The following is a 144,179-nucleotide window of genomic DNA, read 5'->3' as shown; positions in this document are numbered from 1 at the left end:
ACCTTCAGCTGGTAGCCAAACAAACACCAAATCTTCTTGATTCTTTCTCCACAATATGTCTCACATCCATCTCCTGAAGCAGATGGTCATATAGGGAGATTCTCAGGTTTTTTTTTTCCTAGGGAACATTGAGCAATGAAACAGAAAAGTCAGAAATCCTCCAAATGATTCATGGGTCCTTCATGTCACATGAAAGGCTCTAATGTATGGACTTGGAGTCAGGAAGACCTGAGTTTGAATCCTGCCTCAGATGTTAGTTTGTAATCCTTAGTAAGTCATTTAACCTCTTTGAGATTCAATTTTTTTCATCTGTAAAATGAATGTGTGTGTGTGTGTGTGTGTGTATGTGTACATTCATTCATGTGTGCACTTCTGGGTAACATGGATGGCCAATGAAAAGATATGGAGCTGAGAGCTGGAATAGTATGTTCAAGTCGCAGCAAGAAGGCCAGGGTCACCGGATATCAGTCCACTCCCACCCCAGCACTCCCATTTTATAATCTACATAAAATGACACAGTTGCTAAAGTCAGGAACTCCGAGATCTTATATCTTTATGTCCTTAGCTTCTAGCAAGGATGTTTTGGATGCAGTAAGCAAATGAATCAATTAATCAAATGATCAAAGGGCATTTATGAAGCACTTACTTGGTGTCAAACACTTTGCTAATTGCTGTATACAAATATAGAATCTAGATAGTCCCTGGCCTCAAGGAGCTCTCATTCTAATTACAAAGCATAGAGGGAAGTGGTGCCCAAGAGTGATCTCTGCATTCATAGGAATAGTGAATAGGGGTACAGGGCAATTAACAAACCCTTTTCAAAAGCAATACAATTGTTGATTTGATTACAATTCTCAAGGCAAGAGGCAGAAGTAGGCATAGATATGGTAGGGGGTGATGTAGAGTGGAAAATGAATACCCTCTGAAGCTGAGTGGCTTTGCTCATCAATCAAATTGAGTTGAATTCCATTGACCTTATGTAGAACATTCTTTTGTAATGCTGACAAAAAGCCATGGGACACAGAGTCCTCAGCTCAACGCTGTGTATCTGATCGTTGGCCAGACTGCTGATCCAAGCTATCTTCACGATTACATTTATTATGGATTCTTCTATGATTTTAAAGGTATGTACGAGAGCCACCTTGTCTGAGGAAAGCCTCCGAGGCTGTATTTTGCTCTAGCAAGTCAAAAGCTTTCTTGAAATCAATAAACAATTAACAGATCAGAATCTTCTGTACCTTTTAGTCAATTCTATAACTATAAAGATGTAGTCTGCAGAAAATTGCCTGCAAGAGCCTGCTCATTACCTTTTTATGTTTCCATTGTGGATGACTCATTCTGGCTTCTTCCTTCTCTCTCACGAGCCAGACCCAATTAGATGCCAAGTCGTGTTGATTCTATCATCATAACACTTCTTTTATCGATCTACTTGTCTTCAGTCACACAGTCACCAAGGTAGTTCACATCCCCATCACTATCCATATGGCCTATCATAATAGCCTACTAATTATTCCCCCTGCTTCCAGTCTCTTCTCTTTTAATCAACAAGCATTTATTAAGCTTCTACCATGTGCCAGGCACTGTGCTAGATTCTCGAGATACAAAGACAAGAATGAAACAGTCCTTGAACTCATGGAATCCTCTACTTAGCCACCAATTTTCCTAGGGACCCATGTCATTCCCATTCTGAAAAACTTTTAGAAGCTCCCTATTGTCTCTAAGATAAAGTATTCCTCAGATTTCGATGCCCTATAAAATCTGGGTCTAATCTACCTTTCAAAGCTTAGTTCCAATAATTCTCCTTCTTGTGCTGTCTCTGAAATTAACAGACACTCCACCTCCTACCCCCAAACACATGAACAAGCTGTCTCCCTTGTCTAGAACAAAGTTGTTCATCTTTTCCCCTCAAAATACCTATTTTCCTTCAAGAGTTAATCTAGGTGCCACCTTCTCCATGGAGCCTTTCCTGTTTTTCATTCCCTCCTTGAAGTAACTTGTATTATACATACCTGTGGCACACTGTAAACCTCTCCCCAGTAAAAAACAAGCTCCTTGAGGGCAGAAATTGCTTAGGTTTTCATCTTTGCATCCCTAATAGCTGCCTAATGCCTTGAATATTGTTTATTGAAATAGAATTTGAGGGTTCCTGAAATCATACATAGAACATTTCCACAAAGAACTTATAGAAATGAGAAAACAAAGCTATGAGTCCTCACAATTGCTAATGCCTCCTTGTTCCTCTTTTCTCTTTTGTTGTGTTTTGGTAGAAATATAATTTGAGAGGAGTTTTTCTTTCTTTGGCATCTTGAAATTCATTTTTTGAGCTGTATTATATCCCACACTAATTTCTTCACTAGGTACTTCTTTAGGTGTTGTGGTTCTTCCCTTTTTACATACCATAGGTGATGAGTCTGAAAATGAAAATGATAGTACCTACTATTATTACTAATTAGAAAAAAAATAAATCACTGTAAAAGCCACAACAACATTAGCTGCTCCATTCCATTTTATATATTTGCTGTCTTACTACTCATTTAATCTGCAAAAGTTCTTATAATAATCTCATTTAACCTGATCTCACACCAAATTCTCTGTAAGCTTCATTCCATCTCAATTGCTTTTCATTGTTTTAAAAGGCACTGCTCTTTATAATCTTCTGCCTTAGTGTTTTTAAACTCAGCTTGTTATTCAAAAAGGTGGTACCCTTGCTGCCATATTTTTATATTTGACAAGGAATTTTATTCATTTATTTATTTATTTACTTGTTTGTTTATTTACTTGCTTGTTTATTCATTCTTTTATTGTTTTTTGTTTTGTTTTTGTTGTTTACAGAAATTTCTAGATGAATTTCTTTCCATCTCCTTGTCCTGTAGGGGGTTTGTATTGGTTAAACTTCTCTTGGACAGCTAGGTGGCACAGTGGAATGAGCACCAGGCTTGGAGTCAGGAAAACTCATCTTTCTGAGTTCGAATCTAGCCTCCAACAATTCCTAGCTATGTGACCCTGGGCAAGTCACTTAACTGTGTTTACTTCAGTTTCCTCCTATGTAAAATGAGCTGGAGAAGGAAATGGCAAACCCCTCCAGTATCTTTGCCAAGAAAATGGGGTCACAAAGAGTTAGACAAGACTGAAACAATTGAACAACAAAACTTCTATAGGAAATTGTCATTATTCAGTGTCAATATCTTCACTTCAAAGTATTTCCCAATTTCTGGAATCAACAACTTAGATAAGTTAGGTAAGATTTATAATTGCACTCCATGCCTTCTTTTTTAAATCCTTTATTCTAATCCAATATTTGCTTTGCCTTGTGTTCTAACCGGACTATAGCCTGACTGAGTGTAAATGTTTCTGAAACACCTAGTCCACCTGTAACCTCTCACTTGCTGTAGGAAGATGAAGACAGATTCATTTTTATGATGTTATTCGGAGCTTGCCACATCCAGTATCTTCTTGAAAAAAAATGTCCATGACTCACAATGAAAAATGCTGTCTGCCTCCAGAGAAAGAATTGATGTTGTCTGAATATAAACTGAAGCATACTATTTTTCACCTTCTTTTTTTGTTCAAGTCTTCTTGCACAAAATGACTATACAGAAATGTTTTACATGATTGCACTTGTATAAGGTATACGAGATAGCTTACCGTCTCAGGGAGGGAGGAGAGAAGTGAGAGAAGGATAGAATTTGGAACGCAAAACTTAAAAAAAAACAAATGTTAATAATTAGTTTTAACTTGAGGCAAAAAATCAAATATTCAGCAAAAAAGAGAAAAAGTGCCCAGGATTTTCAAGTGCAAGGGTTCTGAGCATTCTACAAGCCTTTGGGCTACTTTCTTTATTCCTTGATTCTGAACTAGATTTTCCAACATAGTTTCCTCTGTTCCCCTATACTCACTTTCAAGATGAAATCACTAAAGTACCAAGGTATAAACTGACTTATTGAATTTCTCTAGTTCTCCATCTCCTTAATGGTTGTTGTTGTATAAATGGCAATTATCTCCATGGTGATTTATTTGTTTGTACTCATACTGATCACTATGAGGTGAGAGGATTAAGGATCCCATGAAAGGAGGCTTCTTTTTGGATGAAGCCAACTCTATCAACAACTTTATTGTAACTTCCTCGAGGAGAGTACACGAGCATCCTTCTATTTGATTCCAACTTCTTTACTTCTTTAGCCATTTGACTCTGAACTCCCTGGGACCATGGGTCCTGATCTTCACCCAGCCAATTTCTCCTTACCCATGTTCAACACTCTCTCCCATGCATAAGCCCTTTTTACTTCTTATTCTGAGAACTGAGATGAAATAAACAATACCATTGCCTCTGGAAAGGGTATACCAATGAATTGCCCTATTTTTGCATTTGCTATCTAAATGACTTCCTACATAAACTTCATTCTCCGCCACCACTCAGCCTATATGTGTTATCTCCTCCATTAGAATGTAATTTTTTGAGAGCAGAGACTATCTCACTTTTATACTTACATTCCCAGCAGTTAGCACAGTGCTTGGCAAGCACTTAGTAAAGGTTCTTATTTACTTATTCATTCATCTAATACCATGTCAGTCTCTTGGTTATTGGAAAGAGATTCCACATTGAAAGGGCTAAAAATTAAATTCATATTATAGGTCTAAAAATTCATATTTTAGGTTTAGCGTCCTTTGTCTTCCTTCTCCCCACTCTGTCATTATCACTGTGGAAGCAGAAGGGGGCCACAGATGACTGAAGGCCCTTTTTTATATTTGTCTATTTCATGGGTTGTCAAAAACATAAATTCAGTGTCTAGTGGTCAGTCTGATTTACTTAGGTGGGCCGGTCATTAGGTAATGATGTACGGTCGGCCTTTCTGGTTTAATACAACCTGTCAGAGCTTATTCTCCATTTGGTAAACCTATGAGAACCATGAATCACCTCTATGTCTGATGAAGCATTGGAATAAGACTTCAGTGGATTACATCATACTGAGTACATCAAATTCTTCTTATCAACAAAACCTAGAGTAAGACCAGAGTTCAGCCTTTATATGGACCAGATTATGAAATGTAGCTGGTCAAGAAACCCCTTAATAGGAAGGAAACAAGTTTTAATCAAGTGCCTCCTTCATATTCAGCATTTTACATGCTCATTTGATCCTTACAACAATCCTAGAAGGAAAGTGCTATTATGACCCCCACTTTACAGTTGAAGAAACTGAGGCAAAAAAGAGAATAAATGACTTTCCCAGGATCACACACTAGTAAGTTTCTGTGCTTAGATTTTAATTCAGGCCTCCCTGACTCCAGGCTCGGTGCTCTATCCACTGTACTACCTAGCTCCCATCAATATGGGCATCGACGGATGGATACTAAGGTGAGCCCGGAAGTGACTAGTACACATTTCTATGGTGCTTTAAGACTAAAAAAATTCTTTCCTTATAACAAAGTGGTGCAGTGGATAGAATGCTGGGCCTGGAATCCGGAAGACTCATCTTCCTGAGTTCAAATCTGGCCTCAGATACTTACTAGCTGTGTGACTCTGGGCAAGTTACTTAACCCTGTTTGCCTCAGTTTCCTGATCTGTAAAATGAGTTGGAGAAGGAAATGGCAAACCACTTTAGTATCTTTGTCAAGAAAACCCCGAATGGGGTCACAAAGAGTTGAGGACAACTGAAAATCAACTGAACAACAAAACAACTTCCTTATAATAATTACATGATTTAATAGTGTAAATGTAATTGTGTCTACTTTACACATGAGAAAACTGTAGCTCCAGAGACTGAGTGACTTACTTGCCCTGAGTCACACAGCTAGGTCTGTCTGATTATGAGACCAGTGATCTTTTCATTACACCATAGCTGGAAGTGACCAAGCTAGACAGTATTTCTGGAGCTACAGTCATCTCAGTGGTTATTTTTTTCATACCAACTTTCTGCTGATGTTATGTTTCCAAATCACAAGACACTGTTGTGAAGCATGAAATTATCATCATCCCAAAGTTTAAACAATCAATTAACAAGCATTTATTAAATGCTCACTACGTACCAAGCACAAAGACAAAAGTAGAATATTCCTCGACATGAAGAAGTTTATATTCTGAGCCGGTCTGCGGTAAGGAGCCATGACGACCTCCCAGAAACACCGGGACTTTGTGGCCGAGTCCATGGGGGAGAAGCCCGTGGGGAGCCTGGCTGGCACTGGGGAAGTGCTGGGCAAGAAGCTCGAGGACAAGGGCTTCGACAAGGCCTATGTGGTTCTGGGCCAGTTCCTGGTGCTGAAAAAAGACAAAGACCTGTTCCGAGAGTGGCTCAAAGACACGTGCGGGGCCAACGCCAAGCAGTCCTGGGATTGCTTCGGCTGCCTGCAGGAGTGGTGCAATGCCTTCTTGTGAGCCAGTCGCCCTGCCGTGGGCCTTCACACCCAGCACCCCCAGTGGGAATCCTGCCCCTCCCTCCCCTCCCACCTCCCACAAAAGGAAAGATTTTTGCTGCCGACCCCACCCCAGACCCCTTCCCTTCTCCACCATCATTTCGACTCGAGCCTCCTTTCCACACCTCACCATGCCTCCCCTCCGTAAATTTCAGTGGCGATAGTTACTAGCTTTCCTGGGTGGGTCTTGGAGTGGCTTCCGCACCCTGTAAGCCCCCACTTTTGATCTCTTTTATGTCATTTGGATAACTTTGGCAGAAGGACATTCACTGCCATTGTAAAGAGCTTTTTAAAACGAATAAAATCAACCAAAAACCAATAAAGGCAAATAGAAGCACTCCTAAAAAAAGCTGAGATAGTCTTTACTTTTATTACTGCCTAGCACACTGCATGATAAAGAAGTAATGTTTGCTGACTGAATAAATGAAATATTTATAGTAGCCCATGTTTATACATAATATCTCTGTCTTCAAAAGGCCCTTTCCATGCCTTCTCACATTTGATTGAGAAGCAGCATGGTGCATGGGGGCAAGATTGCTTTAGAGTCAGAGAACTCAGGTTTGAATTCCTGCTCTGCTACTGCCTATATACCTGTGTGACTTTAGACCATTCACTTTTTCTTGGAACTTAAATTTCCTCAGCTGTAAAGGGGGATGGACCAGATTGCCTCAAAGAGATCTCTAAATCCATGGTAAAAATAAGCCTGTGAGTTCATTCATTTGGTTATTAATATTTCCATTTTATTTATGAGGAAAATGAAACAGAGGTATGACTTTCTCTTTGTCACATAGCTGGGACCGCAATCGAGGTCTGCAGCCTCCTTTCTACGATGCCATGCAAAGATATTTCTATGTCAAGGGAGTATGTGAACGCTCAGATATGTAGGCTGCAAGAGGGTTCAGTCAGGTGACATCCGTCAGCAGGGAGGTTTCCTAGCCGAGGTGAAATTAGAATTGGTAGGATATGGAGGAGGACTGTTGCAGATGGAGGAGCCTACTCAGCTGATTCTGCCCACAATCAAATCAATTGTTGAAATTATATAGGGAAGAAATCTGAATGACTAAGTGCTTTGGTTTACCTGTGCAGCAGTAATGACTGCTATGCTGAGACAATGAGCAGGCAGGCAGGTGTCAATCACTATTATGTGCAGCTGAGTGGTAGAGTGGATAGAGCCTTGAGTCAGAAAGACTTGAGTTCAAATTTGGCTCTAGATACTTGCACAATGTGTGACCATGGCTTCTTTCTTGTGGTTTCTCCCATTGGTTCTAGTTCTAGAACAACATGACATGTGAAAATATGTTAGATATGAATGTATATGTAGAGCCTGTATCAGGTTGCACACTGTCTTGGGGTGGGTGGAGGGGAGGAATGGGGAGAAAATTTGGAACTCAAAATCTTATGGAAGTGAATGGTGAAAACTAAAAATAAATAAATTAATTTTTAAAAATAAAAAACAAATAAAAAAAGATGTGTTACCCTGGACAAGTCACTCTGCCTCAGTTTCTTCAAATGTAAAATAGGTATAATAATAGCACTGACTCTCAGGGTTGGTGTGAGGATCAAATGAGATAATGTTTGTAAAGTTCCTGGCACTGAACAAGTCCTTAATACTTTCTTACTTCTTTCCTACTCACCCTTAACTTTTTTTGGTCCAAGAAGCTCTTCCCCTTCGATGTCAATTTTTCTGTAGACACTCCCATTGCTATTCCCCTCTGACAAGTGCCATTCCTTTCAAACCAGGCCTGGGAAAATAGCAGATCTATGCCTCAGTGCCAGCCCAGCTGGGCATTGCTGAGACCCATTAAAAATCTTCTCCCTGCCCTGGGAAGTTACAAAAAGGAATCAATAATTCTTTCTTTGATTCTGAACCCTAGACAGAAGTCACTCGGACAAAATATTACAATTTAAAATCTGTCTTTCTCTCCTCCCAGGTAATGCCCAATCACCCTCTTCATGCTGCAAGTAAAACATAATTTATACAGTTAAGTAGTTCAAGAGGTTAATGGTTTTTTGTCATACTTTCCCAACTTAAGAGAAAAAATAAAGTCATAAGGGACAAAAAGACTTTTAAGATACAGGGTAGTCTCCAGAGTCAGGGGGAAGACATCAGGATCATATTTTTTCTCATAAGAGAAGTAAGGAAAGAGAAGAAAGGAAATGAAGGATCGCCATCTTGAATCTCTAGCCTGGATGGGTTTCAGCAGCACAACATCATTAACATACCCCATGCCTGGTTCACTCACACCCCCTTTAATCTAAAGTTTGATGAACCTCAAGGCTGAAGGTTCTTTTACTATTTCCATGGTGACTGTATCCCTGTGGCTCCCACTTCTTGCAGTGCTCTTGCTTCCTCCTCCAGCAAATCTAAAGAATTGGAGAGGCTAGCTTTTTTTTTTAATTTTTTTTTGAGGCTAGCTTTTGAGTCTGTGTCAGTTGCTCTGCTAGTACCAAGGTCAGAGCAAAACTCCCTAGGGGAATTGAGGAAGTGTATACTAGGAGATTACTGCCTGAAATCACCAAGCATCCATCTCTAGTACCTGGCTCTGTTTGGCAATGCCTGGAGAAGGTGTAGCTAAGACAGCACTACATTTATCTCAATCGCCTTCACGTCTTGGCATCAAGTAGCTATAGGGTCATGAATGCTGACATAAACTCAGAAGTAAATCTAAACACAAAATGTGGTCCAATGGAAGGAAACTTGGATTTGAAATCAGAGGACAAGAGTCTGGCTCAGATACTTTCTAGCTGTGTGATTTTAGGCTCTCTCAGTCTGAATTTCCTCATCTGTAAACCAGAAATAATTCTTGCCTTGCCCTCCTTACAGGATTATTGTATGGTTCATCTTCATAAATACGAGATGGAAGACAGTTAGCCAGCAATTCTGAAAAAAAACCAGTAGTTTTAATGGACTGTGAGTTTAATGTGAGTTAGCAGTGCAATGTAGCAGGCAAGAAAACCAATGCAATCTTTGACTTTTTAAGGAGGGGAATAACTTCCAGGAGAATGGAGGTGATAATTCCCTTCTTTTCTGACCTTATCATCTGGAAGATCATATTTAAATCTTTGCACACAAGGTGAAGAAAGATTTTGCCTTCCTCTGCACCCTCTCCATTTTATCCATCAAGACGGTGAAAGTCATGAGTTCATGTCATATGAAGATCATTTGGAGAAATTGGGCACATTTTTATCCTGGAGAAAAGGAGGGTTAAGAAAGACCATTTGAAGGGCTTTCACGGAAGAAAGATAAGACTTGCTTTGTTTGGCCCCAGTTGGAAGAATCTGGAGCAATGGATCAAAGTTTCAAAGAAACCACTTTAGGCTTGATGTTAGGAAATATGTCCTAACAATTAGGGTTGTTACCAAAGTGGAATGGATTTCCACAAGAGTTTGTTGGATTCCCACTCTGAGCAGACTTTAGGAAACCATTTGTAAGAATGTTTGTCAGAGCAGGTATTCCTTTCATATATGGCTTAGATTAGATAGTCACTAATGTCATGTTCAGCTTTAAAATTCTGTGATTCCATTAAAATGTAAAATGTTATATTAATTTGAATTATTATTATTGTGGATGTGTGTGTACATATATACACATATACATAGAGGGGGCAGCTGGGTGGTACCAAACCCAAAGTCAGGAATATTTATCTTTCTGAGTTCAAATTTGGCTTCAGACGCTTTACTAGCTATGTGACCTGAGCAAATCACTTAATTCTGTTTGCCTTCATTTCCTCATCTGTAAAATGAGCTGGAGAAAGAATAACAAACCACTCCAGTATCTTTGCCAAGACAACCCCAAATGAGTCATAAAGAGTTGCACACAACTGAAAAATGAATGAACAACATGTACATAGAAAGAAATTACATATAGATATAGGTATCAATAAATACACGATCACCACAGATATATAGCACATCCATAGAAACAAACGATATCTGCTTTGAAAGCTACATGGAATGATAAATAAAGCTCTGGAACTAGTCAGGAAAACCTGAGTTCAAATACTACCATGGACACTGACTAGATGTGGCCCATGATTGACCTCTATCTGCCTCAGTTTCCTTACATATAAAGTGGTGATAATAATAGCACCTGTTTTCCAAGGGTGTTGTCAGGACAAAATGTGATATTTATAAAGCATTTTTCAAACCTTAAAATGCTATGTAAATGCTAGCTCCTCTGGTTATTATTGTTATAAGGAAATAAGTATTCATACCAAAACACATACTTCTACAATCAGGATGGCCAAATGATCTAAGGAGTTGTATTCTGGTCTCTGTGGCCATTAGAGGTAAAGAATCACAGAACCTTGAAGCCATCTAGTCTAACCTGAATAAGAATTCCCTCTACACCTGCCCGGAGAGAGGACCTCCTATCTCTCAAGGCAGTTCAGGTCAGTTTGGGGTAGCTCAGCTTCTCAGGAATTTTTCCTTAAATTAAATCTAAATTTTCCTCTTTGCAACATTTACCCATTGCTTCTGGTTCTGTCCTTTGGGACCAAGCAGAACAGTTCTCATCATTCACCCATAAGAAATGCCTCCAGATTCTTAAATACAGCTATCATGTCCTCCAGGCTAACATCTCCAGTTCCTTCAATTAATTCTCATATATCATTAATTCGAGGCTATTCACTACACTGGTTGCCTTCTTCCAGCTTTTCAGTGTCCTTTATAAAATATGATATCTATAATGACAATAATGATGGTTGATGATGATGATAGCAAGTATTTAGGTAGCCCTTTGAGGTTTGCAAGGTACTTTACATATAACAATTCTTTTGATTCTCACAAAACTCTGGGAAACAGGTGTTCCTATTTTCCCCATTTTTTTTTTACAAATGAGGAAATTGAAGCATGAAAAGGTTAAGTGACTTGTGCAGGGTCACACAGCTAAGAAGTCTCTGAGGCAGAATTTGAATTCAGGTCTTCCTGACTCCAAGCCCTGGGCTCTATCGATTGAGCCACTTGGCTTTCCAATGCAATTTTCCAAATATGGTCTGACAAGGGCAAAGCATAGCAGTACTATCATTTCTCAAGTCCTGACCATCTCTCTTAATAAAGCCTAACAATGCGGCTTGGCATTCAAAGCCTTTCATGACCCAGTCTCCCTCCTCCCTCTACCTTTTTAGTCTTTGTACATCTTATATTTCACACCTTCCCCTAAGTATTCTGCAAGCCACTGACACTGGCTGCTTTGCTATGGTATGTGTAAGACATTCCATTTCCCAACTCAGCCCATTTTCACTGGCTATCCTTCCCCTTCCCCCATACTTGGAGTGCTCTCTCTCCTCATCTCTCCTTGATTTCCTGGGCTTTCTCTAAGACTCAGCTCAAACCTCACCTTCTATAGGAAGTTCTTCCCAATCTCCCTTATTTCTAGTGCCCCCCTCTGTTTATTACTTCCACTTCATCCTTTGTACAGATTGTGCATAATTTGTTGCATGTCATGTCTCACATTAGATAGTGAGCTCCTAGAGGGCAGGCATTTGTTTTTGCCTTTCTTTGTATCTTCATGGCTTAGCACAGTGCATGGTATACAGCAAGCACTTAATAAATGTTTATTGACTGACTGACATTAATCTTCCTTATTCCATATTACATCATTAATACATATTAACTTTCAGGTCATTCCTTCCCCCAAAAAATACTTTTTTATTTTTCTTTTTTTCGTGGCCATACCTAATTTTTAATTTTTTAATGGCATTTTGTATTTCCAATTATATGTAAAGAAAATTTTATACATTCCTTTTAACAAAATTTTGAGTTCCACATTTTTCCCTTCCTCCTTCCCCTCCTCTCTTCTTAAAATGGTAAGCAATTTTGTGTAGGTTATATATGTACAATCAAAAACATACTTTTTTTGTAGGAACTATTATCTAGCCAAGCTTCTCCCATCCTCATGGAGCGGATTTATTTTTATTAAAAATCAAAATTTAAAGCTTTACATTTTTCATTGTTAAATTTAATTTTCTTAGCTTCAGCCCAGCATTCTATTCTACCAAGATCTTTGGAGATCTTAATTCTGTTGCCTGACATACAACAAATATCTTAGTTTTGTTACCTGCCTGTTTGATAAATACTATACCTGTGCCTTTGTGGGGCTCATCGATAAAAATGTAGGATTGTGCAGAGACTGTACAGATCCCTGAGGCATTCAATTAGAGACTTCCTGTTCAGCTGACCTCAAACCATCACTGATAACTCTGAGTCCAGGCATTCAAGCAGTTGACCGCACTATTGGTTAGCTCATATCCTTCCATCTATTTCACAAGAATAGCACAAGAGACTTTCTCAAATACTTCAGTAGAATCTAGGTAACAGCATCATTAGCATTCCCCTGTCCTACATGCCTTATAAGGCTGTAAAAAAAAAGGAAATAAGTTTTGTCCATTGTGACCTGGTTTTTTTACCCTTTCCTTTTACTGACCATTGTCTTATCAGACATTCTAACATTTAGCCAGAAATAAAATCCAACCTCACTAGTCTACAATTTTGAGACTTTGTTTTCTTCCTTTAAAAAAAGAAATCAAAAGAATATTTATCCTTTCCTAGTCCTGTGTGCATACAAATAGGCAAAATATGGGTAATAAAAAAGGTGAACTAGGAATCCTAAGCAAGGAGGCAAATTTGATCTAATTACTTCAAAAATTTTACATTAGATGGCAGCTGGAAAGCAGGGACTTGCTTAAGCTCTCCCCAAATCCCTCCAAACACCAAAAAAAAAATGGCTCTGAACAAATTCTAGAGCTGTGGAACCCACAAAATAGCAGAGGGAAACAGGTCTCCAGCCCAGGAGAGCCTGGATGGTAGCTGGGAAGGGTCTATCACACAGTGCTGAGAGCGGAGCGCAGCCCAGCATGGGCCATGCCAGGATAGACCAGACCAGGAGTCAGCTGGCCAGAACAGGCCTTAGGGCCATGAATCATTGAGTTGTGGCAGTTACCAGACTTCTCAACCCACAAACATCAAAGAGCAGGTTAATGGGAAACTGTGGGATCAAGGTGAGAGGGGTCTGGCTCCATCCCTGGAGGTGGCAGAGGTGGTGGCTGGCAGTGGTAGCAGCAGGAAGCTCCTGAGGTCCGGTGTCAGCTGCTTCCCAAGTCCCTGGCTCACACAGTGGGAGGAATCTAGCAGCAGATCAGAGCAAGAGTGCAAGGAGTACTTTGTGGGCACAGAAGCAGTTTCTCTTGCTGTGCCCTGCTTGGATCTGGATTGCAGTCCTGGTTGGCAGTTCTTGGGGGAGGAGGAGCACTGCTGTGACAGAGCCTGGGGTGACAGTGGAGTAGAAGTAGATCTGAAAACAACAGCGCTTGGACCCTAAAGCTTGAGACAAAATACTCTCTACTCTACGAGCAGTCATATCCTGACAAAAAGCTCAAGTGTCAAGTAGTTGGCTGGGAACATGAACAGGCAGCAAAAATGGTCTCAGACTCAGACTCAGATGTTAATGACCAAGAATTTTCAAGTAGATTTTACTTCCATAGTCTTTAGAAAAGCAAGTGGGAGCAAAGCACTGAACCATGATGCACAAATCTCCACTAGAAATAAGTGCTCATACAATGTTAAAGACTCATTTGGGAAAATATTCACTTAACTGCTAAGAGTGACCATTAGTTGTAAGATGGTGGAGAAGGTTCTCTATAAATAGAACCATTATGGAAATGTGGATAGTATGTCATGATTTAAATGTATTAGAATATATGTGATGATAACTAGATTGACAAAAGTTTTTCTTACTGTCAGCTTTTCTATTTCTGCATATGGTACCACCTTCCTGTCAAAGAGCTAAGTTCCTAACCACAGAGGCATCTTGAACCTTTCCTTCTCTCTCACCATGCCCGCAGTCCAATCAGCTACCAAATCTTATCTCACAATCTATCTCTTCCTTTCTATTGGCTCACCAATGTCTTAGACCAAGATTGCTTTAACTTTTACCTAGACTCTCATGGCCTCCTAATTGGTCTCTTTGCCTCCAGTCTCTTCCCCTTCCCAATCTTTTCTTTTACATAGTTTTTTTTTCCTAACTGAAAGATATGAAAATGTCTCTCCCCCTTACTCAAAAGCCTTGGTTAGCTCCCTAATACCTATAGAATAAAATAAAAATTCTATAGCCCAATACCAATGGGTTTCTATAAGTCTGATGGTAGCCTACATTAAAAAAGCCTACCTTTATTTCAGACCACTCCTCTTCATAGACATCACTATGCAGCTGAACAGGACTACTGGCTGTTCTCTGATTGCATCCCACCTTCTCCCACCTCTGTGTCTAAGGTGCAATCCCTTCTCAGCTCTATCTGTCGAAATACTCTTCCTTCAAGGTTCAAGCTCATTTGCCTTCTCTTACAATAAACTTTCCCTCATCCTAGCTTAAAGTCATCTCTCTCTCTCTCTCTCTCTCTCTCTCTCTCTCTCTCTCTCTCTCTCTCTCTCTCTCTTTCTCTCTCTCTCCCTCTCTCTTTTCTTAGACCATTTTAATTGAATCTCCAGTTTTTCCATTGTCACATTATACCTCACATTCTACCTCTTTAAAGACATATTTCACTTCCCCTCATGGATTATAAGAGCAAGGATGGTGTTGTTTTTCCTCTTTGTAGCTAAAGAACCTAGCACACTGGCTTGCTCCTAGCAGATATTTATTTTTGTCTTTTCAAATAAAGTTTTTATTGATTTTTTCACAACAAAAAAGTTTACTTTATTTTAAAAAATGAATAGATAAATAGTATGGGAGCAGAGTAGCAATGTCTATAAAGATCTATCCATAGAAGAAAAAACCAGGAGCCAGAGTGGAAATTATTTTGGTGAGGTTAAGTGGAAGCAGAAACGGTTCGCCATCTTTTCAAAAGTATTTGCAATGGTTCCTCAGGTACATTGGCCTAATCTTTCAGGACTTGAGACTGAAGAGGACACAATTCATTTTAGAATAGAGAGCTGAACTCATCAAAGGTTGTTAATCATTCTCTCATGATCCCCAAAGAATCCTAGGAATCAATTCTCTATTAGCCATTTTTGTTTTGTTTTTCTCAAAACTAATAAAATTTTCCATGGCAGAGAACATAAAATGAAAGTAAAAGTTGAGGAGCTCTGCCATTTCTCTGTCATCTGTCATCATCCGAACCACCCTAGTCATCAGTCATTTTCCTTCTTGGACTCTAATCTTTTCCCTAATATAACCATGACAACAACAAAATGTCCTTAGCTTTGCTCACTAACTTCAGCTCATTCTGGACTTTAATGGTCTTGACACTATTCATCCAGACTTATGTCACCCTTCCATATTTATCCTTCATTACCCACCATTGCTTTCATTTTCTGTACATGTCTTCTTAAAGTCAGTGAGTTGATTAAGTTTTCTGTGCATCCACAATGATCTTAGATAATTCCCTTTTTTCCTCTTCATCTGAATTGTTTCTCTTTTTTATTAAGAATTTAATTATTCCAAGTCATTCCCTAATTGACAAATGGTCAAAGGATATGGACAGTCAGTTTCCAGGAGAAATCAAAGCTATCTATAGTCATGAAAAAAAAAATGTTTGCAATCTACTGATTAGAGAAATGTACATTAAAACAACTCTGAGGTACCACCTTACACCTATCAGACTGGCTAATATGACAGATAAGGGTAAATAACAAATGTTGGAAGAGATGTGGAAAAATTGGGACACTGATGCACCACTGGTGGACTTGTAAACTGATCCAACCATTCTAGAGAGCAATTTGGAACTATGCCCAACGGGCTATAAGACTGTGCATATCCTTTGACCCAGCAATGCCACTACTAGGTCTATATCCCAAAGAAATAAAAAAATGAAAAGGACCTATATGCATGAAAATATTTCTAGCAGTGCTTTGTGTGGTAGCAAAGAATTGGAAATTGAAGCAATGCCCATCTTTTGGGGAATGACTGAACAAGTTGTGGTATGTTATTGTGATAAAAACACTGTTGTGCTATAAGAAATGACAAGCAGGAGAGTTTCAGAAAAACTTGGAAAGATGTATATAAACTGATGCAAAGTGAAGTGAGCAGAACCAGGAAAACTTTGTACATAGTAACACTAATAACATATAATGATCAACTATGAGTGACTTAGCTATTCTCAGCAATACAATGATCCAAGATGATTCCAAAGGACTCATGAAGAAAATTGCTATCCATCTCCAGAAAAAATACTAATGGAGTCTGAAAGCAAATCAAAGCACACTTTTTTTACTTTATTTTTGTTGGGTTTTTTTGTTTGTTGTTGGTCTGTATTTTCTTTTGCCATGTGGCTAATATGGAAATCTATTTTGCATGACTGCACACATATAATCTTTATCAAATTGCTTACCTTCTCAGGGAGGGAGTAAGGGAAAGAGGAAAGGACAGATTTTGGAACTAAAAATTTTAAAGAATGGATGTTAAAAATTATTTTATGTGTAATTAAAAAATAAATATTAACTGTTTTAAAAAGAATTTAATTCTTGAGAGTGCATCATCCTTTCTTATTTGGCTTTCACCTATAGAATTTTAATTCATGTTTAAGAATTCTTATCAACTTAGTCACCAATAATGGATTTAGAAGACTCATGATAAGCTTGCTTCCCATTTCTTGGCAGAGAGGTGATAGACCTGAGGTGTAGAATAAGACATGTTTTCAAAGAAGGCCAGTGTGCAAGCTTGTTTTGTTTAACTGTAGTTGGGGAGGTGGTTTTTTTGGATGAGGGAGAGCTGGGGTAGAAATGGGGGTAGTAATAGTAAAACAAAAAAAAAATCATCAACAAAACTTTTTTTAAAAAATGAAGAGAACAGAAGGAAGTTCAGAAGAGGACATAGACAACCAAGGCAATAGAGAAGCTACTGTGTTCGATTTAAAATATATTTAACTAAAAATAGAAAAGCTATACATAATATTCATGATGTCGTATAAAATCCCTTTTTTCAGTTCTTTGCATTGAAAAGTTTATGTTTGTTGTCTATCAAATTTAGAATAATAAAAAGAATATTTTAAAAATTAGTACATGAAATTCTCTATTTCCTTTGAACTTTCAGAAATCTATTCTCCCAGAATTTAGGGTGTGTGTCAAATTGCACCTAGCTTTCTTCTCCTATATCACGAATTCTAAAATGGAAGAGTCCTTCGCCTCCCCAGCAAGGTTCCAGTTATTTCCACTGCAGAAAAGAGTTTTTCCTTGTTGTTGAAAATTAGATCCAAAATGTAAGTTGCTCTTTTGTCAGTCCTTTAATTTTTGGTAGAATGAAGTTGTCATTAAGGAAAATCAAGAAATTATTACCTACTCTGTTTTGAGTAGAGTGATAGCTCCAGCAAATAAGGAGAGAAGTGAAGCCCTCTAACCCTAGTATATCATCTTTAGTGCCAGACTAACATCTATTTCCTGAACCCCTCTTTCTATCCAAGAGATCTGTACTAGGTCCCAATGATAATATCCTTTCTGTTTCTGCTTCCATTGAGCTTCACCAAATGCATTCTGCCTTGCTTCCCCACTCTGGGTCCTGGTTTTCTTTATAGGAATATATCTTTTTTTACAGACAACACTATCCTCAACCTTTTACCTAGTCATTTCCTTTTGAATAAAGTATACCTCTAGAGACAGGAGGCCAAATTTGCCTCCTTGTCTTAGGATTCCTAGTTCACCTTCCTCATTACCCATGTTTGTCCATTTGTTTACAGAGAGATGAGGCCATGGGTTTTATTGCTGGCTCCTTTTGAAGATTTTGTTTCTCAGAAATTTCAGAACATTTCTATTGATACATTCTAGCTCTCTGCTATCTATCTTGATAACTAGATATAGGCAGTTTTCTCTCTTTCCCTTCCCCACCTTTTTTTTTCCATTTAAAGCTTTTTTCATTAGATTTACAAGACTCCAGCAAATACATTCTTAGATGACCTTGTTAAATATATTCTCTCCCTGGTCAGGATCCTGCCATTCTTATATTTTAAGTCAAGGGCTGGGGCCAGGAAATCAAATCTCGATCTCAGGCACCATTTAAAAATACATATTGTTACTTCTTTTTATATTGCTTTCACTTCTGAATGATATTGCCACCCAAAAAACCTTTTCTTGTAACAATGCAGTAAAGCCAAATAAAGCAAACCCACACATTAGCCATGTCTGATGGTTTGGAATCGTGGCTCATTCCATACCTGTTTTCCAAAAAGGGAGGGAGTCATGTTTAATCATAATCATCCCTCTAGAGTGCAAGATCCATCTAATACCACCTTGTCAATCAGCTATTCTCTTCCCCAATATTTTTTATCCTGAAGTCCATACCTCCAATTGGTAACAATAATAAAAACAGCACCTGTGCACCTTCACTTTCTTCCCCATGACTCTGTAGTCTTTAGTAATGTTTTCTTGATTTCTTCTGGAAGTATCATTTGTGACTAAATGAAGTACCAGAGGTGGAGAGTAGTCATATGGTTTGATAGGTCATGGGAGGTCCTCCAATACATCTTGTATCATCCCCCTGCAAAACATCAGACCACTGTATTGTTGTTTTCAGTTCTACATCTTTGGTACACCTTATCTGGGGAGTCACTAAACACCACTACTTGTCTCTTCTTAATCTGAGCCTTATAAGATGGTATCTCATCTGACAGCACCTGGGTATCAATATCAGCATGGCTTGGAGGATAGCAGCTGCTTCCTACTCAGACTGCCCAGCTTTCTCATTAGGGAGAGCCTCATATATGAGCCTTAGTCATACTTTCAGCAGTTTTTTTAAGGTGGCACAAGGAAGAGCAACTATGCCTTTGAACAAAACATCTTATCTCTACTAGCAGTGAGAGAACACTGGACTGGATGATCTTATAAAATGGGTTTGGGTTTCTTTTTGTGTTCAGTGATAGCAAGTATTTTACAAAGGGCAAATAGGTGTCAATAAAATACTAGACCTCATCTGAAGTTCTACTTCTGGGACTAGCTGTGTGACATTGGAAACTTCATTTATTTTCCCTCAGCTTCAACTTCTTCACCTTTGAAATGTGGATAATAAAGGCATTTATCTTGCTGGGTTGTTCAGAGGATCAAATAAGATAACATATGTAAAGCATTTTGCAACTCTTAAACTGCTATATAAATGCTAGCTATTATTATAATACCATTAGATACACATACAAATTTAAAATTAGGTGTCTTGCCTAAGTCAGAGGTGGTTTACAATGATTAGACAAATTAACGAGTGGAGAGCCCTGTCTTGGGTAGAGAAAATGAATATAAATTAAGAGAGGAAGTATAAACCCCAGAACCAGGCTAGGGTGATAACCAGTATAGTCATGGAATATCTAAGTCAAAATCTATTAAAGATGTAAAATCCTTGACAGTAGGAATTGTTTCATTCTTTGTAATTGTATCCCCAGTGCCTGGTGTAATATACATCCATAGATACATACATAAACAATATGTACATATATATATGTGTGTGTGTGTGTGTGTGTGTGTGTATGTGTGTGTGTGTGTGTGTATGTATATGAGCCACTTAACAAACAAATGTTGCTTAATTGATTGGTGGCTGAGACATTTGAGGAAACTTTTCTGAATATGGATTTATAAGTGAATTCTATCAAACATTAAAAGAACAATTAATTCTAATACATAAATTGTTTGCAACAAAAAGAAAAGAAGTGCCCTTCCAATCTCTTGATACCTAAACTAGGGAGAGATGAAGCAAAAAAGAAAACTACAGACCAATATCTATAATAAACATTGATACAAAACTTTTAAATAAGATATTAGCAAGTAGACCATAGCAAAAAAAATTTATTATGTACTATGACTAGACTGGGTTTACACTAAAAATGCAAAGTTAGTTCAACATAAGAAAGATTATAAATATAATGAACCATGTGAATAATATAAATAATAAAAACTATATGATTTATCAAGTACTGAAAAGGTTTTTGCCAAAACCCAACACTCATTCCTACTTTTTTAAATCCTTTAGAAATCATGGAAATAAATGGACCTTTCCTCAATATAATAAACAGCAATTGTCTAAATCCAAGAGTGAACATTATATGTCATGGGGAAAAGTTAGGGACCTTTTTAGTACTATCAGAAGTAAAGCAAGAATGCCCATTATTATCATCAACATTTGACATAGTGCTAAAAATGCTAGTGATAGCAAAATAAACAAAGAAAAAAGAACGGAAGGAAGGGGGGAAGGAGGAAAGAAAGAAAGAAAGAAAGAAAGAAAGAAAGAAAGAAAGAAAGAAAGGAAGGAAGGAAGGAAGGAAGAAAAGAGAGGGAGAGGGAGGGAAGAAGGGAGAAAGGGAGGGAGGGAAGGAGGAAGGAAATAAAAAGAAATCAAGAGAATAAGTTTAGACAAAAAGAAAACAAAATTGTGGATTTTTAAATGCTATAATGGTATACTTACACAATTCTAGAAAATCAGCTAAAAATTAATTGAGATAACAACTACCACAAAGTTGTATAATACAGTATACTCACATAAATCATCAACATTCCTATGTAACTAAATTCCTACATAACAGTATTCCTATTCCAACAAAACCAATCAGAAAGAGCAAGAAAAAAATTCATTCAAAATAACTACAGAAGTTATGAAATACTGGATACTGTATCTACCAAGATTCACTCAAGAACTATGTGAATCTATGAAATGCTCTTTGCAAAAAAAAAAAAAAACTAAAAATACTTAAAAATGGGAGGAACATTAATTTCACTTTGGTAAGTTGGGCAAATATAATAAAAATGGCAATATCACCTAAATGAATTTACTTATTTAGTACTGTGCCAATCATTTTCTCAAAAGAAAATTGTATAGATCTAGAAAAAAAAATAATAGTAACAATCATATATGGAGAAACAAAAAGTCAAGAATCACCATGATAACAATTTTTAAAAATGGGAAGTAAAGTGGTCAATCAGTACCAGATCTCAAATTATACTGTGAAGCAGTAATCATTAAAACAATTTGGCACTAGTTTAAAAAAGAGAGAAAGAAGTTGATCGGTGATACAGATCAGGTGTACAACATACAAAAGCAAAGAAAAACAGCAACATGTTTGATAAATCCGAAGACCACAGTTTCTAGGAGAACTCATTATTTCATAAAAACTGCTAGGAAGGCAGGGCAAGAGTTTGGCAGGAATTAGGTTTAGACCAATACCTCGCACCATACACCAAGATAAACTCCAAATGGGCACATGATCTAGGTGTTAAAGAACACATCATAAGCAAATTAGAGGAGCAATGAGGAAATTGAACTACAGATAGGGGAAATGTTCATAAATAAGCAAAAGATAAAGAGGAACACAGAAGACGAAATGGACAATTTTGATTATAAAAAGTTTTTTCTAGGGGCAGAGCCAAGATGGCGGTGGGTAAGCAGGGACTAGAGTGAGCTCTGTACAGAGTCCCTCCAAAAACCTATAAAAAATGGCTCTGAACCAATTCTAGAATGGCAGAACCCACAGAACAGCAGAGGGAAGCAGGGCTCCAGCCCAGGACAGCCTGGATGGTCTCTGGGTGAGGTCTATTCCACACGGAGCTGGGAGCTGGGAACGGAGTGGAGCAGAGCCCAGCCTGAGCGGCGTGGAACAACCAAACTTGGAGTCGGGCAGATGGGGCCCCTAGCGCCCTGAATATGTGAGCTGCGGCAGTTACCAGACCCCTCGACCCACAAACACCAAAGACTGCGGAGAAGGTTAGTGGGAAAAGCTGGTGGAAGGAGTTCGTGGTTCGGCTTCCAGCCCCGGGGGCAGCAGAGGTGGGGCAGCTACAGCTGTTGTTACTTCCGGCTCCAGGCCCACCTGGTGGGAGGAATTAAGTGGCAGATCAGAGCAGGAGTGCACGGCCTGCTGAAGATCTATGCCCTGCCCGGGCTGGGGGTACTTGGGGAAGAAGTAGTGCAGGTGAGACAGAGTTGGCACCTCCCCCCCAAACGTGGAACATAGAACTCGTTAGTCTACAAGCAGTCATACCCCACTGAAAAACTCAAGGGTCAAGTTAGTTGGTTGGGAATATGGCCAGGCAGCAAAAGCACACCCAGATTCAGTCTCAGACTTTGGATCCTTTCTTTGGTGACAAAGAAGACCAAAACATACAGCCTAAAGAAGACAACAAAGTCATAGAGCCTACAACAAAAGCCTCCAAGAAAGACATGAACTGGCCCCAGGCCATAGAAGAACTCAAAAAGGAGTTGGAAAAGCAAGTTAGAGAAGTAGAGGAAAAATTGGGAAGAGAAATGAGAAGGATGCGAGAAAACCATGAAAAACAAGTCAATGACTTGCTAAAGGAGACCCAAAAAATACTGAAAAATACACTGAAGAAAACAACACCTTAAAAAATAGACTAACTCGAATGGCAAAAGAGCTCCAAAAAGCCAATGAGGAGAAGAATGCCTTGAAAGGCAGAATTAGCCAAATGGAAAAGGAGGTCCAAAAGACCACTGAAGAAAATACTACTTTAAAAATTAGATTGGAGCAAGTGGAAGCTAGTGACTTTATGAGAAATCAGGATATTATAAAACAGAACCAAAGGAATGAAAAAATGGAAGACAATGTGAAATATCTCCTTGGAAAAACCACTGACCTGGAAAATAGATCCAGGAGAGATAATTTAAAAATTATTGGACTACCTGAAAGCCATGATCAAAAAAAGAGCCTAGATACCATCTTTCAAGAAATTATCAAGGAGAACTGCCCTGATATTCTAGAGCCACAGGGCAAAATAGAAATTGAAAGAATCCATCGATCACCTCCTCAAATAGATCCCAAAAAGAAATCTCCTAGGAATATTGTTGCCAAATTCCAGAGCTCCCAGATCAAGGAGAAAATACTGCAAGCAGCCAGAAAGAAACAATTTGAGTATTGTGGAAACCCAATCAGAATAACTCAAGATCTGGCAGCCTCTACATTAAGAGATCGAAGGGCTTGGAATGCGATATTCCGGAGGTCAATGGAGCTAGGATTAAAACCTAGAATCACCTACCCAGCAAAACTGAGTATCATGTTCCAAGGCAAAATATGGACTTTAAATAAAATAGAGGTCTTTCAAGCTTTCTCAGTGAAAAGACCAGAACTGAATAGAAAATTTGACTTTCAAACACAAGAATCAAAGAAGCATGAAAAGGTAATCAAGAAACAGAAATTGCAAGGGACTTACTAAAGTTGAACTGTTTTGTTTACATTCCTACATGGAAAGATGATGTGTATGATTCATGAGACCTCAGTATTAGGGTAGTTGAAGGGAATATGCATATATATATGTTTATGTATATATATAAGTGAATGTGTATGTATGTATATATCTATGTGTATATGTATGTATGTGTATGTGTGTATATATATATATGTGTGTGTTTTTATATATGTATATATATATATGTAAAAGAGAGACAGCAGACACAGGGTGAGTTGAAGATGAAGGGAAGATATCTAAAAGAAATAAAATGAAATTAAGGGATGAGAGAGCAACATACTGAGAGAGGGAGAGAGGGAGAGATAGAATGGGGTGGATTATCTGGCATAAAGGTGGCAAGAGGAAGCAGTTATGTGGGAGGAGGGGAGAGGGCAGGTGAGGGGGGAATGAGTGAACCTTGCTCTCATCAGATTTGGCCTGAGGAGGGAATACCATACATATTCAGTTGGGTATCTTACCCCACAGGAAAGAAGAGGGAGGAAGATAAAAAAAAAATAAATAAAAGGGGGGGGATGAGGGAGGGGAGGGCAGATGGGGGTGGAGGTAATCAAAACAAACGCTTTGGAAAGGGGACAGGGTCAAGGGAGAAAATTCAATAAAGCGGGATGGGTCGGGAAGGAGCAAAATGTAGTTAGCCTTTCACAACATGAGTATTGTGGAAGGGTTATACATAATGATACATGTGTGGCCTAGGTTGAATTGCTTGACTTCTTAGGGACGGTGGGTGGGAAGGGAAGAGGGGAGAGAATTTGGAACTCAAAGTTTTAAAAACAGATGTTCAAAAACAAAAAAAAATTTTTTACATGCAACTAAAAAATAAGATACACAGGCAATGGGGCGCAGAAATTTATCTTGCCCTACAAGAAAGGAAGGGAAAAGGGGATGAGAGGGGAGGGGGGTGATGGAGGGGAGGGCTGACTGGGGAACATGGCAACCAGAATATATGCCATCTTGGAGTGGGGGGGAGGGTAGAAATGGGGAGAAAATTTGTAATTCAAAATGTTGTGAAAATCAATGCTGAAAACCAAATATGTTAAATAAATAAATTTAAATAAAAAAAAAGTTTTTTCTATGAACAAACCTAGCAGTAAAAATTAGAAAGGAAACAGGAATCTAGCAGGGGGAAATCTTTGGAATGGTTTCTTTGATAAAAGTCTCACTTCCAACATACATAAAGTACTAATTCAAATTTATATGACTAAGAACTACTTCCCAACAGATAGTCCAAGGATATGTAAGGCAGTTTTCAAAGAAAGAAACCCAAGCTATCAAAAATCATACAAAAATTCTCTTTAAAAACCTAATATTTAGAAAAATGCAAATTAAAGCAACTTTGAGGCTCTACTTCATATCTATCAGATTGGCAAAGATGACAAATGAAGAAAATGACAAACGTTGGAGAAAAGGTACAATAGTGTGCTCTTGGTGGAGCAGTGAATTGGCACAGCCATTCTGGAAAACTGTTTGGAACTATTCCCAGAAAGTTGCCAAATTATTCATTCCCTTTGACCTTTGTTACCAAGTCTATACTCCAAAGAAATTTTAAAAAGAGGAAAAGACCTTCTCTCTCTCTCTCTCTCTCTCTCTCTCTCTCTCTCTCTCTCTCTCTTTTATATATATATATATATATATATATATATATATATATATATATATACACACATATATATATACACACACACATATATACATGTATGTATACGCACACACATATATATGATTATATATATATATACATATGTATGTATCAGCTCTCTTTGTGGTAGCAAAAAATTAGCAATTACAGGGATGTCCTAGTGGGATATGGCTAAACAAATTGTGGTATGTGAATGTAATGAAACATTATTGTGCATTAGAAATTATGAAATGGATAATTTCAGAGGAAATTGAGAAGACTTCCTTAAACTGATGCAGAGTGAAATGAGCAGAAATAGAATAATTTAAACAAGAATAATATTATAGAAAAAAATGAAAAACTTTAGAACTCTTATCAGCACATTGATAAACTATGAATCCAGAAAGAATGAAGGTGTGTTTATACCACTCACTTCTTGACAGAGAGATGACTAACTTAAAATTTAGAAAAAGGCATATATTTTCAGACATGCCTAACATGGGTAATTGTTTTCCCAGACTATGTATCTATGTAACAAGAGGTGAATTTTTTGGTGTTTCTTTTTTTTAATTTGCTCAATGGTGGGGAAGGGTTGAGGGAAGGACAGATCAATTAAATGTAACCCTTCACTCAAAGGGCCATTTGCATGGATCTATCGTCATTGGTGGAGATCGATTGCTCTGTGCTCCATGCCAGTGTGAGCGGTATGGTTGGTGAGAGCTTAAGAGAAGAGAGATTTTGGTCTTCTGGCTTCTAGCTTCAAGAGAGAACACTTGCAGTTCCAACCTCTCTTCAGGTCTCTGAAAGAGAGAAATGACTTTGAGAAAAAGCCACGTGGAAAAAGAGCCAGCAATCCCTTTCATATTCCTATCCCCAGCTTGCAATGCCAGAGCCCTCAGGAGATTTGACTTTCAGTGATATCTGAGTATCTGTCTCTGGGTGAACTTAATTATCTCACTTTCAGTGAGGCCTCAGTCAGGCTGATGCCTGTGAAAGACCTTAACTTAAAAGACCAAGGTCTCCCACTGCATCTGGGGCCATCTCTAGTCATCCTGATCTATATCTGGGCACTGGACCCAGATGGCTGCAGAGGCTGGTGACTTTGCACAGTCTTCCCTCACTTAAATCCAATTCACTTGCAAGTTATGGCATCATCTTCCTGATGTCATGGTCCTCTTGGAGAATGAAGGACAAATAACAACATGCCAGAGCTCTCAGGGAATTTACCTTTGAGTGAGATCTGAGCCTCTATCTGTTGGTTGAACTTAATTATCTCGCTCTCAGTGGAGGAACTGGCTCACTCACATTCCTTTTCTGATTTATGTTCTTATATGATTACTTTTTCTTATTTCTGTTTTCTATTGATTTGAATAAATGGTTTATTTGCCATTTGCTATGTATGTTCATTATGGAACCGGCATCTGGTGGAAATCGAGTCAAGCCTTGAATAGCTAGCTTGGGGCACTCCTCTGTTAAGAGATAGAGATCAGGAGTGCATCTTGGACCTAAATTTTTTTTTCTAGACTAACAATACTTAAGGGAGCAGATATAATTTTAGCCCAGTATCCACTCTCTGAAGAAAGCACAGTGACTTGCCTCTGGCCCTAATCTCCTGCTTTCCCCCTGGCAAGAATTAAAGTCTGTCTTGGAGAAGGGGGAGGGGAGAATACCATATATATGTATGTGCGTATATGTATACATATATATATATATACATATATATATACACACACATATATGTGTGTGTATTTTTGCCTCCGTTCAAGTGTCATCTCTATAGACCTTTGTGGACACACATAGACTACAGGAGCTTATATCAACACAGCCTGATTATACACCCTAGCATAACCATTCTTCTTAATTGATCAAACAAAAATAATAAATTTTTAAAAAGAGAAATCTGGTTACTGGGGTGGTCTTTGTTGTTGTTTAGCTATTTTTTCAGTTGTCTCCAACTTTTTGTGACCCCATTTGGGGTTTTCTTGGCAAAGATTTTGGAGTGGTTTACCATTTCCTTTTCCAGCTCATTTTACAGCTGAGAAAGGTAAGGCAGATAGACATTAAGTGACTTGCCCAGGACTACACAGAGCTACTAAGTGTATAAGGCTATATTTGAGCTCATTTCTTATTGACTCCAGACCTAATACTCCATCTACTGTGCCATCTAGCTGACTCTACTTATGACAGTTACCCAATCAAATGCAGTAATTTACATTTCTTCCAATCTAATATATACTGATTTCATATATGTGCAAAATATGTAAGATCTGTTTTGAAAGTTTTTTTTACAGAGGCTATAGAATTGGTTACTGTCTCTTTAAAAATTAAGGGTGTTTGAAGAGTAATAGACTTTCCATCCCTGTGGAGCCCCAAGTTTGACTTTGATCCATGATGATCCATTGAAGAATTTTTTAAGAAGACAGAGAAGAAGGATGAAGAAAAACTTCTTTCTTGTAAGAACTGTTTTAACTGTCATTTTATGAAGAAACCTTATAGAGAGAATTTTATGAGAAGTGATTCCAGAGACTGTTAAGGTCGATCTTGTAAGAAGCTGTCTGACAAGGTCATTTTCCTGGCATGGGTAGAAATAAGTCGGAAAAGACAAAGAATTGGGAGAGATCTTTATGAAACCATCGTAACCTTTATCTTAGGAATAGGAAAAGGAGGATTCTTGCAAAGTGATTTTATCTGGTGTCATGAGTGAACTTAATGGTATAGAGCTGTGTTTCCAGAAGTGAAGAGAAGAGATTATCTATAGTTATATTGTTGTTTTGAGGTTACTCTGTGATCTTTCTCACAACTAAAACAACTAATTACATATTTTTATTATAGATGCCATTGTTTCTAAATTGTTTATTGAGTAACTTTAATATTTTATCCATGAAACCAGAGGTTTTAATATAGAGAGAAACGAGTTACTACTCATGGGAAAGTAGGCTCCTCCAGTTTATTAAATAAACAATATTTGATGAATGGGTTAGGGGCTACAGCCTTTTGCGTTTGAGTGAGATGTTGAAATTATATTAATTAGCAAAGAATGCCAAACATAATCCTGGATTACAAAAGGACTTGGAATGCTGAGATTAAATATGAGAACTAGTCAGGTGGCAGACTGAGGGGTGACCTACAAGTAAGAATAATAATAATAGCATCTGCCTCCCAGAGTTGTTTTTGGAATCAAATAAAGTCATTATCTATAAAGGGTTTTGCAAACTTTAAGGAGGTATATAAATGTTAGCCAATACTCAAATGGATGTGTGATTTCATTGGTTCAGGAGTTTCCTCCAGCAATGAAGCTCTCAACCTGTCATTCCTGTGCAAGACCAGTACTATAGGTATTATCATCTCCATTCTACAGGTGAGGAACCTGAAGCTCATAGAGTTTAAGTGATTTGCTCATGGGTTACACAGCTGGTAAACAGGAAGCAGCCTGGTATAGTAGAAAGAGGGCTGGTCCTAGAGTTGGCAGGCTTGTGATCCCACCTTGTACAGGGTTACGTTAGATGGCCCCTGATGTCACTTTCCAGCCTGAGATCTATGATCCTTTGTCAAAGATCACAGCCCACTAAAAAGGAAGGATGTTCATTCATTTCAGCTTTACTTCCCCTCATCCCACGTTCTCCCTTTTATCCTCTCCTCTTCTGTCCTTGTAGGATAAAATAGCCGTAAGCCAGGCAATGGGAGTAACAGGGAGGGGAAGGCAGGAGAACTGCTCTAGGTGCAGAGTGAAAAGCCAGACTGGGAATTAGCTAGGTCTGATTCTCCTGTGCTGTAATCAGCCAGAGGCTTTCCCAGGTCCCCTGCTCCCCTTTGTGGATGAAGGAAGAACTGAGGAAGCTGTTCTCCCACAGATCCTACAAGCAAAAGCAAAATGAAATTTTTTTCTATTCTCCCTTCCAGGAAAATGAATTCCCCAACCCCTTTCATTCTCCTGTATAGACATTTAGTTGGCTGTGCAACAGACCCTCCATACGCTTCTGCTATTTGAAAAACTACCTAACGTGTGGAAGGGTGCTGATAAATGTTCAACCAATTCTCACCTCCAAAAAATGTGCACAGGACACTTTTTAAAAATTCAATCTGCATTATTAAATTTTCTTCATCACTTTCTTACATCTTGACAATTGGCAAAACAATAAATCAAGCTCTGATTAATAGTGGTTTCTGTATAAATGCTCACAGGGCAAACTCAACAATCAGATCTCAGGAGCCTGCTCAAAGCCTACAGGGCACATTCCTGCCCTGTCCATCCCAGTTGTCTTGATCTATATCTCACCACTGGACCCAGATGGCTCTGGAAGAGAAAGTGAGGCTGGTGACTTTGCATAGCCCTTTCTTGCTTAAATCCAATTCACTTGCATGTCATGGCATCATCTTCCTGATGTTATGGTACTCTTTGAGAATGAAGGACAAACAACAGCCATGCTCACCTCCAAATAAGGTGTCAAGCAAAAGGTTATTGATAAGAAAATAAGAAATAAAAGTCACAGAATGGATTTGAAGCCAGAAATTACTTCAGAAGCTCTTTAGTCTAAATTCCTCATTTTACAGATGAGAACACAGAGGCACAGAGAGGGAAAGTTAATTTCCCAAGGTCACTCTGGCAGTAAACAACACAGTGAGATCTTCTAGATTCATTTATCCTTCCTCTGCACCATGCCTTTCTCCCCAGAGCAACCCACTTAATTTTCTGTCAGCTGTCTAAATGAATGAAATCACCCTTCCATTTGACTCCACTTCCCTCTGAAATGGGTTCCAGGCGACCCAGATAGAGTAATGGTTTCCCTCTACTCTGACCTTTTGATAATGTCCCACGGTAACAGGGGCGCAACTGAAGGAGTCAATGAGGCATTGTCAATCATTTAATTTTAAATGAGTTGGCTTCTAATTTTCCTTTGGCAGACAAAAACTCCTTGGCATGCTCCAGTGGAGAAGAATTTTCCTAAAACACAGGTTTGATCATGTTACTCCCCAAAATCCCACCATTCAACAAACAAACACCAGTGTGTCCAGGATCAAATATAAACCCTCAGTTTAGCATTTTGACACTTTTCACGACCTGACCCCTTCCTACCTTTCTAGTCTTACACTTTAATAGCTTCCACATACTCTCCAATCCGTTGTTCTGATTTCAAAGAGGACCACTGACAACTTGGAGTGCTATCTTGACTTTTGTGTGAATTGGATTCAAGTAAGGCTGGGTTGCCCAAAGTTATCAGCCTCTTCCAGAGTCATCAAAGTCTGGTGGCACGACAAAAGTCAGGGTGACTGGCGATGGCCTGGGATACAGCAGATGAGGATGACCTTGGCATCTTCGATGTCTGACCAAGCTCTAAGCTCTCTATAGAACCTACTTCAGCCACCTTTATGCATGTTGGAACAAATTGTTGTCATCTACCCATTCTGCCAGGAGAAGTCTTCACGTGCTTGAGGGAGACACCCTCCTAACTCACCGATGTATCTGAGACCCTCAACCTGGTTTCAGCACCTCTGCCGAGATGATTCTACCATGGTGTGGCTACTGTGCATTCTACAGTGTCTACTCTCCAATCTCGCTACTACTTCACTGACCTACTTGTGTTACCTCCTACATGACACTCCATCCCCCAGTACTTATCTCCAGTACTTTTAGCATAGTCCCTGATGAACAGGGCCTTCCATCTGTTGATTGCTGCTGCTGCTTTTCGGTCATTTTTTCCCCAGTCCTACTCAACTCTTCATGACCCAATTTGGGGTTTTCTTGGCAAAGATACTACAATGGTTTGCCATTTCCTTCTCCAACTCATTTTACAGATAAGGAAACTGAGGCAAGCAGGATTAAGTGACTTTTTCAGGGTCATACAAGTAAGAGTCCAGGGCCAGATTTGAACTCACGAAGATGAGTCTTCCTGATTCCAAGCCCAATGCTCTATTCACTGGGCAATCTAGCTGTCCCCGGTAATTCCTCTGTTAATTACTTTCTATTTATCTAGTATATAGCTAGTTTGTAATATTTATTTATCCAGTAAACAACAAGCATTAGATTCTAAGCTCCTTAAAGGCAGGGACTATCTTTTCCTCCTTTTGAATCCCCACCACTTTGGTGTGTGGCACATAATAGGCACTTAACAAATGTTTATTGACAGACTGACCCTAATTAAATGACTTAATTTTCCTACAATAAGTATCCTTATTGGCAGAATAGAGAGCCAGGAGAGGACAAAGGGGTTAGGTTTAGGCTGCAAGGAGAGTAAAGCTGAAACGAATCAACATCCTTGGTAGTAGGTCTGACTCTGATCTTTAACAAAGGATCATAGATCTCAGACTGAAAGGGACCTCAGAGTCTCCCTGATGTAACTCCTCATTTTTCAAAGGAGGAAATTGAGCGCTACAGATGTTAAATGAATTACCCTAGGTCACATAGGCATATCGCAAGCATTAGAGACAAGATGGCAGCCCTGCTCCAGATTCCCATCCTTCTATCACAGGACCAGACCTTTTCTACTATGCTAGGCTGTGTGCTATTTACTAGCTCTGTAACCATGAGCATAACCATATAACCGCTTATAATCTCTGAGCCTTCAGCTTGCTTATGTGTAAAATGGTGATAATAATAATACCTATAGTACTGATACCAGTTCACAGACCCTGGTCTGTGGGCATCAAGTTAAGAACCTAAGAAGTGGTGTTGGGAATGTAGAAGAGAGCACTGAGCTGAGCTTGAAAGACAAATACACTTTTAAACTTATGCCATGGTTGTACTTCCTACTACCTTCCTATATGTCCTCCCCAGTTCTTAAACCATTTGCTTGTGAACTATGACTGTGAGACCCACAGAGTATTTTTTCTGAAGGTCTCACATGTTGTACTCAATTTGGGACAATGCCTGAAGTTCTACCATTATTGATCTACTTTCAGTCCTAAAGGCTTCCTAATCTTCCAGAGGTTTACATCTTAAATTAGTGCCAGCTAGGACCTTATTGGGGATGAGTTTATTAGTCTTTACTGAGGGATTAGATACAAATAGACACCCAAGAGGGGGTGATAGGATAATAAAAGCTTAGATTTATATCACTCTTTAGGACGCAAATTGCATATCACCCTTTATAATTTACATTATTAAAGGTTTGATTGATTTATATTGTTAAAGGCAATTTACATCACCTTTTATAATACAAATCACTTTCTTCACCATAATAATGTGAGAGAGGGGAAAAGGAAGAGGGAAGTCACCACAAAGAATCCACTTGACAAGTTTATTAAGATCTGCCCAAGTACGGGATAAGTAACTTTCAAGGTAGCAAAGAGAATAGGAAGTCAGTCTAAGGAACATGGAAAAGACTGCCTTTGGCCCTCAACATCTCCTGGAACAAGAGTAAGGAGGGCATGATTGATAATGTAGGCATCATATGCTGTAGAAAGTAGGTATCTGTCATTTGCTCTTTGTAACACTTTTTATAAGGCAGTGTGCCATGGTGGATAGGGAGCTGGTTTCAAAGCTAGGAAGACCTCCATTCAAGCTAACACATTTTGACCCTTAGGACCCTGGGCAAATCACTAATCTTTCAGAGCTCTAGGCAAGTCTCTAACAATATAAATTGTAAAGAAGGTGCTGATCTGCATTAGCAGAGGTAATTTCCTCATTTAGGAATTTCCTGTTAACAATAAAATCATAATGCTGGTTTCTATAACTCAAAATCCTATAGTTTTGTTGGTATCTATGTTTTAATCCAGAATGCTAACAATCTTTTCCCCCAACTTCCAATCTGCATAATTATACACACCCTCTGCAGTTTCAACCGGATACACTGGCATTCTTCATCTTTTCCCCAAACTGTAATGCTTGATACTTGAGGTTGTTAGCCAGCTGTTAGATTTGATCCCAAAGTGATTATATTTCAGAGAGGGGAGAAATGATCCCCAACATGTTAACATGTATTTTATAAAGCACTTTGGGAACTTTCCAAGGCAGAATGAACTTTATGCATTTTGAGAGCATTAACAACATCGTTACCACTACTAAATCATTACTAATGCCTTCTTCATATGGTACCAGAGGTTCCATTAACATCAGGTATTGACTTAGACCCTTATAGAGACTTAGAAGTGCTAATGAGAAGGCAACATCATCATAGGATCATGGGATCCTATGTTTGATGCTGGCAGTAGACTGAGCTCCTTGGGAGCAGAGATTTATTTGTTTATTCATTTTATTTATATTTATTCATTTACTTGATTTTTATTTGTTTTTGCTTTTCTTTGTACCCCTAGAGCTTGGGACAGCACCTATTGCTTAATAAATGTTAAGTGACTGACTAGCTGACCTTTGACCTCAAAGAGACCTTTGAGACTGTTAAATCCAACCTCCTTATTTTACAACTGAGGAAATTGAGGCTTGGAGATGTTAAGTGATTTGCCCAGCTTCAAAATGAAGGTAGTATCAAAAAAACTAATAAAAAGATTTTTAAAATAATATAAACTAGGCAACTAGCTTGAGTCATTGGGCTTACTTGCATTCTCTATCAGCTCCGGCTTCAAGCTCAGCTGGGTGTTACTGTGTTTTTTTAGTTTGGGTGTTACAGTGCTGTCTTCAACAGGAGTATATTGTTTTATTTTTTTTTTCAGAAAGATCTTTAGCCTAAGACTGTAGAAAACTCTCCAGTTCTGCTCCATTAGGGTCTCATCTTTGAGACTTGCCACCTCACAGAAAAGGGGTAGGAGAGGTGCAGTTTTTCCTATTCAACAGGTTTTTTTTCTAGTTCAGAGCTGGATTTCCTCAATGAGTTTGGGAGGTGACTCTGGGAGAGGTGTGTTCTTTCCTACTCAGTAGTTCCTTTTAGTTCAGAGATGGATGATTCCCCATATTTCCTATGTTGTTGTGGGTCTTATGCAACTGAGTGGCCTGGGGGGAGAAGGTTGTTTGTGCCCTTGGGCAAATTCGTAGTCTCTTCTGGTCTCTTCATAAGCAACTGAGTTACTCAAAATGTCAGAACCTCTTCTAAGGTATAAAAATGCATCATTTACACCGGAAGGAACAGGAATACACCTATTAGCACAAACTCTTGAATTTTATCCCTCTGCTTTTGCTCCATATGACTTCCAACACAGGTTTTCCCATCCAACTGCTTGTCATAATCTAGGTAGTATACATTTTATCTACTTTCTTTTGATTGATTCTGAATTTCTTTGAGGAGATAATATAATGTTCCGGGGCTCGGTGAAATCAGCATAATGCCATCTGCAAACAGAAACATCTGGAGAACCTTACCATCAATACAGAATCCCTTTTACATTTGGACTTGGTGCAAGACATCATCTATGACGGTAGTGAACATCTTTGGTGAGCATATGTCTCCCTATTTCATGCTTCGTTTGATATTGATAATCAGAGGATTATTGAACAAAATTATCTCTGTGCTTGCATTTATCAAGACATCTTGGATGATCTTAACATTTACAAGCAAGACATTTTGTTGGAAGAGATATTTTGAGGCTGCATTTTGCTCTATGGAATAAAATGCTTTTTTACAATCAACAAATCATGTGATCTTCACATCTTTTAAATGTATTGTTTTGACACAACAGGCATTTCCCAATAAATGCCCTCAGCAACTCCTCCTTTCCAAAATAATATATTCACCCCAAATAGTTTAATAGGAATAAAAGTGTGATAATAGTTCAACAGCTAACAAGAAAGAAGGCACTGGTCTAAACCTAGTTAAGACCTACTGATTTCACCGACTTTATTTTCTTAACTGTCATTTCTCCTTCTCACATACAGCATTATTCATGGGATCACAGGAGCACAGACTTACTGTTAAAAAGGAACCTTGGAGGTTGTTGAATCCAACCTCTTCATCTTACAGATGAAGAAACTCAGTCACTGAATACTACAGTGTTTAAGTTGAAACACAGTCACTGTGTTTCATCAGAGAAGAGATCATTAGGAAACACTGGCCACCATGTCTTTTCCTCCTCCCAGTTTCATTGGTAAATGTTTTCAGGATGACCTAGCTTAGTTGGGTCCTGTGCCTAAGCTTCCCACAAATGTATTCTCTTCCTCCACTGCTTTTTACCCTTTTTGTGAGATGATACTATTCACAATCTCCAGTTATTCTCCTCTATAATATTTTCAAATGAATTTGTACTTCAAGCAAGTACTAATCTTGACTGCCCTGGCTAAGGCAGTTGCTGGGCTCTTTTGGCTTTCTCATTATGATGAGTCTTTAATATCAATTAAATTTCTGTAAGAAATGGTGATAATCTGTGACAATTAAAAAGGTCTGAGAGACCAAGTTTCTGGGTAAATTAAAATCAGTTTTATTGGATATGGCTAGATAGCAGTCAACAAAAGAGGTTCATTGTCTCCTTGGTAGAAAAAAAAAGAGTAAGTTCCTTGAACCTTCAGTATTTGTAAAGTCTTTTGAAAAAAGGTTTCACCAAAGGGTGAAAAATCAGCTCTGATTGGTCAACAAGAGAGTGAGCATTATAATGGAGGTGAACTATATATTAAAATGAGGGCCTTGGGGTACAGGACCTGTGTCACCCAAATCTTGCTTAATAGGGACATCCATTTCCATATCACTTGTTAAGACAGAAAGAGTGAATCAACAAACACAATGAGCAGGAATACACCCATAAACCTAAACTTAGAATTTCTTTTACTGTCTGATTAGATCTCTGAGAGATTTCCCACACTGCTTGATTTCTGGATGAGGAAGTAGAAAAGGGGAAGAACTTTGGTCTTAATACAATAATTAGTTATTAAATATCAAAGAGAAATATTTATTTCTCAAGAATCAGAGTCAGTGCCTTCACCTTTCTCCATGATAATGGAACTGCTGTGAATTAATACTATGTAATCTCATTTTCTCTTTTCTTCTAATTTCCTATTGATTTAAACCTTTGTTCTCACCAGTTGACAATTTGATTGATTCTAAAAGGATTCTCACATATAGATAGACAGATAACAGTTTATTTACATGTTTTTTATATGTATTCGGCATTTTATGGTACTTTTTCTGGAAGAAATTATTCATTATGTGCAGATCATATCCAAGTTTGAGGATTATGTCAAAAGTGTTGGGATCCTTTCATTTCTCAAAAATTTCAGCCATCTTTTCTAGTAAATTTTTCTCAGCCCTCCATTATTACTATCTTCATTGTAATGTCACCCATTAAGGCATTTCTTGACTTGGTTTGGAGGATCATGTCTGATTCTTTGTAAAATTTCTCCACAACATTAGTAACAATTGTGTTTATTATTTTTTTTTGCTATAAATACTCCCCATGAGCGCTGTTGGGCAAGATAACCAAACATCCCACGAAATGATGCTTATTGTTGCCTTCGGGCATATGATTATTGCAAATCTATCAACTCCTTCATTTGCTTTTCCAACAAGAAGCTGGGCTATCTTTCCATTTAGTTGCAACTTATTTATGTCCTCTGGTTTTATTTACAGAAAGACATTCAATACGGACATAGGTCCAGTCCCTTTAGACTTTGTCAGCCAGATGTTGGATGATCTGAAACCTGCCTTGTTCTTAGAATTGTCTGCTTCCTTTCCCACTATTTCATTGTCTTGGGATGGGGGGCACAGGGTAGCTCAGAGGAAAGACCAATGCTCTGCCATTTTCCATCTGTGCGACCTTGGACAAATCACTTATCCTCTCTAGGGTTCATTTTCCTCACCTATGAAATGAAGGGGCTGTAAAACCAAATGCAGGTCTGTTCTAGGTTCTTTCTAGCATTGTAAATGATTCTAAGGTTATCATTACCATCACTTATTGGTGGAAGAGAGATACATACTACTTGGGGCCATTTTGTAGTTTTATCAACTCCATGGCCAAGGAATTAATCATTTAATTGGCCTCTGGGCTCCCATGGAAATCAAAGATTTTTATGATTCTTGCTTTACTATCCTGACCAAATCTGCCAAATCCATCCATTGAAATAGCTCCAGAGAGAAGTGATGAGGGCTTTCTTTGGTGCATGAGGGACTTGTGGAGTAAAGGGATACAAGAAATGTGAGGGTAGAATCGACAAGCTTAGTAACTAATTATAAATGTAAGAGGGGAAAGAGTAAGGAGTTGAGGATGACACCGATGTTTCAAACTCACCACAGCTACTATTGCCACAAATGGGAGAAAAATTATTAGGAGAAGGAACATGAAAAGAAAAAAAAAAAAGAAACAAGGTGGCTATATGCACATTAGAAGCTGAAAATGACTCATCATTAGAAAGAGAGTCATTTAACGGCCAGACTATGAATACCATTAACGACCTAGTCAGAAAATCATCATTCTCCATCACCATTTAAAATTAAAAAGTATCTCCAAAGGAATTGTTTACTGCTTTGTCTGCAAAAAGTACACCAAACAGTAAAGCAGAGAGACAAAACAGCCTTTTGTGGGTTGTTAGAGCACTTAGAAGGTGTAAATGGTAATTAGCCATATGCTAGGCTTGCATAGTCCAATAAGAAAGAAGCCTGCAGCAGCATGAGAGCAGTGGTCCAATTTCTCAGGTCAGAAGCAGAATTATGGTACAAGCAGGAATAACTTGCTGAGAGAAACCCTGTGCCATATACACCATCATCAGGTTTCAAAGAGAACAGAAAAGTGATCTTTCTTATGCTTGAGTTAATAACAGGCAATCATGTCCCCATGTAATTATATACCTGATTAGGACACCGTGGCATCTTGAGGGACACAGGATACCATATGTGACCAAATGGGGGAAAATAAGCAAACCCTATACCCCCAATCACTGTAGATCAGAGGACATGTATGATCTGGTAGGATAGGGAGAAATTAAATGTAATTAAGTAGTTGAAATATTATTGGCAGGCAGCATGGGTTCTTAGGGACTCAACTTGGGATCCATGATCTTGGGTTTTCAAAATATATCAGCACAGAGATATAGGTTGATAGACAGATAATTATATTTCAATATAATCACCTTCCTTTGTAATCCCATGTATTTCCTGTTATGCATTTCAAAACCATTCTGAGTCATAGTCTTAACAGACTGCTAACAGGGTACATGACACAAAAAAAGCTATGACTCTCTGGTGCTAAGTGTTGTACATTGCAAATATTTTCAGACCTCAATGTATTGATCATCATGTGACTTTTTTCTTCTTTTTTATCTTAAAAATAGTATTTGTTATATAGGATAGCTCTCTGGAAGGGTAAAAAACAAGGAAGAATACTGGGGGAACTGTGGTGATTTTAAAAAGATATCAATAAAGTTATTTTTTAAAATAAAAAGTTTACCAAAGTTAAAAACAACCACCACCTTATGTCATGGAATGAATAATGGATTTGAAGTAAAAGATCCTGGGTCCTAATCCTAACTCTATTATTTCTGTGACTACCAATGCAAGTCACTAAACCTCCCTAAGACTCAGTTTTTTGTGGTTCAGTCATTTTTAGCTGTGTCTGACTCCTCATGACTCCATTTGGGGTTTTCCTGGCAAAGATGCTGGAGTGGTTTGTCATTTCCTCCTCCAGGACATTTTACAGATGAGGAAACTGAGGCAAACAGTTAAATGATTTGCCTGGAGCCACACAGGTAATAAGTGTCTGAGGCCTCATTTTAACTCAGGAAGATGAATCCAGGCCCCCCACTGTATCCACTGTACCACCTGGCTAAGCCCCAGTGTACTCCTCTGTAAAACGAGATGGCTTCTAAGGTCCCTTCAGGCTCTAAATTTATGAATCTATTATTTCTATCCTGAGAAGGGGGGAAAGTGTTTCCCAGATGAATACCCAGAGTTGGTTCTTCTGAGACTGAGGGTGATGGTGACCCCTTCCAGGAGATTTAGAGTCCTGACTGGTAGCATTAGGAATGAGAGGTAAAACTGTAAGAGAAATTGAAGCTTTTCAAGAAACTGATTTCAGAAAGAGGCAGAGAACATAGGCAAGCCCCACCATAGGGAGGTAAGGGACAGGAATTATCATCCCACTAAGAAGGTGGTAAAAGAACAGAGACAAGAGAGAAAGAACAAAACGAGAAGCCGAGGGAGATCCCAGGACTATAGACTTCATGGACGTTGGCAGTCCAGCCCAGGTGATGTGAATTAGCTATTGGGCAACCACATTAGAGCATCTCTACAGACTATGAAGTTCCATAGGCAAAACCAATCAAGCACCCAAGAATTTACTAAGAACCTCCCCTGGACTGGGCATTATGTGAGGCACTGAGGGTACAAAGACAAAAGGGGAAGAGTCCCTGTTTTCAGAGAGCTCTTCATTCATGGGAGAGATGACACGTGCACATAAGAATAGATACAATACGAGCACAAAGAATTTTGATGGGGAGGAAGTTACTACAGGCAGCTAGGTGATGTACATTTGGAGTCAGGAAGATCTGAATTCAAATCTAGCCTCAGACACTTCAGAGCTGTGTGAACCTGAGCAAGTCACTTCACTTGCTTCTGTTTACCTCAGTTTACTCAGCTGTAAAATGGGAATAATCATAGTAATAACACCTAATTCACAGGGTTGTTGCGAATGATTCCTTCAGTCTGCCTTGCCGAATCATCATTCATGTCTTCCCCTCTCCATTAGATGTATACTAGGAATGTTCCTGAGCCTTCTTTTCTTCTCTACTCTCTTGCTGATCTCATCAGGTTCCATAGGTTTACCTATGATCTCTCTCTGCATAGTATTCCCATGCTCTTCTGTCACTTGAGGGCCAACTGGACATTACCAATTGTCAGCTGGACATCTGTAGCTGGGTGCCCATAGGCAATTCAATTTCATTACATCTATAATGTAAATCGTTATCTTCACTCCAAAACCCACCCCTCTTCCTAGCATTCCTATTTCTGATGAGGCTCCCCCGCTATCCACCAGATTCACAATCTCAAAATCTTCCCTCTCTGTCATCCCATCAGTTTCCAAATCTTGTCAATTCTACCTACACAAATATTTCTCGTATCTGTCCCCTTTTTTCCATTCCCATAGAAACCACTTTACTTCAAGTCCTCATTGCCTCTTGCCTGGATTATTGACAGCATCCTAATTAATTAGCACCCTTGCCTCTCATTTCCCTCCTCCACTCTACTCCTTTGATTGGTGAATTAGACCTCAAACCTCCATTTGAGGAATCATCTATGACTACCATGCTTGCTGAAAACCAGCCCATTACTCCCTGGACCCCTTCCAATTCCCTTCTATTTGCTGTCTTCTCCCGTTAGAATGTGAGCTCTTTGAGAGCAGGGAGTGTCTTGCTTGTTGTTTGCATCGTGTTCTCAGCTCTTTGCACAGTTCCAGGCACATGGTCAATACTTAAGAAATGCTCTATCTGTCTGTCTCAAGGAGGGACTAGTCAACATTGTCACATGCTGCAGAGAGGACAAATAGAATGAGGATTGAAAAAAGGTCATTGGATTTGGCAATAAGTGAGTGATTAGTAACTTTGGAAGAAAGGGTTTCAATCAGTGGTGAGCAGAGAAGCCAGACAACAGAGACCTGAGCAGGGTATGGATGGAAGGATGTGGAGAAAGCAAGAATTCACAACTTTTTCTAACAACTGGAATGAAGAGGAGAAGGTTAGGATGGTAGCTTGAAGGGAGAGCAAATCGCAGAAAAAAATTCTATTGTTTTAAATCTGAACATGTTTGTAGGCAGAGGGTAAACAGCCAGTTAGGTGAAAGAAATGCATTCCTTTGCAGAGGGGATAATTGAAGAAGCAAGATCAAAAAGGAGATGAAAGGGCACAGGATCAAGGGCATAACTTGGCAAAGAGCTCGTTCCTCTTCAGAAACAGAAGAGATGGAGGGTATAGTGTGGGAAGACAAAGCCTTTGAGGTGTGCAGCCAGAGATCTGAAGGAGCTCTTGTCCAGTCACCTGTGTCTTGTCAGTAACACCAGAGGCAAACGTTGCTGTGGTTACTGAAGTAGGGGTGAGGTGTCAATAAGCTATCAGCTAAAGCATCGCTGTGTCACAGAGAGGTTCCAGTTGAGGTTACAGAACATGAATCCGTCATGGGCTCAGTCGGTAATTTTTTATTTCCTTCAATGCTGCTCTAACATTCACTAGCTATGACTCGGACTACTAGAACATGACCACAACATGGATCAAGTTTGGTTGGAAGCATGGAGCAAGCATGAAGGAATTAGTGTCTACCACTGGCCTCCATCTATCTCACCTGAGCAATTACCTCATAGTCACAATTGCACTAATCCGAGGGCAAGAACTATAGATATGGGTAAATGAAGCCGAAAAGTCCAATTATCATGCTTGTCATTGTGGTACAGCTGGGTGGCACAATGGGTACAGTGCCAGGCCCGGCATCAGAAAGACTCTTTCTGAGTTAAAATCTGGCCTCAGATACTTCCTAGCTATGTGACCTTGAGCAAGTCACTTAACCCTGTCTCTCTCAGTTCTTCATCTGTAAAATGAGCTGGAGAAGGAAATGGCAAACCATTCTAGTATCTTTGCCAAGAAAACCCCACAAAGAGTAGGACATAACTAAAAAGTAACTGAATAGCTGTCACTGTAGACAACAGTAAGTTAGAGATTAATCTAGATCTGAAAAAAGATCATTTAATAAACGTGGTATTATGGCAGGTAGGTAGCAGATGCAGTGGAACAAGTGTTGGGCTAGGACTAAGAAAGACCTGAGTTTGAATTCTACCTCGAATACTAGCTGCATAACACTGGAGGAGTCATTTGATCTCTGATTGCCTTAATTTTCTCAACGGATTGTAATAGCACCCACTTTACAGGATTGTTATGAGGATTAAATGAGATAAGTTTTAAAGTGCTTATCACAGTGCCTGGCACATAGTAGGCCCTATATAATTGTTTATTCCCTTTCCCTATGCTAATTTCATCATATATAACTTGGGATGGAAGAGAGAAAACAGTACATTTCACATAAAACTCAAGACATTATAAAAAAAGGTCATGGGATTGGATTTTTTATTTGGGGTTGACCCCCATGATCAAGGAATCAAGTCTATAGTTCTCCAGTTATATGATTAGAGAGCACAGTGAGGCTATTCACTGTCACTCTTTTCTCATCCCATTATCATCTCACATCCCCCTACCCAGTAAGGCTAAGTAGAAGTACAAAGGCAGTACAAGCTGCCCCCCCTTAATTGCCAGCATCTTAGTAACAATTATATCTCTGTTCATAAGTGATTTGTTCCAGACACAGTCCAGGCAGAGACTAGGAGACAATGGCAGAGCAGAAGGCTTTGGTGATGGAGGGGGTGGAGAGGGTGGCAGCTAATAGAGCTTCCTCAGGTTGGGGGCAGCAGCTGGGTGATTCTGTGATCCAGGCAGACACAGGTGTTCTTCGAAAGGCACATATGGAAAGTGCCTGGAATGAGGCCCTTCTCTCTCCTACACAAAAAGGTATACACAAAAAGAGGAAAAACAAGCTAAGCGAATGTTGACTGATGATAAAATACAGCCCTATTATTAGACCAAGCTGGCCAAATCATGTCTGCATTTCCATCTTAAACTCAACTTGTCCAAAACAACCCTTTATCATTTCCCCTAAACTCAACTTGTCCAAAACAACCCTTTATCATTTCCCCTAAACCCTCCCCACCTGCTACCTTCCCTGCTATTGTAGAGGGCAATGTCATCCTCCCCATCCTCCTAGCTCAAAATCTAGGTGTCATCCTCAACTCCTTACTATCTCTTCCCTGCCTCTATCCAATCTCTTACCGAGGACTGTTAAATTTCCCCTTTGCAACATCTCTCAAATTCACCCCCTTCGATCCTTTAAGACTGCCACCACCCACGTGCAGGTCCTCATCACCTCACCAGAATTACTGAAATGGTCTGCTCATTGGTCTGCCTGCCACAAGTCTTTCCTCACTCCCTGCACTCCATTCAGCAGCCAAAGTGATTTTCCTAAAGCAAAAATCTGACCATATCACCTCCCCCACTCAGTAAACGCCAATGGCTCCCTATTTCCTCCAGGGTCAAATACGAATCCTCTGTTTGACATGCAAAGCCCTTTACAACTGTCCGTGCCCCATTTTTCCAGTCTTCTTACACCTCATACCCGCTACCATGTATCTTGTGATCCAACAACATTACCTTTTTTCTGTTTCTCGAATAAGACACTCCATCTCCCTATTCCCTGCATTTTCCCAGTCTGTCCCCCCTGCCTGGAATGCTCTCCCTCCTCGTATTCCCCTTCTGACTTGGCAAGTATCTTTCAAGTCCCAACTGACATCCCATCTTCTAAAGGGAGCCTTTCCCAATCCCCCTTAATTCTAGTGCCTTTCCTATGGTGATTATTTCCAACATTTCATATAGTTAACTTGTTTATACCCAGTTGTTTGCATGTTGTCTCTCCCATTAGATTGTAAACTCCTTGAAGACAGAGATTGTTTTTTGTTTTTATTTGTATCCCAGCACTTAGCACAGTGCCTGGCACATAGTATAATATAATATGTTACATATATAATATAATATATAATTAAATATTTATATATGTGTATATAATATGATATATAATAATATATTATTATAATATAACATAATGTAACAAAACATAGCGTAAGTTAACAAACATTTAGCAAATTTAATGTAGTCTTCGACAGAGCCAGAAATTTGAATGCAGAACTTTTTCCAAGTGGACCTCACAATTCTTGAATGTGTACAGCAACACTTACGCTTCTTGAGCTGGTATGGAATTAATGTCCTGTCTCCTCTGTGGCTGATATATAGAGCGGCAGAAACCTACTCTTCCCTACTGAACTGTAAGCTCCTTGAGGGCAGAATCAGCTTTATTCATATTTGCATCCTACGTGATACCTAGCATGTTTCCTTGCACTTAGTAGACGCTTAATGAATATTTATTTAATTAGACTAAATGAACTGGATGACACTTGATCTTTGCAATCTGTTCTAACTTCCGATTCACCCTGTGAGCAATTCAAACCATTGCTTTTTAATCTGCAAAGCCCAGCTAGGTTTTGGATCCTATGATTGCAGACATTATTACCTCCCCCCTTGTAATAAGAAAACAATCAAAGTCATGCAGACCTGTTTAATCAAAGGTATTGAGATTTTTGTCTGGGGGACAAAGATGTTTCTTGGAGACATTTGCTATTGGATGGGGGAAATTTTTCATCAAAATTGCTTTCCCCATCCTGGTCAATTTGTTGACCTTTTGAATATAACACATTCACCTTGACAACCAGTATTCCCTAGTTAGTTGAACTATCAAATGAGATAATATTTATAAAATGCTTAGCTCAGTGCCTGACCCATAATAGGTACTATATAAATGCTTATTCTCTCCCCTGGTCCATTTTTTAAAGAACAAAAATAAAATAAAATCAAGAACAGACATCTCAGGGACTATCAGGTACTCAATAAATACTTGCTAGATTAATTGGATCATGATTTGCATATTGAAACAGTGCCCAGTGATTCCAAGGCCAATGCATGCAATGGAAACATAGCAAATACAGCTAAATCCTGCCCATCTAAACCCTGTCACGGCTACCCTGCTCATTCTGTCTTCTCCTTATCCTGTCACATGTCAGATCTCTACCTCGTCCTCCCACCCCACTCCCATCTCATCCCAACTCAACCTTCCCTTGTGCACTAGGATGTATACTACAAGCTCAGAACAATGTGAGCTCAGGTCCTGGTCTGTACCAACTCCCAAACTTGGTATTTTTTTGAACACCCAGGTACTGTATATTATACACTATCCCCGATTTTCTGAATTGACATCCCTCCCTACTAAGAGCAGATTGTGCAAATATTAATGAGGAGGGAGGGGCGCCTTTAAGCAATGAATGGACGCAAAACCTCAGAGGATAAAGCTAAAAGGTAATAAAATGTCTGGGGAGCATCTGAGGAGGAGGTTAAAGAAATAGCTTATTCCTTCCTGTGAAAATTAAAACCCTTTCAGAGCAAGCTGCTCACCAGAAGCCTATCTAATAACAACAAGCGTTTTGAGAGGAGGGTGAGGGTGGAAAAAGACACACATCCATCTCACTGCTAATTGCCATGGTCCGTGTTGCTCCTGCTTCTGTTTTTATCAACTACATTCCTGATAAATCTGCCTACTCTTTCCCTTAAAGAAAACTTGGTGGCACAGAGGATAAATCACTGGTAATCAGCAAGATCTGAATTCAAATTCAGCCTCAGACATTTACTATCTTGTGTCTCTGAGTGAGTCACTTAATCCCTGTCAACCTCAGTTTCTTCAATCGTAAAACGGGGGTAATAATAGCACCTACTTCCCAGTGTTGTTGTGAGGATCAAATGAAATATTTGTAAAGTGCTTAGAACAGTGATTAATAACTGCTTGTTTCTTTCCTTCTTTTCTTTCTTCATTCCTTCTTTTCTTCCTTTATTTTTTCCTTCCATCTTTCCTTCCTTCCTTTCGTTTTTCCTTTCTTCCTTTCTTCTTTCCTTCTATCCTTCTTTCTTTCCATCCATTCTTCCTTCCTTTTTTCTTCTTTTCTTTCCTTCTTTCCTTTTTTCTTTCTTCTTTTCTCCTTTCCTTCCATCTTTCCTTCCATTCATTCTTCCATCCTTCCTTCTTTCTTTCCTTTTTTCCTTACTTTTTTCTTTCTTCCTTTCTCCTTTCCTTCCATCTTCCATCCTTCCTTCCTTCTTTGCTCTGTTCCTTCCTTTGTTCCTTTCTTCCTTTTTTCCTTTCTTCTTTCCTTCCATCTTTCCTTCCATCCATCCTTCCTTCATTCGTTCCTTCCTTCTTTCCTTCCTTCTTTCCTTTCTTTCTTCTTTCCTTCCTTCCTATCAAACCAACAGTAGGATAAGAGCTGACCTCAGGAGCCAGAAAGACCTAGGTTCAAGTCCTGCCTCAGAGACATCAATCAAATATTTATTAAATGCCTACTTGGGCACCATCAGTCATCCTGATTTATATCTCATCACTGGACCCAGATGGCTCTGGAGAAGGGGAGCTCTGAGGCTGGTGACTTTGCCCAGCTCTCCCTCAGTTAAATTCCAATTCACTAGCAAGTCATGGCATCACCTCCCTGATGTCATGGTCCTCTTCAAGAGCAAAGAATAAACAATAACAAATGCCTACTATTTTTTGAGCACTGCTTCTAGGTGCTAGGGGAAAAAAGTACAAAAAGAGAGAAAAAAAGAAATGATCCCTAATTATAATAAATTTATATTCTAGAGTAGAGACAAGTACATATAAAAATATATACAGCATAAATGTGTGTTATATATACGAAGTCCATGGTTAAGTACATTAGTTTGGGAGGAAGAGCACTAGCAGTTGGGGCAATGGATGGTCAGGAAAGAATTCAGGCAGAAGATGGGACTGAACTGCTTCTTAAAGGAAGAGAGGGACCCTATGAAGTGAAGGTAAGAAGGGAGTATTCTCCAGTGCCTGGAGATCGAAGACAGAGCACCTTGTGTGAAGAACAGAGAGAAGGCCAGTTTGACTGAATCATAGGGTGCAGGTGGGAGAAGAATATCCAATGAGTCTGGAAGGAGCAGTTGGAGCCCAATTATTTAGGGATTTAAAAGCTAAACAGAGGAGTATATATTTTATTCTGGAGGTAACAGAAGGGGGATTCGAATGGTCATATATGCACTTAAGGATGATCACTTTGACAGAAATGTGTATAATGGAGGTGAGAGACTTGCAATTAAGAGGATATTATAATAATTTAGGAGAAATATGATGAGAGTTTGAGCTAAGGTGGTAACCTTGGAAGCATAGAAAAGGAGTCAGATGTGGGCTGTAATACACTGGAGCCAGATTGAATCTGCCTTTGAGAAGGCCTATTGTTTCATTTTCAATGTGAGCAATCACATATTGTAAATCAGCAAACATCACAAATAAGAGCTGATTTGTTGTTTTGTTCATTATCAAGACTGAAGAAAATGATGGAGAAAATGGGAATGATAAAGATTAAACTTGAAAATATCTTCCCCCCCCCCCAGAGCCAGTTGTCCAACATTGCGTAGTTCACCACTGAATGTGGGATAGGTTGCATTGGTAGGAATGGCAAGATTTGGCAAAGGATTGGACAGATGGTGTGAGACCGAGTGAAGTACTGACAGCAATGCCAAGATTGTGAACCCAAAACACTGGAAGATGGCAGTGACCTCAACAGAAATAAGGAAGTTTAGAAGAGGGGAATGTTTAGAAGGAAAGACAATATTTTAGATATTTTAGCTTTAGATATGTTGAGTTTAAGATGTCTCTAGATATCATTTAACATGTCCAATAGGTAATTAGTGATAGAAGACTGAAGCAAGGGGAAAAGATGAGATGGATATGTAGATCTGGAGTCACCTGCATAAAGATAATAGTCAAACTCATAGGAACTGATGAGGTTACTGTGAGAACAGGGAGACAAAAGGAGAGGGTGTTGTTTAATTGTTTCATTTGTGTCTGACTCTTCATGACATGATTTGGGTTTTCTTGGCAAAGATCCTGGAGTAGTTTGCCATTTCCTTCTCCGGCTCATTTGACAGGTGAGGAAACTGAGGCAAACAAGGTTAAGTGACTTGCCCAGGGTCACACAGCTTGTAAGTATCTGAGGCCAGATTTAAATTCAGGAAGATGAGTCTTCCTGACTCCAGGTTTGGCACTGTGCCACCTAACTAAATAAGAGGGTAAAGGACAAGAAAGCCCAAAGTTAGGGGGCATTGTATTGTGTGGCCCACACAATATTCACAGCACTGACGGTAACTATGAATATGCTGCCATAGTTCTGAATCATAAAATAGGCTCTCCATATAGAAGACAGAACCAAAACATTTATTCAAACACCAGAGAGCCAAATCTCAACACCAGAAAACCGAATCCATCATAGCAACAAAGAAGTTAATACACATTATCACTGCAGGAAGCACCACCATCCCAAAGCCTTCCCCAAAACAAAAACTCACAGCCTGCTTCCTCTCTCTCCCTTAGCTTTAGCTGTTCTGACCAACTTCCTCTGTTCTGCTCCACCCTTTCCATTCCACCCATTCAGCAAGCTCCTCTCACCACAGGCTTCATGTAACTTAGGCTTCCATGTGACTTAAGCAGATCATATGGCTCTATTAATGGATGGGAAGATCTTCAAATTTACATTACCATTACAGATATGAACAATGAGCCATCAAAAGAAGTCATGGAGGTAAGAGGCAAAGCAGAAGAGAGTAATGTTACAAAAACCCAAGGAAGAAGAAGTATCCAAGAGGACAGGGTGGTCAACAGTATCAAATGCAGCAGATAGGACAAGAAGGATAAGTGTTCATTAAAAAAATGATAGCTTTAGAGCGAACAGCTTAAATTGGGTGAATAGGAATAAAGCCAGATCATGAAGGATTGAGGAAAGAGTGAGAGGAGAGGAAGTGGAGGCAGTAAGGAGAGACAAGCTTTTCAAAGAATGTGGCTGAGAAAGAGAAGATAAATATAAGACGCTAGCTTTGAGGCGATGGTAGAGCCAAATGAAGATTTTTTTAAAAAAGTATCAGGTCGACTTGGACATGTTTGAAGGCAGTAGGGAAGGAAATAGTTGGTAAGGAGAGGCTGAAGAGTCATAAAGAGGTGATCACTGTGGAACAAATCTGATGGAAAGAAAAGAGGGAAATGATAAGCATGGAGAAGGGCTAGCTTTGGCAAGAAGAAGGGCCACTTTTTTGGTCAGGAACTGGGAGAAAAGGAGACAGCATGAGAGATGACATCAAGGAGTTCTGACATAAAAAGACCTGGAGGGGAAATTCATATCAAAACACCTCATGTTTTTGAGCAAAGTAATAGGCAAAGTCCTTAGTTGAGAGAGAAAGGAGAGGAGGAGGTGAGGGGTGGGGCTTGAAAGGGGAAGAGAGATGGTTTGGAATTCCTTGCATGGTGAATGGGATAGGAAACCAATTAGGGAGGAATAAAAGGACTTCCTTGATGCAGTGAGGGTCTAGTTGAGGTTGTATGACATAAGTTTATCCAGACAGCAAGGTTGGGGGATTTCCTCCAGCTTCATTCAGTTGCTGCTAAGTAGGCATGGAGTAGGCAGCTGGTGAGAATAATCCAGGGCAGAGGTTTGGCAAGAGAAAAGCTGCAGAGGGGGTGGGGGCGAGGGGGTGCCAAGCAATTCCAGAGATCAGAGGGCAATACAGAGTTGAAACGGCTAACCATTGGGTTAAGGTTGGAGAGGGGGGTGAATGAAGTTAGAGCAGGGGTAGCAGCCTGAGAAAGGAATAATTGGTAGAGAGTATGGAGGTATGAAGGACAGGCATAGGAAGAGCGAAAGAGAGAAATGGCACAATAAAAGGTTACGATCAGATAAGGCAAATGCATCAGAGTTTCTAATTGGGGAAGTGGAATACTTCCGGGTAACGGTGAGATTCTATGTGTGACCATCCCTATATGGAGCTTAAGGAGGGTAAGGAATTGAAGGAGCATCTGCATGAATATTCAAGTTCCCTAATATAAAGGCAGGGGTTGGGGAGAACAGGAAAATGGTGAGCTAGGTGCTAAACTACTTGAGAAAGGAGGGAGAATGATCAGACTGTGTGACTAATCGAGGCACTTAACCTCTAAGGGTCCGAGGCAACCCTCTAAGACTACCAGTTGAAGAGAAAGTTCAAACATACATTGACAGAAGTAATTCTTCACTTAGAGTTCCTTATGCCAATGAAATTTCAGGTCCAGTCCCCATCCCAATCCCTATCCAATGACGACCCTACTAAACACACTCACTCTTTCCTGTCTCTCAGTCCATTATATATTTCACATATACTTACACATGTGTGTGCGTACATGAGCATGCACACACACACACACACACACACACCAAATTGTCTCTTATTCCCAGCATACATATGGATTACAGATAAATCAATGAAATAAAGCCTCTTAAAGTTAATAAGTACCTTAGAGATAATTATTAACCTGTCTAAAACAGAGTCTATTACCTTTCCCCCAAACTCAACCCTCCTAACTTGCCAGTGTCCATGAAGAAATCACCATGATTACTGAGTTTCTCAATTTTAGAGTCATTCAGGAAGTTTCATTCTCACTCCCCATGCTGCCCACCCCCATCCGCCCACTTAGTCACCAAACATGATTGATTCCACCTTCACATCTCTCATTTTTGTTCCCTTTTCTTTACTCATACCACAACTACCCTAATTTGGGCTTTCATTACCTTTATACTGGACTATTGTAATAGCTTTCTAACTGCCTATCCTGTACCCAGCCTCTTTTCTCTCTAATCTATCCTCCACCCAGCAGCCAAATTGATATTCCTAAAGCAGGTCTCACAATGCTGCTTTCCTACCCAATAAGTCCCAGAGGCTCACTTCCCTTTGCCTTTAGAATAAATACAAATTCCTTCAATTGGCACTTAGTGTCCCTTCCAATTTGGCTACTGCCCATCTTTCCAGGATGATTACGCATCATTCCTCCTGACACACTCGATGCTTCAGGCAAACTGGCCTATTTGCTGCTCCCTACACATAATGTTCTCTCTCCTTTCCCAATTCCTTGGTACAAGTTGTCATCCATGCCCCGAACACCCTCCCTCTTCACTCTTGACTTTTAGAACACCTAGCTGTGCTCAAGGTTCAGCTCAAAAACCACCTCTTTCAAAAAACCTTTGCCGATTCCACCAATTGTTAATGCCCTTCTGCCATCACCTTGTATTCATTATGTATAGATTCTGTATTTACATATCTGTGAACATTTCCCCATCTTCCCACCTACCCACCCAAGAGAATTTAAACCATTGGAAACAAGGAACTTTTTTGTTTGTTTGCTTATGACTCCATTGTTTAACTTGGTGCCAGGTGCGTAGTAGCCATTTCATAAATAGTTTCTGATTGACGTTCTAGTGTAATCTTCTACACCATGGAGGAATTTACCCTACATCCTTTTGTTTGACTATATCCAGTGATAAGGAACATGCTACTTACCAAGGCAGTGCATTCCATTCCGGTACCTTTCTAATTGGTAAATTTCCCACTTGAATATGATCCCAAATGTCAACTTAATGATAGTATATGACTGTATTCTATATTTCCTTAATAACTTGTTATGGAGCTCTCATCTATCATTTTTCTAAGCCCTTCTTGAACTAAGCTCTATTCTCATCCTTTGTATGTTTACTTCCTGTGGTATGTGGACACTTATCATGATATATGTAGCTCATTTTTTGATGAAAAAGAACTCTACAAATGTGAGTTATTGCACTATTACTTTAAAACTGAAACAATCTAAAGGGTTCACCATTTAACTCTTAAGTCATTTACAAAGTAGATGACCCTTCTTTTTGCTCAGCAAAAATTCTATTCTGAATACATGCTTCCCACTTTTGACCAACTGCTTCTGAGAGAAAGGATATACACTCAACCTATATATAAAAAAAAAAGAAGTTAAGTGTCCTATATAACTATTATGGAAGACTAAAGAGGGAGAAGATGAGAAAGGGGTCAGATGGGAAGAATGCTCTCTTTAAATGAAACTCTTTTCTAAGAAGAGCTATAGGTGTCATAGCTTGAACCATGGCATTACTGCAGTGAGAACATCAGGCCTTGGATTCATGCTAAAGGGTTCTCTTGGCAGGCTATCCACTGAGGGATGAATCTAGCTCAGGGTCAGTAGAGGTTAAGGTGGAAGGCAAAAGATCTTCAAGATGCAATGCCAGCAGCAGAAGACAACTGAGCCATTATCACCAAACAATTGTCTTTTGATCGGTTCAGTTCTACAAATATTTACTTAGCATTTCCTAGCACTGTACTAGGCAAGTGAGGGAGATACAAAGTTTAGCTTTGTATCTCCTGGCTTCACATCCAACCGAGTCGGTGGCCTGGCATATAGCAAGTATTTTAAATTTTTTGATTGATTAATTGGTAAGACACAGTTCTGTCCACATAAGAATAACCCAGTCATCCTGATCTCCATCTTGCCACTGGACCCAGATGGCTCTGGAGAAGAAAGTGAGGCTGGTGACTTTGCACAACCCTCCCTCACTGTAATCTAGCTCTACCTTCAAGTTACGGCATCACCTGTTATGGTCCTCTTTGAGAATGAAGAACAAACAACAACAACAAGGTTTATAAAGTGCTTTAAAATATTATCCCATTTGATCCTCGCAACATCCCTGGGAGGTAAGTGCTCTTATTATCTCCATTTTACAGATAAGAAAACTGAGGCAGACATAAGTTAAATAACTTCCTCAGGGTCACACAGCTAGTAAGTGTGTGAAAACAGGTTTAAACTAAGGTCTTCCAGACTCCAAGGCGAAAGCTCTCTCCAGTCTACCATCTCACTTCATGGAATTTGTAGTCTAATAAGAGGATAAGGCAGCTAGGTAGCTCAGTGGATAAGAGCACTGGGTCAGGAAGACTTGAGTTCAAATCCACCCTCAGGCACTTACTAGCTGTGTGACCCTGAGCAAGTCCCTTAACTACTTTCTGCCTCAGTTTCCTCACCTGTAAAATGGGGGTGATAATGGCGCCTACCTCCCAGGGCTGTTGTGAGGACCAAATGTGTCCTCACATTTATAAAGTGCTTAGTACAGTGCCTGGCACACAGTAAGTGATATATAAATGTTAGCTATTATTATAAGGCAGCAAAAATAATTTATTAAGTGCCTATTGGTATACATGTGCTATGCTCCAGGGGAGACAGAGAATTTAGGTAAGATCCTAATCCAGCTCACAGTCTAGGAGGGGAATAGCATACATATACAAACACATAATGTCCAGCATTATGACTTTCCTGTTTTGTCATGTTAGCCAATCTGACAAGTGAGATGTGGTACCTAAGAGTTGTTTTGATTGGCATTGCTCTAACCAATAGTGATTTAGAGCATTTTTCATGTGACTATAGATATCTTTAATGACTACAATTGTTTTTAAAGATACCAACTAATAATCATTAAGGAAAACACCCCAATGGGGATTTCTGAGCTATAGCATTGAAAACATACCCTAACTCCCTCAGGACTGCGTTTCAAATGTTGAGGGGAACTGTAGCAGCTTCCCTCTGGAGATCCAACTTTGCGATGTGAGTAGGGGATTGGAATATTAGCCTTGGAACCTGTCCTGTATGTACATGCAAGGTACCCCAAAAGACTTAGATAAATTGCACTAAGACTTTTGGAACAACTTGTATGCCCATATCATACCCTCCCAAAAGAATGTAAGCTCTTAGAGGGCAGAAACCCTCATCTTTGTTTCCCCAACACAATGCCTGGCAAATAAATAGTAGATGCTTAATAAATGTTTATTGAATTAAAATAGAACATGACCAGGTCTGCATATAATGAGTATTTGTGAGGAAGTATGGTGAAGGATGGCTTGAAGGGTGTCAGAGAATGGAGTCTAGATGACCTTTTAGGAGCTTGTCAAAATAATCCAGGCAGATGGTAATAGACAGGATCTCAGTGGGAAGTGAAAAGAGGGAGCAGATGGAAGAGCTATATATTGTGGAGGCAGTATCAACTGATACCTAATTGGATATATAAGTGAGGTGAAGGGTATGGAAGAGCTAAAGAGAATACCAAGACCTTCAATGAGTAAATAATAACAACAACATTTATAGTGTTCTAAGGTTTGCAAAATGCTTTCTAAATATTTCGTTTGATCTTTACAACAACCTTGGGAGGTACGTGCTATCATTATCCTCATTTTACAGATGAAGAAATTGAGGTAGACAAAGGTTAAATGACTTCCCCAAGGTCACACAGCTAGTTAACTGTCTGAGGCTAGATTTAGGCACAGATCTTTCTTTTTGGCTCTAGGTCCAGTGCTCTCTCTACTTGCCACCCAGCAGCCTAGATGGGAGATTAGTGGTATACCTTCTACTAAAATTTAGCTGGAAATGAGTTGGGTTTGGGTGGGAAGAAAAGGTTCTGTTTTAGATGTGTGTAGTTTGAGACACTAATAACACCACCATGTAGCTGATTACTTCCTGTAGGCAGGGTGATTGCTTAGGAAGTTGGAGAAGCAAGTTGAGAGTTAGGGAGAGAAATGAAGGTGGAGATTTAGAAATTTGGAAGTCACCTACCTAGAGATGACAGTTGATGCCATAAGAACACATTGAGATAGTCAAGAAAGAAGATGTCGAGAGTAGAATAGAAAAGAGCCCAAGAGAGAACCTTAGGGAACACTTACATGCAAAGGACAAAAGGAGGAGAATGTCTGCCAGCAAAACAGACAGAAGTTTAAAAAGTAGGAGGAGAACAAGGAAAAACTATAGGTCTTTCAAGGTGGCAATATTTAGAGCAAGGGTTCCTAAACTTGGGTCCATGGACCCCCAAAGTGTCTGTGGATAGGTTTTAGAGGCTCTGTGAAATTGGAAAAACATATCTTTATTTTCAGTGAACTCTGCAATATCCTTCAATTATGAATCTAGACAACAAATATGATTCTGAGGAGTCCATAGTTTCACCAGACTCCCAAAGGAATTCATGATACAAAAAAAGTCGAAAACCCCTGACCTAGGAGTAGGAGATGGTAAAGAGCAATGCATTTTAAAGAAAGGTCAAGAAAGAGGAAGATGGGAAAACTACCATTTAACTAGGTGATTAGAAGGTCATAGATTATAAAATCTCAGAAGTAGAAGGGATGCTAGAGGTCAATTGGTCCAATGTGCACCTGAGCAAGAATCCATCTCCAAGATCTCCTAAAGGGAAAAAGACCCACGTGTATAAAAATGTTTATAGCAGCTTTTTTTGTGGTGGCCAAGAATTGGAAATTGAGAGGATGCACATCAATTGGGGAATGGATGAACAAGTTGTGTTATACAAATGTAATGAAATACTATTGTTCCATAAGAAATGATGAGCAGACAGACTTCAGAAAAGCCTGGAAAGATTTACATGAACTGATGCTGAGTGAAGTGAGCAAAACCTAGAGAACATTGTACACAGCTACAGCAACATTGTGCAATGATTAACTATGATAGACTTAGCTCTTCTCAGCAATACAATGATTCAAGACAGTTCTAAAACACTAATGATGGAAAATGCTAACCACATCTAGAGAAAGAACTATGGAGTCTGAATGCCGATTGAAGCGTACTCTTTTCACTTGTTTTTTGTTTGTTTTTTCTTTCTCCTGGTGTTTCCCTTTTGTTCTGATTCTTCTTTCATAACATGACTAATGTGGAAATGTGCTTAACATGATTGTACATGTGTGTATATAGATAGATAGATAGATAGATAGATAGATAGATAGATATCAGATTGCTTGCTATCTTGGGGAAGATGGAAGGAAGGGAGAGAGGGAGAGAAACTTGGAACTCAAATTTTTACAAAAATGTGGAAAACTATCTTTACATTGTAGGAAAAAAATGAATACTATTAAGGAAAAAAGAAACTTTTTTAAAAAAAGATCTCCAACAAATATTCAGCCCCCCTCCCCCACTTGAAGATGTTCAAAGATGGCAGATTAACTATCTCTGGAAGTAGCTCATTCTATTTTCTAACAGCTGTTAGGAAGTTTTTGTTTTTTTGTTTTTTTCTTAACATCGAGTCAAAATATGCTCCTTAGCTTTCCTGCCCATTGCTCCCAATTCTGCCCTTTGGGACCAAGCAGAACAGGCAGAATATCCTTTCCACTTTTAGCTTTTCAAATAGGCACTTCTCTTAGGGAGAAAACTATTTCCTCTTCTTCAGTATAAATATCCCTAAATCCTTAAACCAATCCTTTTATGCACACTTAATATGTACTTAATAAGTATTTTATTCTCTTTGTATGATTTGGTTTTGGATGCCTCACCTTTCTGATCATCTTCCTCTGGATGCCTTCCAGTTTATGAACATCCTTCCTAAAATGTGGTGCTCAGAAATGGGAAGGATTATAGGACCATAGGTATAGAGATGGAAAGGTCCTTAGAGAACATGGAGTCCAGCCTTCTCATTTTACAGGTGAGACTGAAGCACAGGGAGGTTCAGTTACTTGCCCATGGTCACATAGTGTCTGAGGAAGAATCTGAACCCAGATCTTCTTGACTTCAAGTCAAACTATACCATGCTACCTCACTGATGGAGAACACTCAGGATCCTGTGCCCAAGAGCCCCAGAAACAGCAGCAGCACCACTGCCCCAACGCTAGACCACCAATTGCTTCTAACTCAGCTCGCTTGCATTCATCATTAAGGACAACTCTCAGGGATTGGAGAAGGGTCTTTCCATCCCTGTCACCCCTCACATAACTTCTAACCAATTGCTACTGATAAGGCAAGCAGACGGGAGACAGTATGTGCCAGGCAGGTCAAACCAGCAGCACCACGTGCCCTCAGACCTCAGGGGAGAAAACCCAGGACCCTTTACTTAGAATCTCAGGAATAGCAGCACCTCCCAGACCAATACTGCTTCCAATGCTGGTGATGGCATGATCCAAGGGAATAATGGGATAAAGCTTGTGGGACTATGACCTGGTAACTGAGTCTACAGGTGCTCCTATACTAGCAGCCTCAGCTACTAAAAACAAAATATTTTTGACAACCAAAGTCTTTAATTGCTGTCAAATAGTTTAATCTCAGAAATGGATGTGGTTTTATCAACGGAAAGACACTAAAGAAGATACATTAGTACTGGCTGCTTTGTTGCTGTACCCTAAGGACCACTGGGCCTTTCCATCTGGCTTCCAAAAACTCCTAAATTCTTATATTTGTCACCTGCCCCTTTAGAACATAAGCTCCTTAAAAACAGGGATTCCTTGCTTTTCTATTTTTATACCCAGTTCAGTTCATTTCACAGTTCCCAACATTTAATAAATGCTTGTTGACTACCTGAAGAAGAGTGACTTTCTAGTGAATAATTCCAGCTTCCTTGATCACATTTTTTCCTAGGTATTTGGTAGGTTTTACAATTTTGCAACTTTTGGCCACATGTTGCACAGTTTTAAACATCTCCTTGCAGAATTTACATGGATCAGTAGGTCTAGGTTTCTTAACAATGAACTGTCTGCAGTTTGCAGTTGTAATGACTTGCTCTAGTAGCACTGTGCTGAACTGCCCCCACAACCCCCTCACCCCCCACACAATTTCAGGATCCACTGAACTCAGACATTTATTTGAAGCTTCTTTGGCTGACATATTGTTAATTAAGTTCACATACAACATATACTTCCTTTCTTGCATCTTAGCTGTTTCATAGGCTCCATCCAGTGGTAAACTGCTATTATTATTTGATAGGCCCATGGTATCTGTCTCTTTAGAAATTATTTCTGTAAATTATTATTTATTACGATTAGTAATAGTAGCTGTTATTTTCCTAAAATTGTAGAAAGATCACAAAGTAGGCTGGAGAGATCTCTTTGATGTTGCCATTTGGGGTTTTCTTAGCAAATATACTGGAGTGGTTTACCATATTCTTTTCCAGCTCATTTTACAGATGAAGAAACTGAGGCAAACAGGGTTAGCTGATTTCCCAGCTAAGAAGTGTCTGAGTCTGGATTTGAAGCCAGGTCCTAGGTGCTCTAATCACTGCGCCATCCAGCTGCCAGGATATCTCTATTTGAGCAAAATAGCAACTGTTGCCAGATTTCTTTCTGCCTCTCTCATTTTCATGCATTACTGAAGGCAGTACATTATGCTTGAATGCATCCTCATCTTTTCTTTGGTGAAATCCTTCCCTTCCTTCGAAGTTCAGCTCAGTTGCCACCCTTTCATGAAGCCTTCCTCATATCCAGGCTGAAAGCACATCTCTCTCCCTTCTCAAATTGGCCTGGAGCAGTTTTTCTGGATCTCTCCTTTGCCCGCATTATATTCTACCTTGTAACACATCTATTTGTGTAGGAGACTGTCAAGCCTAGGTAACTATCAAGTCCCATAAGAGTAAGGGTTGCATTCATGAGATCATGGATTTAGAGCCGGAAGGTGCCTTAGAAATGATTGAGCCCTGACAGATTAAGATCCTGGCCATCTTTGTTACCGCATCACCTAGGTCAGTGTTCTGCATCTCTCTCTCTCTCTCTCTCTCTCTCTCTCTCTCTCTCTCTCTCTCTCTCTCTCTCTTTCTCTCTCTCTCTCTCTTTCAGTCCCAAACATAGCACGTAATGGTTGTTGGATTGTTGCATTCCCTAAAAATACAGAAAAAGTCTCCCTCCCCGCTAGTAACTTCTCTCTGAGATTGCCTTCCATTTACACTGTATATATTTTGTGTGCAGTTATTTTTATTCTGTCTCTCCCATTAGGATGTGAGCCCCCAGAAGTCAGGGTCCGTGTGTTTCGTCTTTCTTGTCTCCGGCGCTGAGCTCGGTGCCCGGCGCTTAGTAAGCGCTTACTGTTCGTTGTCGCATTTCCAAGTCCAGATTGTCACTGCCCATCTGCCCTACTGCCTTACTTGCCTTCTGATTTGACCCTACGAAAGCTTCGCCAGATACCCAGAGCGAGGGGTTACTGTAATGTTGGATGGGAGAAAGCAGGAAACCAATCCTCTTCTCTCAAGAGCCTGGAAACCATTAAGCCTTCTCAAAGCACAAACATCCTTACCCTCTTCGCAAGCCAAAAGGGAGTAACCCAGTACCCTCCTCCCTCTCACTCTTAAGTGCTGCAGGAAACGCCCCCGCCCCAGGCACTCGCGGGCCCACACCCCTAGGGCCCAGCCCACTCCTGGCCTCCCAGCCTGGTTCGCTCTCCGTCCTCCCACCGGCTCTGGCCCCGCCCCTGCGCACACTCTTTGCTCCGCTTTCCTCCAATGATGGTCAGCAGGCGGAACGCCGTCTGCAGCCGGGGCCCGAGTCTACGCTATCCCTCGGTCCCGGGCTCTCCGCCCCGCATCACGCAGACGCGGTGCTCCCCAGCCCCGCTAGACTCCTTCCCGCTTACCCCGCGGCCGCCTCTGAATGAGCCGAGCGCCGCGCTGGGGGTCGCGGGCCCGGGAGCACTGGTGCTACGGGCCGGGGGGCAGCGCGGGCAAAGTTGTGCGTCCTTGAAGGCTGGGGTGCGGCCTGGGTCTGTGCCTCCAGGCCCCTGCTGGGGGCCGGGCTGAGCGCTCTGGGAGCCGGACCATGGAGGTGGAGGAAGCGTTCCAGGTGGTGGGGGAGATGGGCATCTACCAGATGTACCTGTGCTTCCTGCTGGCCGTGCTGCTGCAGGTGAGTGTCCGCTGCATCCCACCGCCCTCCTGTGTTGGGATGCAACTGGTTAGGGGCCACGGGGCCAGAGTTCCAGCCCCGAGCGATCCTTCTTTCTGTGCGCGACCAGGAGGAGGGAGGCTGGGATCCCTAAAGCCCCGGAGCTGGCTCGTCCCTCCCCCTTCTCCAGGTAGGAGGCGGTGCAGAAGGTTTGGGCTCAGGCCTGAAGAATGCTAGGGTTCTGGGTGGCCCAGGGCCTCGCAGCCACACATCCATACATCCATGCATTGGTCTCACTGTCTGCCCTTGCCTTGCTTTCTACCAGCTGCCACCCTTTTCCATTCATCTGAAGGGCAAGATGTGCCTGTCACTGTTTTCCGGGTGCAAGGGATATGTTTTCTAGACGCTGTATAGATAATGTTTAACTCATCCATTCTGGCCTGAACCCAGGATGGCATAGGAAATAAATGGTATATGGCCTTTCTGATCTCATCTGGCTCCCCATGCATCAGAGCATTCTTTGGGAGAATTTAAGGTTGGATTTCTCTTTCATGTTTCAGTGCATCTTATGGAATAACTTATGTTCAGACTCTTTTTTAAATCTCCAATTAGCACCGAGAGATAGACTAATAGGAAGATGCATCTCGGAGCTCATTTTACAGGTGAGCCCAGAGAGATTAAGTAACTATCCCTGGGATTATGCAGGTAGTAAGTGGGACCACTGGAATTCAGACCCAGATATTCATCTTCCAGATCTAGTATTCTTTCATCATGCCTCATGAAGAGAAACTGAGGCCCAGAGAGAGGCTGTGACCTGTCAGAAGTTGTACAACTTGTTAGCTCCAGTGTTAGAACTAGAATCTGGGTGCTGCTAACTTAGGTGTTCTTTCCACTGACATTCTGAATTATCCTGCCCTGAGGAGGCTCTTTTAGATTCTGACTTTTCCTACCATGGCCTTTAAAATCTATCAAAAAATTACCTTTAAAAGCCCATTTATTGTGACCATACACTGTCATGATATTAAAATATAGTTATTAATTTTCTTTTAATGGGAATCTTTTAAAGCTCAGAGAATTCTGGGAAATGAATGAATTTGGAAACAGGAGCTTGAGAAATGTGAGTTTCAAGCTTTGTCCTAAAGGCCAACACTGATTCACTTTACCAGGTAGAAGGAAGTAGGAAGGAATTCCCTTACAACTTTAAAAATTATGTGAAACAGTGGAAATACACAGCCATTCTCCAGTTCTGATTTGGAAATAATTAGCAAGAATTTCAAGGCTGATCAGACAAGATTAACTAATGCAGTGTAGGTCTATGGGCATTCTTCCGCTTTCTAAAGTGCCACCCAACAGGTTTAGGCATTGTGGCATAACCACAAGATTGTTAGACTTGCATAAGAGAATGAGGCAGCAGGAAAGTTTGAAAAACTCTGAGCTGGCCTTAATGATTCTCTTTTCATGTATTGTCTGAGGTGTAGACTGCTCCCAGTATCCATCAGTATAAAGGAAATTTGGCAAATTCCATTTTCTTTTCCCATGTGAGAAATTCCTAATATACTAATGAACTGTGTTCCAAAAGTTATCCTGCAAATTATATTTGTTTGGATACTTTGTGCACACATCTTGCTCATTAAGCAGACATTCATTACTGTATGGAAAAGCACTGTACTTGGGAAGGAGGGGAGAAAGGACTGCAAAGAGGTTTTAGAGAAGGTTGCCCTGTAGTAACCTATAATGCATTTGGAAAATATCTTTGATAATCTATGAAAACTGGTTCAAATACAGGTGCCCCCTTCAAATAACAAGCAAAAAAAAATCTATGAAAGCTTATGCTACTAAAAGGGGAGAGTGTGTTGTCTAGCAAAGTGTGCTGAGTCTGGAGAAAGAGGACATTGGTTCAGATTCAGCCACTTGTGTGACCCTGGGCAAGTCACTTCTTCCCTGAGACTCAGTTTCGCTATCAGTAAAATGATATTATATTTCCATCATTCCATTGTGACTTCCCTATTTTGCCTAATACGTTAGTTCCCAGAACATCAAAGTGCCCCAAAACACATACCACAGCCATCTATCTCTGACTCCTGGATTTGCCAGCTTCTTCAGTTCTAACTACCTAGTATGAGTCGGCCAGAGTCAGCAGACTTTAGAATTTCTTATTGGTCTAACAACTTTTCTCCCTATTTTAGCTGTACTATCACCATTTTGTGCACAAGTAATAATAGTACCTGCATTTATATAAACCGTTAAGGTTTGCAAAGCACTTTAAATAGATTGTCTCATTTGATTCAGACAACCACCCTGGGACGTAGGTACTATTACTATTGCTGTTAAAGAAAACAAGGCTCAGATTGGTTAAATGACTTGACAAGGGTCACATAGTAGCATTTATTAAGCACCTACTATGTGCTAAAGTACACTGTGCTACCTGCTGACAATGCCAAGAAAGACAAAAGAGAGTGTCTACCTTCAGCTGTTTGTGACTTCAGATCTCACCCTCCATCCGTTTAGATCAAGGTGCCTTCTCTGCCCACCTTCATCCCACACACATGCATTGTAGTGGGTGCAGGTACACTGTTAAGAGTTTTGTTGTTCAGTTGTATCTAACTTTTTATGACCTCGTGGACCATAGCCCACAGGCTCTTTTGTCCTCCACTGCAGTCTGTTCATGTTCATTGTTTCTATGATGCTAGCCTTCTCATCCTCTGCTACCCCCCTTTCCTTTTGCCTTCAATCTTTCCCGACATCAGGGTCTTTAGTATGGACTGATTTGATGTCCTAGCTATCCCAGGGACACTCAAAAGTCTTCTCCAGCACCTCAGCTCAAAAGTGTCAATTCTGCCCAGCCCAGCCTTCTATGTAAGTCCAACTCTCACAGCCATACATTGCTACTGGAAAAGCCATAGCCTTGATTATATGGACCTTAGTCAACAAGGTGATGGCTCTGCTTTTTAGTATGTGTCCAGATTTGCCATGGCTTTCCTTCCAAGAAGTAAGCATCTTTTAATTTCATGGATACAGTCACTGTCTGCAGCGATCTTTGAGCCCAAGAATGTAAAATCTGACCTGCTAATAGCATCATACACTTTTAAAGAGTGTAAGAAAGAAACCATTTTGGACAGTACTGTATTTTTACATACGAATTACTACTTTGGGAACTACCTAGAGCTGTTGTATCAAATTCAAATAGAAACCAGGATCAGTAAAGTATACTCAAGGATCTCTGCAGGGGGAAGGAGGCAGAGCATATTGACTTAGAAAAACCACATGTTAACATTGTCTGTGTTCTATTGTATTTATTTAGTTAGTTAACTATTTCCCAATTACATTTTAATCTAGTTCTTGTGGCACTCCTGGTGTTTTGGGTCTGGCAGTGGTGGGTTTGACCAAACATCTGAGAAGATTTACCTTGATATGACTAGGACTGACTTCTCTAAAACTTCTAAACTTCCAACTTCTAAAGACAAAACTTCTAAAAATTTCTCAGTTTTCTCATCTGTAAAATTGGTTGGACCTCTGAGGTCCATCCCTTCTATATCTACATAATGATTCTGTGACCTTTTCTAGGTCTCAATGTATGATCCCATTCACATGCAAGCCCCCCCTTTTCCTCTATATTCAATGTCTATGTTTTAAACAAAAACAGGCCATGTACCTAAAATGAAACTAGCTCAGCCTTGTTTATAGACAAAACTAAGATTTGATTCAATCCAGGATACTTTTATTAAGAACTCTTTCTTATATAGATGTTAGTGCTAAGTTTAGATGAGAAAGTCCCTTCCCTCATGGATCTTACTAGGGAATTTGACTAACATACAAGAGATAATAGTGAAACAATACTATGGAGTCAGTGTATTATACAGGTACACAGTACTATGTAACATTTGTGGCGGAAAGTTATTAACTAGAGCAGAGATATCAAATTTGTTGGCTGGATGGAGCAAAGGTGCAGAACTTCCCAGTGTGGTCTGACCCAAATTAAAATGTAATTGGGAAATGTTGAGCAAAGTAAATTAAAATTCAACACAACACAGATGATGTTCATTTGTGGTTTTCTAAGTCAATGTAGAGCTCACTTGGATCTGATTGTATTTGAATTTGACTTCACTGAGGAATAAGAAAGCATTCTTGGAAAAGGTGACATTTAAATTGGGCTTGGTGGGTGGGAATTCAGTAGGAAAAAGGGTTGGAAGGAGAGGCATTCCAGGCATAGGAAACAGCATGAGGAAAGGGGTGTGTGTGTGTGTGTGTGTGTGTGTGTGTGTGTGTGAGTGAAATCACAGGGCATGTTTGAGGATGAGAATAATGGAGTAAGGCCACCTTTGGAGTTGGTGCCCAAGAGAGGCCTAGGGTACTTCTCTGGATGTCTTTAAAAAAAAAAACCAGACAAACTTAACCGTCTTATAATTACCGAACCAGAGAGGGGTTGATTATAATGTTTAACATGTGAGTCATTTTGTTTACTTTTCATTTTTTGCCTCTGTTTCCTGGTAGGGATTGTGAGTTGGAATGCTAGTCAGTCAATTAGCATTTAATTAAGTGCCAACTGTGTGCCAGGCACTGTTCACACACACAGAGGCAGGAAAATATTAAGTAGTCTAGTTGAACTGTCTACAGCTTCTATATTGTGAATGTGAAGGAAAATGGAAGGCAGGACATTGTACTCCTTTGTTTTAAATTCCATTAGGTAATGGAATATTACTGTGCCCCAAGAACTGACTGACTGTGAAGAATACAGACACGTGAAAAGACTTATCTGAACTGATGCCAGAAACTAGTCATGCAGTCGGGGATAAGTAACATCAACAAACAGTGTTGAGCCATTGCCATTTCGTATGGAGAAGAGAGCGTTTGAGGGTATGTGTGTGTGCTTTGCAAACATTTTCTGTCTCTGGGTCCCTCTGGCAGAACCACAGAACTCAGCAAGCCACTTATCGTGCATGATGTTACTGGCCCCTACAAAGCCTCCAGGACTGATGAGAAAAAATCCCTTTTCTAGATGAGAAACCAGCCAGGTCATAAGATGATAGATCTAGAACGAAAAGAGATGACTGAATCCCTAGGAGGTTAAATGACTTACATGAAACTTCCCTCCCACTGCTAGCTCATGTGGGCCTTATTCTCCAAGCTTTATTGCTTTTCTCCCCCTTTGGGGAACTTAAATGCTTGTCAAATTGAACTCAAGGAACCATCCAAGGAAGTATGTGGTTAGCTATTTGTGTGGCATTGGCTTGTCGTTCTTGTTATCTAAAGTCTCACAGGTAGTAAGTATCAAGGGCAGATTTGAAACTGGCTCCTCTGACTTGAGAGACATTGCTTCTGCTGTATCATCCTTCAACAATATCTGAGTTTTTATTAATCTTGTTTGTTTTCTTGTGACTACAGTCTAGGAAGAGAAAGCCCAATCTTTAGTGGCAATGTGTTTCCTTTCTTTTAATGGGTTTTAAAGGGAGGGCAAACTATGGTCAATCTGGAGAATACTGGACTTGGACAAAGTCAGATTTTGGCTCTGCCACTTACTATTTTTGTGACTTTCACAGGTCACTTAGCTTTCCTGGGCCTCAGTTTACTCAGCTGCAAAATGAGATAGGGAAGGAGATTGGACTAGATGACTTTGAAAGTCCTAGCTATGTGACACCATGGTGATCTTCTAGAAGATCTATTTGGATGTGCCAAGATGGTGGGTAGAAAAGAGAGGAAGGCTTGTCTTGACAAGAAGATGAATGGCAGGGTTAGGATTTTGTGAAATTTTCATATCCAAAGTCAGGAGCAAGGCTCCACCACTCCTCCAGATGGGGAGTGGAGTCATCATAACTTTGTGGTAATACACATCAATAGGATTCAGAATTGAAAAGAACCTTAGAGATCATCATCTCCAATCTACTTAATTTACAGCTGAGAAGACTATAGCCTTGTAAGGTAGAACCATTTGTCCATGCACACTCAGGTAGTAAGGCCTTCACGTTGTATTTCTATAGTGCTCAGAAGTTTACAAAATGCTTTCCTTCTAACAAACCTGTGAGGTCGGGAAGATAGATGTTATTTTCACTATTTTGTGAATAAAGAAAGCAGTACCCAGAGGGGTAAAATGCTTGTTAACTGATTGAAATGACTTCCTCATATGGCTACTGTGTCGGAGGTGGCCTCTTTCTGTTTTCACCCACAGTCCTATTTCTTATCCCCAGAGATGGGAGGTGACATAACCATCTCTTAACTCATATAACTGTTCTTCCGGATCTCTAAGTGTGGGCCAAATTAAAGATGGAGACTGTGGTCGAGTACTCATACAGTGAACTCACTCTGCCCCAGCTATGACATCATTTAGCCAAGATTCATTAAAATGTTGGTCTTGCTGATTAATTTTGGGTCATGCTGTACTTGGCATCCTTCATGAGTAATTTGTAAAACGGTAAAGAAAGTAAAAAATGATGGATAATGCACTCCACCAAGTTTGGAAAAAGAGAATAGCCGTGTACATTAATATTGCCTTCTCTTTGCCTCTTGTATTCTATTACTTTTTGATTAATTTTCATGATGATTTGTATTGTTTTGCATGAAATCTTTAGGTGGGTCTGAAAACTGGGGATATGATCAGTAGGGTATTCCCTAAACCAGGTATAAGTGGCAGAACAAGCAAAGAGTAAATATACTCTTAAAATAATTTTTATTTATGTATTTTGTTTTTATATTGCTAGGATTTCTCTCTATATCCCTCTCCCTCTCATATCCCAGAGAATTCAACAAATGATTAATACACTGAAGAAAATGTGACAATGTATGTAACATTTCACATCCATAGGACCCCCATACACACACACACACACATACACACACATACAAATACACATATACGCCTCTGCAAAGAAATTGGGGAAAGTGTCTTATTTTTCTTCTTATTTTGGTAATTTTGCAACATAAATTTTTTTTAATTAATTTTTTTTTTAGTTTATAACACTCAGTTCTACAGGTTTTTGGGTTCCAAATTTTCTCTCCCTTCCTCTCTTCCCCCATCCCCTCGCAAGACAGCGTGTAATCCAATGTAGGTTCTACATATACCTTCACACTGAACTTATTTACATAATAGTCCAGTTGTAAAGAAGGATTATAACCAATGGAATGAATTATGAGAAAGGAGAAATGAAACCAAAAAAAAAAAGAGAGAGAGCAAAAAGTTTGTCTCAATCTGCATTCAGACTCCGTAATTTTTTCTCTAGATGTGCATAGCTTTTTCCATCATGAGTCTTTTGGAGTTGTGTTAGAACCTTGCATTAATGAGAGGAGCCAAGTCTATCAAAGTTACAGATACTATGTGTCTATAATCGTGTATAATGATCTGGTTCTACTCCCCTCACTCAGCGTCAGTTCACATAAGTCATTCCAGGTTGTAATGAAGTCCGTCTGCTCCTCATTTCTTATAACACAATAGTATTCCATTACATTCATATACCACAATTTGTTTAGCCATTCCCCAATTGATGGGCATCCCCTTGATTTCCAATTCTTTGCCACCACAAAAAAGCTGCTATAAATATTTTTGTACCTACAGGTCCCTTTCCCATTTGTATGATTTCTTTGGGATATAGACCTAGAAGTGGTATTGCTGGGACAAAGGGTATGCACATTTTTACTAGCCCTTTGGGCATAGTTCCATATTGCTCTCCAGAATGCCTGGATCAGTTCATAACTCCAACAACGATGTAAAAATGTGCGACATTAATTGTCCAGCCAACACGCATTTATTAAGTGAATGGCACTATGCCTTTCAATGTTTTAGGGTGCTTATTCTTTCCATTTACATTGTTATAGTCGTGTCTTTTCTTGATTCTATTTTCTTTATTTTACATCAGTTCGTCAGTAAATTTTTCCATGTTTCTTTGAATTCATCATATTTGTTTCTTGCGGCATGGTACAATTTTATTACACTCACATACAATTTATTTAGTCATTCTCCAATCAATGAGGATCTGTTTGTTTCTACTTTTTGCAACCACGAAAAGGGCTGCTATAAATACTTCAGTATATATAGAACCATTCTTTTTGTCAATTAACTCCTTGGGTAGATGCCTAGGAATCTTTGGGTCAAAGGGCATGGAAATTTTAGTCATTTTATTTATATAATTACAAATTTTCCAGAATGGTATACGGATTTGCAGCTCCACCAACAATGCAATAGTATGCCTATCTTTCAATAACCTTTCTAGTACTGATTATTCCCATCTTTTTTTATCTTTACCAATTTGCTGGGTGTTAGGGGAAACCTCAGAGTTGTTTTGATTTGTATTTCTCCTATAACTCGTAATTTGGAGGATTCTTTCATATAGTTGTCAATAGTTTGCAATTCTTCTTTTGAGAACTGTTTATTCATATCCTTTACTGTGGATACTGGCTTTTGTATTATATGTTAGTGCTTTGTCTATCTTAGATATCTAACCTTTGTCTGAGAAATTTGATATAAAATTTTTTCCTACATGCTATTTTTAATGCCTCTTTAAAAGTAACATAGATGTCCTGGTAGCAGCAATATGCTTCATTTCTTCTTTTTACCTGAACCAACCAGATTTGTAATTATATTGGCATGGGGAAGAAATTCCCTTTGGCAATGCAGATCAGCACCTGTTTTGCACCAATACAGATATACTCTTAAGAGTGTTGCTTGTGGTACCAAAACATGGGCAAGACCTAAAGGTAGTAACTCCTGACTCTAAAGTCTGCTCTCTAACCATTTCCCAGTGTTGCCTTCAATTTCTTAAAGTACTTTTTAAATTTAAAGTAGTGAATTTCCTTTAGGTTTAAAATGATGTATCATTTCAGAAACCTCATGGATAGAGATGCCTTGTTAGCACATAATATATGGATGATGTTCTTTTTCCTTTTTTACGTTTGAATTTGTTTAAGGATGATTCACATACAATATATAATTTTTTTTAGTTCAAAAGCGAGGAGAGATCGAGTCTAGCCTCCTCATTTTCCAGGTAATTAAACTGAAGCCCAAAGAGATGAAGCAACTTGATGAGAGCCCCATAGCTACTGAGGCAGAACCAGGAACCAAAAACCAAGCCTCCTAACTTCCAGTCTAATATTTTCTTTATAACGTTAGTCTGCAACTCTCGGTTATCCACAGCAAGTTTTTAATACCAGGCAATCTCTCCATCTCACCTGTCTTACCTATTCAGTATGCTTTGTCCAGTCTGCCATTTTGTCAGCACTGGGTAAGAGTCTAATATGTTTCATATTATCTTAAAACATAATTAGGAGATGCTATTGCAAAAAAACACCATACAGTATATTTCAAAGTCCAGGATTTATCAAATCACTTGCTATTTTTTGATTGTCTGTTCTATTTCTTTTCTTTTCTCCCTTTTAATAATGATCGAGTTGACTATGAAATGGCATTCTAAGTGGGGAGGGGGATGGGGAACTTAGCTCTGTTTATTATCTAGTCTTTGTTCATTTACCTTTTCCTGTGGTTGGCTGTCTAATGGACAAGAATCAGAAGGGTCACATGCGGCCAAAATTCTTGTGTCAATGGGTACTTTGGCAGCCTTTGGGTACCGTGACCTCTACTACTACTACTACCCCTCATTGTAATGGGTTTGATTCTAGGGCAGGGTTAGGTAGCCTACTAAAGCCCACTGATACTACTTGCTCCACTGCCAATGGCATAGCTCTAAAATAATCATGGCTCTGCTACTTATTACCGGAATGACCTCTAACAAGTCTTTTGGGCTTATTCTTTGGGCTCTGGTAAATGGGAGCATTGGACTAGATGGCCCCTAAAGTCCTTTTGTTCACTTTAAATCTGTAATGCTGGGGTAGATCATTGAAGTCTTAATGGGTCCCCATAGTATTCTCAGGTTTGGATCTTTCTTCCTCTTGCTCTCCTAGGGCCTCCCTCTACCACTGTGGTTTGGAAAGATCTGGAGACACCTAAGCTTCATTAAGATTAGGAATATAAACTGAGGCAGAGAACAGCCAGTTAAGACTAGGTGTGAATATTAGACTTCAGGATATGCCTAATAGCCTTTTCCTGTGTCAAAAGGACATATATAACCTTTTTCCTATATACCTGGTGCTAGAGAGAAAAAGGGTAACTAAATCATTCGTTTCCTGGGGACATGAAATTAGACGTAAGTTCTTTCAGAACAGAGACCAACTTTTCTCTTTCTTGGTATCTTCAGTGTTTGTAGCATGTACCTGGCACATAGTAGGCCCTTAATAAATGTTAGTTGACTGACTAAAATTGAACTCCCACAGAATGAAGGGAAAAGAGAGGGAACATCCTAATAAAATACTCTTTTCTGGGCACCATATCTTCCTGTCTCCTTTCAAAAGAACATAGGATCATGGATCTACAGTTCAAAAGGATCTCAGAGGCCATATAGTCCAACTTAGGTTAGGTTGTTGTCCTTCATTCTTAAAAGGGACCAAAATGACTACAGATATATTGATTCTATGGTGACTAACCTTGATAGACTTGGCTCTTCTCAGCAATACAAGATTCAAAGACAACCCCAAAGGACTCATGATGGAGAGAGCTATGTACAGCCAGAGAAAGAACTATGGAGTCTGAATGCAGATTGAGGCAAACTATTTGCTCTCCTTTTTCTTTTCTTTTGTTTTTGCTTTTTTTTTGTTTTTCTTTCTTCTTTCTCATGATTCATTCCATTGGTCATAATTCTTCTTTACAACTTGACTATCGTGTAAATAAGTTTAATGCAAAGTTATATGTAGAAGATATATCGGATTCCATGCTGTCTGGGGGAAGAGTGGGGAGAGGGAGGAAGAAAATCTGTAACTCAAAATCATGTGGAACTGAATGTTATAAACTAAAAATAAAAATCTTAATTTAAAAAAAAAAGAAAGAAAGGGACCAAAATGACATTACTATGTTGGAGTCAAGGTACAGGATGTCTGACTGTGACTGATAGGAACAATATGAGCTCTGAAGGTTCTACCACGGGTTGGGCACAAATAGTTCATATGAGCATTTGGAGTGCAAGTGTCTCTAAATTTATACAGCTCACATTTCTTTTGAGCTACTGCAATTCTGCTTTGCTTGTAGAGCACAGCATCTTCTTTGATGTGGGCATGCCATGTTGGGTGGTCCTGTGCCAGTGTCTCCCATGTCTCACAATCAATTCCAAAGTTCTTCAGAGAGACTTTGAGAATGTCCTTGTGTCTCTTCTTTTGACTACGATGTGAGTGCTTGCCCTGTGTGAGCTCTCCATAAAAGTCTGAGAGGCCATATTGTCCAAACCTTTTGATTAACAGATAAAGAAAGACACCAGTGGTTAATTGACTTGACTGAGATGAAGAATGCCATTCTACTTCTCCCTATTACACCTCCTGGGAAAACCCCTTTCTCCAGAAGCCTCCTCACCAGAACATACTTGTCCTTGAGCCCCTTCCTTTTACTTTTTCTTCCTCCCCCCTCCATTGCCTTCTGTTGATTTTCAGCAGATTAAGTTAAAGTTAGCAAACATTTAGATAGCACTTCCTATGTGTGAGATTGTAGTTAAAATCTGAATATGCTAAACATCTAGAAACTGCTTTGTAATTGCAGTTGTCCCCAACTTTACCAGTGACCTCTGGTCACTGATCGAATCCTCTGGCCTTTGCTCTTTCCTCATCTTTCCTGAGGGCTCTGCAGCATTTGACACTACTGGGACCCCTCTCTCCTGGTTCTTCTCATAACTGTCTGACTTCACCACATTCTCCTTGTTGGATCATCATCCATCTCCCTCTAACTGTGGGCATGTCCCCCTTCCTCCCCACCCCAGCCTCTGCCCTGGATATCTCTCTCTCTCTCTCTCTCTCTCTCTCTCTCTCTCTCTCTCTCTCTCTCTCTCTCTTCCTCTCCCTCTCTCCCTTCCTCCCTCCCTCCTTTCCTCTCTCTCTCCCTTTTTCCCTCTACTTCTCCCTCTCTCTCCCTATCTCTCTCTCTATCACTCTCACTCTCTCTCCCTCCCCCCTCCCTCTCCCTCTCTCTGTCTCTCTCTTTTTTCTTTCTCTCTCTCCCTCCCTCTCTCCTTCTCCCCTTCCCTCCCCCCTCCCCACATCACCAGATGCCTTTGGACATCTCAAACTAGATTTCCCATAGACATCTCAAACTCCACTAGTCCAAAACAGAGCTCATTATCTTTTCCCTGGTGGTCCCCACTTCTGGACTTTCCTGTTTCTGTCAAAAGTACCACTCCTCTCCCAGTCACCCAGGTTCACAACCTCAAAGTCACCTTCATCTCTTCCTTCTCCCTTACCTTCTCCTCATTCTCACTCAGTCACTAAGCCCTGTCAATTCTGTTTCTATACATAGAATATTCTCTCAGATCTCCTTCTTTTTCTCCTTTCACAGGACTGCTAGCCTGCTAAAGTCAGTCTTTTAATACATCTTGCCTGGACTATTGCACTCATCTTTTAATTGGTGTCAGTGACTCACATTCCTTCTCTAACCTACACACATCCCACACACAACTGCTGGAGTGATATCCTAAGACACTAGTATAACCATGACATGCTCCTATTCAATAAATTCCAGTAGCTTCCTGCTACCTATAGGATCAAATATAAATTCCCCTGTTAGTTCCAATCCAGTCCAATCCAATAAACGTTTGTTAACTGCCTACTATGTTCCAGGTACTGTGCTAAATGCTGGGACTACAATTAATAAAAAGATAGTCTCTGCCCTCAGGGAGCTTATAATCTAAAGCCCTTTACATTGAGCTCCAACCTAGGTTTCCAACCTTATTAATATTGGTCTTTCTTCTTTGTACACTCTTGGACTCAGCCAAACTAGCCTTGCTCTTTGTTACAACATACAATACAATATACTTCCTATCTCCTTGCATTTGCAACAACGTATTTTTCCCCATGCCTGGAATGCATTCCTGTCTTTCTAAAATCCATGGTTTCCTTCAAAGCCCATCTCATACCACCTCCTCCATGAAGTCTTTCCTGATTCCTCCAGCCAGTAATATTCTCCTGCCAAAAGTTACATTGTGTTTACTTTGTATATGCTGATTTTGTGTACTTATTTCCAGTGATAGAATGTAAGCTTCTCAAGGAAAGGCATACTTTAGTTTTTGTCTTTGCATCTTCAGTGCCTGACACATAGTAGGTACTTAGTAAATATTTATTGAGTGATTGACTATATGTGATCTTGCTGTACTTGTAGTTTCAGATTCTTGTACATTTCAATGAAATGATTCCTTCCTGTGTTGTAACTTCTTATAGGTTCCTGCATCAGGGTGGAGGAAAGCCGTTTTCTTTTTCCTTTGTAATAAATTATCACCCTAGAGTGACCTATACGAGCTTTTCATTCCTCTAGATTTACTGCTAAATATGAAAATACTACTTATCATGGTTTACGTTGGCCTTATGTTATGCTACTTATCATGTCATGACTTTTTTTTTCCCCAGGGCAGTTTCATTGTCTCAATATGACAAATAACTCTTCCTTTGCCTTTAAAAAAATCTTCTACACTTAACAGTTGGATCATTGCCGTATAAAATATACTTTTTATCCTTTAGATAGCAGAACACATGGTAAATTTCAGGCACAACCAGATTTTATCAAGTGGGCCATCTGATCAGAAAGTCATATTATGCAGGCTATATGAATTTCCATTTCATTAGCTTCACGAAAAAGAATGTCTTTTCTTAGACCCCAGTGAACTCAGACATTGTCCAGAGTTTGGCATTACTAGCCTAATAGTTCATGTGTGCTGGCTAAACTTAAAAAATGACTAAAAATAGCTTATATACCTGATTTTTTGGAAGGTGTTCGTTTAGAGCAGGGGTCTTGAAGCCCCATGTTTTAATCCTGCCCTTGCTGCTGGTATCACTTTTCTGTATCTCTCTTTTCAACAGTAAAATTGCGATAATATTTACTGTACAGAAATTCTATTGTAATTCTTTATAAAGCAAGGATTCTTAACCTGGATCTGCTAGATAGATTTCAGGGGGTCTGTGACCTTGTCTGAGAAAAAAAATCCCATCTTTATTTTCACTAAAAATATTTCCTTCAGTTATTAAAAAAATATTCTGAAAAGGGATCCATAGGCTTCATCAATAAATAAACATTTATTAAGTACTTCCCATATGCCAGGCATGCAAAAACTGATAAAAAAAAACACCCTGCCTTCAAGAAGTTTGCCATCTACTGGGGGGGGGGTGGGAGACAACATGCAAACAAATATATACAAAATAAGCTATATCCAGGATAAACAGGAAATATTAAAGGAGAGAAGGTGCTAGAATTAAGAGGATTTAGAGAAGGCTTCCTGTCATCTCCAGTCATCCTGATGAATATCTGATCACTGGATCCAGATGGCTCTGGAGGAGTAAGTGAGGCTGGTGACCTTGCTCAGCCCTCCCTCCCCCAAATCAGTCAACTGCAAGTCATGTCATCATTTCCCTGATGCCATGGTCCTCTTCAAAAACAAAGGACAAACACAACAACAACAACCTGTAGAAAATGAGATTTTTTGTTAGGACTTAAAGGAAGCCAAGGAGATTGGTGGTCAGAGGAAAGAAAGGCAAGAGGGGACAGCCAGAGAAAATGCCCGAACCTGAGAGTTGGAGTGTTTCGTAGACATCCAAGGAGTCCATGACGCAATAAAAAGTTAAGAACCAACCACTGGTTTAAAACTTGCATAGGAGCACAAAGATCTAAAAGATCATGTAGTCTAGCCCCGCCCCCCATTTTAAACATGAGGAAACCGAGCACCAAAAAGGAGAAAGTTATTTGGTTATAGTCACCTGTTGCAGTAAGTAGCAGAGATACCATATTCTTGACTCCAAAGTAGTTCTCCTCCAGGCTGTACTCCTAACTCTCTGTCTTTTTCTCTACCATACCCCAGAAACTTCTTCACCCTGAAAATTCACTACACCCCTGGAATTTTCATACTGGAAGTACCCTCCTGTCCTGCAGCCTCTTCCTCAAATGAGCTGATTTGTAAAGCACTTAGCACGTGCCTGATACATAGTAGGTGCTTAATAAATACCTGTTCTTTCCCTCTTTCTCATCCTCAGATTGGCTAGTACTCCTCCATTTTAAGGAGGATGCTCAGTCCAGCCATGTCTTCATTCCTCCTCAGGTTTCACCTCCGGCTCTCCTAACTTTCTCTACCATTCCCCTGTGGGTTTTTATCATCCTTTTATGTTTTGTTTTCTACCCATAGAATATAAGCTCCTTGAGGGCAAGGACTGTTTTTCTGCTTATATTTGTATTCCCAAGGGTGCGCAGGGCCTGGCCTGTATAATAAGTGCTTTATAAATGTTTATTAACTTGTTGGATCTACTGTGTCTCACAATGTCCAATTAGACTGTTGAAAAATGTTTGAAAGGGATGAGTTCTGTGAGCAGAGACATGGCTTCATGCAGATGGGGAAGGCTCTATGCAGTCTGAGCCTATGTGTGCTGAGGGCCCATTGATAGAACCATTGATGGCAGGAATAAGATTGGATGTACACATCCGGAGAAGTGATTTGAAGGAATGTCTTAGTGATGCAGCAGCAAAACACCTTTTTGTGATTGGAGTGAGGTGAACACTAGATGTTCACAAAGGCTTGTAAACCGCCGCTCTGTATTTTCCTTATCTGCAGCCCACAGAGAAGAGAATCAGTCAACAAGCATTAACTAAGTGCCTATGATGTGCGAGGTACTGTGTTAGGGAAGCTTAGGAGGCACAGAAGACAGAGTGCTGGGCATGGAGTCAGGAAGACTTGAGTTCAAATCTAGTCTAAGACACCAGCTGTGTGACCCTGGGTAAGTCACTTAACCTCTGTCTACCTTAGTTTCCTCATCTATAAAATGGGAATAATAAGTGTACCTACCCCTCAGGGTCATTGTGAGGATCAAATAGATGATAATTATAAAGCACTTGGCACAGTGCCTGGCACACAGTAAGCCCTATATGAATGTCAGCTGTTGTGGTGGCTGTTGTAATTGTAGGGATACAATGACGAGACCAAATCAGTTCCTTCTTTCAGGGAACTTCCTTGTAAATGGGGAGATAAATATATATGTGTGTGTATATATATATATGTAGGTGTATGCACAATAGATGCAAGCCAATTTTTGGAGGGGGATGTATTAACAGGTGAGAGGATGAGCAAAATCTTCATGTAGAAGGTGGCATTGCAGTTGAACCTTAGAAGAAGGGAAAGGAAAGGGAATAAGCAATTATAGAGCACCTACTGTGTGCCAGGTGCTGCGCTAAATATTTTACAATTATTATTTCATTTGATCCTCACAACAACTCTGCCAATGTAGTTGCTGTTATTAACCCTGTTTTACAGTTGAGGAGACTGAGGCAAACAGATTAATTGACTTGCCCAGAGTCACAGGGCTAGTAAGTGTCTGAGTCTGGATTTATATTTGGGTCTTTCTGACTCTCCACTGCACCACCTAACTGTCTCATTGGATAAGAAGAATAGAGGAAGAGAGTAAGTTCATCGGTATAATAAAGTCTTGGAAAAAGAAACTCCTTCCACTGATTTAGATCGGTACCTTTGCTGCCACTTCTGGTCTTAGAAAGTTGTCTAGGACACTAAGACATCAAGTGACTTACCCAGGGTCAGTACAGGTCAGAGAGGTGATATTTGAACCCACTTTTTCCTGCCTCAGAGGCCAGCCCTCTATTGATTGTGCCATCCTGCTTGTTTTGAAGGGAACTAGAGATTTGAAGAGATGGCAGTGAGATCAGAGTGCACCCCAGGCATGGGGGATATCCAAAACAAAACTGTGAGGCTGGGTGATGCGGAGCAATGTTAAGCTACAGTTAGAAGACCCATGCAGTTGGACCGTGGAATTTGTGATGGGGAATGATATGTAAAAAGGCAAGGAAGGTAAATTGGGGCCAGGTTGTCAAGAGCATATGGAGAGCTGAAAATTAGAAGGTCATACAAGACTTTCTCCTCTAATAAAGTGGAAATAGGTTCCTCCTGCTATAATGAAAAAGGAATTGGCAGCAGAAGAAAAGTAGGGGTGGAATTTGGCAAAGCTGACATAGGGTGGTTGGAACTGAGGATAAGCTCTAGCAAGTCTGAGACAATCCAGGAAAGATCTAAAGTAAAAGAAAAAAAGAAAGGAAAAGATCTAAGGTAAATTAAATCTTCCTAAGCCAAGAGGGAAACAAGGAATAGATTAAGCAGTAATTGATAACACAGTTATCAATGATCCGAGAACCTAGATTTACTTAGATACCTGAATTTCTTTAAATCTTGTTCTAAATATAATGTAGCATATAAATATAATAATGAGTAAATCTAGTAAACGTTATGCTTGGCTATATTTAACAAAGTTGTGGGGTTTTTTATTTTTAAAAATGAACAGGAAAGTGTCCCAGTTAGCCATTCATATGAGAAACATAACTGTTTGAACCTTGAGACTGTAGCCCAGCTAAGAGTGGCCACCTAGTGGCATTTTATCCTAATGTGGGGCATCTTACTTTATGGCCTAGTATTTGAAAAGAAATAACACCCTTGGAAGGGACAGCCTTGAAGGTTCAAACTTCTAAAGATATGGGCAATATCACACCCATCCTACTCACCTTCCCCGCCCTCCATGAAGCTCAAATAAGATAATATTTCTGTGAAGCCCTTTGAAAAACTATGAAATGCGAGACCCACAAGGTAGTGATGGTGTTGTTATAATTATGCAGTGTCACTAACTGCACTGGCCAGGAACACACATCCAAAGGAGGACTATAAATTCATGAGAGTGAGATTTTTAAGGTGAATGGCCAATTTCTGTGGGATGTTTTAATTTTGTGCCTTTGTATTGCTAGCTTTATGTTGCCACGGAGGCAATCCTCATCGCACTGGTTGGGGCAACGCCTTCCTACCACTGGGACCTGGCAGAGCTTTTGCCTAATCAAAGCCATAGCAACCAGTCAAGGACGGAAGACCAAGCCTTTGGGGAATGGTTCCTGACAGCCAATGGAAGTGAGATGCACAAGCATGTCCATTTCAGCGGCAGCTTCACCTCCATCGCCTCTGAGGTAAATGATTAGGAAGTAAAGAAGAAACAGACTAGTTGGTGGCAACCTGAAAGCGTTCATTCTAAGAAAGACAAACAAAATTAGGTTGTACATCAATGCTTTGAGAGAAATAAATGTGCATACGACCTAATTTTATTTGACTGTAATTTTGTTGGACTGTTTTGAACTTTGATTACTTTGGGTCACTTAATAAATTGGCTTCTTTGTCCATAGTCACCTGCTCTTTGAATTTTACCTGAGTTTTAGGTACGTTTCAAAGGACCATCCTAAGCATCATCAATAATAGTCATGATAATGAAGCTGTGCTGTTACTATCTGGAGAATGGGGATAGGGACTAGGAATGGATGTTTGATGTTTCTGGGGTTGGAACGTCTTCTGCCAGTACGAGTCATCCCCTTCTCAGGCAGAGGTTGCCAAGAGTGCTGAAAAATTCAATGATTTCCCCTGTTTCAGATAGAGGCCTGTTCACTGGGTCTTCCTGGCTTCAAGACCAGCTCAGGAATAACGATAGCAACATTGCCTTTTTTAAACTTGACCATTTCAGTCCCAGAATGGAAGAATGCTATCACAAACTCGTTCTCTTTTCCCTAGAAAGGGAGGAGCAGAAATACTGTAGAAGTGGACATGAGAGAACACAGAAGTTGCCATACAGCTGGACAAATTCTTTTTTTTAATTTGTTTTTGTCTGTTTGAATATACTTTTCATATATAGTAATTAACCCCACACATTATTATGATAACTCTATTTCTTGAATATATTCATCATCGTAATAGCTAGCATTTATATACCACTTTGAAATTTGCAAGTTGGTTTATGAATATTATTTCATTTGATCCCCCCAAGAACCCAGGGAGGCAGGTGCTATTATTATCCTCATTTTATAGATGAGAAAACTGAGGCTGAGAGAAGCTAAGGTCAGGCAGTTAGTAAGTGTCTGAGGCTGGACTTAAGTCTTCCTGATTCCCCTGGGTCCAGCGCTCTATCCACTGCTCCCCTAGCCACCACTATTAAATTATATTAATATCTAAGTTCATGAGGTTCATGAGATAGACTGGACCTAGGCTTTGGCAACATGTAGAATGTACCAGGTGTCACAGAGTGAGGGCTGGAGGTCTCACTTCAAAGGTACTTTTGTTAGAGGAGGGAAACACTCAGGTCATGGGCAGTAATCCTCTGTGCTAGCTGAGAGGGAGAACTATTCAGTGGGAGATCACTTTGTCTAAATCCCTCTGTTTTTGAGTCATTTCAGTTGTGTCCAACTCTTCGTGACCCCATGTGCGGTTTTCTTGGCAAAAAAAAACAAAACACTGGAGCGGTTTGCCATTTCCTTCTCCAGCTTATTTTACAGATGAGGAAATTGAGGCAAACAGAGTTAAGTGATTTGCCCAGGGTCACATAGCTAGTAAGTGTCTGAGGTCAAATTTGAACTCAGGTCTTCCAGACTCTAGGCCTGGAACTCTATCCACTGTGCCACCTAGTAGCCCCTAACCAGGGGTGGGGAACCTCTGGCCCCAAGGCCACAGGTGGCCCTCTAGATCCTCAAGGGAAGCCCTTTGACTGAATCCAAACTTCAAGACTGCACTTGAGGACCTAGAGGGCCACCTATGGCCTTGAGGCTGCAGGTTCCCCATCCTTGAAGCATCCCTCACCATCCACTTTAGCTGTTGTGACAGAGGAGCCAGAAAGACCGAGGCAGGGGAGAGAGTAGGAGTAATTTGTTCAACAAACATTTTTTAAGTGCCTACATTTGATGTTGTGGAGGGCTGCAAAGAAGTCTCTTGTGTCCCAGGAATTTATAATCTGATAGGGGAATAACAAAAGGGAAGGGAGAAGAACTCAGCATCAACCTAGAAAACTACTCTCACCAAGTGGGGAGCAGTGGAAGTGATCCTCTACAGCGCCCCTATTGGTCGCTTGGGTTCCTCTTGAGCAATTGCATGTTAAGAAGTTGTTTTTTTTTTTTATTTGACTCTAATGTCAATTTATTTCTTTGTTCCTCGAGCCCACTTGTCCTACTTTACCCTCTGGGACCAAACAGAACATCTCTACTCCCTCTCCATTTGAAACACAGCGATCATATTCTGCCTCTTCCAACACCTGTCTTTTGTCTTTGTGTTTCATTTTAACCTGTGTCTCAAATGAGAAACTGACCTCCTTATTTTTGAGTCTTGATTTCCTATTGATTATCTCTGTGGTCCCACAGAGGTGCCTAGCTTAATCTCCTAACATATACATTGCAGGGAGGGATATGAGCTTTCCAGTGTGGCATGTAGCTGGGGGGGGGAAGACTTAACAAATACATTGGTGATGTGAAACATTTGCCACATGGGCAGTATCTATGGAATTAGAAATGACTCTGTTGTCTGAATGGGCATGAAAAGTACAGGAAAAGACAGAGGATCAGTGGCTAAGCTACCATGAAGCCCCAAGGAATTGATATCAGTGTAGACTCTTTAGAAGGTTTCTGGATTTAAATGGGTTCTACCCAAGAAAGTAGCAGCTAGGTGAAACTATAGTGAATAGAGTGCTGGGCCTAGAGTCAAGAAGTCTCCTGTTCTTGAGTTCAAATCTGGCCTCAGACACTTCTTAGCTGTGTGACCTTGAGCAAGTCACTTAACCCTGTTTGCTTCAGTTTCCTCATCTGCAAAATGAGCTGGAGAAGTAAATGGCAAACCCCTCCAGTATCTTTGCCAAGAAAACCCCAAATAGGGGTCACAGAGAGTCAGACATGATTGAACAACCACTCATGAAAGTAATGAAAAGTAGCAATCAGAAATGAAAACCACCCTTCCTCACGTTGTGTCCATGTCAGACCTTGAAGACATTTTTCTTAAGGAATGTTTTAGGAAGGGGCAAAGGAAAAAAAGGATGCAGATGTGATTAACTTGATACTGTATGCTGGAGAGACTATAAACTGGCAGGCTTGACTATTCTGAAATGAGCTTCTAATAGCCATTGGGGTGAATTTATGTAGCAAATTGCTGTCTGCTGTATTCAAATTATTCCCTGAGCTATGACTCATTCAGAAAGTACCAAGCATCGCTGAGACACACAATTATCATGCTTAATTAATGTTTGCAACCAAAAAAGAGTAAGGTTGGATTCTTTAATATCATTGTGGATAATGTGGAACTGAAATGGACTGATTATTATCTTGAGATTAATATATTTTCCCTAAGCCATACCCCAGGGTCAAAAGAGAGAGTATAAAAACTATTTGAAAAATCCACTGCAATAATTGCTTTGGAAGCTCATTTTTTTAATGCCTTGCTTCCTTATGCCTGTGTTACTGATTGTAATAGCCTGCACACTTCACCCATTAAGTGGTAATTCAGAATGACAACTACACAGAGCTGGAGCAAGTTAGTTAATCACCATGAAACTGTTCCTGAAATACCCTGTCCAACGACTCCCTCATCTCAGAAGGCCCCCGATTGCCCAATTTTCTCCTTTAGCAAGATCCTCCAAAAGCAAGTGAGTTTCCTATATCTTTGCAGGAAGTACAGTATAGGATGAAGAGGCCACGATTCAGCCAAGATTTTCTGATTTTTTCTCTATCTTTGCAGCAGAGCCAGTTTCCAGTACACTAGTGAGAAAGAGTCAGTAGGGAATAGCCTAGAGTTGTGTTTGTGAGAAGCTATTAGTCATTACAGTCTAGCATCCTGAAGAATCAACTAGCTCTGAGACTGAAGAGGTTGTGTTGTTGTGGGATGTGGTACCAATTTGGATTTCATCAGTTATTTCAAAAGTGATACTTTCAAGGCCATTGCCTCCTAGTTGGAGAAGGCAGGAGGCTGAAGGGCTGAATGGGTAAGGACAACAGCCGTGTGTCTTTCCTGGTCTTTACAATCCTGCTGTACATGTGTAGCCCCCTGTAAGGAATTTTCTCATCTTTCTGTCTTTAAGATGGCTGAACTGTACTAAGTAAGCAACTCCCACTGGGGTTCTCATACAGGTAGCCTAGCCTCTATTTTCATACCTGCCATAGTTAGCTGGGCTTTTCAAGGGAAGCAACGGTTTGTGGATTTCTTATTGCAAATTTCCTTAGTAGAGGAGATTCTGCCTGAAATACAACAAGTTTATAGACTATTTTTTGAGATTTCTGCTCATTTCAAATGTTAGGCCAAGCTAACCAGGAAGGTTTGCTTAAAAAAACTAAACAACTTAGTGCACATTGAGAAGCGAAATATCCATGAAGTTGGGATTGTCAAAACCATGTAAATGAAGAGATTATACACGTACTTTCTGGTGAACCTAAAATTTCACTACCATTATTCCATAAATTCTTCTAATATTTGGAGGATCCTGGATGTCAGCCCCTCCATAATCTAGTCGGTGATTCAGTGAGTTTGGTTCAGTGAGCCAAAAACACGGAAACCGAAAACCCAGCCTTATTCATCACCTTGGGACCAAACCTCTCTGAAATTACCAAGGCTAATCCTTTGTCAGCATACCTACCATACATCACCAGACTGAATTTTATGCCATTCTGTCTTGACAGGGCCTTCTAGAAATGCCACACCCATCTCCCCACCAGATGGTGCATCAAAATCACACTTCTCTGGAGATGTCTTCACTTCACCATTATATGATATCAGGTGGCCAGCTGGCACAGAGTATAGAGAGCTAGATTTGGCATCAGGAAGCCTTGAGTTCAAATCCTGCCTTAGACACTTACTAGATACAAGACCCCGGGCAAGTCACTTAATCTCTCAGTCTTAGTTTCTTCATCTGTAAAATGGGGAGAATAATTCACAAGATTGTTGTGAATTCAGATCAAATCAGATTATTTATGTAAAGCCCCTGACAAACCTTAAAGTGCCATATTCAGGTACAAATTCTCCCTGAACTTAGAAGACCTGTTTAGAATCCTAGCTCTGCTGCTTACTAGCCAAATATCTTGCGGGGTGGAAAGCTCTTTCATCTCTCTAGGCCTGTTTTTCCCTCTTTCAGATTGAGGGGGTGGTGAAGATTATCTCTAGGCCCTTCCAGTTATAATCTTCTATGAATCTTTGTCTTTTCTACTTCTTTCTAACTTGCTCTCGTGCTTTGATGTACTTCAATTGAACAAACATTTATTAAATTTTGTTGTTGTTCAGTTGTGTCTGACTCTTTGTGACCCCATTTGGAGTTTTCTTGGCAAAGATACTGGAGAGGGTTGTCATTTCCTTCTCTACCTCATTTTACAGATGAGGAAACTGAGGCAAGCAGGGTTAAGTGACTTGCCCAGGGTCACACAGCTAGTAAGTGCCTGAGGTGAGATTTGAACTCAAGAAGATGAGTCTTCCTGACTCCACTATACTACCTAGCTTCTGTTATTTATTAAATATCTACAAAAATATGTACAAAGCATGTTGCTGGGCACAGAGGTAAAAATGAAAACATGGGGACTCAGGGAGCTGACATTCCAAGAAGTATATTCACCTTTCATGAATATACTTGGGTACATTGGGTTTATATCAGATTATTTTTAAATGATTTTTAAAATCTCCAACTTAGAACATCATTTTAGGAGGATTCAACTGAATTGTGTTTTTAAGTATATCTTTGATTTACATAATGTTAATGCATATTTCATTTCTAGGAGTTACACTGTATATTTTAAAGACTTGGCTGATGGCTTCCCTGTAAGAGACTCCCCCAGAAGAGTGCCTGACATGTCCCTAAAGTGCTTTGTAACTGGGGATTGCTCCATGTGTAAAGCCTTATTGTGGTTATGCCCACCCTTTACTCACCTCCACCTCTAAATTATTGAAAGATTCTGGATGACTCTTATGACCTTTAAGAATGAGTACTACCCAGCGATAGATTAGGCTGCCTCCACGGGGTGGCAACTTCCATTTCCTGATGGTCTTCAAGGAGAGGCTGGATGGTTCCTTGTGAGGGGAATCATAGAAAGGGGTTCTTTCTGCAGGTGCAATTGGACAATCTCTAAGGTCCCCTGGTCTCAGTGATTTGGGATAGTCCTCCAGCAATGCGAATCACATTCCATCCATGCCAGCCCATTCTGAGTGACTCTTGTCCATATCCTCCCCAAAATTTGCCTTATTGGATCCATCCAGTGGAAGGTCAATATGGAAAAAATGGTAGGTCTCCTACCTCTGCCCCGCAATTTCTTTTTCATCGAGCAATAAAATGTGTGGTTTCAATTAAGGGACTTTGTGAAAGCTATTTCAAGAATGCAGACCTTTTTGTGGATTGCCAGAAGTCTGACTTCTAAAAGTCTGATCTCTAGTAAAGTGTCACATAAATTCAAATCTTGTTAACCTCCTTTTTTAATTATAACAGCACAAAGTTCAGAGAAAAGCCAGGGCCATACAAATGATCTTGGCAGCCTAATTGTCCATCTCTCTAGAAGGAAGTAAGCACTTATTAAGTGCCTACTACATGCTAGGCACTGTGCTAAGTGCGATACTACAAGCCACAGAAGACACAGAGAGAGAATGCTTGCTGAGCTTGAGCCAGATGGACACAACTCAGCTGGGAAAACAGAAGCTTTCAAGAGGAAAGGGTCAGCTTTCTAGACCAGTTTGGCTGCCTTTAGGAAGGGTGATGGGAGGAATTCAGCTCTCTGCTCACCTCGAGACGGTGCTTCCCCAGTTCTTTAGGAAGTATAGTCTTAGATAATGATGGCTCTCTGAGACTAGAGGTTTCTCTCTTCCTTTTTATTTTTTTATGATCTAAAAGTAGATGAGAGCTGTAAAAGCTATCAACTTACTGGAGAAATGGGCCAACCACATTATATGGGATTGAATGACTATGAAATTCTTATAATAGTATTATAAGAAGAATTTTTCAGTATTTTGTTTACTCACCCTTGAATAGCATCTGGGATGGACTCATCCACTGCAGTCTGGATAATAGTAGGCCATATAAGGGGGAAAACTAGTTCATAAGCTATCATTGTACATGCAGCCTTTTAATGACTGATTCAATGCAACCATCTTTTCCCTTGGCCTAAAGGCCTCTTTTTTCCCCTTCTTTTAGTGGTTCTTAATTGCAAACAAGTCATACAAAGTGAGCGTAGCCAGCTCATTTTTCTTCAGCGGTGTGTTTGTGGGAGTGATATCATTTGGTCAACTTTCAGACCGTTTGGGGAGGAAAAAGGTCTATCTAACAGGTAAGTTATTGCAATCCTGATAAAGCCTAAATTTCATGGAAAATCTTATGTTCCCTTTTCACTGTTCTTTGGGAATAACTATTTAGAAAATGTCAAATTTTTTATTGGTTGTGTCTGACAAGCAAACTACAACTAGATCTGATTTTTTTTAGAGGGTGGAGGGCAGGGCAAGTAGGGTTAAGTGACTTGCCCAAGGTCACACAGCTATTAAGTATGTCAAGTGTCTGAGTCCGGTCCTCCTGACTCCAGGGCCGGTGCTCTACTCACTGTGCCACCTAGCTGCCTCAACTAGATCTGATTTTTGCCAGGCATTTATAACTTGACTTACCAAGACCAAATATCTGGAATTTCAACATTATCTTTGCCCTCTTCTGAATTCTAGTCTAAAGATCTCATAGAATCTCATAGTTGCATTATTTTACAGATGAAGAAACTGAGGTTCAAGAAATTTCCCAAATTAGTTCCCCATGGGGCCAGTGGAATAATGAGATATTCCGCATTCATCCTTTAGCTGGATTTCCGCCCCCCCCCCCCCGCCCTTGTAGGTTGCCTCTGTTCAAATAGATTACAAAGAACTGTGCCAAGTTCACTTGCTATGGGGAGTGGGATTGTGCCTAGGAACCAATGGAATAAACCGTTTGGTTTTAAATTATGCTCACCAGAATTCTAAGAACCTTAGAGATCACCTGCTCCAAACACCTCATTTTATAGAGAAGGAAACTGAGACCCAAAAGGAGTGAAGTGACTCTCCTGAGATATGCAGGTAATAAACAAAAGTAAGGTTTTGAACCTAGGTCTCCAGCTTCCAAATGTGGCACTCTCTCCATTATATCAGACTAATACTAGTCTAGTATAGATTATTCAGAATTCACCGCGACTGGCCTTTGCTACCTAATAGTTAAAATTTCAGTTTTTGTTCTTCCTGGGAGCATTTGCTTAGTAACTGTATGAAAAGGATATAACTTAAAAGATTGTAGCTTAAGAACATTCATATTTTCAAGGACTCTGTTCATAAAGTGGCAGATAAAATAAATTATCATCATCAAATATCGTTTTGTTGTACTTTTTAGTGACTGAATGTTATTCCTTGCTTTTTTTAGGTTTCGCCCTTGACATCCTGTTTGCCATTGCAAATGGATTTTCCCCCTCATATGAGTTCTTTGCCATATCTCGATTCCTAGTGGGAGTGATGAATGGAGGGATGTCGCTGGTGTCTTTTGTTTTGTTGAATGAGTGTCTGGGCACTGCCTACTGGGCACTAGCAGGTAAACCTTTAGATTCATTTATAAACAAGATAGATTTAGTTAGATGCTATTAAGGAAACCATGAGAACTGGCATAACTCCAAAGTCTTTGAAAGACAAGTTCAATTATGAGGAGTTGAGCACAGTGCAGTGGAAACAACACTGACCTAGACAATGGAATGCCTAAGTTTCAATCCAATCTCTCTCTCTCTCTCTCTCTCTCTCCCTCCCTCCCTCCCTGTATCTCTCTGTCTCTTTCTCTCTCCTCTCCATCTCTCTTTTCTTCTCTCTGTCTCAGTCTGTCTCTCTGCCTCTGTGTCTCTGTCTCTCTCTGTGTCTCTGTCGCTGTCTGTCTCTCTCCCTCCTCTCTCCCTCACTCCCTCGCTCTCTCCCTCCTCTCCTCTCCATCTCTCTCTCTATCTCTCATTTATGTTAATGGACAAGTCAGTTCACTTCTCTGAGGCTCAGTTTGCTCATCTTTAAGCTGAAGGGGTTGAATTTGATGATCTAGTGGTCTGGGAGTCTGAATGTTGTCTAATAGTCTCCCTCTCCTGAATTTAGTTTCATTTTTTTTTCTATGTGACCTTGGATAGGTAACTTATTAACATGTCCTAGAATCAGAGAAGACCAAGTGTGGAAGGGACCTTTAGAAGTCACCAAATCCAGCCCCTGAATTTGTTGGTTTTTTTTTTCAAGAAACTTTATTGATGCCTCTTCTCTTTGCAGCCTGTTTCCACTGCGGGTCCCTCCAAGTTGAACCTTTCCTCAGGACAAATCAGTCAACGAGTATTAAGCACTGGTTCTGTGCCAGGTGCTATGCTAGCCTTTAGGGGAGGCTTCTGACAGTATAGACAATATTCTTTGCTAATAGTCCTTCACCTCTATGCCACAGGGGAAGGGGCACGTTTCGTCTCTTCAGCTACTAAGAGCTGCTTCTTGTGGTGCTTTTACTGAAATCCTAGAAGCCATCGTGTGCATTGGCTATAGGTGGCGAAGGAACCAGGAGTCAGGAGGACTTGAGTTTAATTTACTAACTGTATGACCTTAGGAAAGTCACTTAACCTCTATTTGCCTCAACTTCCTCATCTGTGAAATGAGGATAATAGCATCCATTTCTCTCTAACTGTGGGCATATCTCCGTCCCCCCCTCCTCTGCCCTGATTTCTTTCTTTCTTTCTTTCTTTCTTTCTTTCTTTCTTTCTTTCTTTCTTTCTTTTTTTCTTTCTTTCTTTCTTTCTTTCTTTCTTTCTTTCTTTCTTTCTTTCTTTCTTTCTTTCTTCTTTCTCTCTCTCTCTCTCTCTCTCTCTCTCTCTCTCTCTCTCTCTCTCTCTCTCTCCATCTCTCTCCATCTCTCTCCTTCTTTCCCTGTCTCACTCTCACTGTGTATCTCTTTTTAAAATTTTTTTTTATTTTTCCCCAGTAACATGTAAAAATAGCATACATCTCTAATGGTTGTTGTGAGGATAAAAAAGATAATATTTGTAAAGCATAGTGTCTGGCGCATAATAGGCACCGTATATATACATATATATATATGTATATATATATGGTGCCTATTATATATATATATATAGACACACACACACACACACACACACATATATATATATATATATATATATATACACACACATATATATATTATATATATATATGGAATTGACACAAATATATAACACCAAGAGCCATTCCCCAGTAGGGCAGAGAATATGTCAACAAATCACTAACAGCAAAGTAAAACAACTCTTGAGATTTCACCTCCCCCCATGATTGGAACTCTGCATCTCCATTAACAATGCATTAGTCTGCCTCTCTTGTTAGTTCTCCTCCAATGCTAATTATTCCCATATTTTGTCACCTTTCCCAATATGCACAGTGTGAGGCGAAGTCTCGAGTTGTTTTACTTTGCTGTTAGTGATTTAGAACATATAATCACTTAGAGCTTTCAATACAGATATGTAACTGCCCTGCAATTTATAGTCTTAACAAATTACCTGGGAAGACTGAGGTTAAGTAGTTTGTTCAGAATAATACAGATAGGTAGGACTTGAAGCCAACTCTCTATCCACTATGGCTTGCTGCCTTCATTTTTGTCTTTATTTTTTGCTTTTTTAAAAAATCCAGTACCAAATAGTTTTGATGACTACCTCTTATTATATTATTTGAGGTTTGATAATGCTATGCTGCCTTCATTCATACCTTTATAATTATTTCCCTCAATTTTAGACTTTTATTCTTTCAAACAATTTATTTTCTAAAAAGTATCACCTCAGTGGTTTGATTGATATAGCACTAAATTTGTAAATTAATTTATATAGTATTGAGGGTTTTTTTAGTTGACACAGCCTAACCATAGACAGTAGACATCTCTAATTATTTAAATCTCCTTTCATTTTCTACATAATGTGTTTTTAAGGTTGCATTTATATAACTTTTATATATTATTAGGTTAACTCTAAGATATTTTATACAATTTGTAGTTATTTCAAATGAAATTTATCTTACCTTTTCCTTTTTTGTGTGTGATACATAGATGTGCTGATTGTTTTTATAAATTTATCTTTTATACTTTACCAAAATTATTAGTCATCTCATTTTCTTCATGGATTTTCTTGGGTTCTAAAGTACTGTGTCTCTGTATCACTATTTAGTATCACTATTTAGTGACAAATTTGTCTTCTCATTGTCAATGTTTATACCTTTAATTTTGTTCTCTTTCTTCATTACTATAATTAGTATTTCTACTACTGTGTAAATTCAGAGTGAGAAGAAAGGGCATCCTTGCTTTAATCTTATTTTTACTCAGGGAAACTCCTAATGTTTGTCTATCACAAACAATGCTAGCTTTTGGTTTGAAGTATATACTTTTTACAAGCATTCATTTTACAGATGAGGACTGAGGTCCAGGAAAATCAAGTAACTGACCCAAGTTATACAATGAATTAGTGACATAATGAAGGTTAGAATCCACATACTCTAACCCTCTCTTCTTTGCTAGCACTTACACTCCCAGACCCCATGATAAAGATAGAAAGGACCCAGAGATAGCATCTAGTCTTATTCTCTCATTTATAGAGAAGATACAGGGGCTCAGAGAAGTTATGGAACCAAGTGTCCAAGATCTTTGTTCTTTACTTTATTGGCATAAGACGTTGCTCTACTAGAGGGCCTTTACAAAGCTCTCATTACCCATCCAGCATTCTAGGATTGCAAAAAAGAGGATTTTTCTATTATAGAATGTGGCCCAGGGAACTTGGGAGCCACCTGCTGAATCTGAGTTCCAGGGAACACAAGACTATATAAAGGATGAATGAAGATGTAACATACTGATTTACTCCTGTATGTACTATGGTGCTTATCCCTTTTGAGCCCCATACCAACCCTATAAAATAGGTGCCATAGGTATTTATTATCCCCATTTCACAGTTGAGGAACTGAGGCACAGAAAGGTTAAATATCATAAATCTTTATTTTCCCCATTTTACAGATGGGGAAACTGAGGCCCAGAGAGAAGTTAAGTGACTTACACAAGTCACAGTTAGGAAGTATCAGAAGTTGGATGTGAACCCAGGTCTTCTTCATTCCATGCCCAGCACTTTGTCTACTATACTACCCTAAGGACTTGAGTGGGAATGGAGGGGATTTGACAGAAACTGATCCCTCTCCCTCCTGTGGTCCAGCTAAATCAGCTCTAGGAGCCTAGGGAAGAAATAAATTGAGACCAATATGTATGGTTATTAGAGATGGGCAGTTGAGCAAAGTGGAAATCAGCTCTGACTGCCCTGGCCATGCCTCCTGGTCTTTGCTGCCTTCATAAAGAAATGAATTTTGGATGAGCTAAAAGATTGAGGGACCTTCCAGACTCTGCTGGCTTGGGTTGCTTTACCCATTCCAACTCAGGAGTTAGAACTGGCAAGAGAGGTGAAGTTTAAATTTCTACTTTGAAACAGAAAAAACCCAAAAAACATTTTTTTTCAAAAATCAATCATTTAAACATTCGTCAAATACGTACATTGTGCCTGGTACTATGCTAGGTACTGATAATGTACTCCCTTTCCCTTCTTTTCAGAAATGGGGGGCTATGGGTATAAAGCATTGAATATTTGTGTACTGAAATGTTTGTTAGTTTTGTTGAATTGCTTTTTTTTTCTCCTGTTATTCTTTGTTCCAAGGGTGGATCTCATGGTAGAGGAGAGAGGATGGATATATTACGAAATTATTAAAAAAAGATATTAATGATTTTTTTAAAAAGAGTATAATAAACATTTAAAAACACATATTCCAGTTATAGAAGTATAGTCTAGCTACAGTTTACGAAGAAATTAGCAACAGCCTTGTTTCTACTATTAAATTTAACTAGAGAAGACCTTCTAGGTGAGTTTTGAATGACCACTAAAATCTTAACTGTCAAAAATTCAATGAAAAATCTTTTATATTTTTCATGAGCTTGTCACTTTCCTACAAAAATTCCAGTTTTCCGTATTGATTTATGAATGGACTTAATTTGTTTTTGTTTACTTAATCTTTTGCGAAAGGTTAGTGAGAAATAACTCATTCCCACTCAATTTGTGGTGGCCTGTTCCTATCAAATTTACATGAATTGGTCAGTAAACAAGGCCTCCTGATTTCTATCCTTCTATCCTTCACCAGACATAAAAAAGGCATAAAATAATCCCATATTTAAGCACTAGGACCCCTCCCTCTCCTCTGCCCCCCTCCCATTCATCTTTGAATCTGTTCATATCAGATGGTTACAAGTTGGGTAGCTTTAGCAAGGCTGCTAAAGTGGGAGGTGAAAATAGAGAGAGGTAATAGGATGCCTCTCAGAGAGAGCTAAAGAAACCGTGGTGATTCCGCTGTTGGACATGTTGCCTCTGGAGTCAAAGGACCTGGGTCCAAATCCTGACTCTGACACTTACCACCTGTGTGACCATGGCCAAGACTCTCACCCTTGCTGGGCCTATTTTCTTCATCTTTTAGTAAGCGGGGCAGACTGGATGGCCTCTGAGTCCCCTTTCAGCTCTAGAGCCATAATCCTGGAATTGACTAGTTAGTGATTGTCAAGGGCTGTAAAGGTGCTAGGAGGAAGTGAGCCTGAAGAGGCTCTTCCTTTGCGCGATATTTGTATGTAATTCAGCAGTCATTCCATATGCCTTGGGATGTGCCAAAAGGAATGCCAGGGATAATCATGCTGTCATCAGCTAATTTTTTTTCACTTGTTATAAATAGGTTGATAGATAGATATGAGTATAGAGATAGAAAGATTGGATATAGACAAATAGATATAGATAGATATATGTGAATATAGATATATATGGATATGGATACAGATAGATATGGATATAAATAGTTATAGATATAGATAGATGTAGATAAGTAGAGATAGATAGATAGATATTTTATTTTTTGCTTTGGACCTCTGATACATTACTATGGGGAATTCCTAGTCTGGAAATTCCCTCCACATATACAAACTGACAACTTGTCTTAGAGAATTGACTGGGGCACTGAGAAGTTAGGTAATTATTCCATGAACATACAACTAGTTTTATTGAGAGGCAAGACTTTAACATGCATCCTCCTGACTCCAAAATCCATAGGTCATAAGCCTACAGCTGGAAAGGACCTCAGAGGCCATGTAGTCCAACCCCTGTCACTGTACAGATGAGGCCATTGAAAACCAAGGAGGCTGAGTGACTTGTCCAGTGTTACATAGGTGGTAAACATCAGAAGAGGGATTTGAACTTGAGGCTTCTGATTTGATTCTAGAGTCAACACTCTTTCCACAATATCATGCTATCTCTCACTATTTAAGTAAAAATAAGAATTCTTTTCTGGTTGACCCAGAACGTCCTTCTATTGGCTCATGAAAATTACATAAACCTTCTATTTTAGGTTTTATTTTGTCTCTTCTTTGGTACTTCAAAGTATGCACTTTGTCTCTATTTTAGCTTTTGTTTTCCCTTTTTCAGTGCTTCAAAGTATTCAGTTTCTTTGGTGTTCTCTTCATGGGTACAGATCATAACACTTCTTTGCATAAGCCGCTGTAAAATAAAAAATCATTCCCTGGCATCCATCCTTCTGGGGATTTTGAGCATCTTGAAATATAGTTACTCTGGTGGTCAGAATGCCGACATGCAGTCTCTCCCTGGATATCTTTTAAGAGTACAGCTTTAAAAGAAAAAAAAGATTAAAAAAATTATTTCTGGCTTACCAGTAGTATTCATGATCTTGCCTTCTCACCCAGGAGCAAGTGGAGAGGAAATGAGAGAAAGTCCAGTTGATTAGTTGATTCATAGTAGCAGTGATGAGGATTAAATGGATGGATTTTCCACAAGGACTACATGAATACCTAGAATAAATGACACAAGAAATAAAAAATGAAACAGTTTCTGAAGGAAAGAATTAAAAGAAGAATAGGCAGCTTAAAAGAGAAAGCAGTAAACTTTACCTAAAAACAGACTCCCTATAAACTAGAATAGATCAAAGATAAATAAGTGAGTTTATGAGACAGAAAGAAATGTTTGGGCAAAATCAAAAGATTGAAATGATCAAGAGATCATAAATGAAAACTGGCCAGATCTATTAGAACTAGAGGGCAAAGTAAATCTCAAAAGAATCCAGCAATCACCTCTTGAAGGAAACCCCAAAAGGAAGTCCTTGGGATGTCATAGCTAAAAACTAAAGCTTCCACATCAAAAGAAAAAATATACTACAAATATCCAGAAAGAAGTGCCTCAAGAACTATAGTCAGGATTACACAAGACCTGACAACTTCCACTTTAAATGAGAAAAGGTCTTGGAATTTGATATTCCAAAAGTCAAAAGATATAAGTTTATAAGCAAAACTTAACTTGTAAAGCTGAGTGTTATCTTACAGGGGTGTTTGGGGGTGGGGGGAGGTGGAATGGACCTTTTGTGGAACAGAGGAAGCATTTCTGGTAAAAAGAAAAGAATTTGGAAATGAAAACACATGAGTCAAGAGAAGCCTAGATAGGTAAATTTACTTGACCATTTGGAAGGAGCTATATAATGATACACTGCTAACTCTCTAAAAGGGAGGGAAGAAACAAGTGTCCCTTCAGAACATTAATATTTTCAAAGTGTATTAAGGGAGGTTAATAAGAAAAATGAGAGGTTCTGGGAGTAGAGGTGCAGAGAAAATTGGTTCTTCTTTGAGGATTTAAAGAGGGGGAAAAGAATGGAGGGTAAAAAGAAAATTCTAGTGTAGAAATGAGGAAGAAGGGAGTAAAACTTGCTATTCTTTCTAGTTGGGGCATGTGAGAAGGATATACAAACATATAAGTAGGGGGAGAATAAGCATTAGACGGATTTCACTCTTATCTGAAAAAGAGGAATGTGGACCACATACAATATAATTTGATGTAAATTATATAAAGAATATTTAAAATTCAACAGGGAAAAAAGTGAAGTTGAGGAGTGAGGTGGTTAAGAAGAAGGATAATGCCAGAAAGGGAACAGTCACAAGCAAAATAAATTTTCTGATCTTGAAGAAGAATTAAAAGGGGAGGGGAAAGGAAGGAAATAGAAGGGAAGGAGAAGACAAAGGAGGATAGGGGAAAGAAGGGACTTAATAGGTGTGAGGCTTAGATCACCTCTTCAATAACTGGAAAATCGATGAACAAATTGAGAAAAGCAAGTGTAATGGGATATTCTTGTACTGTAAGAAATGATAAAAGAGATAATTTTGGAGGATTCTGGGTAGTATGAATTAATGTAAAATGAAGTTAACAGATCTAGGAGACTGCATTGGATGGGACAGCAGCATTGAAAAGAAATTCGGCTTTGAAAGACTTAAGTATTTTGTTTGAACATGTCTCCAGAGGACCTCTGATAATGCATGTTACCCTCCTGTCGACAGACTGGTGATGGACACAAGGGAAAGGGAGAGGCATACATTTTTGGACATGATCACCATGTAAATTCATTTTGTTGGATTGTAGTTTTTACAAGTTTTTTTTTCTTTTTTTCTCTCAGTTGTACATTGGGGGAAGGGAGGTAGAGAAGTGTACAAGGTCAGGAATATTGATAAAACAGAACCATTGTAACATTTTAGAAGTTTACAGAAGACAGAAAGAAATTCACATAGACAGATAAACAGGACAGTTGTGAAAATAATATAGAATTTATCATATGCTTTTCTAAAAAGCAGGTGGTATGAAATATGAATTTTATGAATCCACTACTGTTACTCTTTCTTAGTGTTTAAGTTCAGAATAAAAATAATTTTTTTCAAAAAAGAATCAATTAGGTTGCTGCTGAGGGAGAAAATTTTAGTGATTACATAACCAGGATCAAAACCCTGGCATCCACTTTCCTGTCTTTTAACCTCTAGGATCTACTTTGTTTCAAATATTTCCTATCCTACCCCTGTTGTTTATCTTACATCTTCTTTATCCTTCCTAATTCTACTACCACCACCTGAAATTAGGTTATAATTACCTTTTATCTGGTTTTATTTAATAACTTCTTCCTGAGTCCTCCATATTCATTCTGTGCCCTTTCCAGTATATCCTTCAGCTAGTTGCCAAAGTCCTCTTTCTGATGCATATGATTATTTCATTTTCTTCTCAGACTCTCAGTGACTTGCCATTGTTGCTAAAATAAAATGTTAATTCTTTATCCTGGCATTCAAGGCCATTTGTAATTTTTCTCTATGCTATCTTTCCAGCCTTAATGAACACTCTTCCTTTTTAATTAGTAAATCCAGGCATTTATTAAGCACTTACTGTGTTCCAGCCACTAAAATACTAAATTCTGGGGATTCAAAAAAAAAGGTGAAAACAAGCCTTGTCCTCAAGGAACCCACATCCCCAAAGTGGAAACAACATGCAAATAACTATATATATATATATATATATATATATATATATAAGATATATGGAGCAGAGATGGAAGGTAGTTGCAGAAAGAAAGGCATTAGCAGGTGTTGAAGGGGAAAGATGGGGGCAAGGAGGAACTAGAAAAGGCCTTTTGCAGTTGGTTGGATTTGAGCTGAGTCTTGAAGGAAGCCAAGGAAGGTAAGAGTAGGAGGAGAGGGGAGAGATCATTTCTCACACGGGAGACAGCCAGTGAGAATTCATTTGGGAGATAGAATAGAGTGTCCTGTAGTAGAAAGAGCAAGTAGACCTGTATAGCTAGAAAATAGCACATATGGAGAAGAGTAATGTCTAAGAAGACTGGAAAGTAGGAAGGAAACAGGTTATACAGAGCTTTGAATACCATAGGACTTTATATTTAATCGTAGAGCTAATAGGGAGCCATTGATATTTATTGAGTGGTAGGGTGACATGATCAGGCCTATGTTTTAAGAATAATCACTTCAGCAACTGAGTGGAGGATTTATTGGAGTGGGGAGGAGTTTGAGGCTATTATAATAGTGTAGGCAAGATATAATTATTAAATAAATCTAAAAAAGTAATTGCTCATATTTCTCTGTGTTAAATTCCTTAATCTCCTGAGGAGAACCATTTATTAAAAATTACTGAATATGTATTTTATTAACAAAGGAAATCAATAATAAAACAGATAATGATTTATAGTATTTTGTCTATAAGAATAAGCATACTTAAATTCATCCCAAACCCTCAATAGAAAACAGATGTCTTTTCTTCACTTCTAGAAACACAATTTTGCCATTCAGTCCACTACAGATATTAATTAAAGTCTCTCAAAAATTTTCTCCATATTTCTCAAGCTACGAGTTAAATTAAGTCTCTCAGGAAATAAATTATGTTAGTACTTTTTCTTTGCCCTTTCTTCAGGCATTACAAAAAACACTTTCCAGAATACCTATAGACTGCCACTTCCTTATAGCCTCTTGATAGAATTCTTTTAAAAATGCTTCTTCATTAATTAAGATAGTTTCAGCAAGAACTTCTTTTTCTCTGTATTCTCCACAGTTTAGCTCATATTTCCTCACAGGTAAAGATAAAACACATTCCCTCTGATTCCTTTAGGAGAAGTACAATATAGATCGAGTTACAGTAGGCACTCCCAACTACCTTTTCTGCAATATTCCATTTGGTTCTTAAAGATACTAGAACCGCAGCTATAGCCTCTATGGGAAAGTTTAAGAAAACAGATGATACACTATGTTCAGGAAAGACCGAGCAGACCAGTTTGTCTAGAATGTAGGGGGATTGAAGGACTATGATGAGAAGTAATATTGGAAGAATAGGATGAGGTTTCATTGTGAAGAGATGCCAAGCTGAAAAGTTTATATTTTAGACACACAAAGTGCTTTTATTTGGGGATACGTAATGAAACCTAGGTGGCAGCAAGGTGGCTCAGTGAATAGAGCCTGGAGTCAGGAAGACTCCTCTTCCTGAGTTCAAATCTCACCTCAGACACTTACTAGCTGTGTGACTGTGGGTAAGTCATTTAACCCTGTTTGCCTCAGTCTTCTAATCTATAAAATGAGCTGTAGAAGGAAGTGGCAGACCACTCCAGTATCTTTGCAAGAAAACTCCGAATGGGGTCATGAAGAGTTGGACACGACTGAAAAATGACCCAACGACAATGAAACTTAGAAAGAGCTTTGTTACATAGAATATGTCTTTATGAAAATACTTGTAGTGGGGGGAAAAAGACAGAGTAATGTATGGGAGACGTATATTTTGTATACTGGAAAGATAATTTAATTCAGTACCCCTCCTCTTGCTTCCAAAAAGTTCAGAATCTAGCTTGTGGTTGATTACACTAATATTTCTGTGCCTTGACCCAACCTTTCAAAGGAGACATATGGTATCCTGTTTGTTTCCTCCTAACATAGGTCAAATCTAAAATGATAGCAAAAATAATTTAAACAAAAACTTCTGAACATCCATTTAACTGATTTCTTTTCTTTTCTTTCTTTTTGTTTTTGGAGGCAATCGAGGTTAAGTGACTTGCCCAGGGTCACACAACTAGTAAGTGTCTGAGGCCAGATTTGAACTTGGGTCTTTCTGACTCCAAGGCAGATGCTCTGTCTACTGTGCCACCTTTCCCCCTTAATTAATTTCTAAGCCATTGACCTATTTATTTTAATCGTTACTCAATACAACAAAATTCTAGTGTAACAAAATAATTTGAGTGCTTTCTTAAAAGCCATTGTGACAGTACCTGTACTCTTATGGTTCACATATTCACTTTCTGTCCTACTGATTTGTCCACTTCCCCATCTCCCTCATCAAGCTCTCATTGCTTGATGTTTGCACATCATTCTGTTTTTATATTGTCCTTTTATTGTCAGTTTCATTGACAACCTTACAATAGGAAAGGATTTCCCACACTGTGACAAGAAATGATCTTGTGGAATGTTCTTTAGTAACAGTTGTCTTCTCCGTGAACTAGGATCCATCGGCGGGCTGTTTTTTGCAGTGGGAATTGCCCAGTATGCCCTGCTAGGATACTTCATTCGCTCCTGGAGGACACTTGCAGTTGTGGTTAACCTGCAGGGAACAGTGGTCTTTCTCTTGTCATTGTAAGTTTATTTTCTTTTTCTTTAATTTTAACTTAATCCATTACAGCAGTATCTTAAGAAGATGAACGCTATTGCCTGGTGGGAGCTTGCCTTGCTTGATGAAGAAGTAATTCTTTATCATTTCTCTAATATTTTGCAGCTTTTAGAAAGATGATTAATGTATGCATTATACAGATGTTCGTTGTTTAAAATGAGCTCTTGATCTAAAGATATAGACATATATGTGTATATATATATATATTGAGAGAGAGAGAATGATATAAAACTAGAGAGATAGGCTAGATAGAGAGATAGATGCATAGGTAGATAGAAGGTGAGAGAGGGAGAGAGAGAGATGGAGAGAGAGAGAGAGAGAGAGAGAGAGAGAGAGAGAGAGAGAGAGAGAGAGATGGAGAGGTAGATGTGATAGATACATAGGAAAATAAATAGATATAAAGCTCTTGATATAAATTTTATATTATAGGATTGTGAAAATAGGGAACTAATTTGTTTTATATAACTTGAAACCAAAAGAGGCAGCATGTTGTAGAGGATAGGAGCATAGCTTTGGAGTCAGGAAAACCTGGGTTCGAGTACTGCCTTGGGTACACACTAGACAGGTCATCTAACATCTCAATGTCCTAGGCAATTCTCCATTCCTGTAAGCTACAGAGCTGCTGATCTATATCTGTGGAGGGAGTCTCCACAGTGGGACTTCCCTTCAGGTCTGAACACACCCCTTCACCACCCCAAAAAAGATAAATAAAAAATAAGTACCTTAAACCAGTTTTTTTAGATTAGGTTATATTGTGTCATCTGGTAGCACCTATTGATGAAATGAGTTTTAGATGTCTTATTCAAGCCAAAAACAATTGTAGCAGTTAAATTTGGGGATGTATAAGCCATAGGATCTGCAGGCATGGTAGAAATTCATGTGATCTGGGGGAGGGAGAGCAGCAATGAGCAACTAAGGGGTTCAGGGAATAGAGTACCCAGCCTGAAGTCAGGACTAAACTCTTCCTGAGTTCAAATTTGGTCTCAGACACTTAATATCTGTGTGACCCTTGGGCAAGTCACTCTAGGCTGTTTGCCTCAGTTTCCTCATCTATAAAATGAACTGGAGAAGGAAATGGCAAAACCGCTTCAGTGTCTTTGCCAAGAAAACCCCAAATGGGGTCATGAAGAGTCAGACACGACTGAAACAACTGAACAACAAAGAGAGAGGAGCAGCAGAAGAAAAATTATGGAGTCAGCAAAGTACTGTGTTGTCCTATTCCCAGAGCCTTAGCTCAAAAGATATACCACGTTATAAACCTGGCCATCTTAACCCCATCTGCATCAAAGAGTGTTTTGCTTCTCTGTGAGCCCAGAGCTTGAATTTTTTATAAGGAAAGTCAACATCAAAAATAGGATGTTTTTTCAGTAGCCAACTTTGCTGAAAAGTGTTCTATATGTAATGATGATGTATATAAAATGCCTTAAGGTTTGAGTAACACTTTACATACATTAACTCATTTGGCAAAAATGATTGATATTTCTATAGAGGTTCATTAAAACTAAATTAATTCAGGATATTAATTCAAAATCTCTACCTGTTTCAAATGAGCTGGACTAAAATTTAATATTCTGTAATCTTTGGCGGGGAGGGGAGGAAGAGGTAAGTAAGTACCAAAATAATATGTAAATAAAAATGAAAAGGAAACATTTTAACCTATAAGAGAGAACTTTCAAACCTTTGAGTGCAGTGAACTAACTGAGCGAGTGAAGATGATGCTTATTTACTTAAGCCTGGCAATATTTTGTGAATCATAAATTTACATTGTGTATCGGAAAGGTATGTTTGAAGCTTCAATTCTTAGCTGTCGTGTCTCTCTTCTTTCCTCCTTCTTCCCCCTTCCCTGCTCCTGTTCTCTTCTCCTTCTTCCTTTTTCTTTTAAGGACCTCATCCCTTTCATTAGCTGTATGCATGGAATTTACAAGTTTTTATGTACACATGACTTTCCTCTAAAACTGTAGCCATAACTACCTGCAAATTAACTCTACTGGCATGTCTTCCTAGCCTCTCAAATAATACATCTGAAGTTGAATTAATCATTTTCTCTACTCCTCCAACCCACCCCCCAAAACCCTCCAAATCCCTGCTCTTTTCACTCATTTCTCCATTTCTGATTCTGCACCACCATCTTCCAAGTTACTCAGGCTTTTATTTAACCTGTATGCTCTCTCTGGCTCTTCTTCCCTTTCCCTCACACTCCCAATCCTGTAGACTCTGCCTTAGCAATCTCTTGCTTCTTCTCTTCCCCCACCCCCATCTGTCTGCTCACACCATAGCTGCCCAGGCCTCCTTGCCTAGTGTTATAATAACCTAACTCACTGGGTTTAGTCAATATTATCTAACTCACTTGAGATAGTCTCCTATTTGGTTTTCCACATTCCAGTCTCTTTTCTCCAGTCCATCCTTTCACACTGCTTCCTCGTCACTTTCCTAATGCATGCTTTGATCATTTATCTACCCAGAAGCCTTCAGTGGCTGCCCTTTGCCTTATAAATAAAGTAGCAACTCCTGCTTTTAGCATGGCAAACCCCTATGCAATCTGGCTCAAATTGACCTTCCCAGTCTTAACTCAAAATGTTCCTCTTCACATCCTCATAAGTTGCAGCCGAACTAGATCTCTCTCCATTTCCAATTCTTAGTCTGCTCACCCCTTGCTCTGTGTTCTGCTCATATCTTTCTCCCATGACTGGAACAAACCTCAGTCTATTGGAGTCCTTTCCTTGCATAAAGGTTCCACTTGGGCACCATCTCCTAATACTGCCTTCCCTGATACCCCCTCCCTTTTTCACTTCCCTTTCCATCTTACCTAGTTGCAAGTGGTCTCCCCACCCTGACAATTTCTCATAGCCCTTTCTTTGCCTTTTCTTCCTGCAGCTATCATACTTTTTTTCTAATCGTGTGCTTGTCCTTAGACTGTAAGCTACTTGAGACAGGATTTGTGGGATATTTCTCTTTGCATCGTCTATCACAGCATTTTACATAATCAGTCAGGCTTGTTGAACTTAGTTGACCCTAGCACAGTGCTTGTCTATAAGGGACTTTCATTAACTGAGACTGACCTTCCCTTTTATGTCTCCTCATCCCCAGCAATTAGTTCTAAATCTGTGATCATGTGATCTTATAATAAAGGATTTCCTTTAATTCATTACTTTTAAAGATTTAGAGCACAGAGGATGAGTTAAGGAAATATGAGATTAACTTCAATATAATTTTTGCATGTTACTTCTAGGGACAGGGGATAGATAGATAGGGACCAGGCTGGTTATTTCAATGATGTAAGAAATCCCAGATGATGAAACTCTTTCTGCCAATGTGGGTCAATACCTTCTCTGCAATGTCTAGGATCAGAGAACTGCCTAGATAGAACATAAGAGATAAAGTGACTTGCCCCAGATTACACTGCCACTGTGTGTCAGACGCAGGGATTGATGTTAGGTCTTTCTGGTTCTGAGGCTCGCTCTCTATAGACTGGACCATAACAGCCTTTCTATACTATGTAATAGGTTGTGTTTTTTAATAGCCTCAATAAATTTCTTGATATAATATTTATTTTTATTTGTAATGTTTTTAAAAAAGAAAATACAAATAAAAGAACTTAACTATAATGAAATTTGCAAGTTTTTTGTGTAGTTTTGTCTTAACCCAATTGTGATCACCTTTGGTCTTTTTAAGAGTTCTTAGCCTAAGGAAACTATATTTTATTGTCTTGACCATAGTATCTCCAAGGGCCAGCCTAGCACAGAAGGGCTCATCTCTGTTAGGTTGGCCACTAAATGTTGAATTCTTTGGCCATTGCAGTCCATGAAACAAAAATGGCCCTGGCCCTGTGCTTCCAAGTTGTAGAAGTGGTAAGAATCACACATAATTTACATAATCATTACATTAACTATAACCAATCTATCTGAAATCTTTGTCCATTGACCAAAAGATGGACACTTTTTTGAGGAACTGAATCTTATTCATATCAATATCACATCATCAGAAGACAAAGGAAGTTGCAGGTACATGGAATGATGGCTCTTAGATGCTTTTTGGAAAGGTAGACAAAGGAACTGATGGATTTGCATTTTATCACCCACCCACCAATGCAATATGAAACATAATTTCATGAAATACTTGGATATCTCAACTTGCAGTGTTCAGGAGGAGCAGAAGTAAAAATATTAGCTAATGTTTGTATAGCACTTTAAGCCCAATATTTCATTTGGTCCTCACAACCTGTGAGGGAGGTACTCTAATAATTATTACCATTCCCATTTTACAAGTATAGAAACTAAGGCTCAGAGAATTTAAATAACTTCATGATGATCACATAGCTAGTGGTTGTCACAAGTAAAATTCAAACCCAGTTCTTCTTGATTCTGGGTCGGGTGCCTTTTCCACTATTCCACACTAATTTGATTCTTCTTGAAGATACTTACCGCTCCTGATCTCTTGCAAAGGATGAAAAATTAGAGAAACTCTATGAAGAACAAGATGACATTCTTTGTACTAGGGATTCTTAACTTGGGGTCATGAACTTTTAAAAAAATATTTCTCAAAATCGGTTTCCCTCATAACCCCATGTATGTTATGTTATACATTTTTGAAAGTACTCTGAGAAGGGGTACATAAGCTTCCCCAGATTGCCAAAGGGGTCTGTGATATAAAAAAGGTTAAGAACCCCTGGTCCTAAACCAAGTCATCATATACTTTGATATTCTAAGACATCCATGCAATTGTCAGCACAGAAGAGGAAAGTGAAAAATATATTGGAAAATATGGCTCAGGTTTGAGAAATGAAAAAGGTCAGAGCCTTGGAGACTATACAGAAGCTTCATGCTTTGAGATTATGAATAATTTCTTCCAGAAGGCAGTCAGAAGGAACAGGACACGATGAGCACAAAACATCACAAAAAAGGAAATTTACCCTTTACCATTTTGTTACCATCTGCTGGCTATTCTCCAGATTATTATTGACTTTACTGAGATGTGGCACAGAGTTAGATTAGATGGTCTTGGAGATCTCCTCCAGTCTGGATTCTCCATCTTTGTCACTTCCTGGTCCAGTTGGTCCAATATTCTAACCTGTCGAAATCTTTTTGAATTTCAGTTCTGATATCCATTATGTTAACTGCCCCTCACAACTTTGTGTCATCTGCAAATTGAGAAGCAGCCCATCTATGTCATCATCCATGACACTGATAAAAATATTAAGTGTCATAAAACAAGCACAGATCTGTGGAACACTCGACTGGAGGGCTTGTGAGTTGACATAAAATCATTGTATAGCTAGTCTTTGGTTCTAGTCATTCAATCGATTCTAAATCCACCATAATCCATATCTCTCCATCTTTTGAACAAGAATTATATAAGATACGTTGCTAACTGCTTTCCTAAAATCTAGGTAAGTCAAATGAGTAAGAATTTATATCTTCTACTTTGTGTCAGGCATTGTGCCAAGCTCTGGGGATACAGAGAAAGACAAAAAAAACATTAGTCTCTGGTCTCAAGGAACTCACAGTCTAGTAGGAGAGATAATATGCAAACAACTGTGTACAAATACACTATATATGGGACAAATTGAAGATAATCTTCAGAGAAAAGTCACTAACATTAAGGGGAATCTAGAAAGGCTTCTGGAGCAGCTAGGTGGTGACATAGTACATGGAGGGCCTGGCCTGAAGTCAGGAAGACTCATTCTCATGAGTTCAAATCTGGCCTCAGACACTTCCTAGCTGTGTGACTCTGGGCAAGTAACTAAACCCTGTTTTGCCTCAGTTTTCTCATCTGTAAAATGAGCTGGAAATGGAATGGCAAACCACTCCAGTATCTTTGCTAAGAAAACCCCAAATGGGGTCAAGAAGAGTCAGGTGTGACTGAAACAACTGGACAACAAAGAGAGGCTTCTTGCAGAAGGTAGGACTTTATCTGAAACTTAAAGGCAAGCATGGAGATTGAGGTGAAAAGTGGGAGAATTCCACGCATGGGGGACAATCAGTAAAAATGCCTGCATATGGGAAATGGAGTATCTTGTTCCAGAAATGATAGAGTCTCTGGGGTCCAAATAAAGTAAAGGAAGAGTTGCAAGTTAGGAGGGACCAGGTTATGCAGGGCATTGCATGCCAAGAGAGGCTTTTCTATTTGATCCTCAAAGCAACAGGGAACTACTGAAATTTATTGACCAGAGGGATGACCTGGTCAGACCTGTGGTGGAGCTCAGCTCACCCCCAACCTTATCCAGAAGACTGAAGCTCTGAGTGACTGTTGGCTCAGACTACATTCTTTTTTTTCCTAAATAGCCAAAAGTTATTCAGAATCTGTGCTGGTGAATAAGATATATGGTACTATTTGGGGGTCCAAAATGAAGGCTGAGTAAATGACTAAGACTGTGTCATAAACAAAATATGAAAGCAATTCCAAAGTATGAGCTCTAGAAAAGTATTATGACCAGGGGCAGCATGTTTAGAATGAGTGTGTCTCCTCCCCAAGTCACTGCAATTGGACTCACTTTATTATTGTTGTTATTTTAATTTTGAAACTGGGTTTCCCCTTCTTGCCCAGCCTGGGATCCAGCAGACCCAAATGGACCCATTCCCACTGTGGACCAACATGAGAACACTGACCTGCTCTGACTATGGCCTGGGCCTGTTTGCTCTTCCTTGGGTAGCCTGGCGACTCTTTACTCCTGGTATCTTTATGGGTCTAGACTTAGTGCAGACACCTCGTTGGCTTCTTAGCCTGATGCAGCTCAGAACTTCAGAGCTCAAGAAATCCACCAGCCTCAACCTCCCTGTAGCAGGGATTATGAGATATGTCACCATGACAGCTACTGACATGTACTTGGAAAGGGAAAATATGCATTTGTTTATGTTCTGCTTATTTACTTTAAAAAGTATCCAATTAAGTTCTAGTCACACCCCATATATGTATATATGTATGCATATATGTAAGTGCATATGTATACATGTATATCTGTATATAATGCATGCACGTGTATCTGTGTATATATGTTACTTGTACATCTGTGTATATGTACACACACATACACACAGGCACATGCTATAGTCCATTCAACAAATACTTATTAAACCTTTGTTTAGTGCAGAGCACTGTCCTAGGTACTGCCCAAGATGAAGTCTAACAAAGAAACAAACTGTGCCTTAGTGGAGCAGGAAAGGACCACATAAACCTAGATATGCACTGACAAAGACCACATATATCCATAGAGGGCAAAGACATATACACAGATAACTGTAATGCCCTCTACTTCTAGAACCTGCAATTTCATGGGCTTGTGTATTCCTTTCACCCCTCAATCGACAAACATTTATTAAGTATTTATTATTAAGTATTATTTCCCTTTAAGGATCGCTCATCCAAATGGGAAGATATAAAATATACACAAATTGGTCCATACAGATAAAGACAGAGTAAATGGAAGGTAACAGTACAGATCACCAGTCCTCTCACCTTAGAAGATAATCTTAGGGAGTTGTTTTTCATCACACTTGACCTGGAAATGAATCTCTCCAAATGTAGCTAGGCCAGACCTTGAAGAGACATACATTTGATCTCTTGGTCCACACTTGGAGCCTTGCCTTGCTTGGAAGGACCTAATGAAGCTTATGCTCCACTGGTACAGCCTTTGAGACCCCAAGGTCACCTCCAGGCCAGGATGAGACATAACAAGGCTTTAGTGGAAGTACACGTGACATTGTGGTACTGAATAATAAATGCATTTGAGCATTTCTGAAATGAAGTTCTATAAGATGCAAGGTAAAAGGTCATTACCAACAGGAAGGAATCCTTTAAGAACTCAAAGAGGAGGCTGATTTGAACTGGACTTTAAAGGTAAAGGTGGGAACAGGAAGGTCATTTCTGGCATAATAAACACTACAAGTTCAGAGTGTGTTCAGAGACAAATAATAGTTTTGTTTGGCTCGAATATATTATATATGGCTCTGGACAATATGAGAGTGGACTGGAAAGGTAGAAAAGCCCCAGATTACAAAAGCCTTTAAAGCCAGGATAAGGAATTTTCATTTCAATACATGGGCACTGAAGAGCCCTGAAGATTTTTCTGCAGACTAGCATGAGTAGATCTAAGCAGAAGGGTTATCCTAGAAATGGGTATAAAGGATGGATTGGAGGAGGGAGAGGGTAGAAGTAGCTAGGCCAGTTAGGAACTATTGCAGTAGTCCAGATGGTGGTAATAAGGGTCCTATGGCTGGGGTGGATTTGAAACCAGCCCATATAGGAGAGTTGAGCTTTGCCTGAATGTGGAAAAACATTGAGGATTGTGTGATTAATTTTAAATCATCAAACGTTTTCTAAGTAGCTACCATATGTAAGGCACTCTACTAAGGGCTAAGGATACAAGTACCTCTGCCTCAGTTTCCTCAGTTATAAAATGAGGAATGATAACAGCACCAACCTCCCAGGTTTGTTGTGAGCATCAAATGAGTCAATATTTGCATTTAGCACAGTGCCTGGCACACAGTAGGTGCTTAATAAATGCTTGTTTCCTTCTCTTCTCCCTTTCAATTACTAGGAATAATAAATAGAAGCTTCCTTTTGTTGATCTTTTTGATTTGATTGATCTTGACTGGCTCATAGTAAGAACTATATAAATGTTAGTTATCATCATCATCGTCATTATTATTACAAATTATTCCCCACCTTTCCTCTATCCTGCTTTCACTAAAGTTTACTAAGGAGGTGCGGCTTTGTTCTTCTTTTTTAAACCTATCCTAACTATGGAGGAAAAGTGATAAAGGTACGAAAGTCTTAAAAGCCAACCCACCTCTCTTGCACGAAGTGCAAGCTAGATCTAGGTGTATCTTATTTTCTGCTCATGTCCTCCACCCCAACCTCCAGTCCATTGATGAGGTCCTGTCTTTTCCTCTGAGTCAGCTGGGGTTGGATGTTAATCTAGGCTCTTTCTCAGTGTTTAAATCAATTTGGGCAAAGCTGCTAGATTTCTCAGGTCTTCTGGAACTCATCTACTTTTCTATGGAGCCTCTAAAATCCTTTCCTTGGGTGTTAGATTATCCTATGAGGACCTTACATGCAACCAGTCCCTTTGCACCTCATGACTCCAAATCCCCTTGGAAGTTTTATCTTCATCCTGTATTATCTGGCCTTCAGGCTTGGTATAGTGGAAAGAGCCTTAGCTCTGGATTAAGAGGCCTGGGTTCAGGACTCACCTGTGATGCTTACTGCCCAGCTCAACAAAGGCCAGTCACTTAGCCCCAAGCCTCAATTTAATCAGCTGTAAAAATGACAAGGTTGGACTTAGTCTGTGACATGTCTTCCAACTCCAGTTCTATGACCCTAGATTTTAGGACTTCTCTCACTGATCCTTACTTTTCTGGGGGTTTAGATGGAATATTTTCATGGAATTCTTCCAATTTTACCACTTGTCCTTGACCCAGTCCCAGATCTTGCTCAATTTGCCTTCAGCAGATTTATCACACAGTTGATAGGCTAATTCTGCCAGTTTGGCTCCTTCGTCTCGTCCCAACTTAACAGTAGTTGACATTTCTACTGAGCTTTAAGGTTATAAAGTAGTTTATATACATTGGCTCATTTGATTCTCCACAACAATTCCACAAGATAGATAGTCCAAGTATTTGCCTTGTCTCACAGAATGCCCAAGTGTAGGCAGCGATGAAGCTGAGACTTAGTGAGGCCAAGTATTTTAGTGAGGTTGGGGAGATGGAGAAAGTCTGTCATTTAGGCCTAGGTCATCACACTCCAAATTCAGGGTCCTTTCTACCACACTATGCAGCATCAGCAATATCAAGCAGTATATGGGCTTAGTTTCCCCTGCCCTAGAGCCTGCATACCTCAAGAAAATCTGCTGCCATTTTCCCTGTATTTAACCTCCTTTCTCCATGGTCATTCTCTGCTTCTTGTCCCAGTACCCTTTGTAGCTCCATTATAACATCAAGATGGCTTCTCTGGGTAGTTCGATAAATGTCAATGTCTTTCTGGGTTCAGCTACCAATCCTCCCCACTCTTCTCCCCAAAAACTCTCTTAGATGACTCACTACTCTGATCAGGGCTTTGCTTCCCAAGTGGTTGGTTTTCTAGAATCCTGTAATTTCTTTTTATAATAACAAAATTACTTAGTCATGGCTCAGAGTGACCTTAGGGGAAATCTAGTCCAAACTGCCCATTTTACAGATGAGGAAATAAGGCCCAGAGAGGTTTGATGACTTGCCCCTAGGTCACACTTTTAACATATGGTAATTATTTAGAGACAGTTCCTACGCCAATATAAAAAAACAATCATTTATTTCCTCCAGGCCATTAGAACTGTTGCCCCTGAAATCAGAGAAGCCGGTGAAAAATGTTCTTGCACAAGTGAAAATGCTTTCTGCCATCTCAACAGAGCGCTATTCTCACTCAGATTCCCTCATAAATGTTCTCCATGCTTCATTATTTCGTTATTTTACTTATTACTTTGTGGGAAATGCAGGTAACTTTACTTCATGGAGGACTGGCTATTTTGGTTGGTCCTGAATAACCTTTCACGTGTTTTGCACATCCGGGGAGCTCCATCTACAAACAAGTCAGTTTAGTCATAGGGGTCTTTTTGGCATGCCTATTTGAAAGAGAGGGGTTTGCCTTGAGTAGCAATTATAATAAACAGTACTCATGGAGCAATTTAAATAAGAACTACAGGATGAGTAGGGTATTTTTGACGTTTCCAATCTTAACCCATAATTCATATTTCAAACATTAAAACCTTTAGATTTATTTTAAAATCATCATAAAATTGATTTTTTAATTTAAAAAAACTTTTTTCTTTCCATTTTAGAAACATAGTCCTAATTTCTCTTTATAAATTCACATGACTTATGCTCATCCACTGCATAATACTTGTCTGTAGAAAAGACTCTGATTTTTAGAAGCTGCTATATCTTATATTTAGCTCTGACATAGAATCAAAATATAATAGATTTGTAACTAAAAGGGACTTTTGAGGTCATAGATTCTAAGCCCTTTATTTTTACCAGTTAGAAAACTAAAGACCAGATAGGTGAAGTGATTTGTCTGGAGACACAGAGCTGTAAGCTCTGAGGGATGGTCAATCAACAAGCATTTGTTCAGTGCCAGACACTGTGTTTCATGCCAGAGATACAGCAACAAAAGCAAAACTGTCCCTGCCTTCAGAGAGTTTACGTTCTAATGGGGGAAATAACATATGTATATACATATATACTCACAAACATATATATGTATATGTATGTATGTATGTAAAAATTGTATACCAGGTAGACACAAGGTCACCTTAGCGGAGAGGCACTAGTATCTAGAGAACTGGGAAAGGCTTCTTGCCGAAAGTGGTGCTCTAGCTGAAACTTGAAGGAAATCAGGGATGTCATTGATGGAGTTAAAGAGGAAGCGTATTCCAGGCATGGGGAATGGCCAGTGTAAAGGTTACAGAACTGGGAGATGAAGTGGAAATATGAGGAACAGCTGGAAAGCCGTTTTAGTTCTACTGTATTGGAGAAGAGGAATGCAGACTGAGGCAGGAAGGAGCCAGGTTTGAAGATCTCTAAATACCAAATAAAGAAGCTGCTAGTTGTTCTTAGAAATAACAGGGAGCCACAGTAGTTGATTGAATGGAGGAGTCACTGCATTTTAGGAAATCACTTTGGTGATTTTGTGGAAAGTAGAACACAGAGAGACTTCAGGCAGGCAGGGAGATCACTAAGGAGGGTATTGTAGTAGTCCAGGCCAGAAGCAATGAAAGGCTGAACTCCCTGGTGGCTTTGTGAGTATTAGCTAATCTGATAGGATAGCCTATTGAAATCTAAGCTGTTTGAAGGGAAGGACAGCTTCAAAGCAGCATAGACTTAGAGCTAGGAAAGACCTTACAGGTCCAGTCTGGCTCCGTCATTTTTATGGTTGACAAAGCTGAGACCCAGAGAAGTTAACAAGGTCACACAGCAAATAAGTGTGAGGCTCAGCCAACACTACAACCACCATTCCATCACCAGCATTATTGTCTTTATATCCCTGCCATCTAGCATGCTACTTGGAAAATAGTTGGTGCTTGCTGAATAAATGAACAAAAAAAGCATTTAATATAGGTTTGCTACATGCCATGCGCTTGGCCAAGCTATGGGGTACAAAAATAGTCCCTGCTTTCAGGGAGCTTATATTCTGATGAGGGAGACAGCACAAATGGGGGGAGCAGTAGCCAGGCAAAGGAGTTTTCCTTTGAAAACTTACAGGGATGGTTAGCAAGTGCTACTTTCCAGTAGCATTGTTAGTGTTGATTTGATTATGGTTCCAGAACTGGAAAATAGCAGGAGCGGGGAGGGGGAGACGAAGGCAGCTGGAAAGAAGATGGCCTGGGATTAAAGCATGGCAGAGGCCCACCTAATAATCTATAGTAATCCCTAATTTATATATCTTATTTGATTGGTAATCTAGTTCCAGTTTGTTTGTTTATATATGTGCTTACATATTATATATATCTATATATACACATATATACACATATATACACACACATATATATAAATATATACATACATATATATAAATACAATATTAGATTTTTTAAAGATTTATTTTAATTTTACCCAGGAACTAGACAAAATTATTTTTAAAAACTTTTATACAAATAAAATCAGATTTAAATAACTGGGGAAATATTAATTGTTCATGGGTAGGCAGGACCTATATAATAAAAATGATAATTTTACCCAAACTAATTTATATATTCAATACCATCCTAATTAAATTACCAAAATATTATTTTACTACATTAGAAAAAATAATAACAGAATTCATTTGGAAGGACAAAAAATCAAGAATATCAAAGGAGATAATGAAAAAAATGTAAAGGAAGGGGGTTTAGCAGTACCCAATCTTAAACTATATTATGAGGTAATAATTATCAAAACTATGTGGTTCTGGCTAAGAAATAGAAAGTTAGATCAATGGAATAAAGTAGACACATTAATAGCAGCCAATAAACATAATAACCTTGTATTTGACAAGTATAAAGACAAGATTTTGAGATGAGAATTAATTATTTGGTAAAAAAAAAAAATGTTGGGAAAACAGGAAAGCAGTATGGCAGAAACTGAGCAAAGACCAGTATCTTACACCATTTATCAAGATAAAGTCGAAATGAATACATGACCTGGTTATAAAGAGAGATATTACAAGAAAATTAGAACATGGAACATAATACTTATCAGATTTATGGATAGGCAAACAATTTATGAGTAAACAAGAGAGAGAGAGCGGAGTTAGGTATAAAAATGGATTATTTCAATTACATTAAATTTTAAAAGTTCTGTACAGATATATTTAATTATATTATTTTGTATTGTATTATTATATATACATGTCTTTACATTACATACATGTATCTCTCAAATCTCTTCCAGATTCATTCCTGAATCCCCCCGATGGTTATATTCCCAGGGCCGACTCCAGGAAGCAGAAGATGCTCTCTACCTCATTGCCAAGAGGAACCGGAAACTCAAGTGCACTTTTTCACTGATGCCCCCAGCAGAGGGGATCTCCAAAGAGACTGGCAGTTTCCTGGACCTCTTCCGCTACAGGATCCTCTTGGGGCACACTCTGATCATGATGTTCATCTGGTATTTACACATTTGGGGTTGCCTTTAAAAAGCTGTTGATGCCCAACAACTCCAGTTGCTAGAAGTCTGTTGAACAGCTGTCCCATCTGCATCATTTCTGAAAATGTTTACCTCATTCATCATCATGGGAATGTTTGCAGGAGAAACAAGCCTTGTCCCTTAGTTTCTGTTGCTCTGTCCTCTGCTTTAGGCATCACCTTCTCTCCACAACTGATGTTAGATGCAGAGGCTTTCTCACTTTGACTGGGTAAACAATAGTAGGAAAGACAAATCTTTCCTAATAAGGTATTTCTGTGTGAATCTTCTTAACAATTTTAAGTGAAGAGGAATGAATACCATTATCGGAGGGTTTTAAATAAGACTTAAGTAGGAAAAAAACCTATTTCTCTCTCTCTCTCTCTCTCTCTCTCTCTCTCTCTCTCTCTCTCTCTCTCTCTCTCTCTCTCTCTCTCTCTCTCGTTGTTTTGGGGTTTTTTGAGGCAATCAGGGCTAAGTGACTTGCCCACGGTCACACAGCTAGTAAATGTCTGAAGCCCGATTTGACTCCAGGGCTGGTGCTCTATCCACTGTACCACCTCACTGCCCCTAAAGTTTATAGTTTCAAGGAATTTTAGAGGAGCTCAAAATTGCCTAGTACTTCATAAAAATTTTTACCCATCTTCTCCTTCCCACATATGATGGGTTAAATTTTATGTACTTTACAAACTAGGATCCCAAGAGTTTGAAGCACATGCCCAAGGCAAATTAGAGGTTTAAGCAAAAATTAGAACCCTCAGACCCTAATTTTCTTGGCTGTCCCTTAGAGCATGAGCCTCATTGTCCCTGGTGGGGACCTTGATATTTCTGAAAGTAGCTTGGGAAGGTTCCAGCTTGTACCAGGTTATGTTCAGATTAGTGGGAAGTGGCAGCTCATGTAATGCAGTGGTAGCTCAGGGCACACAGTTAAATACAATTTCCCTTTATTCCCTTCCCTTTATTCTATTGAGCTGCAGTAAACCTGACCTGGTACAGTACACAAACATTCCATCGCTAACTGTCTCACTTGGATTATTAGACTGGACTGACTGTGGCTCAGATGTGGCTACCATGGATGGCTCCATGAGGCCTCCATGTTGGATGTTGGAATGAGGATGGTGATTTTATGTGGACATCATCTTATGAGTAATCCTAGATAGAAGAGTGGATAATATATGTCAAGATCACTAGACATTGATTTGCACATTACAATAGATCTTTAACAAAGCACTATTATTAGATTAAATAGCTATTCAAATATAGCAAGTAAAAGAAACAAATCCCCAAATCCAGGGCTCTACCCCAGAGTAAAGGTGACATCTGCCTCCTTTTCCTCTCTTTTTACAACATCCTTTGTTGTCCAAAGAATCCCTGTGTCATAGACACTGGGGACAGGAGGGAAGGAAGAGACAAGCACCTTTTCAGAGTCAGCTTTAGAACTAGAAGGAACCAGGGCTGAGGAGCCTGTGGCCTCGAGGCCACACATGCCCCTCTAGGTCCTCAAGTGCAGCCCTTTGACCAAACCCAAACTTCACAGAACAAATCCTTTTAATAAAAGGATTTATTCTTGAAAACTTCAACTCGGTCAAAGGGCCTCACTTGAGGCCTTAGGATCACAGGTTCCCCACCGCCTGATAGTCCATCCCCTAATTTTTCGGATGAGAAACTGAGCTCCAGAAAGATCCCATGTCAAACAAATATTAAGCAGGAGAGCCAGAATTCAAAGCAAGGTAATAACCCTAAATCCAATGCTATTTCAGCAAGAACACCTTGAATATGGCATATAAGAGTCATCGAATCATACATAACTCATGGATTGAAAACTGGAACGGATGTCAGAAGCAATCTAGTCACCTCATTTTACAGATGAGGAAAGTAAGGCCCAGGGGAGTTAAGGGAATTAATTGCCCGAAGTCATACATGTAATAAATGTCAGAGGTGAGATTCAAAATAGAGTCCTCTGACTCCAGTATTCTTTAACCTGCACCACACTATGAGCCCTGACCTAAAATTTTTTCTCTGAGGTGGAAATTTTTAAAATAATAGTGATTTAAATAAGAGTTTTATATATAGATATAATATGCATATAAGTATGAATGTATATAATATAGATTTATATATTATATGTATATAATATAGCTATACCCCTAACAATTATAAATAATATAGATTTAAATAAGATTTTATCTCCCAAAGGTCTTCTTTTACTTTTATAATAGTAGGAAAGTTATTATTCCATGTATACTTTTTTTTAAAATGATTGAAAATCCTATTTGAATTTTAGCTTATTGAGGTATTCTTAAATGGCTAGGTGTCATTTAAATGTGACAGTGGGATGTAAAATTAAACCTGAATTTTTAATATCTGCTCATTCAAAATCTGATGAGATCATACCTTTAAACCTAGAAGACACTTCAGAGGCCATCTAAACTCACCACCTCATTTTACAGATAAGAAACTGTGACCCGGAGGTTAAGTGACTTTCCCATTATCACAAATCTAACAGGTGCCAGATAGGGTGGCTTTTTATGGGTTTATGGTAGCCTGAGAAAATACTGCTAAAGGTTACATAAAGATCCCCAGTCATATCTAGAGCTTGGTGAGAATTAAACTGATTTTATATATGTAGATTTATGGCTCCCAACCATCTTCAAGAAAACTTGCCCCATGGTACCTTGAGGTTTTGTTACCTCATCTTCTCTGCCATATCTATTTCTAACATTTTCTCTGACTGTATCCATTGAACTTCCAACTTGGGTCCCATGCCACTTTGAAATTAATCTATATAATCTTGACCCAACTCACTAGACCTGTATGTTTCCTGGGGATGAAACTAATATTTCCACGTGGATGTATCCTTACAATTCATGGTTTCCACATTTAATAGTCTGTGGCACATAGGAAGCAGAATTGAGCCAAAGGATGGAATTGCACAAAAGGTAGAAACAAATGAACATGTTTCCATGTTGAGAACACTGGAAACATTAAGGGTTTCACTGTCAATGATATATCACACTGATGGTGTCTACAAGACTTTTCTCCCTGATTGCCTATTGAAGACATCTCACAGTTTGAGAGCAGGAAAAGATCTAAATAACCTGTTAGTGCAAAGCTTCTTCAAAACAAGGATTCCCTCTATGGCTGTTGCTGTTGTTGTTTGTCTTTAGTTCTTGAAGAGGGTCATGGCATCAGGAAGGTGTTGCCATGACTTGCAAGTGAATTGGATATAAGTGAGGAAGGGCTGTGCAAAGTAATCAGCCTCACTTTCTCCTCCGGAGCCATGTGGGTCCAGTGGCCAGATATAGATCAGGCCGACTGGAGATGCCCCTTCCCCCCCTTAGCATTTACTTTTTTAATGGTCAGTCATCCAACCTCAGCTTGAGAACCTCCAAGAAGGAGGCGTATACTACTTCCTGAGACAGCCTGTTCTTGTTTCTTCTGCCTTGTATTGAGCCCCAATCTTCCTCCCTCTGCAACATCCAGCAGGTGATGTCCAATTCACCTTTATTCAAAAGCATACATTTTCTCCATCTCTAATTTGCTTCAACACTGTATTCTAAACAAACATGATTTCCCACAGTGTTTATTTATATTCTAAGCCCAAGCCTACCCCAGCGTCTAAGCCTAAATTTTCCTCCCCATACAATAACCTTAGACTCCAAGGCTATTGTATGGAGAGGAGAGCTTATGTCCACGGTCAAGTTCATAATTGAGGTGTGAATATATTGGGTCAATAGTCTGATGTGACATCATGAAATGCCTACCTACATGTTTTTCCCAGTTGTCCCTTCTTTCCTCACCGCTTCATTTCTTCTCCTTTACAGGTTTGTGTGCAGTTTGGTTTATTATGGCCTAACCCTCAGTGCAGGAGATCTGGGTGGAAATATTTATGCCAACCTGGCCTTGTCGGGGCTGGTCGAGATTCCCTCATATCCTGTCTGCATCTATTTGATTAACCACAAATGGTGAGTATAAAAGAATATGAGATAGGTCCGCCTTGTTGTGTATTTGTATGTGTGTCGTAGTCATCACATTTACACAGTATTTGCCAATTTGTCCTTGGTGACAAAATAATCTCAAGTCTCTTTTATGGGAAAGTCTGAATTCATTTCTTAATGGGATTTTTTTCTTTGTTGACATGTTTGAAGGTTTTAGTTGCATATATCCAGTCCAAAAATGAAAGTCATTATCTGAAGGCTTTTGAGTAAGTATGGTGCAGTAGATTGAAGAGTTCTGTTAGATGGGCCTGGTATTCCATCTCAATAGATATAGCTACCATTACCAATGGTAATAGCTACCATTCCTAACTAACAATATTTGAAAATTTTCACAGAAAGATCATCTTACACAAGGTTATCAGAGACCTTTCCTAACTCCAAAAAAGTATTTGAGAGGACTAGATTTTTCATTTAATTGTGACTGTTTCCTATCATTTTCTTTTCTAAATCTATCTCTCCCCTCTTCCTTACCCTTTGAACTATCCCTTATAAAAAAAGAATAAGAAAGTAGGGGACCAATTAACCATATCTAATCAAAACATCAGCTGTGTCAGTATATGCAGTGTTCCACCTCCATGGTCCACCTCCTCTGCAAAGGAGAAAAGGTACATTTTTTCATCTCAAAAAGATTGTTGCCACCGCCCTTGCCCCATGGATATCATATAGGCTGATCACAATGCCATCTGATTTCTACAACACCTTTAATAATAACTCATGCTTAGGTAACACTTTGGGGTTACAAAGGGCTTTCTCACCACAATGCTATGATTGTGTATATATTATTATTTCACTTTCCTTAGGAGATGAACGGAGATCAAGTGAATTTGCTTGTGGTTACAAAGTCAGTAAGTTGCAGAGCCTATACTCAAACTCAAGTCTAATCATTTAAGGCCCCAAATTTGGCTACACATCATTCTTCTTTTCCCCTTCCCACTTCCTCTATCTCTCTACCCAAGAAGGTCATAAAGGGATTCATATCTTCTGCCATTGAACTCTATCAGGAGCAGCCCCAAAATGTAAATTTTATAGAGAGATATGACTTGCACTTCTCAGTTAATCAGAAAAAAACCAAATTAAGTAGAATACTTTATTTCCCAAGTGTTCTGGCTAATTAATGATAGTCAGAACACTTGAGAAGCATATTATATAATAAATATATTATTATTATTAATTATTATTGGCATCCATCTGGTGTTTTATGGCTTTCAAAGCACTTTCCTCACAAGAATCCTAGCAATTGGCATGCATTGCCTAGTAAATCAATATGCTCAGAAGAGCTAACTCTTGTTTCCTTGATCATTCCATCTTTTACCCACCACGTAAGGGAGACAGTGCAAGTATCATCTGATTTCTTTTGTGTAAAATAAAAAGCTTAGACTAGATGGTTTCTGAGGCCCCTTCTAGTTTGAGATAGATGATCTTCTAATCTCCATTTTACATATGAAGAAACTGAGGTTCAGAAACATCAGCTGCCTTGTCTAAGGGCCTGAGCTAGTAACTGGTGGAGCTGAGACTTCAGGTTTTTTGCAGTCTTCTGACTCAGGGGCCAGTGTTCTTTCCCACTGCACCTTGCCATTTCCATGGAATGGATTCTGAACTAGCAAGCATACTGTGTGACCATGGTTCTTTCAGGCCAGAAACCACTTCACGGCTAGGTACTCAGCCAAGCTTGAGCAGTAGCAGCAACAGCCAGGCAGAACACAGGGGCCTGGTTGGCCTCTGAACCCTAGTGTTTTGCCAAAAACTGAGGTAGTAGTGGAGGAGGGAGTCATGATGCAAAGACCCCAAGGAGAAGAGACAAAAATTGGTCCCCCAAAGTGCCAAGCCAGATACAGAAAACACAGAGGAATTAGAATGGGGTCTCAGCAGGGCTGGCCGTGGGTGTGGGATTATTTGTTCATTCTCTCGCTGCCAGATGTCTGTTTTTAGGCAGGGCTGTGTTCTTTAATGAGCTGAGGAATGGCAGTTGGCCAGATACCCAGCACAGTAAAACAGCCCCACAAACCACTTAGCCTACCTCCTATACTTGCTTCCCACAGTCTCCGCAAACCAACAAAATCCTCATTTGAGTTACTGAGAAGAGTAGAGTTACGTTGGATCATTACCCAGCGAGGCATGAGCTTCCACGGGGCTCTTAAATCCCCTGGCCGTTGAATCCTGAAATTTAATTCAATTTAACAAATGTTCATTAAGCACCTACTATATATAGAATATTTGCCTAGAAGGTACCAAGCATAGATAAGATACAGGTTGGGACGGTCCATTTTATTAGATGGTCCTGGAAGGCACCCCCTAAGAATGGGCTATCTGTTGCCTTTATCAATGGGTTTTGAGCCAGGTTTTAAGGTTGTACACCCAGTCACCTTTAGTCAGTCCATATCTGATGCTACAGGCATTTGTTCCCTGGAATCACTAGGCTTAGAGTCAGAAGACTGGGAAATCATTTCCACAATTTACTAATTACTTGACCTGAGGCAAGTCAGCTAGTTAATAAGCATTTATTAAAGTGCTTACTTTGTACCAGGATCTGTGTTAACTGTTGGGGATACAAAGAAAGGCCAAAAACAGCCCTCACCCTCAAGGAATGTACCTTCTAATAAGGGAGACAGCATGTCAATAACTAGGTATTTACAAGATATATCCAGAACAGAGTGCCAGTGATCCAAAAGAGAAGGTATGGGTAGTGACCAGGGACTGGGAAAGGCTTCTGGCAGGAGGTGAGATTTAAGCCAAGTCTTGAAGGAAGCCAAGAAGTCATGGTGAATGGACAGAGCATTGCAGGTATGAGGGAGACCTAGAGATGGAGAGTTGTGTTTGAGAAACTGCAAGTAAGCTTGTGTAGCTGGACCATGAAGCATATGAAGGGAATGAAGTATGAAAAGCCTGGAAAAGTAAGTCATTTGGTCCTTTGAGCATCATTTGCCCTATCTGTAAAATAGAGATAGTAATAATACTTGCACTGCTTTGTAAACCTTGAAGCTATCTGTCAATGTGAAATACTATTATTACCTCCTAAGTACTAGGCCTCACATTTGGATCATAGAATTTAAGGCTGAAAGAGACCCTGATCCAGCCCCTTCATCTCACAGATGTAAGGAATGAGATCAGAGAAACTCAATGGGAAAAGAAGATTTTCTGACTTGAAGTCCCGTGCTTTCACCTGAGATTTGACTCAGGGATGTACACTATACAGTTTAATACTTTCAGAAGTTTAGGCAGCTCGGTAAGTGAAAGTATCCATGGCAGGGTGAATGGATAGGCAAACAAGAAAAGTAAAGACAAGAAAGTTGGTAAGTGAGTTACACTGAATATGAATAGAGAGGGCAGAAGGCAGATATGAATGGAAGTGACCATGGAATTATAGGAAATATGAAGCTGTTATTAGGGATGGCTCTCTGGGAGGGGGAGGGGGGCAGGGGGAAATTTAGGCTATATAAAAATGAAAGATATTGGTAAATATGTATTTAAAAAAGAAAGGGAAAACCTGCTCTCATTTCATTAGATGGCACTTCTTCAATTTTTTGTGCATGGATGATTTTAACCATATGGATACTTTCTCCACCAACCCCGCTCTGCATTACTATCTGGTTTATTGAGTTGCTGTTACCCCCACCCCAAACTCCCTCAAAATAGTATTATTCAGTGACTAACTCCCTGTTAGTGAGCTGCCCCAACTTTGTCAGTGGTAGCCCTTGGATGACAGATCTTCAGACAATCCCTGGGCATGTACATGAAGTCTTTCTAGTTTGGGAGGACCCCCCCCCGGCATAGCCTCCCATGCTCCCCTTCCCACAAAAATGAGGCATCACATTAGGCCTTTAATAGAGGTTGGAAGTCACTATACACCATAAAACTAGTGCCAGTGGTGATGGTTGGTAGTGATATGCTTTTATTTCCCCAGTGAATATACTTTTAAGAACTCACACTGACACCTTACTTATCTGGCATCTCTGAGAAAATGAGCTCTTCCAATGAAGGCGGATATTCTTAATGACCGAAGCTTTGCCCTTTAAGAGGCAAAACTTGTTTTGTTTTGATCATTTTTATAAACTACAAACCCATCTCCACTAAAACATAGCACACACTTCCTGCCTTCTTATTTGGGACTGACTCAAATATGGCTTTAGGAGCAGCAGCTGTATTGGGCTGATGCCCTCAGGGACTGTTGAGATGTATACGCCTGTTTAGCCCTGTACTAAATGACCCCAGACTGCCTTGATATTGGGGTGGGGTACTCTGTTGTCCTTATCTCTCGTTCCTTACTGTCCAAAGTCACGTCTTGCTTGCTTCCATTGTGTGTGCCTTAAACGGCCCCTGCTTCTATATTTTTCTTTTCTCTTTTTTTTTTTTGCTGGCTCATATTTACTATGGGCTTGGAACGCAGATTACTAGGCTCATTACAATTGTGGGGAAAGTAAAGCGTCAGTAGGCTCTGACTGAGGGTTTTTACAAAGAACATGTCAGCATGAGCGTTATTATAGACGTGTTTACTCCACAGATGTCTGCGTGAGCATTATCGCAGACACATTTACCCCACAAGATCTTTTTTTCTTACGCATTCTGTATTTTTGGGAAAGCTGAAATTAAAGATAAGTAAATTGTTATAATATTTAGCCCTAAATTATGTAGATTGCTTTCATTCTTTACTGAAGGAACATAGCTAGCTGAAGAGGGGTGTGGAGTCTTCTCTGAGTCAGATGAACCCCTAACTTGGGAACGTTCCACTTGTATATGAAGAACTTGTTTCTAGGAGAAATGTTTTACATGATAACTATGACAAGAACAATAACTCGGTCTTATAGTTTTGCAAAAGTCTTTACATACATTATCTCATTTGAACCTCATAGCAACAACCCCATGAGGTAGGTAGGTATTCCTCCATATGAGGGACAAGAAGACCATGGCTTATGGGGTTCATTTCATGTTTTTAGCTTCTTTATTATTTATCTTATATCCTTAGAGTACTTCTGATTAATGCAAAGGTCCATAACTTTTTTTGTCTTATGGAACCCTTTGGCAGTCAACCCATAGATGCCTTCTCAGATCATACTTTCAAAGTAATTTTTTAAAATGATAACTTATGTATATATGTGAAATATATATGTATATATGTGCATATATATAAACATGTATATATATATTTTTCCCATCCAAGTCCACTGACTTCTGGAAATCTATCTGTGGATGCCCTGTGGGGTCCATAGATCCCAGGTTAAGAACATTTGGCTTAGCATTATTATACTGGCCCACTGTCTTACAAAGTTTTTCAAACTTTGGGCAGAATTGGCTGATCACATGATCAGTTGAGTAGACCAGTCGTGTAATAGTTCTTTCCCGACATGTTTGAGGGTCCATTCTGAAAACCTGGTGCCTGTCCAGTTGAATGGCACACCCATGGGAAAGTGGTGATTGGCAATATTGGCAGTGTGATGCCTATTGCCAAAATCAATAGCAGTTAAGACAGTGTGTGTTCCAGCAACATCTTCTGCTGGCTCATTAATGTCTTGGCATCATTTGCACCTGTCACCCAGTAAATGTCCCTTGACTTTATTCTTTTTAGGTTGAGTGCCAGTCACCTTTATTTATCATTGTACTGAATAAGAAGGGCACAGACATCTGTGTACATGTATGTGTGTGTATATAGATGATATATGTATGTGTATATGTACACCTACAGTGAAACCAGAGGAAACCAAAGAAGAGGCCAGGTAGGGAGGAACCCATGGATTTAGGAGGTAATTAATAGGAATGTCTCGTTTGTTTTGATTCCTTTAGGTTTGGTCGCAAGCGGACCTTAGCAGTTTTTCTGTGCCTTGGAGGACTGGCCTGTCTTATTGTCATGTTTCTTCCTGAAAAAAAAGGTGCATTGTTTTTATTTTTCTTGCCAGGATTTTTGTTAGCACTTTGATAATGGTGGATCTTAGCCTGGAAGAGTCTACCATATGCCACGCTTCATTTCTATGACAGCGTATTCTTTAGCAATTGTGTAGGACATAATGGACCAGATCCTTCCTGGTGAGTCAGCCGTTCTCTGAGTGAATGATGAACTTTGAGCAGTGCATTATTAATTCTTTCAGGCTATTAAGCTACCATCTGGGTGGCTAGAACATCATACTAGTGAGGCCAGGTTTGCTAATTGGATCATGATAAGGACCTGTTAGCTTCCCACAGAGAAAATCTCTGTTTTGTGGCCGTAGGATCGTACCCCTAATATGAAGCAGCCAACTCTGAGTGTATAGTATTGGTTACAAGAAGGCCTAGGCAAGATCTATCGATCAATAAGCATTTGTGGTGCAGTGGAGAGGGTGTTGGACCCGGAGTCAAGAAGACGCATTCAGAGGCCACCTTACATGTTAGCCGTGTGAGCCTGGGAAAGTCACTTAATCTCTCTGGGGCTGTTTCCTCATCTAAAAATGAATAGATTGGACCTACTGACCTCTCCAATCCTCTGATACTATTCTGTGTGCCAGACACCGTGTTAGGTGCTAGGCATCTGATTTAGAACAAAGCTGTAGCCACTATGAAAAAGCAATTTAGACGTCATTCCTGAAGTTGGTGCTTTCTTCATGGTTGAAATAACAAGGGTGATAAGAATAACTAACATCCATATAGTGTTTACTGTACTCCAGGCACTGTGTTAACTGCTCTTAACAAATATCTCGTTTTATCCTCACAACAACCCTGGGAGGTAGGTGGTATCGTTATCCTCCTTTTACAAATGAGGACACTAAGGCAAATAGAGGTTAATGAGTTACCCAGGGTCACGCAACTAGTGTCTGAGGCTGTATTTGAACTCAGGTTGTTTCTGACTCCAGGCCCAGTGTTCTGTGCACTCTGGTGCCACCTGGCTGCAAAACAAAAAACTTGAAAGGTGAAAACATTTCATTAGATACCCTTTTGGGGAAATTAATGTTGCCTTAGGTACAGTGGGATCTCTGGGTCCAAACGGTTAACTCTTGGAGGTCAGAAACCCTGAATGGTGGACTCCTTGAGGTTAGAGACCGTGTATCCTTCTTCCTTTGCTAGAGAGCTCACCAAAATTACAGTGATTCTAAGGCTTCCAAATAGCACACATTGGAAGGGATTTATCATAGTTTTGTACTTATTAAACGCTTTTTTTTTAAATTTAATCTGGTGTTTAAAAACCGTAACAGGACCAGAAGTCAACTCTAGAATTCATCTGGTCAGGTGCTTTTCACACTTCCAATTCTTTGGCAGATTTTAAAATTATTAAATGAAGGTGTAAAAGAGGCATTCCTTACCTCCTCGAGTTTTTACTTCTATTGCCAGCATCCAGAAACTGTTAGAAAAAAAGGAGAGCATGATATCAGAAGATGGCCCTGCCACTTTCCCCATTCACACTGCCCCTGACCGTCGGAGATTTAGATTAATTTGGATTAATAAAAGACCTCCCTGGACAAATGCAGAAAAAACCAGAATGCCTTGACTAGATTTGACCCCAGTCTTCCAGTATCAAGCACACAATAGGCACTTACGTATTAGTTGAATTAAATCAAATACATAACGAAAATGTCCACATAAACCTCCCAGTTGGACCCTATGTCAAGTCAACAAATATTTATTAAGCATGTCACTTGACTGTTTAAATTCTCCTGAACTTCCCAGGACCTTCCCATCCAGACCCCGCAATTTTAAGCCTCTTTGTCCCTTCTCTCCCCTTGTTCATTTATGTTCTCTTACTCTCTTATTAGCTGCTGTTTACCTTATTAAATCTTTGTGTTGAGAAATTCTTTGCCACACTGGTGTATCTTTTCTCCTGAGGTATACAATTGGACTGATTCAAACCACCTGGGCCTTCACACAATGGCCCTTTCTGAACTTATCCTTGTTATGCCCCAAAAAGCAAGATCAAGAATTAATTCAAATTCTTGCCCGCAACTCTAAACCTATAATCATCTCCCTTATAATTTTCTATTTATTTCAGGAGGTTGTCCTAACCCTTTTTTTCTTGTCACATGAAAAATGGGAAATAAACAAAAGAAATTACATCAACACTGATTATAATAATTTTATTAAAAAGTAACTGTTGTAAATCAGTTGCCACAATAAGAACAAAAGAACTCAGAATGTTCTTTATTCAGCAGGTGTTTGAATTTTTCTTTACCAAATGGAAAAAGGTGCTGACCAAAGGCAATACCTTTAGGAAATAAACTCATTTGTAAAATCTTATGAAGAAGGGTTATAGGTTATTATGAACAGCATTGTCTTGTACAACAGTGAGTAGCAGCGGAGAGTAAAACCAATTTTTTTAAATGTTGGAAAGAGATACAACTAAATAGTGTCATACGCAGAGTATATAGGAATGAAAATGTAAAATATACATATGTAGATAACATGACACAGGCTACTGGAGCATCACAGAACCTTCTCAAAAACAAAACAAAAAACTGTAACCTCTCAGAGAGTTTAACCTGACTATCCACACAGGAAAAATTAAGTGGATGAAGAATGTCTATTGCCCAGATTATGACATGTATTTGAATGAACACCATACTCATCAGGATAGCTAACTAGATCTATATCTGGGACAGATAGTACAAATGTACAATGAACTGGAGTCATAATTGACAAGGACAAAGAGTGCAAACTGGATTGCCTTCAAGAAGTTACAAAGTTCTTTACTGATTCCAAGATTCTTATGGAAATAAAGGCCCATATTTTTAATACCAACTTTCTGCCAACATTGAGGCATGATTGGAAGATGTAGAATATGGCAGTCTCTGAAAAATTTAAAAATGAATATCACATGAAGGTCAATGGAGGGGTGAATAGGGGGCATGGACAGACTAACATCTAAGGAACAAGGAAGAGGAGAAAAAGGTATCATCAGAGAAGCCTATGATAGGAAGAGAAGATGAACTGGTCATAGGGAAAGGGAAGTACAACAGCTGGACAGCAAGAACATTCCACTGATAACCTCATGAAGTGAGGAGAAAAGAAGGAAGGCCTCTGGCACATTGGGAAGACACCTTGTGGTAGACCTCAGACAGGCTCGTATGGACTGGAATGGGTGGGTCGTGATCTGCTTTGCTGGAGGGAAATGCTGAATGAAAGAGATTATAGATTCACTTGAGTATCGTCCCCTGGTTCTACATTATCCCATCCAACTATGTTTGATGATCCTGTCTAATAGATTGTTTCATTATCACACGGGTGAGCCTCGGTGAGTAGGATGGCACCAGATCAACTCCAGAGAAGTGGACACCTGGCCAATAGGTGAATATTTCCAGGGAAACAAAAAATTGTATGAGTCCCATGATAGATTATTTCTGTGTTTCAAAACTATTAATGCTAAAAGATTTATGTACTGATGGACCAGAGCTTAAAGGGTTGCCCGTACAACAGGACAACATAGACTTGGACAGTATGCATTTGTTATCAACTTGTTTTTTCCTGTGTAAATCACTAAGCAAAATTCTTTGGAGTGATTGTGAATTCCATTTAGAAATCTGTACAGTTTCTTGGGGCTTGATTTTGTCCGCACGTTGTTATTTGAACCAGGAGACTCTCACCATGTTTCTTCCATGTGTGCTCAGAACTGGATTTACCTGACCAGGTAGTTAGACATTTGGCAAACATACATCTCCCTGTTTTACGACTTGCTTCATATTAACAATCAGAATTGTCAAAGTTCCTTATTGCCTCATCTTTTAAGAAATAATATCTGATCTTAATATGTGCATGGGAGACATCTTTTTAGAGTGCCTTTAAGGCTTTATTCTCTTCTATCAAATTTCTAGTCAGTCTCTTTTTTGAAGCCTAGTTTCTCCTTGGCTGCCTCCCAGTGGTGGCAGATCCAATACCATTACCCTTTCATGGACCAGTCTGGTTCCAACATTCCTAACCTTACCATCTTTCCCTCTTAACTCACCCATCTTCAGCCACTGTAAAACATTTGCTTCTGCCTTCTCTGGCTTAAAAGTATATGAATCTTGCCTTTGAAATGAGTTTCACCCAACCTATGTCCAGTCTTAGCATTAAGAACTTTCTATTCCAAATTTTACCACCTATAGCTACCACATAAAAAAACCAAAAAACAAAAACTGGTTCCTCAGCTAGAAAATAGCTTTATCGTCATCCCGGACCTTTTTCTGCTCACTTGCTCTGCAGGGTCCTAACCTCTGGTCGTGTAAGACCTCACACCAGCATGTGAGGGGTGACCATAAGAGAATGAGACTGAATTTTCAACATTCTATTATTTGCTTGGTCATCCAAGCATTGCTACCTTCTAAGTAATTCCTCTAAGAGCTTAAATACTTAATCCAGTGATTATAACCCATTTTTGGAATTTCCTTCAGAGTCTTCAGCACGCTTTCCTTTTGAATGTTCTCACTGGTAACAAATCAACATGCTTTTTTGAGGGTGGATTTTATATGTGTGTATAAACAATCAGTAGCTAGTTGGTTGTCTAGGGAGTACAGTAAGGAATCAACTTGGGAAGGTGGTTATGGTAAAAATTGAAAACAGAAAACAGTGAACTTTATTTTAGTTCTTGGCTTATAAATGGACTCTGCTGGCAGCTCCCAAAGAGTAGTTCTGAAAGTGCAAAGCCTGCCAGAGTGACAACATAGAACAGTGCAGTAGTTTCTGGGACAGACAAGTTCTAGGTCACTATTTTATGGCCACAAGTTACACACCCAGTAAGAGCTGCTGACATCAAGGACTTCATTTGCAGATGAGAAAAGAAGCCAAGGAATTAAAAGCAGCAAGCCCATGGGTAATGTGCAAAGCACTTGTAGGCCATACATTGTCTTACCACCAAGCCCAGATTGTGGGCATAGATGGCAGAGGGAGAACCGCATTAGATAACATTCATCCAAGAATGCTGGAGATTGCCTTTCTTCTGTAAAATGAGGGGAGTAGATTTGATGGACTCTCTGAGGTCCTTCCCTGCTATGAATTTCTGTGATCATAATTCTAGGGGTCTGCTACTGGCTTCAGCTAAATGGTCCCAAATGGCACATGTGACAGACCTTTTCCAGACTTAGCTATCATTATTTGGGTCCTATTGGAGATGTTTTGATGGTATTTTTTCAGTAAGGATTCTGCTTAAGAGTCCTAAGTATGGTAGTGAGCCCTTAACATGCTGCCAAAGATGTACAGAACCTGCATGCTGGTGCCGTCTGGAAGACTTCATTGTACATCATTTCCAGAGATCGTTTCCAGAACCCAGCAGGTGAATACACCTCTCTGGGGTACCCTGCTGCCCCAACTCATTGTACTGAATCACTGGCTTTTTGGGGGGATAATGGTTAAAGTTGGTTTGTTCTCTTTTTAGCTCAGAAAAAAGAGACAGTTTAAAGCCCAACCAAATACCCTAGAGAACAAAGGCCAAACGACCTGAGTCATTGCTTGTTCAGTGAATTCCCCATAGTGGATTTTGTGGGTTGTTGTTCTTTTTCATGAGGCACATAAAGCAAGGGCTGGGATTCTTTTCCAGGTAACCTAGCAAGAGGGGAATACATGGCCCCAGTTGGCAGTGTTTGATATATCCAAGCTCGAAAGTAAATGAGGATTGATTTCAGAACTAAGCAGGGAAGGTGGCACCTGATGAGATGCTGTGATGATTCTGTGATTCCTGGAGCAGGCCTTTCTCTGTAGGTCTTGCCTTCCTCTCTAGCTAATAAATTAGGAATCAGTGGAACCGTGACTTCTTCCACTAAGATGACCGTCATCGGGCATCCATCTCGCCATCCATTCAATGAATATTGATGGTGACCATGTCCTGCAGACCAAGTATTGTGGAGGATACAGAGAAGGATGAGGGATCAGGTCCTGTCATTATTGGATCTAGTAGGATAGAAGTTCCTTGAGATCAGGGATTATTTTTGTCATTCTCTCCTCGGATCATTAATAAATAGTTGCCGAGGACCTCCACTGTGTGGTGCCTTCTATGAAAGTTCTCTATTGAAAGATCCTTAAAAACAAAAGATGTAGTCCCACCTCTCAAAGCACGGAGTCTAAGAACCAAGTTAAAAATCACGTAAGCAATTACAAAATAGAATATCAAAAGGGCAGGTTTGTTGTAGAGGAAATTGTTATATAGGAGCTTATGGGATCATAAGTATATAGAAGTTATCACAGTGGGCAGAGTTAGTTAAGAAAGGCTTTAGGAAGAAGCATTAATAAATAACTAGGGCAGTGCTCTAGTGCTGGGCCTGGAATCAGAAAGACTCGTCTTCATGAGTTCAAATCTGGCCTCAGATGCTTACTAGCTGTGTGACCCCGGGCCAGTCACTTAACCTTGTTTGCCTCAGTTTCCTCATCTGTCAAATGAGCTAGAGAAGGAAATGGCAAACCGCTCCAGTATCTTTGCCAAGAAAACCCCAGATGGGGTCACAAAGAGTCAGATATGACTGAGCAATAACAGCATTTACATAACACCCACAGTATTCCAAATGTTATGCTAAGTTATGGGGTCCAAGATAGAAAAAATAACATAGTCTCTACTCCAAAGGAGTTCGCATTTGACTATAGAGAGACAATTTATATAGGAAGCCTTAGCTGCAGGGAAAATGGAAAGGTCCATTGGTCCTTAAGATACCAAGACAAGGCAGATGGTAATGCATCTTCTTAAGTGGCATTTCCCCTGATAAAACTCTGTTTCTGGCTTTGAATTATCGGATGATGCCTAGGACTTTGGCATTGAAAACTTCCTTTTCAGGGTCTTCAGGAGTGGTGGCTACTGAAGGCAATAAAATAGGCCCTCTTGGGAGGTAGTGAGTCTGCCACACCCTCCCCCAATTGGAGGTCTTCCTATGAAGCAAAAGTTGCATGATCACTGGGTGGGGATGTTGTAGGGGAGATTTTTCTTGGGCAGGTAGAGGTTGTACTAGTCAGTCCCTGAGGCACTGGGCCTGGAGTCAGGAAGAACTGTGTTCGAATCCTGCCTTAGACACTATCTTCATGACCCTGGGCGAGTCACTTAATCTCTGTCTGCCTCAGTTTCCTCAATTGTAAAATGGAGTTACCTACCTCCCAAGATTGTTGTGAAGATCAAATTTGTTAAAAGCTCTCAGCACAGGCCTTGGCACCTACTAAGTGCTCTGTAAATGATAGCTCTTATGATTATTAACACCTCCTCCTGAAGCCTTACGGGCACCATATAGGTGAGTAGGTGGCATAGTGGATAAAACACTGGACCTGGAGTCAGGAAGATTTGAGTTCAAATTTGGCCTCAGACACTGGGCAAGTCACTTCACCCTGTTTGCCTCAGTTTCCTCATCTGTAAAATGAGCTGGAGAAGGAAATGGCAAAGCATTCCAGCACCTTTGCCAAGAAAACCCCAAATGGGGTCATGGAAGAGTCGGACACCACTGAAACGACAGAATAAGGCACCATATAGTGCTATATAGGTCCAACTGTGAGACTGTAATTCTTATCATTCTTAAGTATACAACAAGCTATAAAGGAAGTACAGGTTAGCTCTTTGTCAAGTCAAATACATTTGGCCTTCACTAGCTTAACCGACTACGTATATGGAGGTTGCAGGTGCCTATTGGTCAGAAGGAACTGGAGGCTGGGCACATTTGGTAACTGTCATGCTCTGGGTAAGCTGTGATACACATGACTAGAAGCCAGGCAAATGACCTTCTTTTGATTTCTGAGCCTTCTCCCTAAATTAGAGACTGCAGCCATCCTGCCCTCTGGGATTGCCTGTAAAGCCTCCCATTCTTTTCCTAAATAACTATGTAGCTTAAAAAGGATTTTTCATCTCTCCTAATGATCTCCTCCATTGGGTTGCCTTTTCTTTTCCAGACACAGGAGTTTTTGCAGTGGTGAATAGCCATTCTTTGTCTTTACTAGGGAAACTGACCATCAGTGCTGCTTTTAACATTGTTTACATCTATACATCAGAACTTTATCCAACAGTCATCAGGTAAGTAACCGTCAAAGAGCCCTCAGTCTGTGTTTGTTCTAAAGTCTTCTTTCAAGATCCTTAGGCTTCAGGCAAATAACTACCTGTCTTATAGCTCACACTCCAGCATTTTTAAACCTGTAAAACTGGCTTGAAAAGGTTGTCACTGAGGTGGGGGAAACGGTTTTTGGTTGGATCCTGTGGATATGTTGTGGACTAAGTGTCCTGATGTCAATGGGGAAAAAGGAATTATTTTTTGCTTTGTATTATCTGGCTTTACCTATTAGATTCAGTTCAAGAAGCTTTACTCAGCACCTACTGTGCACAAAATACGTAGTATTAGGTTCTAGGAATACAGTGGTGAAAAACAAACAATCCCTGCCTTCAGGGGTCTTATGTTCTATCAGGGCAGAAAAAAAACATACACATGTAAGTATGTGCAAAATGCATTGAAAGTGGGGCAGCCAGGTGGCACAGTGAGTAGAGCACCAGCCCTGGAATCAGGAGGACCTGAGTTCAAATCCAGCCTCATGCACTTGACACACTTACTAGCTGTGTGACCTTGGGAAAGTCGCTTAACCCCAATTGCCTTGCTCTCCCCTCTCCAAAAAATGTATTGCAAGTAATGTGAGTTTGTTGGTGGGAGTAGCACCAGCAACCGGGGGGTTCAAAAGAGGCTTCATGCAGGAAATGATTTTTGAGCTAAGCCTTGAGGAGAGCCAAGGTTTGGAAGAGGCAGAGATGAGCAGGGAGTGCATTCTAAGCATAATTATGTCTTCCTCTGGCTTCTCTATGTCTTTCTTAAAGTCCGGAGCTCTAATCTGGACTCGGTATCAAAATGAGGTTCTAACCAGCACCAGAAGAAGAAGAAGAGAAGTCAACTAGGTGGTTCAGTGGATAGAGCACATGTCTGGAGTCAAGAAGATCTGAGTTCAAATCTAGCCTCATATACTTAATTGGCCATGTGACCCTGGGCAAGTCACTTAACCTCTGTTTACTTAAATTTTCTTATCTGTAAAATGAGGATTATAACAACACCTGCCTCCCAGGGATTTTGGAAAGATAAAATGAAATGATATTTGTAAAAAGTGTTTAGCCCAGTGCCTGGCACATAGTAGGTGCTAAGATAAATGTTTGCTATTATTAATCTCTTCAGTAGCTACCAATTTTAATAACCCCAAATATGTTATTCACATTCTAAAAAATCATTAGTGTTACGTATTCACTTTGTAGTCCACAATGACTCACAGTTCTTTTCAACTCATGGAAGCTTATGTCTAAGCTGCCACTGGGCTGCTCTAGGTGGTGTGGTGGGCAGAGTGCCAGGCCTGGAGTCAGGAAGACTTCTCTTTCTGAATTCAAATCTGTCTTCAGACTCTTACTAGCTGTGTGACCCTGGGCAAGTCACTTAACCTTGTTTGCCTCAGTTTCCTCATTGGTGAAATGAGCTAGAGAAGGACATGGAAAACCACTCCAGTATCTTAGCCAAGAAAACCCCAAAGGAAGTCTTGAAGCATCGAACACGACCAAACAACAGCAACAAGCTGCCACTGAATTCTTGATTTTTTTTAATCAAGTCTATTATTCTAGTCAGTGAAGGCAAACAGACTGGTCTGCACTCTTCATGGTTAGCCTCTTAAAACTGTATTGTCTGTTCCAGTTACAAATGACACATTACCTTACCTCTCTCAGTTTTCAGGCATCTCTTTTGTCCCTTCATGTGGTCTGATAAGTAATACCAGATACTTCGACCTTCCACAAAAGCCCCTGCTGGAATGATGTTGCCTCTGAAGTCCTAATAAGAGAAACAGCATGACGGAGGGGAAATAGAACTGGACCAGAAGTTAGGAGATCTCCAAGCTCAAGCTCTACTTTTAACCTTCCCTTGTTGTGTGACTATGGGCAAATTATTGAATCCATTCCATGCTTCAGCTTTCTCATTTTTAAAATAAAGATAATAATATTCATGTTACCTATCTCACCGAAGATGTGGAGATCAGATGAGTAAAAGTACATAAATTGCTTTGCCAACCTTACAGGCCTGCTATTATCATCATTTTGGAAAATCTTGGGTATATGCTCAGTGACCCTGTGTCAGTGTTCGATGACTTTATTAGCTCATATATGGTTCTTGGATTTTTTTTTTTGAGTTTGAAAAGATCATAGGAAAAAATGCTCTAAATCACTTTTGATTAGAAGAATTCAAATTTCAACAACTCTGAGGTACCACCTCACACCTACCAGATTGGCTAACATGACAGAAAAAGATAATGACAAATGTTGGAGGAGGTACGGGAAAATTGGGACACTAATGTACCCTTGGTAGAGTTGTAAACTGATCCAACCATTCTGGAAAGTAATTTGGAACTATGCCCAAGGGGCTATAAAACTGTGCATACACTTTGACCCAGCAATATCACTGCTAGGTGTATATCCCAAAGAGATTAAAGAAAAAGGAAAAGGACATATCTGTGCAAAAATATTTGTAGCAGCGTTTTTGTGAATTTTTGAATTTTTTCTTTTTGAAATTGAGACAATTGGGGAATGGCTGAAAAAGTTACGGTATATGATTGTGCTGTAAGAAATGGTGAGCAGGATGCTTTTCAGAAAAACCTGGGATTTCATTCTGAGTTCAAATCCGTCCTCAGACTCTCCCTAGCTGTGTGACCATGGGCAAGTCCCTTAACCCTGTTTACCTCAGTTTCCTCGTCTGTAAAATGAGCTAGAGAAGAAAATGGCAAACCACTACAGTATCTTAGCCAAGAAAACCCCAAATGGGGTCATGAAGAGTCGAACACAGCTAAAAACAACCAAACGACAGGAACAAGCTGCCCCTGAATTCCCCAGATGCAAAGCGAAGTGAACAGAACTGAGATCATTATACACAGTAACAGCAATTTTGTAAGAGGATCAGCTATGAATGGCTTAACTGTTCTCAGCAACATAATGGTACAAGATAATCCAGAAGTACTTATGATGCGATCTACCTCCAGAGAAAGAACTGATAGAGTCTAGATGCAGATCAAAGTATACTTTTTTATTTTATTTTTCTTAGTTTTTTATGTTGTGTTTTGGTCTGTATTTTCTTTTGCAAATGGCTAATATAAAAATATGTTTTATATAACTGCACATGTATAATCTACATCCAATTGTTTGCCTTCTCAAGGAAGGGGGAGAGGAGGAAGGGAAAGAATCTGGAACTCAAAATTCAAAAAGAAAACCAATGTTAAAAATGGTTTTACATGTAATTTAGAAAATAACGTTCTTTTTAAAAAAAAAGAATATAGAGATAACCTTATCTAATTTCCTTTTTTCGTACTATTTTGCAGATGAAGAAACTGAGGCCTAGAGGATTTATTTGAATGACTTAGCAAAGTCATACAGATAGTCATAGAGTAGGGATTCAAGTGTAATTCTTTGGATTGTAGATCTGTTGCTCTTTTCTCAGAGGTTTTCACAGATAACTCTCCCTTCCAAGGCAGTCCATTACATTGAAAGACTGCTCTAGTTTTTAGGATTTCTGAGAGAAAGCTGCTGATGGAGAGTATCCTTCAGTACATGGTGAAACAACATAGCAAGTGAAAGTAGCATTAGGATTAGTTATAATGAAAATGAGTTCTTGGCCTCCCTTTGGTAGGGAGGTACTGGGGCAGCATTTGGAGAGCTCTGAGATAGCAAGAATACACTTGTAATGTGGTTTCTTTGTCTAGACCAAGAGAAATTATGCACAGATCGTGGTTTTCCAGCTGGTTTACTTCATCTTGGTGGTTTTTCTTTGTTCCTTGAATCACTGAAAGCCATGCCATCTTCCAGTTCACCTTTGTAAAATTCTGTTCAGGACTTTTATCTACCAGTTTTTCTTATTCCTTTATGCTTCTTGACCATGATAAATATTTCCAAGACATTATAGATGATAGTAGCAATAAAGTTGCAGGATTTCTGAACACCACAGTTAACGTAATTTCTAAGGGATTTTGTCTTTGTTTTAGATGATTCTGTGTACTTGTTGTATTGCTTTAAAAAACAAACTTTCTAAACATTTCCTTGGAAGTTCCATTGATCCTTCGTCTTTCATTTCAGGAATGTTGGACTAGGTATGTGCTCGATGTTTTCCCGAGTTGGCGGGATTATCGCTCCCTTCATTCCCTCACTGGTTGGTTTGTACCTTTTGGCTTTCTCTTTCCAGAATTTATTTTTGCTTTGGAAGTAGTTTTCTTTGTGCCTTGAGCCTGAAGAAGTAATTAAGAGATACTCTTAATAAATCTACATAAATGAGCTATCATGTGTCCCCCAGGCCTGTTTTGTTTTTCCTTTTGAGTATTGATTGTGTATTTGTTTTAAATCTCAGTTCTAGTTTTGTGACAGGGACTAGTGAGCTCTGTGCTAAGGAAACTATCAGTCCCTCTCCTCAAGGGTTGCATCTTTGTTTTGTTACGTGGCACCCAAAAGGACCCCCGTTTCCTGCCAGCCTTCCATCTTCAGAGGGGAGGAGGAACAATATTCTTGAAAAGTGCACTTGATTTAGAGCCAGAGGCCCTTGGTTCAAATCCTGACTCTGTCGTTTACTACCTTATGACCTTGAAAAATTCACTTCACTTTTCTAGACCTCAAAAAAGAGGGGGTTGACCTAGGTGATCTCCAAGACCCTCCCCAGCTCTATAGCCCCTGATCTAAAGAGAATATTAGTGGATCAATGAAGAAAAAAACAATTCAAACATATGTGTCCTGCCAGTGATGGCTTGGTAGTATTTTCATTAAATCATAGACATTCTTCCCTTAGGCTGCCATTTTATGTTTATTTCTGGATTTACCATTGAGACCACATCTACTTGGGGCCAATCACTTCCTCCTGTGACCCCCACATTACCTGTTTGACACTATTGTTTGCTTAGCTATAGTAAATTGTTAGCAAATATCTTCAGCTCCCTGGATAAACTATGTTCAGGGGGCATCTAGGTGGTGCAGTGAGTAGAGCACCAGCCCTGGAGTCAGGAGGACCTGAGTTCAAATCCGGCTTCAGACACTTGACACGCTTACTAGCTGTGTGACCTTGGGCAAGTCACTTAACCCCAATTGCCCCACCTTCCCCCTTCCAAAAAAAAAACCAAGTAAACCATGTTTAGTTCACCTGGCTTTTCTGTGAAATTGATAAATATGTTAGAAAATAAGGAGTTTTATCCTATGTGACCAGCATTGCTTTAATAATGATGTACTCTTCCTGACTTTTACTCACCCTAGCCTCCTTATTCCTGTATCTATTATCTCTGTAAGGATGAGGAGCCTTCTATTATAGAGAATAAAAGATCTAAGTTGAGAGTCAGGAAACCCAGATTCCATCCCATTCCACCACTCACTAGCCGCATGACATCGAGCAATTCTCTGGGTCTCATTTCTAAAAAGTGGAGATTGGATGTAGAACTTTCTTTTCCAGTTCCAAATCTTGTCTTATTATAGCCTGAGTTTGATAGGGAAACATCCTTGGGGACTTGGCTGAAATAGATCAAAAAGCTATTCCTGCTCTTGTGGACCCATGTGCCAATTCAGCTTGGGCAAGCAGAAGTGAGTTCACAGCATTGCTGTTATGTCTCCAAATTTCTAAATCATAATAAGGAAGTTAGACCAGAACTTGCAGATCTCTCTCAACTCTAAAATGCCAGTGACTTCATATCAGAGCCTGTTTTCTTCTTACCCACCTGTGGTTTTTTTCTAACCAAGGGATTTATGGCAGGAAGTCGAGTCACTTTCCCTCAGTGTTTTTCCTCATGGTACTAACTGAGTTCTGGTTGATTATTTGCATCCTATGAATCCAGCTAATTCTAAAACAACCTCTTTGAACCACTCCCTTGTTTGGACATGTCAATAAAATGGTACAGAACCTTTTTGGTTATTAAAGTTTTATTATGTCATCTTTCCCTGAGTACATATAATCTATGATTTAGAGCTGGAAAGAATCTTAAAGGGCAGTGAGTCTAAATTTCCTCATTTTACAAATGAGAAACTGAGGCCAAAGAAATGTTCAGTATCACACAACTAGTAAGTATTGGAGGCATAATTTAAACCTAGGTCTTCCAGGCTCCAAGCACCATGCTGTCTCTCCAAGAGGTAACCCAAACCTGAGGGAGCCCTCTAACACAAGAGGCTCTGTTCACCCTGAGTATAGGCCAGACCTGATTCCAAAAAGAGCAATCAGCTTTCTCTTTCTCTCTCTAGATTTCTGTTGCTAACCCAAAGTAAAACTCCAGTGAAAATCTTTATAACAGAACTTTGATATGTCTCAGGTCAAGGGTCTCCTCTACAGGGATTCATAGCGTCTCTTTTAGAAAGTGTACTCAGTGTGCAACATGGACCCAAGGGATAAGGCGGCTGTTTATTTCTTCTGCCACAAAAAAAAAAATGCTTGAAAAATAATGACTCAAAAGGGTCATTAACAAATACAGAAAAACATAAAACAAGAACTCATCTCATTCATCATATTCTTTTCCTTTATGGATTTCTCCGTTTTGTCCCTCCCTATAAAGGAATCATATCTAATTCAATTTGTTTCAGAAAGGCATTTATTTATGTGCCTTATTGGGGGTGGGGGAACACCTCATGTGCAGAAATAAATAAATATATACAAAATTAACATAAAACACCACATCCTGTCCATTAGGCTGGACTGGACACTAGCTGCCTATTGATTAATGACATCTTTCTCTTTGGATGGATATCCTAGAATATTTTAATATCTATCCATGTATTTCTATTCAATCCTTTTGATTTTAGGAGAAAGAAAATACTTGTAACATCTTTCTCTTGATCCAGCCAAATAAGGTTCACACCAATCTTGTGGCACAAGGCACTTAGAGTGTATATATATATATATATATATATATATATATATATATATATATATATGTGGAGGTGTGTGTGCTGGGTTGGGGTGGAGGGAGGTTTTGGGGGTTTATTTGTTTTTTAGGAGAGAGTAATCCTTCAAATTGGAAAATATCAGGAAAAGTCATCAAAATGGATGTCCTGGTTAACAATGGTTAGATTTTTGAGGTCAGGCTTAGATTTAACACAGGAAGACAGAACCAAAAAAGTCTTAAAGCACTGTGTAAGGAAGGTTTAGTCTGTTTACCAGAAATGCCCATCAGAGATTCAGCTTCTAATAGTTTTTGACCTTTGAACCATTTCTTTTTTTTGAGGGGGGGGTGATTTTTTTTCCCTAGAGAATTGTTTAAGACCTGAAATACCCACTTGCAGCCCCTGTCTAATTCAAGTTGCTTCCAGTTCCTTATTATTAGCCTCATCCATTTCCTAATATCACACTTTACTTCCTGTGTCCTACCTCTGCTGGGTGCTGAGATGACATTCTGCCTAGCCAGTGTGGTACTGTCCAGGGCTGAGTGTTGGGGGCGGGGCTGTGGCAGGATGTGGTTAAGGTGAATCCTTAGGTGGAGTCCATTGCCTTATCCCAGAAGCCAGAAGTTAATAATTACTCAAGTACCTACCTTCTACCCAACACAATTGAGTAGCAAATACTTGTAAGGGCTTCCTGCTACTGAGATCAGGACTAGATTCCCGCAATGGTAACCAAAGTGACAGGAAGAGACTTAGGCACCCATCCCTACCACAGACTCAGAACTTCCCAAACTACCCAAGTGTGTCAGAACTGTACTGAGGAACTTCCTACTTCTCACCGATTGCACTCACATCATCTTTCTGATGAAATAATACCTCTGGACGCCTGAGGAAGACTCACATAATTTACCCATAAAGGATGCTTCCCATAAGGGCCAAAAGGGTCCCACGAGCTTTGTCATGGTGGGGAGGAATGAAATAAATGGTAATTAGTGTTAGAACTCAGTAATAGCTTAGAAAGGAAATTTACACTGGGATTCTCCTCCTTTCTTGTTACAGAAATATGTGCAGTGGTCTTTACCTTTCATCGTATTTGGTGTGGCTGGTTTGTCTTCTGGACTTCTCAGTTTGTTGTTACCAGAAACCCTAAATAGACCTTTGCTAGAAACACTGTCTGATCTCCAGGTGTATTCATACCAGAGGCTGGGGGATGAAGCATTATCTTTGCAAGTACTGGATCATGAACAGGTATATTAATATTTTTCTTAATAATTCAGTCCACCTCTTCAATGCAATTGTAGACTTTGAAAAAGAAGGATTCTACAACCCTATTATGTATAACTAAGATAGATTGTCTAGAAATACTATTCAGGCCCTCATCGCTACAGATTTTCAGGGAAATAAAGATGACAGATGATCTCTTAGCTTTCTCAAGGCCAATTCCTGGGATAGTGAATGAAGATACCATTAAACATATTGTTTGTTGGATGGCTTGGATATTAATTTTCATTTTCAAAACTCCATCCCATTACTTTGCTATTCTCATCTCTTTTTTTCCTGTTGTAGTCTGAAGACAAGGAGAGCCCATTTGAAAGTGAAAGTAATGAAGATGAGTTCTATGATGCTGATGAAGAGACTCAGATGATCAAATGAGATGTGAAGTCCTCTCCACAGTCCTCCAATCATCTTTCACGCCTCTGGCTTCAGGCAGATTCTCCCATGAACCTGGAAAGCAGCAGTCAGTGGCCATGGAATGAAGGTAGACAGGGCTCCTTTTGACAGGAAGAGAATATGAGAGACATTCCCACAGCAGAGAAGATTCGAGTATTCCCTTTGGAGGAGCCTCTGAAACTTTTCTTGGACTTGAGATTAGCTCAGAACTGTGACCACCACTCTACTTCCTCCCCCCACCCCCTCCTGGTTAAAGAGCCTTGATCTGCATTCCTAAAAGACAGAGGACATTTCTGGAAGTTGAGTCTAGGGGTGCCTTGAAGTAGATTTTGTTTGTAGCCTGAATACACCCTAAAGGCAAAAGTATGAATTAGTCTAAACATTTTGATGGGCTAACGGGTACATCCTTATTGTAATTTAATAACGAGCAGTATTTAAAGTTCATTCTTGCTACCACTTCCTTGTGAGGCAGATAAGTGTTTCTGTTTCCATTGGATGTCAGAAACAAAGTGCCAGGAGAGTAAATGATTTGCCTGAAGGCTCATAATTTTTTATCAGAAAAGCTCAAATTTTGAACTTCCAACTGAGTTCCAAACCTGTAGATCAGGGGTTCTTAATTTGGGGTCCATGGACCCCCAAGGTGTTCTTGGATAGATTTCAGGGGATCTGTGATCCTAGATGGCAAACAAATTGAATCTTTATTTTCACTAACCCCTAAATGAAATTTAGCTTTTCCTTCCATTATGAAAAGAAAACATGATTCTGAGAAAAGGGTTCATAGGCTTCACCAGACAGCCAAAGGGGTCCATGACCCAAAAAAGGTTAAGGATAGATTTACCTTAGCTAAGTGTGCCTTTAATCTGAGAGATATGAGTTTAATAAAAATTAACCCACAAGAAGAAGATTTCTGAAGTTTTAGAGGTTTGGCTCTCTCTGATGATGGAATTGTGCAGCTTTTTTTCATATTTTTTCTATATTACCTTAGACAAGTCATTTGACATTTCTGGGCCTCAGTTTCTTAATTTGTCAAATGAGAAGGTTGGACCTGTAGAGCAGTGTCAAACTCAAATTGGAAGGAGGACCACTAAATCATACATAAAGATCCCTGGAGGACCACATATTGACTTAGAAAACCACATATTAACATTACCTATGTAATGCAGCTAGGTGGCACACTGGGCAGCACACTGGGCCTCTAATCAGGAAGACTACTCTTCATGAGTTAAATCCATCCTCAGACACTTCCTAGCTGTGTGACCCTGAGCAAGTCACTTAATCTTGTTTGCCCTAGCTTCCTCATCTGTAAAATGAGCTGGAGGAAAAAAAATGGCAAACCATTCCAGAGTCTTTGCCAAGGAGAACCCAATGGGGTCACAAAGCATCACTCAACTGAATAACAATAAATGTTCTATTGTATTTTGATTTATTTTATTAAAAATTTCCCACTCTTAGGAGTGTTGTGGGCTATATATAGCCCCAGGACCACATGTTTAACACCTTTGCTCTGAAGGAGTATCTCCAATGTCTTTTTTCAGCCCTCCAAAATCTTTCGGATTCTACGGAATGGTATTTCTGTTCTGAGTCTGTGGTATTGGGAGCAACCAGAGAATCTTCTTTGAACTGTTAGGCCCCCAAAAAGTGTGCATAAAAAGAGCTAGGGAGTAGACCCTGATACTCCCACTAAGGAGAGCACCCAGCTTTCCTTAAAAGGGATGGATGCTGCTAGCACATGGGTGCAGAGGGCGTGGGAGCTCTGTCTGACTGTTTGTTGTCAGCTTGTTTTGACCTTATTCTGTGTTGCTCATTTATGGGCTCGGACCTGACCTCCCTGACTTCTACCTCCCATAGTTCCTGGCTATGTTGCCAGATGCCATTAGAAGTTCATAGGAAATCGAAGTTCATGGAAGGACATAGGTGCTACTGCTGTGCTAGGAGCCAACCTGAATGGTGCTGAGTTTCCTGAATGCTTTCCCTTTGAAAATATCAAACTTGACCTGCAAAGATCGCTTTCTCCAGTACAACTCGAGAGACACTATGTGTTGACTCTTCCTACTTTAAAGTCTACGTGTACAGTGTTGAGTTAGATGGCTTTCCTGAAGGAGAAGATGCCATTGTTTTCTATGAAAACCATGACACTGCCAGGACATTTCATAGGAATGACAGGCATGCCCTGCAACCATACTTTCCATCCATTGTGTCCCTCTGAGCCCTGGGGAAATCCTAGAATAGGGGTTATTAACTTGGAAAGATTTCAGGGAGTCAATGAACTTAAATGACAAGTAAATTAATTCTATGTTCATTCCAGTATACTTGATATCTTCTGTTATATATTTTATTTTATTTTATTTCATGCATTTAAAAACTTGATTCTGAAAGAGTTTCACCAAAGGGGTCCATGACCCAGAAAAGGCTAAAAACTCCTGTCCCTAAAACCCCTGGACTTCAGACCCACATTACCCACCCCTTGCCTTGGTCCATCAACATGGCTGTGTTTAGTTTGCACAAAATTAAGTTATACTTCTTTCCATATTTTTCTCAAACCCTTTTAAACTTATCAATCATATTTTAAGCTATTCATGACCATTTCTCTTCCCACTGTGCCTGAAACCACTACAGCTGTGGTGGCTGTGAAGCCAAGAACATTGGCAGGCTGAGGGTTTCCTCCCACCTCTGTCTCCAGTCCCTAAAAGAAAAAGCCATGACGATCCTCAGACTCATTTTCATTAGCCCCTGCTCCTGCAGGTGCCTTGGATGATCCTGGCGCAGATCTCTGAATTACAGAGTCCCAAGGGGTTTCCTTGGGGCTTGAGGAATCTAACCCAGGTCTTTCTGCTATTGGAAGTAGAAGAGCCTTCGAGAATGAGCCTGCCCTCCTCTGGAGTGGTAGCGTGGCCTGATGTCAGTGGAGAGTATTTTATGGGAGGTCCTGTCAGCCCTATACCTTAGTCTCCACTGTCCATAATGGATGGCATTTTCCCATGAACTTCAGTGGCTGGGGCACAATCACAGTGTTTGCATCACTCATTTGCCAGAGAAATGCTGAGGAGTAAAAAGTCCTTTACCCCAAAGGGGTGCTGCTATTTCTTTCATCCATCTCCTTCTCAAAGGCCTTCATTTGAGTATCTGTTCCATTAATGCTAACTAACTTTTGAGGAATATTGATTATAAGGAAACTCTGGTGTGTGATTCTGTATGCATAAGTGCCCACAAATATATTTGGCTGATTTCAGGGTAAGCTAAACTTTTGTTCAGTCAGTGCCATGCCTACTTGCAATCATTTGTATAAAGCATTTTTTCTGACTCTGTGTCTAAAATAAGTTTTCATCTCTCCAGTAAAGCAGCAATAAAAACATTCCAGGTATCCCAGTGTTCTGTGGCTCATGAACAGGTTGCCCAGAGCCTTCAGATCGCAAAGATCCATTGAAGGGAGACTTCCCATTTGGGAGGATGGTGGTTTGTCCATGGGATAGCCTCATTTGATCACTCCTAAGCAAACTAGGCATTCCTCAGTATTAAATGATAGCCTGGACCACAGTTGGTATGAGTAGGTATCACCTGATCATGAGGCCTTATGCTGGCCTAATTGATAGATATTTTTTGTGTGGATTTCTGTTCTTGCTGAATACATGACTGATATTTTTGTTGCTGTGTCAAGATCATTTTCAATATTATTCTAACTTCTCATCCCTCCACAGGTATTCCTCATTTAATCATCATATTTAAAATTGAGAGAGCATAAAGGACTGAGGAAGCTTTAACAGATGAATTAAGTGGTGTTATTTCTGGATCCTTCGATCAAGGATCACAAAATGCAGAACTATTTTGTCCTTATACAATAGGTCAGGATGGTGTATTGGTGCCTTTTGGGATGTGGGTATTGTCAGAGCTTGGTCAGAGTTGGGGTATGGAGCAAGAAAAGATAGTACCAGAAGTTTTGTCTTTACCACTCCCAGGAAAAAAATAAAGATCATTAAAAAAAAATAGTTGTCAGTATTCTTTCATGTTAACAAAAGCTCACAGTGATATGGTGCTAAGGAGCCAAATGGGTTTTAACTCCTGGTCTTTTAACTCCAAATTATATGGGAGGAAACAGGACTAGAAAGGTTAGATAACTACCTATGGTCATGGTTGGGACTAGAACTCCCAGAATCCAGTGCTTCTTTCATGACATTATGACTTTACAAAGAGCACTGGGTTAGAGCACCGGGCTTGGAGTCAGGAAGTCCTCCATTCAAATCTACCTTCACACACTTACTAGTTATGTAAAACTGGGCAAGTGATTTAATCTCTGCCTCAGTTTCCCCTGCTATAAAGTAGGTATAATAATAGCACCTACCTCTTCAGATCAAATGAGATAATAATTGTAAAATACTGAGCCCTGTATCTGGCAGATAGTAGGCATTTATTGAATGTTTTCCTCTTCTGCTACTCTTCCCTATTAACTTATTTATCATACACTCAGGATTGGACCAAAGACAGGAAAATGGTTGAAAGCCTGCAGGAAGGTTCTATAGAAAAGCTTAAGCAGATGGGAAAAGTGGAAATAATTCTAAATACCATATAGATTTTTAAAAATGGGAATATGGGTCATGGTATGGTCTCTTCCAGAGGTATGGCTCCTGGACCAAACATTGGCAAGTATAAACAACACACTTGAGTTTCTCCATCTACCAAACATTGCCTATTGGTTCTTTGGAAGAGTTTCAACAGCCCTGATATTACCGGGATCATAAAAATTGTCTCTGGGCAAGAGCTATCCCAATATATATTTTTATGATAATACTTTAATTCACAGTATTTTAGAAGTCCATGGTTTTATCATTGCTGTTTGCTCTCTCTCCATTGACACAGATCAAAACCTTTCTGTGCCTGAGCCTATACCAGACTTTGTGAGTTGCTGTGGCCAAAAAATTTGTCACCCTGCAGTCATCCTAATGATGAGCCTCACTGGATTTAGGCCCTGGGAATACACAGTCAAGAAGCAAAACTCTACACCCTGGAGGAGCTTAAGATGTATTTAGAGAAAATACCATACACTTGTTATGCACAAAGTCATTGAGGGGAAGGTACTCACAAGGAGGGAGATAAGGGAAAGCCTGGAGGAGAGGTGATGACTTGATGCAGAGGGAAGACAATGCATATGGAACCCATGAGATTCTCTATGGGATGAAGGAGAACGAAGAGTCAAGGATTCCAACTTGCATGACTACAATGGTGGTGCCTTCAACAGAAACAAGGAAGTTCAGAACTCAGTTGAGTATGGGGGTGGGGAGGACACATAATGAGTTTTCTTTTGGACAAATTGAATTTGAAACAGCTAGTAGGCAGTTGCTGATGTGGGACTGGAACTCAGGACAGATACTAAGGCTGGATGTATGCATCTGAGAGTCATCTATATAGAGATAATTGAACTTATGGAATCTGATGAGGTCAACAAGAGAGAGTGTAGACAGAGAAAAGAAGAAGGTTCTGGAAAGAGTCTTGTGGTGCACCCAGGTGATCTGGTAAATATTTAACACCTGGCTCCCCAAGTTAAAAATGTACACGTGACACACTTTTAAGTTTAATCTTCATGATTAACACTTTCTCCATCACTTAAATCTAGATGATCAACAAGCCCTGTTTTGTAGCATTTGCTGATTTCCCAGATGCAAATGTTCACACTGAAAAATTTAACAACCAGCTCTTGAGAGATCCAGAATGAGCCAGCTCCCATAAACCATTGGATACAGCTGATGATCCATCAAAGGAGAATGAGAGAGTGGGCCAGCAGGCTGGTAGGAGGAGACCTAAAAGAGAGGGAGTGTGAAAATCCAAAGAGGAGAGAGCAATCATGAGAAAAGGTGGTCAGTAGTGTCAGATACTACAGAGTGATAAAGAAGGATGCGGATTGTGAAAGGCTCAATCGGATTGGGCAAGTAAGTGACATATTTTTGGAGAGAGCAGTTATGGTTGAGCAGTGAAGTGAGATTGTAAAAGATTGAAAAGTGAGTAAAAGGGCTACTAGGTGAATAGAGCACCAGCCCTGGAGTCAGGAGGACCTGAGTTCAAATCCAACCTCAGACACTTGACAGATTTTCTAGCTGTGTGACCTTGAGCAAGTCACTTAACCCCAATTGCCCTGCCTTCCCCCCTCCAAAAAAAGAAAGAAAGAAAAGTGAGTAAAAGAGAGGGAAAAAAGTTGAGGTAAGGCATATAGGCTCCTTTTTTCTAGGAGGCTGGCTATGAAAAGAAGGAGATAGAGGAAGATAGCTTGAGAAGAGAGTTGTGTCAAATGAGCATTTTCTTAAGGATGGAGACTTGAGCATTTTTGTAGACACAGGCAGCAATAGTAAACACAATGTTTTTTTTTCCTTCCTATAACACTCCATTTTCCATCCTTATGACTTGCACAGGCATCTGTTTCTTACACCTAGAAAAGATGTTCCTCTTCACATTTGCCTGAAATAGCCCCCTATCAGGCCTTTCTATTTCAGGCCTCTCCCTACTCTAATACATCCTTCACAGAGCTGCCAAACTGATATGAAGTCTGACCATATCACTCCCCTGTCCAATAGAGTTCATTGGCTTACATCTCAGGTGCAAAACAAATTCCTGCGTTTGAGATTTAAAGCCCTTCACAACCATACTCGAGGTTTATTATATAGTCAATCAATCAACAAACATCTTTTTAATGTTTATTTATTTTTAATTTTTGACATTCACTTCCATAAGTTTTACATTTTCTCTCCCCTGTCTTTCCTCCCCCTCCCCAAGACAGCATGAAATCCAATATAGGCTCTACATATACGTTCCTATTAAACATATTTTCACATTAGTCATGTTGTATAGAAGAATTAGAACAAATGGAAGTAACCATGAGAAAGAAAAACACAAAACAAAATGAAACAAAAAAAGAAACTAGTCTGCTTCAATCTGCATTCAGACTCCATATTTCTTTTTCTGGATGTGAATGGCATTTTCCATCATGAGTCTTTTGGAAATGTTTTAGGTCCTTTCATTGCTGAGAAGAGCTAAGTCTGTCAAAGTCAGTCATCGAACGCTGTGGATGCTACTGTATACAGTGTTCTCCTGGTTCTGCTCACTTCACTCAGCATCAGTTCATGTAAGTCTTTC

The 144,179-nt window shown here is 39.6% G+C and overlaps 2 protein-coding genes across 2 annotated transcripts; both read left to right on the top strand.

Annotated features, from left to right (window-relative positions):
- The first annotated feature begins 6,100 nt into the window (after nucleotides 1-6,100).
- On the top strand, nucleotides 6,101-6,370 carry LOC118858784 (barrier-to-autointegration factor-like). The gene has a single exon (XM_036769410.1). The coding sequence runs from the start codon at nucleotides 6,101-6,103 to the stop codon at nucleotides 6,368-6,370; it is 270 nt and encodes an 89-aa protein (XP_036625305.1).
- Nucleotides 6,371-59,025: 52,655 nt separating this feature from the next.
- On the top strand, nucleotides 59,026-137,781 carry SLC22A15 (solute carrier family 22 member 15). Its single transcript, XM_036768910.1, has 12 exons — nucleotides 59,026-59,180; nucleotides 76,945-77,157; nucleotides 84,147-84,279; nucleotides 85,380-85,544; nucleotides 96,878-97,007; nucleotides 110,442-110,657; nucleotides 114,497-114,637; nucleotides 120,446-120,531; nucleotides 128,450-128,570; nucleotides 132,630-132,702; nucleotides 136,452-136,640; nucleotides 136,959-137,781. Exons 1-12 carry the CDS (start codon nucleotides 59,094-59,096, stop codon nucleotides 137,043-137,045), a joined length of 1,641 nt encoding a protein of 546 aa, XP_036624805.1. The 5' UTR covers nucleotides 59,026-59,093; the 3' UTR covers nucleotides 137,046-137,781.
- Nucleotides 137,782-144,179: the final 6,398 nt, after the last annotated feature.

The sequence above is a fragment of the Trichosurus vulpecula genome, chromosome 7 (assembly GCF_011100635.1).
Source record: "Trichosurus vulpecula isolate mTriVul1 chromosome 7, mTriVul1.pri, whole genome shotgun sequence".
Lineage (NCBI taxonomy): Eukaryota > Metazoa > Chordata > Mammalia > Diprotodontia > Phalangeridae > Trichosurus > Trichosurus vulpecula.
Note: the sequence above shows the minus strand (reverse complement) of the source record. Positions and strands in the feature narration are given on the sequence as shown.

Excerpts from the sequence above, each read along its gene's own strand:
- LOC118858784 (XM_036769410.1), top strand. The coding sequence starts at position 6,101 with ATGACGACCTCCCAGAAACACCGGGACTTTGTGGCCGAGTCCATGGGG.
- SLC22A15 (XM_036768910.1), top strand. The coding sequence starts at position 59,094 with ATGGAGGTGGAGGAAGCGTTCCAGGTGGTGGGGGAGATGGGCATCTAC. Across the intron at positions 59,181-76,944 it reads TGCTGGCCGTGCTGCTGCAG|CTTTATGTTGCCACGGAGGC; the intron begins GTGAGTGTCCGC and ends TTGTATTGCTAG. Across the intron at positions 128,571-132,629 it reads CTTTATCCAACAGTCATCAG|GAATGTTGGACTAGGTATGT; the intron begins GTAAGTAACCGT and ends CTTTCATTTCAG.